The sequence below is a fragment of the Oncorhynchus mykiss genome, chromosome 8, assembly GCF_013265735.2.
Source record: "Oncorhynchus mykiss isolate Arlee chromosome 8, USDA_OmykA_1.1, whole genome shotgun sequence".
Taxonomy (NCBI): domain Eukaryota; kingdom Metazoa; phylum Chordata; class Actinopteri; order Salmoniformes; family Salmonidae; genus Oncorhynchus; species Oncorhynchus mykiss.
The window spans coordinates 26799195-26916266 of NC_048572.1; the positions used below are offsets into that span (position 1 = coordinate 26799195).

The following is a 117072-nucleotide window of genomic DNA, read 5'->3' on the forward strand; positions in this document are numbered from 1 at the left end:
AGACAGGGTAGTCATCTGCTCTGACACCTGTACAGCACTGATGAGCTTAAATTAATGTGCGTCTCAGAGCAGACAGGATGTATTGTATGAGGTTTTGCAGTGTTTGTATAGGGTGAAACAGACGGGGGTGTTTGTGATATTCCTCTGGGTACCAGCTCACGTGGGAGTAGAGGGGAATGAGGAAGTGGATATTATTGCCAAGCAGGCTCTTAAACATCCTGTTGAGATGGAATTGTCAATCAGTAAAGCAGAAGCCAAGGGATTCATAAGAACAGTGGTTAAACATAAGTGTCAAGAGATGAGGAACAGGAAGAGTATGGGAAGGCACCTGTATAAGATCCAGGAAAAGGTGGTGGCAGGGAGGTCCTCGGGCCGATTGAGAAGGGAGGAAAGTGTAGTCACAAGGCTAAATAGTACATTGAAAGTGGTGGGGAAACGTTCGAATGGGAGGTGTGATAATTGTCCCGAGGAGATGGAGACAGTGGAACATGTTCTATTTCAATTACAGAAATATATGAGAGAAAGGGAGCGATTGTTATTAGATATGAGGAGTAATGGGGTTGAAGAGCCAGGATTAAGTGAACTCTTGGGGAAATCTTCGGGAGATGTAGTGTTTAATAATGTATTTGGTTTCCTTCGGGAGACGAGATTATTGGGTAGGATTTAGACCGTCAGTGTCTCTGGTCCACACTCTAGTCAGGTTGGTGGCAGTAATGCACCTTAAAGTTGGTTGCCAACTGCCATATAAACTCCACAGAAGAAGAAGAGGAACGTATTAGGCTGATGCACAGCCCATACAGAAGCTGTCGGCATGCACCCATGACATTTGTTTGCAGACCACAGTAATATCGAATAAGAAGATTAGGCACGGACGGCAAGCAGTTGTGTTGAAAAGGTCGCATGTTGAGCTCAGAGAGGCAAGTCAACTTCACTGAAAAGGGTAGCCAATCACCATACTTCTGAAATGCCGAATGGTAAGTAGGATTGCAGTACCACACTAGTGAGTTGAACTAGATCTGTATTTGGTGTATTTCAGTTTAAATATATCATTAATCAGGTAAAGCGAAGGATCGTTTTCTGAAGCCACTTGTAGCAGACTACGAGGAACTGCTGGGTCGTTTCCAACAGACGGAATCTGTGCGGTTTGAGGAATTTACTGCTATTTGGAGAAACATGGGCTTCTCAAGTGTATTTTAGTAAGTACCTTTCCTCTTCATCAGTCGTCTCTTTAAGATTACCTGCCGGCCTACCTAGTGTCGACAATTTGTTGCCAAATATGCATTTGCCATAATGCACTTTTTTTTTTAAACATGCTAATTATTATTAGACCACTGCCAACCTGTGCCCGGTTTTCCGATAACGATGGAATTTAGGCTTACTGGTGTTTTAACGATGAGTCTTTCCTACAACTGCTGAATATTTAACACGAGTTTCCCAAAACGCCACGCAGAGAACAACGCTAAGTGCGTCGTCGTCGGAGTGTTTGTCGATACTGATCGGATGGAAATAAGGGCAGCACTGCTCTAGGGACAGCTTTCTCAGTTTAAAATCTGAATTATTTCACAATACTGACGACGGATGAGCTCCTAGTGAGAGTTTACAATCTACGGCTGCAAGTATTGAAGTGGCTTAATGTATTGCAATACCCAATAAAAATGCACTAAATCAGCGATTTTGCACGTCATTCCGCAACATTTTAGGCTACGCATCATGAAATGTATTAGACAAATTAGGCAGTAGCCTACAAGTAACAAAATATATAAAATGTATTGAACATGAAATAGGCGTATGTGCTACTCTATTTCTATTTCAATGCAGTCATCTTGGTTTTAATTTATAGTTTATTTTACATCCCGCTTGTATTAATTGCAAAGACATTAGCAACTTTTGTTGTAGTACACTTTGTTCAGCAGTTGCAGAGAGACGGATAAACCATGTGATTCTAGGTTTAGCAAAGATCTTCTGTGTATAAAGTAACGCGGGAGGGGAAAAAAGCAAATACTGAAGCATGTAGTTTTTCTACGAGTGGTCAGAGGCAGACGTTAGGGGTGCTTGTTAGATTACGAGCGTTTTCAAGTGCTACTTTAACGATGGTTTTGAGAAACAGCTCGAGGTTAAACGATGCTCCTACGAAGGTTCTAAAGATGAATTTCTCCTTAAAATGCTTTTTGGAAACTGGGCCATGGTCACGTTCCAGAGTTTGACAAAAACACATTTACTTGAACAGTGCAGATGCAAAGTTTGGTAATGGCTCAAATCGTAGTTCTTTAACCAAGAAAATGTGTTTTTGTAGATATTGTTAGAAGTACTCCCTGTGCCAGGCAGGTAACATCACTGGGGAAGCAACCTATGTGATAAATGTGTTTGCTCAATAAATCCTGTTAATTCATAATTTTTTTAAGTGTGTGTGTGTGTGTGTGTGTATATATATATTTTTTTACTATTACTAACACAACAAATACAAAAAAAACTGAAATATACAACAAGTACATGAACCTAACATGCATATCAAGATTCATTTTCAATTTGTTAAATACTCTTATGGTGCGTATTGCTTATTTGTTTTTACATTTACTGATCATTTCAAAAATAATATTTCAATTATTTCAATCTTAAATAATGTGAAGAGGGGTTTGTTCTCTGCACACTTCATTTTATGGACAGAATCTTCCATGAAAGATAAACAAATTAACAATGAAAGTTAAATCAGGGTCCATATCAATTGGATGAAAATAAAACATAATATCAGTCTTTCAAATTAACATTAATAGTAATCTAACTCACACACATCTTCTGACATAAGAACAGTTCCAAAATAAATAGTCAAGAGTCTCTGGGTCACAACCACAAAATACATATTTTCTATCAATAGCTATTTTAAATCTGTGTATAATAAAGGTCTTTACAGGGTAGATTCTATGAATGAGTTTGTATGATACTACTTTCACCTTATTAGATATACAATATTTACCAGATAACAACAAAACTTTGTTCCAGTTCACTTGTCCTAGGGCTGCATTCCAGTACATTTTAGCAGAGGGAATAGTAACATATTGACATAGTTTCCTCATGTACATGTTGTTACATTTATAGTTTAAAATGTAAATTCCTTCTAATTGTATTGAGGCTACAAAATCCTCAACACTTGCACTTGGAGTATTGTTATATTCTCCCAAAAGAAGAATGGCATCTTTTGGGATAGCTCTAACAACCATGTGATACTCTAACAACCATGTGATACACAATGTAACATTGTGTTCTAATAAATTCTGGATGATCACATCATTAACAATAATTGTTTAACCCAAATAATGTTGTCAAACCAGTTCTGGAAAAACAGACATGTTTTTGTATTTTATGTCTCTATTATTCCAGATTGTATACCTAATGTGTGGAAAAAATTGTTTTGTACATAAGGTTCCAAGTTAGAAGTACTTGTTTATGAAAGTTTGCAAGTTTAATAGGGATTTTACCCAAATCAAAGTTGCATTTGATTTTCAGAATTCTAGACCACCAATCTGTTGTAATATTAAATTAGGGATGATATTCCAAATGCAATCCTTATTTCTTAAATAGTTTTGTATCCATGTTAATCTTAAATATTATGAGGTTTTAATATCCAGAGCACTCAACCCTCCCTCACATTGGATGCTACATATTACCGCTTTTCTTAAATAATGAGCTTTATTCCTCCGTATAATAAACCTCAGTATGAAGTTAACTAATTTAGAATCAACCATTTTAGTTACTGACAGAGGAACATCCAAGGCAAGGGAGGTATAAACTAATCTGGACAGACCTTCAGATTGTGATACAAGTACTCGTCCAGATAAAGAAAGATCTCTTAATAACCAGGAGTTAAATCTCTTTCCAATTTTCTCTACAATAGGAGAGACATTTAAGTTGGCCCTTTTTCTTTCTGATCTTTGCTAACTGTAATACCAAGATATGTGCTCATATCTTTTACGGGGATATTACATACTGAGTTTAAGTCGCATCGTTTCAACGCAAATAATTCACATTTCCTAGTATTCAGAGATAAACCTGATACATGTGAGAAGGCATTAATACACTCAATAGCTTTCTTGACTTCATTATGATCTTTCGAAAAAAATGGTGGTGTCAGCCAATTGTGAACGTTTTATGACCTTCCCTTTAAATGCACCTCTCAAAACTGCTACACCTGCAGAGTGGTTGTTGCCATATGGTAACCAGATATCGTTACCCCATTGATTTTTTTCCAAAAATATAGATCGGAAGAACGAGCATGAGTCTCTTCTAAAAAGTAAGTCTGCATTAAACCGTTTTCAATACAGGAAAATCGCCTTACCCTTGAGTAAATTACAAATACCCCTGACATTAATTGACCAAAGAGATAAAGACAAACTTCAACCAATAACCTTGTTATGCTAATATAAGCTTTTCTTAAGGATATGTAACTCAAAAGGATTTCCATCCCATTGTTAATCTCTCCAACAAAAACAAAAACAAATGTTGGTCATAAAGTTACCAAAGTGTTCTTACTCCCACAAGGGGGAGACATTGTGTAGACTTTACAATAAGCAGTTATTCACCTATAGTTAGTGTTTAGTTTACCAGTTCTCAGGTCAGCCTTTTCTCATTCAAGTGTTTCACATTTTTTATAATAAAAGGCTGCTTTTCACCTGGCAATCAGTTTTTTGAGTTGCAGCCATCATCGGCCACAGTTTCTCTCGTCACTTTGTCTGCTGAGGTCAGATCCTCCGTGAACCTCCATTTTTGCTTGATGAGGAATTCACAATTCTTCGCTTGCCTCCAAAGATCCCGTGTAGATCTGTTGGTGAACCGGATGATGGTTGTCCTCAGTCTCTTGTCTTGATCCTTGAGTCTTCCCAAACGATGGACGATGTCTACATTTTCCTGAAGTTTGGCTTTTGATTCGGGAATGACAGCTCCACAGATGTCAACAACTCTGCATTTGATGTCCTCACCTGCCTGCTCTGGAATTCCATGGAGCCTCAGGTTCCACCTGCGCTGGTATCTCTCCGACTCATTCACCTTTTGCTCGAGTTCAGCCACCTTCTTTTCATTTTCCTGGCAGATAACTTCCACTTTCTTCATGTCACTTTTGAGGGTTTTCACTTCTCCAAAGATAAAGTCAACAGATTAATGCCCCCAATTTTCATTGTTTTTTGACCTTTCATATATACACAACCAAGCCGCACTGCTTCTTAACACAGCGCAGGGTGCATCCAACCTGGAAGCCAGCCGCACCAATGTGTTGGAGGAAACACCGTGCACCTGGCAACCTTGGTTAGCGCGCCTGCCACGTCTTTTTCTCCTGGGGCTTGATTGGAGTGGCGGGGTCGTAAGGTGGGGACTGGAGAGGCGGATGTTGTGAGCATTGTTGTCGGTGCTCACCACATTTTCTAAACTAAAAGATACCAAAAAAGAATTGTCCAATCAACGTAAGCTGAGTATGTTGCTCTTCATGGTTAAGATTTGTGTTTGTTCGTGCAAGTAAAAAAACATGACTGTACTTGTAGAGAAATGTCAATGCCGCCATCCTATTTCCTGTTGACGAAGCGGTCTATCACTCTGTCATACAGTACACGCTTGTATTTTTTTGGTTGTCCTAGGCTACCTGGCTAAAATGCTTGCTCAATAGCGTAACTTCCATTCATGGGCAACGTTAGCTAGTTTACGTTAGCCTTTTACATCTACCTACGTATTGAGCTTCCATCCTCTTAAGGCTAAGGGCACAACAATGTATGAATTAATGGTTGCATCAGAATTGCCATTATAATCATTGGCCAGTCGTGTGCCTTTTAGCGTCATACCCAAGAAGCCTCGGCTGTAATCGCTGCCAAAGGCGCTTCAAAAAAGTACTAAGTGAAGGGTTTGAATACTTACAATACCAGTCAAGTGTTTTCTACAGTGTCTCCACTATTATTCAAACTATGAAATAACACAAGGAATCATGTAGTAACAAAGACGGTGTTGAAGAATGTCAATTATAAAATATATTTTATACTTGAGATTCTTGAAAGTAGCTACCCTTTGCCTTTGATGACAGCTTTGCACACTCTTGGAATTCTCTCAATGCGCTTCATGAGGTAGTCACCTAGAATGCATTAACAGTTGTGCCTTGTTAATTTGTGGAATTACTTTCCTTAATTAGTCAGTCGTGTTGTGACAAGGTAGGGGTGTTATACAGAAGAGAGCCCTATTTGGTAAAAGACCCAAGTCCATATTTATGGCTCAAATAAACAAAGAGCTAAGACCACAAGCAAAGAGCTATGACCAAATTTAAATTCATTTGACATTTCAAGTGCAGTTGCAAAAACCATCAATGAAACTGGCTCTCATGAGGACTGCCACAAGAAAGGGAGACGCAGAGTTACCTCTGCTGAAGAGGATAAGTTATTTGGAGGTAACTGCACCTTAGATTGCAGCCCAAACAAATGCTTCAGAAACATCTCAACATTAACTGTTCAGAGGAGGCTGCTTGAATCAGGCATTCATGGTCGCATTTCTGTAAAGAAACCATGACTAAAGGACACCAATAATAAGTCTTGCTTGGGCCAAGAAACACGAGTAATGGTCATTAGACCGGTGAAAATGTGTCGTTTGCTCTTAGTCCAAATTAGACATTTTTGGTTCCAACCACCTTGTCTTTGTGAGACGCAGAGTAGGTGAACAGATCTCCACATGTGTAGTTCCCACCGTGAAGCATGGAGGAAGTGTGGTGACACTGTTGGTGATTCATTTAGAATTCAAGGCACACTTAACCAGCATGGCTACCACCGCATTCTGCAGCGATAAACCATCCTATCTGGTTTGTGCTTAGTCCCACTATCATTTGTTTTTCCACAGGACAAACACCCAAAACACACCTCCAGGCTGTGTAAGGGCTATTTGACCAAGAAGGAGAGTGATGGAGTGCTGCATCAGATGACCTGGTCTCCACAGTCACCTGACCTCAACCCAATTGAGACGGTTTGGGATGAGTTGGTCCGCACAGGGAAAGAAAAGCAGCCATCATAGAGCTTGATGGGTTTTTTTTGACTGCACTTCAAGAAACTTTCAAAGTTCTTAGTGTTCCGCATTGACTGACCTTCATGTCTTAAAGTAATGATGGACTGTTTCTCTGCTTATTTTAGCTGTTCTTGCCATAACATGGACTTGGTCTTTTAACAAATAGGGCCATCTTCCATTCTGATTTCATACTGTCCAATTAAATTTCAATCCAAAATAATATTCTGCTTTTCCTGCATTCATTTGAGAATTTCCACTCTGCCACATAGGGCTGCACAATGTGGGTAAAACATCTAGGCCTTATTTTTAACCAAATGCTGAAAATGCGATTTGACTTGCAATTTTTAGATCAACTCTTCGGTGAACTGTTGGAATCATTTCCCCATGATTCTAACCCTATCTGGTGTGGCCACCAGATGCATTAAGTACTGCAGTGCATCTCCTCACGGACCGCACCAGATTTGCCAGTTCTTGCTGTGAGATGTTGCCCCACTCTTCCACCAAGGCACCTGCGAGTTCCCATACTTTTCTGGAGGGAATGGCCCTAGCCCTCACCCTCTGATCTAACAGGTCCCAGACGTGCTCAATGGGATTGAGATCCGTGCTCTTCACTGGCCATGGCAGAACACTAACATTGCTGTCTTGCAGGAAATCACGCGCAGAACAAGCAGTATGGCTGGTGGCATTGTCATGTCAGGATGAGCCTGCAGGAAGGGTACAATATGAGGGAGGAGGATGTCTTCCCTGTAACGCACAGCTTTGCGTTTGCCTGCAATGACGACAAGCTCAGTCCGATGATGCTGTGACACTGCCCCAGACCCTCCACCTCCAAATCGATCCCGCTCCAGAGTACATTCCTCGGTGTAACGCTTATTCCTTCGACGATAAACGCGAATCCGACCATCACCCCTGGTGATACAAAACCGCGACTCAGCAGGGAAGAGCACTTTTTTGTCAGTCCTGTCTGGTCCAGCGACGGTGGGTTTGTGTCCATAGGTGATGTCTGGTGAGGACCTGCCTTACAACAGGTCTACAAGCTCCATCCAGTCTCTCTCAGCCTATTGCAGACAGTCTGAGCACTGATGGAGGGATTGTGTGTCCCTGGTGTACCTCAGGCAGTTGTTGTTGCCATCCTGTACTTGTCCCGCAGGTGTGATGTTTGGATGTACCGATCCTGTGCAGGTGTTACACGTGGTCTGCCACTGCGAGGACTTAGGCGTCTCACAGTACGGACATTGCAATTTATTGCCCTGGCCACATCTGCAGTCCTCATGCCTCCTTGCAGCATGCCTAAGGCACGTTCACGCAGATGAGCAGGGACCTTTTTTTTGTCTTCCCCAGAGTCAGTAGAAAGGCCTCTCTTTAGTGTCCTAAGTTTTCATAACTGTGATCATAATTGCCTACCGTCTTTAAGCTGTTGTCTTAACGGCCGTTCCAAAGGTGCATGTTAATTGTTTATGGTTCATTGCACAATCATGGGAAACTGTGTAAATCCTTTACAACGATCCAAAGATCTGTGAAGTTTTTTGGATTTTTACGAATTATCTTTGGAAGACAGGGTCCTGAGAAAGGGATGTTTCTTTTGTTGAGTTTAGTTAACAAAAATAATGTATGCCATTTTATAAAATATTTTCACCCCACTCAATGTTGTAATCAGAACTTACCAAAAAGCATGTGGACCTTGGCTCAGACAGTGTAGTAGTGTGGGCTCAATATCATCTCATTAGTGTGAAAGAAATTGAGAATCAGCTGTACATGTGCTGGAAGAGTGCACTGTACATGTGATGGAAGAATGCACTGTGCATACAGAGGGTTCCATTGAATTTTGACATATTTTGGTTGAACTATCCCTAAGACCTAGAATTGCCCTGTGTATCCCACAAAAAAAGGTTCACCGTGATAAGCTAACTTTTTTTGCTGAATTTAAGCAGAATTTCCCAAATTCCCGGGTTTAACTTCCCATGTAAAACTTCTGGAAAATTCCAGAAATTTACCAGAAAGTGTCTTAACCTTTGCAACTGGTGAGTATGCAGGCAATCGAAGAACTCTAAATCGAAGGCACTAAAATTGCAAAAAAGGTGTCAAAGAAATTAACTTTGTCTTGAATACAAAGTGTTATGTTTGCGGCAAACACAACACATCACTGAGTACCACTCTTCATATTTTCAAACATGGTGGTGGCTTCAGTGTTTTCTAATGATAAAAAGGAACAGAATAGAGCTAAACACAGGCAAAATCCTAGAGGAAAACCTGTTTCAGTCCTCTTTCCAACAGACACAATGTCACCTTTAAGCAGGACAGTAACCTAAAGCACAAGGGTAAAAATACGAGTTGCTTACCAAGATGACATTGAATGTTCCTGAGTGGCCTAGTTACGATTTTAAATCGACATAAGTCTATGGCAAGACATAAATGGCTGTCTAGCACTGATAAACAACCAACTTGGTTGACACACCTTTTTAATTTTAAGGAATGTGCATGTATTGGACAGGTGGGCAAAGCTCTTTGAGACATGCGTTGATAAACTCGTAGTATTCACTGCCAAAGGTGATTCTAACATGTTATTTACTCAAGGGTGTTAATACTGTTAAATTTTCAATAAACTTTTTTTCACTTTGTCACTATGGGGTTTTGTTTGAAGATGGGGTTGGGGTTTTGCTTGTAGTTGGGGTTTTGCTTGTAGCTGGGGTTGGGGTTTTGCTTGTAGCTGGGGTTGGGGTTTTGCTTGTAGTTGGGGTTTTGCTTGTAGTTGGGGTTTTGCTTGTAGTTGGGGTTTTGCTTGTAGTTGGGGTTTTGCTTGTAGTTGGGGTTTTGCTTGTAGTTGGGGTTTTGCTTGTAGTTGGGGTTTTGCTTGTAGTTGGGGTTTTGCTTGTAGTTGGGGTTTTGCTTGTAGCTGGGGTTGGGGTTTTGCTTGTAGCTGGGGTTGGGGTTTTGCTTGTAGCTGGGGTTGGGGTTTTGCTTGTAGTTGGGGTTTTGTTTGAAGATGGGGTTGGGGTTTTGCTTGTAACTGGGGTTGGGGTTTTGTTTGAAGATGGGGTTGGGGTTTTGCTTGTAGCTGGGGTTGGGGTTTTGCTTGTAGCTGGGTGAGGGAAAAGTATCTTGAATCCATTTTGAATTCAGGCTGTAACACAATATTAAGGGATATTAATACTTTCTGAAGGTGCTGTAAGCCTATATAGTTCAATCATGTTGTAATCCATTACTGGTTCATTTTATTTCTAATTTGCTAATTGTAGGCTAGTGTCTAATTTTAGCATTCATGGTGTGTAACGTGTCCAATGATGTGCCATATCTGTGGTTTAGTCTGTTATAGTGTAGGCTAGGGCCTAAGCTGATCTGTCAGTGTGGAACAATTATATGGTATGTGGCTGTTTTGGTAGGATTTGGATAGAGAAAGTGCTGCTCTCGGATCAGCAGTCTTTTTTTCTTTTGATCCTATCAGTGCCGACACATACCCCAACTACGCACTTAGTGAAAGTTAGCCCTATGTAGTGTGTGAATTCTTCGGTCGTTGTAGGAACAATGCATTGTTAATACACTCAAACCTAATCGCTATCGGGAAAAGGGGCTTTGGATGTTGCCCCACATGCTTGACTAGAAGTTCAGTTCTTCTTTCTAGTCAACTGCCATATGCCAACATGTTTTTTCTTTTTATTGATTTGCTCAATGGAATCATTAGTATTACAGTGACACATTCCATCCCTGGAATGAGCTATGTTTTGAAAACATTTCACTTTCACTGCAATGTAAACATATATTGGTATGTGGCAGTTTTGACTAACGGGAAGTACTGAACCTCTAGTCTGGTAACTGTACACATACTGTGTATAGAGTTACCATCTGTGGATACCATAGTATTTGTGTTAAGTCCTACTGAAGTGACTGTACCTGTTTAGCAGCATGTCACACATTGGAAGGTATATCTGTAATAATTGGTAGAAAGTTCTGATTTAAAAAAGGCATTTCCCGAGCGCCCAAGAGAGCATTAAATCAAGTTGTTCCAATAATCTAAAATCCATTCCATGTTGTGTTCTTGCTTATTGCATACACACTGGTCTCACACCTGTTTTGTCCTAGCTAATCATTACCAGTGCTACTATTGTAACTCTTCTTAATTTTCCCTCTGCTCTCCATTTCATTTTAGCGGTTCACTTGCTGGTAATGAGATGAGGGAATTCTGCCACCTAACCCTGACCATGGCCTTCAACTACTTCTTACCCCCATATAGCTTCCAGATCAGAGTGGGGGGTCTGTACCTTCTCTATGGCCTATACCACACACAGCTTGCTTCACCTAAAGAGAAGGTACTGAAAGACACTTACTTTAACTCTCATTATTCAATCCCATTTATTCCAATAGTGTTTTCTATTTTTTTTCTTTAACAATTGACTTGATATACTTTTCCACTTCCTAAACTAATATGCTGTACTGAACAATGTCTGTGGAGAATCTCAATTGTATACTCCTCGCCGCCTCCTGAGTAGAAGGTCACAGGGGATGCACCTTTTGGCTTTCTCATTCAATGGGTTTTGAGGAGGATGTGAGTAGTATGCAATTGAGATTCTCAAATAGTGTGCAACAACTTGCAGACAGCCCTAGTCTCGGAATGTCTGAGTTTCCCATACAATGACTAAATCTTCCAGATCCAAGTGGTCCTTGTCAATCCATTTGAAACGTCACATTTGTGTAACTCATCAGAAAATTATATCTGATACATATGGGTGAAATTTGTTTCTCACTAGCGCAGGAGAAAATATATGCATGTTCCTGACAGTAAAATAACCCCCGACGATAGCTCATGAAGTATATCCGTATGAATTTGCTGTTATCATTATTGTGTTTGGGTTATGTCCCCAAAATGACTCAAGTATCCCACTTGGGCGATCTGTTCTTGATTCTTGTGGTTGGATGATAAGTTGAATGATATGTATCCAACGTGTTGGGTGCTTTGTTAGATGTATTAGGGGGATGAAGTCATGCACAATATGTCAAGTTGAGTAAGTGTGTGTGTGTTTCTCCCCCCCCCCCCCCTCCCAGATCAGAATTGCCCTAAAGGACTGGGAGCAAATTCAGAAGTTTTACCAGGATTCGGTGAATTCGCAGCACTATGATGCAGTTTACATTATCAGGAAGCTAATAGCTGAGAATGCTGTCCTTTACACCGCCATGCCTCAGATGGTAAGGCACTCCCAAATTACATATTGTAATTTTAAAGTATCCCCTAAGGTATTTTGTAATGTTACATACTTGTCAAAAGGGGAAACCTAGAAATCCATTTAAAGTCTACATATCTTCCAAAGCTTATTAAACAATGTAGGAGTACAAAATGGCAGTGCAGTTGCTTAAACAGTGCCCCCTGTCAGTCATCTGATGTTTATTTACATCATTGGTCAAAACGAGATGTTAACAAAATACAACTAGTTGAAACAAGCATGATTCACCTCACAGCAGCAGTCTGGTCAATGTTTTTTATTTTTTTATTTGACCTTTTATTTAAGAACAAACAGTTAAGAACAACCCTGCCGCCCCATGTTGCCAGTCCCACCTGACAGACCCGAATAACAGCCTTGCACCTCAGAGCCGGTGTCCTTTTTTTGTTGTGATGTCAGCCCATCTATCTTCATAGGAGAAGAGTAATTAGTGTCAAGTTTTTGGCCAACTGATAACATTGCAAGCTTTAAAATGTTTGTTTTTCATTCAAATGTCATGTGGGTCAGTGTTTCTGCACAATCTTGTACAGATATTTAAATCATTTCAACAAATATATTTATTTCCATTATAGCAGGGCTTTCTGAACAGTGACCTGATCAGCTTGAGTGAATTGAATTCAAATTGATTTTGTTGAATTCTTGTTGGGGGGGAATTTACCTGACACTAAAATTAATTGACCTGAAATGAGAATTTCCTTGATGTAATTTACAGTGAGAGGGAATTTAATTAAAGTAAAGTTGTTGAATTGACCCTGACCCCAACTTGAATCAGTCTGATTAGTATTACTCTAATTCAAATCCCTTTTTGATGATTCAAGTATTTACAAAATAATGTTTAAGCATGGAGCATCACTCAACATTCCAGAGTGCCAAAGAAGCCCAGAACATGTCTGCTGCAGAGAGACAAGACAAAGCCATGACAACCAGTTTTGATGAGTCAGTGTTGACATTTTGTTGATTCACCATTAACTAAGTTTATTAGATGGAAAACAAGCTATTAGGGTGAGAAATTCTGACGTTTTGTCACAGGTGCAGCCGATTCACGCAAGCGAACGTTTGAGATCATGGCTAGACGGCAGATTTTTTTTTTTTTTACATTCAGCCTAGTTGTATTTTTCAGCTCATCTCCACATTTTGGTAGGCTACTTCCTATGTGTTAGTCAATAATTGGATACGTGCAACTTCTCTTTGTCATTACTTGATGCCCTAAAAGAATAAATAAAGCCTTGCCCACCAGAATGTCATAAATCGATCGATTGAATGAATGCATCTGGTGGAAAAAGTTCCCAATAGTCATACTTGTGAAGTAAAGAAACCTTCAATAGAAAATGACTCAAGTAAAAGTCTAAAATATTTGATTTCAAATATACTTAAGTATCAAAAGTAAAAGCATCAATCATTTAGAATTCCTTATTTAGCTAACCAGATGGTGCCATTTTTCTTTTCCCTTCAAATTTTACAGATAGCCAGAGGCACACCAACGTTCCTACATAATTTACAAACGAAGCATGTGATTAGTGAGTCCACCAGATCAGAGGCAGTAGGGATGTTCTGTTGAGAAGTGCGTGAATTGGACCACTTACCTGTCCTGCTAAGCATTCAAAATGAAATGAGTATTTTTGGTTGTCAAGGAAAATGTATGGCGTAAAATGTAAAAAAAAAAAAAAATCTTTAGGAATGTAGTGAAGTAAAAGTAGTCAAATATATAAAGTACAGATACCCGCAAAACTTCTTAAGTAGTATTTTAAATGTAAGTCCTTTACGCCACTGGAATGCTTTCATTTCTGCTTCTCTCACAGAGGGAGAACGTTTTAAGGAAGCAAGGTGAGAATGCAGTAACTCAAACAGCTGAAAGATTTCTCATGCAAAATGACATCAGTTTGACCGGTTTTAAGAAAATGAAATTCTGTGAAAAAGATCCAACGATTTCAGTTTGTCTTGACTGCATTTCCAATTTGTGGTTGAAATACTGGTAGCTTTTATATTGCTGAAAAACAGTTTATACACTGTCTCTAAAAGCCAATTTATGCTTATGTACCCATGCGGATGGCACCTTATAGCTCCACATTGACAGGATTGGTTGATGTTAAGTGGGGGCGGGAGGTCCTGTATAAACACACTCACGTCCTTCACAACAGCTCTGCTCCGTGTAGCGCAAAAAGTAGGAGTGCCCTGACTTCTGTGGAGGCCATATCACTGTAAATTCGGCACTTCCAATGCAGATGTCGGATTGACCATGCAGCGCCTTTAACCACACATTCTCATTCTCTCTCATATTTCTCCACGCCTGTTCCCAAAACGATGTTATTTGGTGTATCATTTTACTATAAGAAATCATTAATTCTGCAGACGTTTATATTGTATTAGGCTACATGTGAAAGGTTCTAGGCCCACAGTCAGTGTCCAGATTTCAGCGTATTCCATTTAACCCATCTAAACTTCAAGGATGCGTAGACCAGGGGGTGCGGCCGCACATGTCACAACCTACTTCCGCTGTCTCTGCGTGCGCACACCGAACTTGGCTGCATTTAAGCCAATCAGTGCAGTACACGTTTATAGACCCTCCCCCTTAATCTTGTAGGGCCAATATTTTTTTTTTTACCAGAAATGTTACTTATTGAACTTGATGGAATTGACCCTATTCCTCGGTTCACTGTGTCCACCTGTAGTTGACCTTCCGTGTGAAGAAGAAGCCCCAGCATCACAAGGTGTGCGAGGAGTTCCGTGACCGACCAGAAAGGGTCAAGGACCTCATCTCTACAGATATGCTGCAAGTATGGCTTTTCCTCTATTAAAAACTTTGCTACAGTAAAAACGGTTCCATGTCACACTGGGGAATCGGCACATTTCCCATGCTGAATCTGTAGATCTCCCACTCAATGTGTGAATAGGCTTTTTGAATATCAGTAGGCTATAATGCAGGCATGGGGGTGTGCGTCTAAAGGCTGTCTCATACCATCCAGTCAAAATGTGGTCGGGCTGTTTTTTTGCATATAGATTGAACAAAACACATATAAACATGCAACATTGTTTTGTTTACCGAGTTAGTTCATATAAGGAAATCAGTCAATTTTAAATAAATAAATTAGATTCCTTAAAAAATGGGGTGAGGATCAGAAAACAACTCCGTATCTGGTGTCTACCAATTTCCTGCTTCCTGTGGAATGTTGTCCCACTCCTCTACAATGGCTGTGTGAAGTTGCTGGATATTGGGGGAACTGGAACAAGCTGTCCTGCTAGAAAAGGTTGGAGACCAAATCTACTGTACTTGGAGAAAACATGGGGGATGTAATGCTGCTTTAAAAGTTGATAAAGTGTAATCTCATTTAGAAGAAAAAGGCATTCAAACATTTTGCTGCGATTTTCACACTGCTCTACATTAAAGTATTATTTTCCCAACAATTTAAACAAATTACCTAAATGGATTCTCTGAACATTCTCACCAAGTTCCCTCATTAGGCAAACCATTAACAGTATTAGATTAGTTATTCTATAATAAAAATGTCACATTGAACAGCTACAGTGCTGCTCTTTGTTTGTGCCCATTTAGAATCTTTCACAGCCTCTTAAGCCTTAGCTCGGCCATCTCTTACAGAATTCACATAGGAACATGTGACTGTGGTCAAGAGTTCAACATTTAAAATACTTTATCAACATCAAGTGCTAAAGGTAGCCTACAATTAGGAAACAATTCAAACACATGAAGACTTGGGTAGAATAAACTACTTACAGTACATTTGGAAAGTACAGACCCCCTAGACTTTGCACATTGTTACGTTACAACCTTAATCTAAAATTGATTTAAAAAATGTATTGAATCCATCTACACACAAACCCATTTACACACAAACTTCCTTGAACAAGGCCCTACTCCCCCGATTGCTCAGTTTTCCCAGGCGGCCAGCTTTAGGAAGTGTCTTGGTGGCTCCAAACTTCTTCCATTTAAGAGTGATGGCCACTGTGTTCTTGGTGACCTTAAATACTGCAGATATTTTTTGGTACCCTACCCCAGATCTGTGCCTTGACACAATCCTGTCTTGGAGCGCTATAGACAATTCATTCCACCTCATGGCTTGGTTTTTGCTCTCACATGCACTGTCAACTGTGGGACCTTATATAGACCGCTGTGTGCCTTTCCAAATAATGTCCAATCAATTTAATTTACCACAGGTGGACTCCAAGTATTAGAAACATCTCAAGGATGATCAATGGAAACAGGATGCACCCGAGCTCAATTTCGAGTATCATAGCAATGGGTCTAAATACCTATGTTAAGGTATTTTTAAAATACATTTTCAAACATACAGTTGGGCAAAAAAGTATTTAGTCAGCCACCAATTGTGCAAGTTCTCCCACTTAAAAAGATGAGAGGCCTGTAATTTTCATCATAGCTACACTTCAACGATGACAGACAAAATGAGAAGAAAAAAATCCCGATTTTTAATGAATGTATTTGCAAATTATGGTGGAAAAAAACTTTTGTTATTGACCAAATACTTAATCTCAATACTTTGTTATATACCCTTTGTTGGCAATGAGAGGTCAAACACTTTTTGTAAGTCTTCACAATGTTTTCACACACTGTTGCTGGTATTTTGGCCCATTCCTCCATGCAGATCTCCTCTAGAGCAGTGATGTTTTGGGGCTGTTGCTGGGCAACACGGACTTTCAACTCCCTCCAAAGATTTTCTATGGGGTTGAGATCTGGAGACTGGCTAGGCCACTCCAGGACCTTGAAATACTTCTTACGAAGCCACTCCTTCGTTGTCCGGGCGGTGTGTTTGGGATCATTGTCATGCTGAAAGACCCAGCCATGTTTCATCTTCAATGCCCTTGCTGATGGAAGGAGGTTTTCACTCAAATTCTTTCCTTTACACGGATCAGTCGTCCTGGTCCCTTTGCAGAAAAACAGCCCCAAAGCATGATGTTTCCACCCCCATGCTTCACAGTAGGTATGGTGTTCTTTGGCTGCAACTTAGCATTCTTTGTCCTCCAAACACGACGAGTTGAGTTTTTACCAAAACGTTCTATTTTGGTTTCATCTGACCATATGACATTCTCCCAATCTTCTTCTGGATCATCCAAATGCTCTCTAGCAAACTTCAGACGGGCCTGGACATGTACTGGCTTAAGCAGGGGGACACGTCTGGCACTGCAGGATTTGAGTCCCTGGCGGCGTGGTGTTTTACTGATGGTAGGCTTTGTTACTTTGGTCCCAGCTCTCTGCAGGTCATTCACTAGGTGAGATCTTGCGTGGTGCCCCAGATCGAGGGAGATTATCAGTGGTCTTGTATGTCTTCCATTTCCTAATAATTGCTCCCACAGTTGATTTCTTCAAACCAAGCTGCTTACCTATTGCAGATTCAGTCTTCCCAGCCTGGTGCAGGTCTACAATGTTGTTTCTGGTGTCCTTTGACAGCTCTTTGGTTTTGGCCATAGTGGGGTTTGGAGTGTGACTGATTGAGGTTGTGGACAGGTTTCTTTTATACTGATAACAAGTTCAAACAGGTGCCATTAATACAGGTAACGAGTGGAGGACAGAGGAGCCTCTTAAAGAATAAGTTACAGGTCTGTGAGAGCCAGAAATCTTGCTTGTTTGTAGGTGACCAAATACTTATTTTCCACCATAATTTGCAAATAAATTCATTAAAAATCAAATCCTACAATGTGATTTTCTGGATTTTCTCATTTTGTCTGTCATAGTCGAAGTGTACCTATGATGAAAATTACAGGCCTCATCTTTTTAAGTGGGAGAACTTGCACAATTGGTGGCTGACTAAATACTTTTTTGCCCCACTGTATGAACCTGTTTTTGCTTCATTGTGGTATTGTGATTTTTTTTAAAAATGTAACCTTTTAACTAGGCAAGTCAGTTCAGAACAAATTCTTATTTACGATGACGGTGTACATAGATTGAGGGAAAACATTTGATTTAATCTTTTTAGAAGAAGGCTGTAATGTAACAATGCGGGAAAAGGCAAGGTCTGAATACTTTCCCAATGCACTGTACGTTACTGCAAAACTTGTTGCAATGGTTTTACGTAGGTATTTAGTTTTATGTAACAGTTTGTCACACTGAATGACCCTCTGGATTAATTTAGCATATCGGACTGTTCGGTTGTCTGGCAAGTCTGTTTTGTTTGCATTGCACATAGGAGGTGGCTAACATTCAGGGTCACCATGAGCGGCTGAAGGCGTCCGTCTTGGAGAGGTCATCCATTGCGGTGACCCAACAGGACCTGCCTGCCCGCTTGCACAGCTGTGTGCTTGAGTTCCTCCACTGGCAGGACAGGCATGAGGTGAGCCTCTATTCTTATAGCGCAGCGAGAAAGCATATTTCAATGCAGCAGTGTTTAATTGTCACTGTTTTGCACTATAAACATTTTTGTTGACAATTCATAAAATGTAAATTTCTACTCTGAAGAAATATTTGAGCCCAGAAACTGGATGATTTTTAAAACTTGGCTTTTTGTTATGTTTAGAACCATGGAGATGCAGACCACTTGGTTTATGCTGAGGAAAAAGCCCAGCAGGTCGAGGTAAGCTTTAGCGTAGTTAGCCTTTTTGTTGTTGTACTGTAATGAAATAACGCTATGACTATTTGGGAACTTGGCATAGACCGTTAAATGCTAGAAAGCCTTCTGCACTGCTTGTTTTGCTACTGTCTAACATTACTAGAATATAGTACATTGACTAACAAACTACAAAACCCTTCGGGAGTGTACAACGGTTTTAGGTCAACACTGGTGAGTACCACCGTTGGCCAGATAATGACATTGCAAGCATTGAAGGTCTTATCCTTTCCTGAATATGCTCTCTTTTTGTCCAGTCTTCCAATAGGGCACAGCTTCTGGCATCCATCAAGACAAAATCATACGGGTGTCTTGCAGAGGTCTGCTGAACAAGAAGTGATTTTTCACACTTCATTTCAAGTGCCACTTAAGTGTCCAATGCATATCTGTCAGGGCAGAGTGTCTATGGCCTTTTTCTCCTCCCTTGTACTTTATTAATCCTTAAAGGTAATTGATTAGTTAAGAACTCTGCTCACCTGGTTGTCTGGGTCTTAATTGGACATTAACTGAAAGAAATTAACAAACCAGCAGATATACATCCCTCCAGGAATTGAGTTTGACACTGCTTGTCCAATACATAGTTTATTTCATACACCACTTTATAATGGCTATGCATGTGTTTTATTTATAGAAAATGATGGGCAACATTTTCCTCTTGCTAAAAGGCGCACAATGCACAAAAAAATCTGAGCAATGACTTTTTGGGTATTTTCCACTGACCTGTAGGTGTCTTCACAGATCTTGGCCATGTTGGACATCAAATACTGAACACCTTGAAAAACATCGGAAGCAGGCATTTCTATTGTTTATCCCCATAATGCACCACACATTGAATGTCGTTGATCACTGCTGGAGAACCAACTTGAATATATCTGATCAAATGTGCCCCATGCCAACTTTCCCACAACAGAGGTGAAGCAATGGGAAAGGTGTATTGGGCGGTTGGCTAATTAGCCTTTGTTCATGAATTTAGTGATTGGCATGGCAATACTTACAAAACTGTATCTTTTGCTAATGGAGTTAAGGACAAGGAAAATGTTGCCCTACATGTGGTATATTGTTTTGCTTGTCTGCATCATATGCATCTGGTTAATCAATTCTTAATTCATTGCATTACTGGCTAGTGGATATACTCAGTGTCCTATTCAATGGAATACTTTTGAACTGATTGATCATTTTTATGTTTATCCACAGGCCTCGAAGTCACGGCGGCATCGCCAGGTGGAGATGGACACATCCATTTCTGGAACAGGCTACATTAAAGAGGCTCCCAAATATCACAAAAGTAGGGCGCCATCACTCAAGGCCCGAACCAACAAGAACCTCTGTGGGGAAGGTCAGTCAGTATACCTCTTGTTTGATGAGAACTTTTTGGGGTGAGATGTTTTGGAGGAGTTTCTCCAAAGTCAACAGTGATGTGGATACACTTTTTTATAGCTAGCCACAAAGCAAGAGAACACCTTCAGGCCTGTCAGACTGAGGTTCTGTTCCGGCTGCACCACTAACAGGCAGCTAGACAAGTGGTCACACCAGGATGGATTCCGCTTAGTCTATTTTGATTCCACTTGCATGAATTACTCTTAAGGGCATGTTCAGACTCCTAGGCATCTGAACCATGGGGTTAACTTGGCATCTGCCACACCACTTATTTAACTAGGCAAGTCAGTTAAGAACAAATTCTTATTTACAATGACGGACGACGCTGGGCCTACTGAGCGCCGACCTATGGGATTCCCAATCACGGCCCGTTGTGATACAGCTTGGAATCAAACCAGGGTCTGTAGTGACGCCTCTAGCACTGATATGCAGTGCCTTAGACTGCGGCGCCACTCGGGAGCCTCAAATCATTGCACCGTGATTAATTATTTTGTCTCTTGGGTGGCTTGGGTCTAAAATGATTTGAGCCTTGTGGAGGTCCCTGACCATAAAGATCTCACACATTCCTTTCTGTTTGACTCCAAGTACCTTGCTTGCTGTGGTGATAATCCTTCTCAGCATATATCTGGCATTGCCAAACCAACAAATAATACAAAAAGTTAAGATACACTCAATGAAAGATTTCTAAAACCGAGTTTGTGTAGTACAGTGACTGTCTTTGTAGATCAGGTCTGTACATTTACTCCACTGAAGCTTATTGTCCAAGAGGACACCCAGATATTTGTTTTCTTCTACGATCTCTGTTCTGACCACTGATGTTGCAGAGGTAGGTGTTGTACACTCCCTGAAGTCTATGCACATCACTTTGGTATTGAGGACCAAGTGTGATTTGTCACACCACTCTACAAAGGTAATTTAGGACCGGGCCATGGTGTTCCTCGTCGTCATGCAACAGACTTATCAAGGCAGTGTCATCAGCGAACTTAACGAGGTGTCGGTCAGGATGGGAACTAGTACAACTATTAGTGTACAGGAGTGTGGACAAAACACGTCCCTGAGGAGAGCCTATGTTGGTGGTGTGTTTGTCTGAAATGTGGGGACCTACTTTGACCCGCTGTGGCTCATGAAGTCCAACAGCCACAAAACCAGACCCCCATCAAAGGAGAAGTCCCTTAGGAGTCTCTGTGCCAGAATGTAAGGCTGACTTGTGTGTAAGGCTGAAGAAAAGTCAACCGAACCCTGACATGGGATTTGGCACCTTCTAGATGTCTATAGACCATGTTGAGAGTAAGAATTGATCATCAACTCCTCTGCTGGGCAAAATCTTGAGGAGAAAACATTAGCAATGTACTAGCCCTCATGTCTCCCAAAGTCAGCATTGTTTTTTTCCCTTGCCTATGTGGGTCACACTAGCCATGGATTTAATCTGTTGAGTTTCCTGAGGAGTGGGTCCTCTCCACCCTTTGTTTATATGCCTCCTTGTCCACCAGTATCTGTCATTTGAGCTCACATTGTACATTTCTTCAAGCCTATCAATTACCCTCAGTATAAACTGCCTTCCTATTAAGTAGTGATTTTTAATGTTTTTGATACCAAAGGCTTATTGCGGGGACTCGAACTAGTCACCTTTCGGTGAAATTCTGCGTTTTTAAGGCCAAAAAATGTGACCTACGTGATTAGTGTAGATCCGATGAGAAGTTTTTGGCGGGCTATGGATGACTGCTGGCTGAATGCAAACGGGTGATTCGCGTTTGGAGCAATACTGGCGGTATCCAAGGCTCAGCCAATCGTTCACATAACAGAATGCAGCACGTGACTGAAGAGAAGAGACAGCCAATGTGCTAGTTACAGCATCAGCGCGCGCTCTGCAAAGAGCAGGAGAGTGGAAAGGCAGTTTGCCAGTTAATTTACAGCAGCGTGTCCCCTGAACAATAATGAAGGGGTAGGTGAGAAGCCTGACCACGGAGACGGGGGTGAGAAGGTGATGAAGTATACTTCATGAGCTGTAACCGAAAAACAACTGGCATTTGGAAAGTTTGAGCTGAGGGAGAAAGTGTGATGGAACAATTATTGTTAGCATTAAATATCTTGCAAGCATTCTCCCTTGGCTAGCCAGAAAAATGTTGAGCAAAATCAGCCAACTAAACTGATCAAATAATTGAGTTTATGGTGTGGAAAATGAGCTGGCTAATAAAATCAGACAGCCAATGTTAGCTAGCTAATGTTACAACATCAGATAAGCAAACGTTAATAACCTAACCAATTCACTATGGTATTAACTGGGCGGCAGGGTAGCCTAGTGGTTAGAAGGTTGCAAGTTCAAATCCCCGAGCTGACAAGGTACAAATCTGTCGTTCTGCCCCTGAACAGGCAGTTAACCCACTGTTCCTAGGCCGTCATTGAAAATAAGAATTTGTTCTTAACTGACTTGCCTAGTTAAATAAAGGTAAAATAAAATAAATAAAAACGTTGCTGTTCCTCAAGTTATAACTCGTTAGTTTGGACACTGGCAATCTGTGTGAAATGTTAATAACAAGCTAGTGAACTAACAGTACTATTTTCCCTCTACCTTATGTGGTTAATTTTCAGAAGTAATTACAATATACCAATTAGACACTGGAATGGTAGATGTGCAGAAGATTAATGTGCAAGTAGAGATACTGGGGTGCAAAGGAGCAAGATTTATAAATAAATACAGTATGGGGATGAGGTAGTTGGATGGGCTGTTTACAGATGGGCTATGTGCAGTGATATGTGAGCAGCTCTGACAGCTGGTGCTTAAAGCTAGTGGGGGGATATGGGTCTCCAGCTTCAGTGATCTTTGCAGTTCGTTCCAGTCATTGGCAGCGTAGAACTGGAAGGAAAGTCGGACAAAGGAGGAATTGGCTTTGGGGGTGAGCAGTGAGATAAACCTGCTGGAGTGCGTGCTACGGGTGGGTGCTGCTATGGTGACCAGTGAGCTGAGATAAGGCGGGGCTTTACATAACAGACTTGTAGATGACCTGGAGCCAGTGGGTTTGGCGACGAGTATGAAGCGATGGCCAGCCAACGAGAGCGTACAGGTCGTAGTGGTGGGTAATATGGGGCGTTGTTGAGAAAACGGATGGCACTGTGATAGACTGCATCCAATTTGTTGAGTAGAGTGTTGGAGGCGTTGCTTGTTAAACAAGTGGAGCTGGGCCTGGCTTAAACTGGATGCCACTATAGAGGTTAAAGGAACAACACACGCTTTCCCACTTTTTCAATTCAGTGGATTAAAAGGGTGGTGTACGCTCTGCCTGAAAGGTCAATTATGCCAACAAAGTTTATCATGCTCTGCTGGCACATTGTGGAACAGATGTCCACACTCAGAAAGTATACAATGTAATAATATGCAGTGTAGCCCAAAGATATTGCTTTTGTTGAAATTGACAGTAAGACGTGTGAGGGGGGATTATTGCATTTTACTTGGTGAACGTAATTTTTGCACAAATTTAGCCTTGTGCACTTGATCGATAGATCACTATAATAGAGCAAAAATAAAATGCCTGTTTCATATTTCTACTAAAGATATTTTTTTCCCCAAGTGCAATATTTAGGTGTGTGTGTGTGGTCAAAAGTGTTCTATTATAAAGGGTGTCATGGCTACAGTGCCTTGCGAAAGTATTCGGCCCCCTTGAACTTTGCGACCTTTTGCCATATTTCAGGCTTCAAACATAAAGATATAAAACTGTATTTTTTTGTGAAGAATCAACAACAAGTGGGACACAATCATGAAGTGAAACGACATTTATTGGATATTTCAAACTTTTTTAACAAATAAAAAAACTGAAAAATTGGGCGTGCAAAATTATCCAGCCCCTTTACTTTTAGTGCAGCAAACTCTCTCCAGAAGTTCAGTGAGGATCTCTGAATGATCCAATGTTGACCTAAATGACTAATGATGATAAATACAATCCACCTGTGTGTAATCAAGTCTCCGTATGAATGCACCTGCACTGTGATAGTCTCAGAGGTCCGTCAAAAGCGCAGAGAGCATCATGAAGAACAAGGAACACACCAGGCAGGTCCGAGATACTGTTGTGAAGAAGTTTAAAGCCGGATTTGGATACAAAACGATTTCCCAAGCTTTAAACATCCCAAGGAGCACTGTGCAAGCGATAATATTGAAATGGAAGGAGTATCAGACCACTGCAAATCTACCAAGACCTGGCCGTCCCTCTAAACTTTCAGCTCATACAAGGAGAAGACTGATCAGAGATGCAGCCAAGAGGCCCATGATCACTCTGGATGAACTGCAGAGATCTACAGCTGAGGTGGGAGACTCTGTCCATAGGACAACAATCAGTCGTATATTGCACAAATCTGGCCTTTATGGAAGAGTGGCAAGAAGAAAGACATTTCTTAAAGATATCCATAAAAAAGTGTCGTTTAAAGTTTGCCACAAGCCACCTGGGAGACACACCAAACATGTGGAAGAAGGTGCTCTGGTCAGATGAAACCAAAATTGAACTTTTTGGCAACAATGCAAAACGTTATGTTTGGCGTAAAAGCAACACAGCTCATCACCCTGAACACACCATCCCCACTGTCAAACATGGTGGTGGCAGCATCATGGTTTGGGCCTGCTTTTCTTCAGCAGGGACAGGGAAGATGGTTAAAATTGATGGGAAGATGGATGGAGCCAAATACAGGACCATTCTGGAAGAAAACCTGATGGAGTCTGCAAAAGACCTGAGACTGGGACAGAGATTTGTCTTCCAACAAGACAATGATCCAAAACATAAAGCAAAATCTACAATGGAATGGTTCAAAAATAAACATATCCAGGTGTTAGAATGGCCAAGTCAAAGTCCAGACCTGAATCCATTCGAGAATCTGTGGAAAGAACTGAAAACTGCTGTTCACAAATGCTCTCCATCCAACCTCACTGAGCTCGAGCTGTTTTGCAAGGAGGAATGGGAAAAAATGTCAGTCTCTCGATGTGCAAAACTGATAGAGACATACCCCAAGCAACTTACAGCTGTAATCGCAGCAAAAGGTGGCGCTACAAAGTATTAACTTAAGGGGGCTGAATAATTTTGCACGCCCAATTTTTCAGTTTTTGATTTGTTAAAAAAGTTTGAAATGTCCAATAAATGTCGTTCCACTTCATGATTGTGTCCCACTTGTTGTTGATTCTTCACAAAAAAATACAGTTTTATATCTTTATGTTTGAAGCCTGAAATGTGGCAAAAGGTCGCAAAGTTCAAGGGGGCCGAATACTTTCGCAAGGCACTGTAAATGCAATATTAGGTTTTTTTTTTTTCTCAAGACTTGAGTGTCATTTGCAGTAAAGTCTAGGCAACAAATAACATTGGATTGCTTTCTTTACATTTCTTAGCTGTGAGTTAGGTTCACATTAACCACTTTCTTTTACAGAGACTGATCATGTTGATGATTTTCTTTGTTTAATTAGTTAACCTGCATTTCCTCCTAGCAGGGATTTTTTTTGCATGTTTCAGTGAAGAAAAAAGGTGTCACCTTTTTTGGGCCCTCAACAGTTTGCATCCCTGTTATTGTTAGGGAAGATTTTACAGGTTTTAGTAGGCACAACTGACTCAACACAGAATTTTACATCTGACTTCATTAAGATCAGAGCTGCTGTTCTCGTACCTCCCACAGAGTACAGTCAAAACATCCTTGGAGACGAGTGATACTATTGTTCCATACCTGGACAGTTTCTCCAGTAGGTTGGCAAGAGGTAGACAACATTGTGGTCCAATGTCCCCAGGGGAGGTCTGGTAGTGGCAGAGAAAGCACTTGGTATTGTCCGATAGCACAAATCAAGAGTTATTTTTCCTAGTGTGACATTTCACATATTGGTGGTACATGCAAAGTACAGTTTTTAAAATCCCCTAAAATAAATGTTGGCGCGTTGGGTGAGATGGATTCCAGTTTCTGTGACTGGTTATTGATCAGCAAGGTGGCGGGTAAGGGAAGATTGTTTAAATCTTTCTGATTCCCCCACGTTTGCATTTGGGTTTGTAATCCACTCGCAGACAATCAGGGATTAGATGGGCCATTGGAATATCCATCGTGTTTGAATTGCATTGTAGTAGGAACTCTCTGCTGTATTGGATCCGCTGCCAGCGGCACTTTCATAATTTAGTCCGTTATTGTACATACCTGCTACAATAAACAAGATCAGTCCAGCACACCATCACTGTAAAGCTGTTGTTGAGAGATTGTTTACAAAGTGTATGAATTAAAAACCTAAAACGCCACACCCACTGTGGGATGGAACAGAGCCGTGCCCCCCTGTCACTCTACAAGGTGGTTGAAAGTGTTACACAGGTGCTGGCCCATGTTGACTCCAATGCTTTCAACTGTTGGCTGGATGTCCTTTGGGTGGTGGACCATTCTTGATACACACAGGAAACTGTTGAGTGTGAAAAACCCAGGAGCATTGCAGTTGTTGACACACTCAAACAGGTGTGCCTGGCACCTACTACCATACCCCTGTTCAAATGCACTTTTATTTTGCCCAATCACCCTCTGAATTTGCACACAAACACAATCCATGTCTCAATTGTCTCGTTTCATACGCTTAATCTACACTGATTTTGAAGTGGATATAACAAGTGACAGCTTGCACCTGTTCAGTCTGTCATGAAAACAGCAGGTGTTCCTAATGTTTTGTAGACTATGCATATGGCCGATATAAGGGCTGTTATTGCATGACGCAGAGTGCTTGGATACAGCCATTAGCCGTGGTGTATTATCCATAAACCCTAGTGGTGCCTTTTTGCTATTAACTGCTTACCACCATAAATAGAACAATTAGAACAAGTCACACCCCTTTCTGATATACCGTGACCCAAACTACCCGGTTTGATATTATGAATATACAGTACCTGTCAAAAGTTTGGACACCTGTTTTCTTAATCAAATTTTATTGCTCACATGGTTAGCAGATGTTATTGCGAGTGTAGCTAAATGCTTGTTCTTCTAGTTCTGACAGTGCAGCGATATCTAACAATTCCACAAATACCTAATATGCACAAATCTAAAGGGATGGAATATAAATATATGGAGGAGCAATGTCAGAGTGGCTTAGGCTAAGCTGCAATAGTATAGAATACAGCATATACATATAAAATGAGTAATGCAAGATATGTAAACATTATTAAAGTGGCCAATGATTAAGTCTATGTAGGCAGCAGCCTCTGCTAGTGATGTCTAACAGTTTGATGGCCTTGAGATAGAAGCTGTTCTTCAGTCTCTTTGTCCCAGCTTTGATGCACCTGTACTGACCTCGCCTTCTGAATGGTAGTGGGGTGAACAGGCAGTGGCTCTGGTGGTTGTCCTTGATGATGTTTTTGGCCTTCCTGTGACATCGGGTGCTGTAGGTGTAGGTAGTTTGCCCCCTGCACTCCTCAAAGTGAGCAAAGAACGTGTTTGCCTTGTCTGGCAGCAAGACTGTGGTGTCTGGGACGTGGCTGGCTGTCCTTTTGTAGTCCGTGATTGTCTGTAGACCCTGCCACATGAGTGTCATGTCTGAGCCGTTGAATTGCTACTCCTTTGTCTCGATATTGACGTTTTGCCTATTTGATTGCCTTGCGGAGGGAATGACTACACTGTTTGAATTCAGCCATATTTCCCATCACCTTGCCATGGTTAAATGCAGTGGTTCGTGCTTTCATTTTTGCGCGAATGCTGCCATCTATCCATGTTTTCTGGTTAGGGTAGGTTATAATAGTCACTGTGGGTACCACATCTCATATACACTTGATAAACTCAGTGACCGTCTCGGTGTACACGTCCATATTATTCTCAGACGCTACCCAGAACATATCCCAGTCCGCATGATCAAAACAATCTTGAAGGGTGGATTCTGATTTGTCAGACCAGCGTTGAATAATATTTTTCACGGGTACTTCCTGTTTTGAGTTTCTGCCTATAGGAAGGGAGGGGCAAATTTACCAGAAGGAGGGTGGAGTAGGGTCTTATATGCATCCCGGAAGTTAGAGTAACTATGGTCCAGTTTTTTCCCAGCGTGAGTGTTGGTAGAATTTAGGGTGCCTTTTCCTAAAATCTTCTTAAAATCTCCAGCTACAATAAATGCTGTATCTATGTATATAGTTTGCATAACGTCCAGTGAAATTCCTTGAGGGCCGTCGTTGTATCGGCTTAAGGGGAAATAGTCACAGCCGTGTATAACTGAAGATAATTCTCTTGGGAGGTAATACAGGAATTCTAGGTCAAGTGAACAAAGACTTGAGTTTCCTGTATGTTATTACAATTACACCATGAAACATACACCCCCGCCCTTCTTCACAGAGATGTTTATTCCTGTCAGGGCGATGCACTGAGAATCCAGATGGCTGGACCGACTCCCACAGTATATTGTAGTGGAAATTTCCTGTATTACCAAATCACAAGAGCGCAAACCACACATAAGACAGTTATCATAAAGTCCATCTAATTATATGAGCTCCATCACAACCCTGTGACTCTCAGATCAATTCAGTGTCTATAAATGAATTCTGAGTGCTTACACATTGCAACTGAGATCCTTTATAGCAAAAACACATATAGCCAGACAGCATTGGCTATAAATTATCGTTCAGTTTTGGTCTCCTAAACTATGTTCTTATCTCGCTCTTGGTACCATTCCAGACCAACACCATTACCTCATCCAATGGCATATATCAAATACACCCCCTCCTGGAGAAGATCACAGAGAGCCAGTGACTGGCACACAGACGTTGTGGAGCCAAGAGATAATTTGTTCCCGCTCAATCATCCCTTCACATGGTTCAAAAGATACGTTTACACATGACACATTCACAGATAAGACTAACCAGACCTCTCCCCTCTCTGGGCCCAAGTAACTTTCCCACATAAGCATGCTATAAAATGAGTAAAACATCTTATTTATAAATGTTACCTAAAGAATTCTGATTCTGCCACGACAATATCCCAAGAGCCATGTTTCTGTGAAACAGAGTGTACAATCCTTGTCTCTCTGGAAAGCAACCCTTGTTCTGATCTCATAAACTTTATCTAGGGACTGGACGTTAGCGAGTAATATACTCTGAAGCGGCTGGTGACGTGTGCCTCCTAAGTCTGACTAGGAGACCGCCTCCGGCTTCCTCTTCTCCGGCGGTGTTGTTTTGGGTCGGCCTCGAATCAGTTCAAAGCCCTGGGTGGCGCAAACGAAGGATCCGCTTCAGGGAAGTCATATTATTGGTCGTAGTGCTGGTAAGTTGACGCTGCTCTGATATCCAATAGTTCTTCATGGCTGTATGTAACACAAGATTTTCTGGGCTAACAATGTAAGAAATAATACATTAAAAAATGGTGCAAGGTTTCCCAAGGACGAGAAGCGAAGCAGTTGGTGCCATTTTCCTTGTAGTGTTGTAGAATAATAGTGAATACAACAAAACTATGATTTTTAAAAAATTATTTAACCTTTTTATTTAAGTGGGCAAGTCAGTTAATTAAGAACAAATTCTTATTTACAGTGACAGCCTAGTGGGTTAACTACCTTGTCAGCTTGGGGATTTGATCTAGCAACCTTTTGGGTTACTGGCCCAACGCTCTAACCACTAGGCACCTGCTGCCCGAAATAACACGTATGGAATCATGTAGTAACCAATTATTTTTTTTAAACAAATCAAAATATATTTGACATTCTTCAAAGTAGCCACCCTTTGCCTTGACAGCTTTGCACACTCTTGGCATTCTCTAAACCAGCTTCATGAGTAATGCTTTAACAACAATATTGAAGGAGCTCCCACACACATTTTCATTGACTCTGTTTGGGATGAGATGGGCCGCAATCTCAATTGGGTTGAGGTCGGGTGATTGTGGAGGCCAGGTCATCTGATGCAGCATTCCATCACTCTCCTTTATGGTCAAATGCCCTTACACAGCTTGGAGATGTGTTTTGGGTCATTGTCCTGTGGAAAAACAAATGATTGTCCCACTAAGTATAAACCAGATGGAATGGCGTATCCCTGCAGAATGCCGTGTTAGCCATGCTGGTTAAGTGTGCCTTGAATTCTAAATAAATCACTGTTAGAAGGAATTAAATTCCTATATGTTTATTACCCAATTCAATTAATACACTCAGCCCATTTCTAAGGATTGTAAGATACTTATTTGCATAAAATGGGCAAGACCAGTCTCAAAATCAAGCAATAGCGTTTATTCTCGAGAGTACTGAACATGATACAATTTACAACAGGTTATAAACTGAAAATGGCGTCATAGGTTTTAAACTGTCCCGTCCCTCCTCCACTCCGATACAATGGCAGTATAGTTCACAAGCCTTCCTACATTGTCCCCCACCGGTTTAAGTAATTTACGACCAAGCCATGGTCTCCCTGTGTAGATAAGCATTCTAGTCAGTCTGACGATAAGTTCATTCGTTTCTACCAAGGAACAGACGGTCTTTGTTCTAATTCTTGATTATAATTACACACATTATATTCAGTACTAGGATTAAAATAAAATTCATACATCTATACAGTATTCTGATTTAGTCAGTCCTGATTGAAATGCATACATAATTTAGTAATTATTTATAAAAATCCCTTAACAATCACCAACCGTGTCACCAGAAAAGCACCCCCACACCATCGCACTTCCTCCTCCATGCTTCACCATGGGAACTACACATGTGGAGATCATCCGTTCACCTACTCTGCGTCTCAAAGATACAGCGGTTGGAATCACAAATCTCCAATTTGGACTCATCAGACCAAAGGACAGATTTCCACCGGTCTAATGTCCATAGCGCGTGTTTCTTGGGTCAAGCAAGTCTCTTTGTCGTTTTCTTTCCAGCAATTCATCAATGAAGGCCTGGTTTATGCAGTCTCCTGAACAGTTGATGTCTTACTTGAACTCAGTGAAGCATTTATTTGGGCTGCAATCTGAGGTACACTAAACTCTAATGTACTTATCCTCTGCAGCAGAGAACTCTGGGTCTTCCTTTACTGTGGCTGTCCTCGTGAGAGCCAATTTCATCACAGCGCTTGATGGTTTTTGTGACTGCACATAAAGAAATATTCAGAGTTCTTAATGTTTTGCATTGACTGTCCATGTCTTATAGTTATGATGGACTGTCATTTCTCTTTGCTTATTTGAGCTGTTCTTGTCATAATATGGACTTGGTCTTTTACTAAATAGGGCTTTCTTCTGTATACCACCCCTACCTTGTCAAAACACAACTGATTGGCTCAAACGGATTAAGAAGGAAAGAAATTCCACAAATTAACTTTCAACAAGGCACACCTGTTAATTGAAATGCATTCCAGGTGACTACCTCATGAAGCTGGTTGAGAGAATGCCAAGATTGTGCAAAGCTGTCAAGGCAAAGGGTGGCTACTTTGAAGAATCTAAAATGTGTCATGACACCTGCAATGACAACAAGCTCAGTACGATGATGCTGTGACACACCGCCCCAGACCATGCCGGACCCTCCACCTCCAAATCAATCCTGCTCCAGAGTACAGGCCTCGGTGTAATGCTCATTCCTTCAACGATAAACGTGAATCCGACCATCACCAGTCCTGTCTGGTCCAGCGACGGTGGGTTTATGCCCATAGGCGACGGGGATGTCTGGTGAGGACCTACCTTACAACAGGCCTACAAGCCCTCAGTCCCGCCTCTCACAGCCTATTGCGGACAGTCTGAGCACTGATGGATGGATTGTGCGTTCCTGGTGTAACTCGGTTCAGTTATTGTTGCCATCCTGTACCTGTCCCGCAGGTGTGATGTTTGGATGTACCGATCCTATGCAGGTGTCGTTACACGTGGTCTGCCACTTCGAGGATAATCAGCTGAACGTCCTGTCTCCCTGTAGCGCTGTATTAGGCGTCTCACAGTACGGACATTGCAATTTATTGCCCTGGCCACATCTGCAGTCTCCTTGCATCATGCCTCCTTGCAGCATGCCTAAGGCACGTTCACGCAGATGAGCAGGGACCCTGGGCATCTTTCTTTTGGTGTTTTTCAGAGTCAGTTGAAAGGCCTCTTTAGTGTCCTAAGTTTTCATAACTGTAACCTTAATTGCCTACTGTCTGTAAGCTGTTGGTGTCTTAACGACCTTTCCACAGGTGCATGTTCATTAATTGTTTATGGTTCATTGAACAAGCATGGGAAACAGTGTTTCAACCCTTTACAATGAAGATCTGTGAAGTTATTTGGATTTTTTACGAATTATCTTTGAAAGACAGGGTCCTGAAAAAGGGACGTTTCTTTTTTTTTGCTGAGTTTAGTATGAAATTGATTCGGGAGAATGTTTTGTACCTGTTTGAATAGAAAGTGTTCTTTTTTTTTTAGGGTTATGAGCTCGCCATGCGTCAATGAGGTTGTGATCAGATAGTATATGTTGGAGAGCCTTGGTTGCCTGTGGATTGTTGGTCTTATTAGATTAGTCCAGATTGGCATTCATGTCTGTCCCAATAACCAGTTGGTGTTCAGTTAATTCCAACAAATATGCTGTTGAGAGGATCATATCAATTGGAGAATACACATTTAATAAAGGCATTTTTTTTAAATTTCCATTATGGATCCATTTTAGGAAAGTGATTATGCTTTCTTGGTCTTTGCCTTTACCAAGGATAGGGAATTTGAGTATGTATTATTGCGATTCCACGATTAGTTTTGTTTGTACAAGTGGTTCTCTATTCGGTCTCTTTGGCGCAGGTGTGTTTCTTGGAGCATTGCTATATCAATATGGTTTCTTGCGAGGAATGTCAAGACTGCTTGAACATTGATAGGAATATTAAGTCCTTTGAAATTCCAGATGGGAATAGCTAGTGTTGCCATTGTTTTTCTGAAATGTAAGTAGTAGCAGCAGTAGCTTCTTTTTGTGGGCCATGCTTTTTATTTTACATCAACACTAAAGATGCTAAACAAAATAAGTAAACAATTCAGACCTTTACAAATAAGTTGGCAGACTTGATGAGTAAGGGTGGGTAATGACAAATAAAATGTAAAACATAGATATGACACATGCAAGCCTAATACTTAGCATTCAAAAAAGGTATAGCAGTAGGATCCATGTATTAATTAATTGACATGGTGTCATCACTGTTTAAATGTTCTGGAACATAGGCAATATGTTACATATTATGCAATAATTACAAGTTCAATGCTCAGCAATTTTGTTCCTTGTACCCAAACATGAGGGGTGTACTCATTTGTCTTATGCTGAGGACAGCATCATAGCAATAGGCTATGCTGCATGACTGACTACATGGATAGCACACCTGAATGAGCCAGTCATGGGGTTTCATCTGTCGGCTTGTCCAGTTGTGTATTGGGTTTTATGTGCTTCTCAAGGAAGTCTTGACCATCTTTTGGCTGTGCAAATAGTGTTTTGTGTTCTGGAAGATTTAATGAGTTTAGCTGGGTGGATGAAGCCGCATTTCAGGCTTAGCTTTCGTAGCTGTAATCTCACTTTGTAGGTCTCCCTTGGTTTTAGCAGTTTGTCACTTAGGTCTGGGTAGATGCTGATCCTCTTGCCTGCGTAGGTCAGAGCCCTGGATTCCGCTGCATGGTGAACCATTCGCTGCTTGACTTCGAAGCTGTGGATCCCTACAATCATACAGTGAGAGCTGTTGTGGAGTTGATCCGTGTGGTGCACAATGTTAATGAGTGGCATGGGACCCAGCTTCTCCTGCCCGAACAGAAGGAAGGAAGTTGTGTTGCCCGCTTCCACTCTAGTTTCAAGTCCTGTGACCCCGCACATTGAATTTACAAGAATGATTTTCAAGTGATTTCATTTTCTCTTTTAGGAGTTTGATTATCCCTTCCAACTTAGCTGGCGCTGTTTCTAGGTCATGGAGTCTTCTCCAGATTTTCCACTTTGGTTGAATAGGTAACTATTTTAGCAGTGAACACTGCCATTGATTTCAGTTACCGTTTTTTATTGTAAGTCGAGGGCAGAGCCAATCTCCTCACCAACAATCTCTCGTATACTAGTGGCCTGCTATTTCTGTTGCCTGGTATTGAGAGCCGCCATGTTCCCACAGTTGAATTGTAGATGGACAAATTCTAGCTGCTGGGGCGTAATAGACTTGGTAGTTATTTCTTGTCACAAAATGCATGTCCCCACACCTTAATATGATAGTAGTAAGTCAGTCAATTAATGGTAATTTGCCACAAAGGTCATGTGTTTGTGTATGCCAGCTGACTTTTGAGGGATAGATGAATGTGTACTGTGTTGATGCATTTGACCTGTCTGTCCAGGCTTTTAAGTCACTTGATTGATATAGATGAGGCTGGTGGGAAGAGCTATAGGAGTATGGGCTCATAGTATTGGATATAATGGAATACATGGAGTCAAGTGGTTTCCCATATGTTTGATATGATTCCATTCCAGCCATTACGATGAGCCCGTCCTCCTATAGCGCCTCCAACCAGCCTCCTCTGATAACGTTTATTCATATTTATCTCAAGCCAAATGCTCTTTATTTCACTGATTTAACTCTGGTCATCACCAACCTTAAAATAGCTTTTTGTTCTGCTGTGTCCCTTTCCATTAGGAGATGAACAGAAGATCCAATATTGGCTCCTTAGTGCTGCAGAGGAGGACAAGACTGCATGTAAGAACAGGCCAATGCCACTTACCAGTGAATAGGGGATTATTTCAATGTAGACGTCCAATTAATTAATAGCACTGGTGATCTCCCAAAAAAGGAAAAAAACACTGACAGAATTTTCTGGCTTAGGTGTAAAAACTGCTACGAGGGACGTGGCGTCTTTTGGAATATTTATTTCTCGCACAGAATAAAATAGGTTGACTTTTGTACTATGGGGGATAGTAGACTGACTTTTGTTGTTCGTTAGGCCTACTCATCTTGTTGGCTGACAAAGTAAATGTGGACTGTTCCAATATCTTCAATATGCACCTTGGAATTGAATAAGGATGTCTGTCATCACTAGTAGCCTGTGAGAAAGACCCGATCACTTTGATGGAGAGCCGTGAGAGGTGATTCGGAGCGCACAGCACTCAGGGAGAAGGGCACAACGGCCGCTGGCCGCAAACGGCATGGATTTTATTTTAGGCATTATCAAGTGCTTGTCAAATTGTGAATGAGTAACTGATGTAGTGTGTTCAGCATGCACAAAAAAACAAAGCAGAGTTCACTTTTTTCCAATCATTCGTGTCATATCATGCAGCCTTACAATATATTAAAAATTAAAACATAAAGCCCAGTGTTTTGTAGAACTAAAGTTAGATTAATACCTCTAAATTAAGAAAAAATGAATTCCTATTTCTTTGCTAACCACTCAACACAGAATAGTCCATGTGCACACTCCCTCAAATCATTTGGAGAAAATATCCTTTCCATTTTATTCAGCTTTGTTCAATTGTACTATTCATTCTACAAAATAATGCCACGGAATTCTAAGCAAATCCTGTCTGCTAAATTAACTAGTGTATCCCACAGCCGTATGGCATAGCCAGATCAGGGCCGAACACATTTAAACGTAGATGTTCCAAAGGTCTGCATCAGTCAGTGGCTTGTAGGCTATGCGTGGAAGCCAGGAGATGGTAAATGTATGTTTAATTAACAGTCAATTACTGTGAGACCGACAGTTATTTGCTTGACGATCACCGGCTGACAAATACGTGAGCGCCACAGCCCTATCCCCAGCCGAGTCGTACCAAAGAAATGTTTTATATTGTTATGGTATATTCTCTCATTATTTGTGCATTTTAATGGACCCCAATGTAATGAAGGCACTCAAACCTGCTGTTTCCATTCTCCTAAATTGCTTTGACTCTCTCTTACATTTTGTTTCAGTGAAAAGACAGAAGCGAAAACACAGTTTCCGGTGGTGAAGAGAATGCGGAGGATTTGGGCTATAACTGCTGCACTTTTGGAGAGGCTAATACATTAGGAGAACACTAAATATCCACATAATGAATATATGCATCAAGTTGTCTGAGGGCTTGAGCCAGTTAATTACTGTGCATATAACAGGAAATGTAATTAATAGAGCACTTTTGTTTTTGTGTACAAATAAATGTGGCACCAAATTTGCATCATTCTATGAATTTCCAAGCATGGATCTGTAATCCTTTGTCCTTCTGACAATAGTACTGCACTGGGTATGGCCCATCCTGTGAGGTTCCCTCGTCCCCTTGTTTTTAGTCGGTCACCCTCCTGAAAAATACTTTTGAGCTTGGGTGGTGTTTTTACCCCAAGTTCCCCTACAATTGACCCATGTTACATTTAGCTCCACTTTCCCCTATCACTTACAGTGAATTGCGGCGCATTGAAGCCCTTAAGTCTATTAATGCATCTGTTACTCTAAGTAACACAATATATAAAAAAAATCCATCTGTTAGTTTAAGCTGGAGAACTGTTTTTTTTTTGCATTGGCAGCGACCCAATCCACCGCATACGCCTGTCGGCCTTCCGCATCTGCGTTGAAAGGGGGCTGAGCTACAGCAGTGTTTGTCAGACCAGGAGACATCCCGAAAATTGGTCTTCTCAAGAACTTCTCTGTAGCGTCCAAATGGTTTGGCCTACAACCCCCACAAGTGTCACGGGACTCGTCTTAAGGTAACCCGTACAAATGAATAGAAGTATGGAGGCAGTTTTGTGCCAACAAAGGGGTTAAATATGTCCAACAAATGTTTTTTTTTTAGCATTATTACATCTCCAAGATATAGGACACACTTCAAAACTTGAACCCATATGATTTAATTTAGTATTTTTTCTTGTGCCATTTATCAATGCGTTTCTATGTGCTTTAGTAGTAAAGGCCAAATTAAATATTTTTGATACCTAAAGGGGTCCTAAAATTCAAAATCAAATGGCTAAATGATCCATGGTATGACCATCCACCAAAACAATTTCATATTGCTTTGTAGAACTAGCGTTAGTGCAATGACTTGAACTCTATTGGTATCTACTACCATGCTAGCAGATACCATGGACTTCCAGTCATTGAACTAATGCTATTTAACATTGACTCGCAAAACTACCTCAAAATTCAACAAATAAGATCACTCCTCCATTCTGCTCCTCCCTTGCTATAGGCAGATACTTAAACGGGAAGTACCCGTGGTAAGGACTGTTCAAACTTGGTCTGACCAATTAGAATCTATGCTTGATTTTCTTGATTGTGCGTACTAGAATGTGTTCCAGGTTGCCTCAGAATAACATATACACTGGCTCTGACTGAGTTTATCGGGAAGTGCATCGAGGATGTTCCCACTGACGATTAGAACTTATCCAAACTAAAAAACGTGGATAGATGGCATAATTTGCGCAAAACTGAAAGCGTGATACACCGCTTTTTTTATTTTTTAATTTTACCCCTTTTTCTCCCCAATTTTGTAGTATCCAATTGTTGTAGTAGCTACTATCTTGTCTCATCGCTACAACTCCCGTACGGGCTCGGGAGAGACGAAGGTTGAAAGTCATGCGTCCTCCGATACACAACCAACCAAGCCGCTGCTTCTTTAACACAGCGCACATCCAACCCGGAAGCCAGCCGCACCAATGCGCCGGAGGAAACACCGTGCACCTGGCCACCTTGGTTAGCATACACTGCGCCCAGCCCGCCACAGGAGTCGCTGGTGCGCGATGAGACAAGGACACCCCTACCGACCAAGCCCTCCCTAACCCGGGCGACGCTAGGCCAATTGTGCGTCGCCCCACGGACCTCCCGGTCGCGGCCGGTTACGACAGAGCCTGGGAGCGAACCCAGGGACTCTGATGGCACAGCTGGCGCTGCAGTACAGCGCCCTTAACCACTGCGCCACCCAGGAGGCGATACACCGCATTTAACCATGGCAAGGTGACTGTGAACATGGACAAGTACAGTCAGTCAGCTGTGCCCTCCGTAAGGCAAACAGGCAAAATATCAGTACAGAGACAAAATGGAGTCACAATTAAACAGCTCGAACATGAGACGTACAGTTGAAGTCGGAAGTTTACATACACCTTAGCCAAATACATTTAAACTCAGTTTTTCACAATTCCTGATATTTAATCATAGTAAAAATTCCCTGTCTTAGCTCAGTTAGGATCACCACTTTATTTTAAGAATGTGAAATGTAAGAATAATAGTAGAATGATATATTTCAGCATTTGTTTCTTTCATCACGTTCCCAGTGGGTCAGAAGTTTACATGCACTCAATTAGTATTTGGTAGCATTGCCTTTAAATTGTTTCACTTGGGTCAAATGTTTCGTGTAGCCTTCCACAAGCCTCCCACAATAAGTTGGGTGAATTTTGGCCCATTCCTCCTGACAGAGCTGGTGTAACTGAGTTAGGTTTGTAGGCCTCCTTGCTCGCACTCGCTTTTTCAGTTCTGCCCACAAATTTTCTATGGGATTGAGGTTAGGGCTTTGTGATGGCCACTCCAATATCGACTTTGTTGTCCTTAAGCCAATTTGCCACAACTTTGGAAGTATGCTTGGGGTCGATGTTCATTTGGAAGACCTATTTGCGACCAAGCTTTAACTTCCTGATTGACGTCTTAAGATGTTGCTTCAATATAGCCACATCATTTTCCCTCATTTTCCCCCCTGTGAAGTGCACCAGACCCTCCTGCAGCAAAACACGCCCGCAACATGATGCTGCCAACCCTGTGCTTCACGTTTAGGATGGTGTTCTTCGGCTTGCAAGTCCCCCCCCACACCCCAAACATAAAGATGGCCATTATGGCCAAACAGTTCTATTTTTGTTTCATCAGACCAGAGGACATTTCTCCAAAAAGTATGATCTTTGTCCCCATGTGCCGTTGCAAACCGTAGTCTGGCTTTTTTATGGCGTTTTTTGAGCAGTGGCTTCATCCTTGCTGAACGGCCTTTCAGGTTGTCGATATAGGACTAGTTTTACTGTGGATATAGATACTTTTGGCATCTTCACTAGGTCGTTTGCTGCAGTTCTGGGATTGATTTGCACTTTTCGCACCAAATTACGTTCATCTCTAGGAGACAGAACGCATCTCCTTCCTGGGTAGTATGACGGCTGCGTGGTCCCATGGTGTTTATACTTACATACTATTGTTTGTACAGATGAACATGGTACCTTCAGGTGTTTGGAAATTGCTCCAAAGGATGATCCAGACCTGTGGAGGTCTACAAAAAAACATCTTTCTTGGCTGATTTTTGGGGGGGAATTTTCCCATGATGTCAAGCAGAGGCACTGAGTTTGAAGGTAGGACTTGAAATGCATCCACAGGTACACCTCCAATTGACTCAAATTATGTCAATTAGCCTATCAGAGGCTTCTAAAGCCATGACATAATTTTCTGGAATTCTCCAAGCTGTTTCAAGGCACAGTCAATTTAGTGTATAAACTTCTGACCCACTGGAATTGTTAGTGAAATAATCTGCCTAAACAATAGTTGGAAAAATTACTTGTCATGCACAAAGTAGATGTCCTATCCGACTTGCCAAAACTATAGTTTGTTAACAAGAAATTTGTGGAGTGGTTGAAACACGAGTTTTAATGACTCCAACCTAAGTGTATGTAAGCTTCCGACTTCAACTGTATGTGGCAGGGATTCCAGACAATCACGGATTATAAAAGGAAAATCGACTACGTCCTCAACATGGGTGCATGCTCAGCCCCCTCCTGTACTCCCTGTTCACCCATGACTGCGTGGCCACACACGTCTCCAACTTGATCATCTTATTTGCATACGATGCAACAGTGGTAGGCCTGATTTTACCAATAATGGCGAGACATCCTACAGGGAGGATACCGAAGGCCCTGGTGGAGTGGAGCCAGGAAAAATGACCCCTCCGTCAACAAAACAAAGGAACAGATTGTGGACATCGATGGGGCTGCAGTGGAGAGGGTGAAAAGCTTGAAGTTCCTTGCCGTCCACATCACTAATAACCTTGAAATGGTTCAGCCACACAGTGTTGTGAAGAGCATTCACTAAAAGGAGGCTAACGAAATCTGGCTTGGCGCCTATGATCCTCACAAACTTCTACAGATGCACCATTGAGAGAATCCTGTTGGGCTTTATCACCGTCTGGAACAGCAACTGCTTCGTCCGCAACCGCAGGGCTCTGCAGAGGGTGGTGTGGTCAACTCAATGCATTACTGGGGGCATACTGCCTGCCCTACAGGACACCTATACCACCCGATGTCACAGGAAGGCAATAAAGATCATCAAGGACAACAACCACCCGAGCCACTGCCTGTTCACCCCGCTATCATCCAGAAGGCGAGGTCAGTACAGGTGCATCAAAGCAGGGACTGAGACTGAAAAACAGCTTCTATCTCAAGGCCATCGGACTGTTAAACAGCCACCACTAACATTGAGTGGCTGCTGCCAACATACTGACTCAACTCCAGCCACTTTAATAATGGAAAAAATGAATGTAAAAAATGTATCACTATCCACTTTAAACATTGCCACTTTTATATGTTTACATTACTCATCTCACATCTATATACTGTACTCTATACCATCTACTGCATCTTGCCTATGCCGTTCTGTACCATCACGCATTAATATATTTTTATGTACATATTCGTATTAATTCCTTTACACTTGTGTGTATAAGGTAGTTGTTGTGAAATTGTTAGGTTAGATTACTCGTTGGTTATTACTGCATTGTCGGAACTAGAAGCACAAGCATTTCGCTACACTCGCATTAACATCTGCTAACCATGTGTATGTGACAAATAAAATTTGATTTGATTTTCACAGAATTTCTGGTAATGTCACACCGACTCGCGCTGCCTCTCTTCAGCCCTCGACGTCGCCGGTCTACTAACCACCGGTCATGGCACCATCAGTACGCACATCTGCTCCTCATTACGCTCACTTGGACCTCATCACCTTGATTACTCTCCCTTTATTTAGCCCTCAGTAGCCTCCGTCATTAGGAAGTATTGGTTTTGTTCACGTTCAGTACGCTTCTCCTGTTTTTATCTGCCTTCTCTTTTCATTAAACTTACCTTCTGCACCTGCTTCCTGACTCCAACCGTTTACGTTAATTAAGCCATTAAATAAATATATTCCGTCTGTCTAATGACATACACAGTCCTTCGGGTCCGTAGATCTATGATCTCCTTCCTAACTTAACCCAACATTCTGAAACCTATTTTAAGTGCTTATTTATTAGAACTGACCCTTAAGTCAATCTAAACCAAATTCTTAAGGGTTTTACCCCTAAGAAATGCAATAAACAGGAAATATCTTAGGATATTGATTTCCAAATAAATTACAATTTACCAAATTATGTTATTGTACTTAGGAAATACCTTAAGTATGGAATATCACAATTTCCTTCCAAAATCTTGGTCTTGCAACTTTGATTGGTAAATGTACATTATTTAGTAAACACTAAAATATCACATTTAAATGAGCCTGCAAATTTTACCCAATTTGTAAATGAATAGGGCACCGAGCTGGTAGTATGACTAGGTAACAGACAACTCCTTTTTGTAAGGATTTTTAATAAGGTCCCTCGATTAGTAGTTTGGCCAAGTATTGTCTGGGTCAAAGCTGAGAGATGGGTCGACTTCTTCTCGAACCGCTTTCATCCGGGTCACAGCACTAGATTGAGGAATCAGGCAGAACTCATTAATCAGCAAGAGTTTATTCACGCAATTGCAGGTAAGTTTACACTCCGGATAAAACTGGAGAGAAACTTAATGTACAGAATCGCAGAGTAATTGTATACACCTACACAAATAACTGTTTTTCCCTCCCTTAAAGCATTACACCAAAAATAACAGGTTCTAACCAGTTCTCACAGCCTACAGTGCAGTCAAAGTATTCAGACCCCTTGACTTTTTCCACATTTTGTTAGGTTACAGCCTTATTCTAAAATTGGTTAAATTAGATTTTTTTTCCGGCATCAATCTACACACAATACCCCATAATGACAAAGCAGAAACATATTTTTATAAATTTGAGCAAATGTATTAATTTTAATTTTTAATTACATTTGCATAAGTATTCAGACCCTTTATTAAACCTTTGCTGAAGCACCTTTGGCAGCGATTACAGCTTCTAGTCTTCTTGGGTATGACACTACAAGCCTGGCACACCTGTATTTTAGGAGTTTCTCCCATTCTTCTCTGCAGAGCCTCTCAAGCTCTGTCAGGTTGGTCGGGGAGCGTTGCTGCGCAGCTATTTTCAGGTCTCCAGAGATGTTCGATCGAGTTCTAGTCTGGGCTCTGGCTGGGCCACTGAAGGACATTCAGAGACTTGTCCTGAAACCACTCCTGCGTTGTCCTGTTGGAAGGTGAACCTTCACCCCAGTCGGAGGTCATGAGCGCTCTGGAGCAGTTTTTCATCAAGGATCTCTCTGTACTTTGTTCCGTTCATCTTTCCCTCGATCCTGACTAGTCTCCCAGACCCTGCTGCTGAAAAACATCCCCACAGCATGATGCTGCCACCACCATGCTTCACTGTAGGGATGGTGCCAGGTTTCCTCCAGACATGACTCTTGGCATTCAGGCCAAAGAGTTCAATCTTGGTTTCATCAGACCAGAGCATCTTGTTTCTCATGGTCTGAGAGGCTTTAGGCAAACTAAGTTGGCTGTCATGTGCCTTTTACTGAGGAGTGGCTTCCACCTGGCCACTCTACCATAAAGGCCTGATTGGTGGACTACTGCAGAGATGGTTGTCCTGGAAGGTTCTCCCATCTCCACAGAGGAACTCTAGAGCTCTGTCAAAGTGACCATCGGGTTCTTGGTCACCTCCCTGACCAATGCCCTTCTCCACCGATTTAATCAGTTTGGCCGGGCGGCCAGCTCTAGGAAGAGTCTTGGTGGTTTCAAACTTCATCCATTTAAGAATGAAGGCCCCTGTGTTTTTGGGGACCTTCAATGCTGCAGACATCTTTTGGTACCCTTCCCCAGATCTGTGCCTCGGGCACAATCCTGTCTCTGAGCTCTACAACCTCATGGCTTGGGCTTTGCTCTGACATGCACTGTCAACTGTGGGACCTTTTATATAGACCAGTATGTGCAAATCATGTCCAATCAATTGAATTTACCACAGGTGGACTCCAATTTAAGTTGTAGAAGCATCTCAAGGATGTTCAATGGAAACCGGATGCACCTGAGCTCAATTTCGGGTCTTATAGCAAAGGGTCTGAATACTTATGAAAAAAAAAAAAAAACATTTTTGCTTTGTTATTTTGGGGTATTGTGTGTATGAGGAAGAAAAATAATTTAATCCATTTTATAATTAGGCTGTAACGTAAGAATGTGGAAAAAGTCAAGGGGTCTGAATACTTTCCAAAATAACTATGTATTGCTATAGGCATGTTTGTATTGTTATCAAGGAATTGACTGAATGTCTCTTCTGTCTGTTTCTCACTCTTTTCAAATGATTAAAAACGGGTTTATTCGTTACTGTTTTTCAATCTCATGAATAGCCTTGCTTCTAAAACTTGATGCTGTGCCCCAGCCTCCAGCCTCTCGGATCACCGTCCAACCACCAGCTCCAAAGGCAAGTGCTTAATTAGCCATTTTTGACGACCCTCCCACTCTGTCTGCTGAATTCTTTCACTTTGCTATTTTCCTGAATAGGATGTTGGTGGGAGGAGCCGGGAGGTCGTCAGCCGTTCATTGATGACTCTCTCCATGCAGACACTTGTGTTTTGGTTGTGGCATTTTGTGGCTTGTTTATTGTGGCACCTCAACACCCCTCATTATCATCATCTATGTACGCAACCACTCACTCACACACCATTGTTAATTGTATATGTTTTACTTTAGTTAAGGAATAACACTATCTACATTTAAAAAAAGTGTATTTGTCATCGTTTAACGTTGGAGAGTGCTAAGATATTAGTGTATCATCAACATTTATACAGCCAGGACCATCGGCAGAGGGGATTACCCCTTTGGGAATAAGTAATCCCGCGCTGCAGGCCTGCAGTGGAGATCGCACCTCCAGCATAGACATGGTTGAAGACCTGCCTGTGTTTGGGAGGGAAGTGATTGCTACCCATGGATTATCTGGAAATGCCAATAGAGGGACTTTAGCAAAGCTGACCCTTGAGAGAAAAGTCTAACTGATAATTGGTAAGGGAAACATTTAGATCCTAATGCAGCAATAAGGTATTTCCAGTGGCAAAACCCATTTAACTCAAATGTTTTACTTTGACCCGATTTTGGATTTGTGGAAATTGTGCAAAAAAACAAGTTTCCAGATAAATCACCCCCCACTCCCCGAGCAGCACTGAGGGAGAAGATGAATGATACAGGTTTATATACCTTCTTGTCAATGTTTTAATATACACTTCTTCTCTGTTTGATAAAAGAACGCTTATTGGGCAACATTTCCTTTAACCCCAAATGACCCCTTATTCAGTTCTAAACTCAGCAAAAAAAGAAACATCCTCTCACTGTCAACTGTTTATTTTCAGCAAATTTAACATGTAAATATTTGTATGAACATAAGATTCAACAACTGAGACATAAACTGAACAAGTTCCACAGACATGTGACTAACAGAAATGGAATGTGTCCATGAACAAAGGGGGGGTCAAAATCAAAAGTAACAGTCAGTATCTGGTGTGGCCACCAGCTGCATTAAGTACTGCTCCTCCTCATGGACTGCACCAGATTTACCAGTTCTTGCTGTGAGATGTTACCCCACTCTTCCACCAAGGCACCTACAAGTTCCCGGACATTTCTGGGGGGAATGGCCCTTAACACTCAACCTCCGATCTAACAAATCCCAGACGTGCCCAATGGGATTGAGATCCGGGCTCTTCGCTGGCCATAGCAGAACACTGACATTCCTGTCTTGCAGGAAATCACGCACAGAATGAGCAGTATGGCTGGTGACATTGTCATGCTGGAGAGTCATGTCAGGATGAGCCTGCAGGAAGGGTACCACATGAGGGAGGAGGATGTATTCCCTGTAACGCACAGTTGAGATTGCCTGCAATCACAACAAGCTCAGTCCGATGATGCTGTGACACACCGCCCCAGACCATGACGGATCCTCCACCTCCAAATCGATCCTTGTCCTCCAGCTGGTCCACATGAACGGTTGATTCAACTCCCTGATTCTCTCAGCTCCCTTCTTAGCAGCCGACTTGATGTCGGACCACTTCTTTTTTATAGCGTCACTGCCCCTTGCCATACCCCCGACGGCAGAGACCGACTCGGCCACTCTCGCCCATCCTCTCTTTTTCGTCTCGCAGTGACCCCGCAGTTATCGAGTTTCCCCAACAGCAACCGTTTCCTGGCTGCTATTTCCTCCATCACTTCAAGCTCTTGTTTACTTAAGTTTTTTTTTTTATTGTGCTTTCCTTGGTTATCCATTTTTGGTTTTGATATAGCTAACGTAAGTCTGGTGGCTATAATGTGTGAAAAATAGTTTTTTTTTTGTGTATAGAGTTTGCAGCCAACTAAAAAGGTATTCTCGAGACAAAGCAAAAAAATGATTGTAATAAAATGGAAATATCAACACTTTAATATAGAGGGCCAAATCCTGTCACATAGGCTTATTTATTGGTTTCAAGCACGTTACTAATGTCAATGCCACATAAGAAGATATTTACAAAGTTCCGACATTTTGCACTTGAGAAATAGCAACTTTGCTTAACTTTCTATATAATTCCACGATAACTAAACCCTTGTTTTATACGCTAATGAAAGCGATTAAATGTTTAAATCAAACTTCATCTGAAAGTTTCAGAGTTTACTATTTGAAACTCAACATGTTTTAGAACTAATTTCAATACGAAATATGCTAACATGATTGCTATTGCTAACTAAATCGTTGCATAGCGACTAATTTTAAGACGCCATTTAAGCAGTTTGTAAGAAGATATTTGAGAAGTTCGTAAACTAAGATTGATTTTCTTATGTGAAATTACTCAACACCTTTAAGATTTCATGATTTTCTTATGAACTTCTCAAATATGGTTGTAGTTAAGCAAAGTAGCTATTCCTCACGTGCAATTCCTCAACATCTTATGAACTTGTTTTTTTAATTTAATGTTTTGAGTAAGAAGTGTTTTGTGAATCTCTAGACCCAGCTCTCCAAACGTTGTCAATACGTTCAGTACTCACCAAAATATGGAGTTTCGTAGAGCATCTATCATCATTACTGCACTTATGTACTTCCAAAAAAAGGTCTAAGTAAACATGTAATCGATGATCTTTCGGGATACTGTACTGCTGCTGGATCAGCCGACCTGCGTGGTAGTAATTCGTTATTTTATTCGAGGTGCAGAAGGTGGATTTGGTGAACTGAATGTATTTAAATTATGTAACAACATTCCAATCTTGTTTAGCATTGTCTAGTCGTCCATGCTTCCACTATTTGTATACCTTTGCGTCACTTTCAATTAGGGACTTTTATTTTGAAGTCAACCCGCAAATTCCACCATTGTTGCTAATCGTTATGGTGGTGAGCTTCTCAAACGCGCCGGCCACAGGCATAACTGGTCCGGATTATTTTGCGACAAGTAGCTACCTACATCAGACTCCCCTCCTCCGATCTAACTACAAATTTTGTATTCCAACGACTTTTCAACTAAACTGGAGTTTATCGTATTTCCTCTATTTTGTCTGTGAAAGCTACCTACAGTAGCGAACGAGACTCCATTTTGCATTTGATTTGGAGGGCGGCTAGCTATCTAAACTAGTTTGTGTCAGACGTACTATGGCGAAAGATCTAAAAACGATGTTCGTACGGTGTTGTGGGTATTTGCAAGATCCGCACCATGTAGCATCATTTCAAAAGCTCTGTGGTGTCCAAGGCTCATTCCCAGTCAAACTGAGCAGGAAAGAATGGGAAAATGATTTTTTTGTTAACGGTGCCTGCGTGAAACGCCACCAGGACCAAAGTGGAAACGGCGAGGGACATGTTGGCGGACAGCAAATCGAAGGTCCTCTGCAAAGAAAAAGCGTAACTGCCGGAGAACAACATAAAGACTGTTCAAACAAGCTGCAACATGGAACAGCTCTGGTGTCTGGGTTAGGGGAGACACCCGAACAACAGACGGTTTCTCATGAGGGAAACAGTCAAAGTAGCGGCTGTAGATTGACTGGGAAGTCGTCCAAAGCTGTTGAGAGTGACCGCGAGAATGGGGACTCTAGTGGAAGGGTCAAACCACTTCGCAGGAACTCACTGACTGGGGATGTAGGCCAGGAGTTTATTATTCAGAATAAGTTCCTATTCTACCTTTTCACATTCGGGTCCGAGCTTGGTAACGAGATGTTCTTCATTGTTTTCTTCCCCTTCCTAATTTGGAATGTAGATGCTTTTGTCAGCCGGCGAATCCTTGTGGTCTGGATTTGGAATCTTTTCCTCGGCCAATCTACCAAAGACATTGTCCGCTGGACGCGACCAGCATCTCCGCCTGTGGTTAAAGTGGAGGTGTTTTACAACTCAGAGTACAGTATGCCATCAACGCATGCCATGTCCGGGACCGCCATCCCTTTCTCTCTCTTCCTACTCACGTATGGACGCTGGCAGGTAGGCTATGCATCAAACCTAGCCTATGATCACAATTTTGAAACTAAGATTTGTTTACAAACAATTTAGTATTTTGGGATTCCGATGTGGTATTGACAGTTGAACTAAACTCATGAAACATTTATCCACCACATTCTAAAGGCACTGTAAATATATTCAAAATTGTATCCCAACGCCCACACATTCGGACTGAGCATTTAAGTGGCTCAGGGAAATAAATTATGACCAAATATATTTGAGTTGTATAGAAAAATACACAGTGATTTTTAAAAATAGATAAAGTGATGATTTAAAAAAATGACTGCATGAGGGCTTTAGAATTTCATAAAGTTTTGTAATGGAGTGGCAACGGGATACAGCGTTTATGTATCCCAATTTGCCCAGGCAAAAAAAAAAAAAGGATATTTCTGCGCATGTGCATGATTTAAATAAATTGTTACGGGGTGCTCGGCGGCGACGACGCCCCCTTCCTTCATCGCCTTTGTCTGGACGTTTGGGTCTTTGCGTGTCAAACAAAGGCACGTCAAATAACGCAGTTCTATTATACAATGGTGTGTGTAATAAATTTGCACGTGCAATCCAAGCGCCACCACTACTGTCAGTAGCACTGTCAAAGCAGTACAAAAAAGTCTGCAAACACCGGTCACCAACGATGTGTTTACTGTACCGCGTTGGTAATAAAGCATGATTTATTCGACAGCACCAATATAACCAGCCTGAAAACAATGACCAGTAGAAACTGCAGTCATTTTCATTATTCTTAACAAGGATTCCGGCTAAATCATTGCTAGTGGAATTTGCGGTTTGTCTTCAAAATAAAAGTACATCGTTGAAAGCGATGCAGAAAGTTACAATTGGTGGAATTGTGTCATATTTAGACTAGGTAATGTTGAACAAGGTTTGAATGTGAAGCAATGAAATGGGGTATCAGTCTACTCTGTGACAGCCAACAGAACACAACTGTGAAAAGTTTACGCAAATATCAGTGTTGTAGCTCTTATGTGAAATCACCTTCCCAGTCAGCCTATTGTGTGTATTGACATTCATATTGCACTGTAAAGCTTTACCCCATTTCATTGATCTCCAATCCTTAGGTATCAGTCTACTCAATACCCAATATATCTTTTCCCAACGTCCTCCTCAGTTATCAGACTCCAAAACATCCACACAGTATTGTTTTTCCTCGGGAATAGTGTTCAATACACATAGGTTGACAAGAACTGTGGCTCAATTCAGTTTCAGAGTCCCGCAATAAGAGCTACGATGCTAATGTTCTCTGGGTGTTGCTGACTAGACTGATCCCCCATGCCATTGATCCACAATCCATAGGTAAGGCTGTACAATGAAATAAATATGCCCACAATGCAATTCTAAAGTATAATACATCCAGTGTGATTTAAACAGATTTGTCAAATTTACAAATTATTGTCTTGTTGTTTTTCTATAACATTCCAACCTCGTTTAGCATGAGTTATTCAGTTATGGCATAATTATACTATTTGTATTCATTTGCATCGCTGTCAAAGACATACTTTTATTTTGAAGGCCAACCTCAAAGTCCACTATTGCGGCTAATCCTTATTGTGGCTAGCTTCACATAGATGTGTCCGACCACCATTAATCAAATAAGAACTGTCTTATAAATTAGGGTTATTTTAGACGATGACACCTTGCTATATAAGCTAGTTAACTATAGCAACTGAAACAGATGAAGTCGTTTTGGGGGAAGAACTTTCCATGCGCTAGCTAGCTCTTTTTTTTATTTTATGACCAGCACTGTAGGTGCACGAGACAACTTTACCAGCATCATAGCATACGTATCGATGAGTCGTTACTTATGAAATACGAGTGATGGTGTAATCACTGTGAAATAACTACACAAAAAAATAATGAACGCTTTAAATTATTATTTGACATGTATATTTTTTGACATGCAAAGACCCAAACAGCTTTCCATAGTTCGCTGGTGTAGCCTTCAACATTTATGGAATGCCGTAGTTTCAGATTCTTGCAATAAGAGCTACGATGCTAAACTTCTCTGGCTGTCCTTGAGTAGACTGATACCCCCATGTCGTCATCCACAATCCATAGGTAAGGCTGTACAGTGAAATAAGTGTGCCCCCAATGCAATTCTAAAGTCTAATACATCAAGTGTGATTTCACATTTTTGTCAAATTGTCTTTTGTTGAATTTATATAACTTTCCAACCTCGTTTAGCATGATTTATTAAATGATGGCATAATTCCACTATTTGTAGTCCTTTGCTTCACTGTCAGCAAGACATTTTTCACTAGTGTGGTTAATCCTTATTGTGGCTAGCTTTACATAGGTGGGTCCGACCACCGTTAATCAAATAAGAACTGTCTTATAAATTAGTTTTTTTTTTAGATAGTTAGCAAGCAAACTATAGGTACTGAAACAGATTATGCTGTTTAGCTATGTTTTTGGGAAAGAATATTGTTTGCTTCCATGTTTGCTAGCTTTTTTTAAACGTCTGACTTCAACTGTATATTTTTGGGAATGTTCGCTCAAATCGCTGCTGAATTAATTTTATTTCAGCTGTTCAGAAACATGTTCAGCTACATTAGAAAAATGAATATGTGCCTAAAATAACACATGCCCATAATGTGATCTGTATGCTTAGATTTAAGAAAGAGGTTTCCAGAGGGGCGAAACTCCATAGCCATTGCCTATTCATTTTTTAAAAACTGAATGTCTAGAATGAGCTTTATGATACATTTACATAACACTATCAAATTCTATGGCAGCCATGTTAGCTCCTCATTAACATTACATGGGGAATATTTAAACAATGCTTTAACTGAATGTTTAGAATTGGAACAATATTCTAAAAGTTGGCTTAACTCTCTAAATATATGGCTCTGGGTACACTTACCCGTAGGATATTAAAAATCAGCTTTTCTGTGTCGGAATGGTTTGGGGGTATACCGGTCATTAAAGGGGAACTGCACCTGCTTATTTGGCCTCGTTTTTTAGCTTGCTCCTCAAATGCTGGATGCCATGACAGAAGCCAACTCGGAGTTGGCCTGGGGGTGTGATTTGATATGTGTGTTTCTTGGGTGAGTCCACCAAGACACCCATCTGTCTGATCCTTGCTCACAAGAGTGTAAACCAGCTGTGTAACGTGAGCCCCAGTTAGAGGTGGGGGAGGAGAGGGACACAACAGCCAGAATGACAGAGGGATTCATGTGATGTGGTTTTATAACAATTCACAGCACATTTAACATTTGCGGGACATGTTTTTTCGGCAATCCCAAAGTTGTCTGTCTGACCGCCCGCAGCATGAACCATTCCAACCGCGCCTCAGACTTCTCTGTCGGGTCCTGCGGTGATGCGGGGCTCGATTGCGAACACAAGGTTAGGTAGAGGGTACCTAGCTAGCAAACATTAGCTAGCCCAAGTGTGGCTTACAGCTAGCTAGCTAGACAAGAAGATCCATGGTCTCTCCCGGTGAAATTGATTTTGAAAATTATTGTCTCAATACTCTCACCACTTGAGTGTTGTACATAAATAAAGATCACTGTAAACAGTAGTGTCGTTGCAAGGGATTTATTATAGTTAGCTAACTATATGGAAAACAGTGTTCGTCTTCTCATTCTGCAGCAAAAATCTGTCTGACTGCCGACAGTTGTCACTGCAGCGCAAGTGAAAACTACTTAAAAATCCAGGCACCATTTTTTTTTTTTCCCGGACTGCATGATAGTTCAGATTGTGGTCTCAACATTACAATATCATGCATGGAGCTCAGAGATGTGTGAAATTGTGCAATTTAATCACAACTTTGAACCTTTTTCAAATGTTTTTATTTAACTGGGCGAGTCAGTTAACCTCTAGCGACGAGCAATCCCGTATCCGGGATCTTAAGTATAGCCTCAAGCTCATTAGCATAACGCAACGTTAACTATTCATGAAAATCGCAAATGAAATAAATATATTGGCTCTCAAGCTTAGCCTTTTGTTAACAACACTGTCATCTCAGATTTTCAAAATATGCTTTTCAACCATAGCAAAACAAGCATTTGTGTAAGAGTATTGATATCTAGCATAGCATTAAGCCTAGCATTCAGCAGGCAACATATCACAAAAATAAGAAAAGCATTCAAATAAAATCATTTACCTTTGAAGAACTTCGGATGTTTTCAATGAGGAGACTCTCAGTTAGATGGCAAATGTTCAGTTTTTCCAAAAATATTATTTGTGTAGGAGAAATCGCTCTGTTTTGTTCATCACGTTGGGCTGAGAAAACCCCCCGAAAATTCAGTCATTAAAACGCGAACTTTTTTCCAAATTAACTCCGTAATATCGACAGAAACATGGCAAACGTTGTTTAGAATCAATCCTCAAGGTGTTTTTCACATATCTATTTGATGATAAGTCACTCGTGGCAGTTTAGTTTCTCCTCTCTTCAAAATGGAAACATGCACGCACCTGGAGATTACGCAATAGTTTTGACGGAGGACACCAGGCTGGTAAATGTAGTCTCTTATGGTCAATTTTCCAATGATAGGCCTACAAATACGTCACAATGCTTGCAAACACCTTGGGGAAACGACAAAGTGTAGGTTCATTCCTTGCGCATTCACAGCCATATAAGGAGACATTGGAACACAGCCCCTCCAAAATATCTTGTTTAAAACGGGAACGTTTTTCATCCAAAAATGAAATACTGCCCCTAGAGTTTCAAGAGGTTAAGAACAAATTCTTATTTGCAATTTATGGAATTTTCCAAGAATTCCAAACGAGCATGTTGACAGTTGATCATGCCCCTCTTAGTGTTATATCAATGATCCAAAATCTATTCTGACCAAAGTATTATTGCAGATCATTTCATGATGTACTTAGATGTTGTATAAAGGTAAACAAAATAGGGAAACCTGTCACCTTTTTAAACATTGCTTAGGCCCAACTCAACATCCTTGCCTCCTTTCATTCAGGTTGGTTGCTCAAATTAGCTAATTTTCCAGTGAAAACAGAGTGAAACATTTGTGGCTGCTTACTATTGCACAATAGTCTGCTTTTTAATGCTGTATGCTCACTGCTTGTACATTAGCCCCGACAGCCCCCATATCCTAGCAAGCAATCTTACTGGTTCAGTCATATCAGGAGAGATGTGTTGTGATGCCCTCTTAATGGGAAAAGTAAGAGTGGCTAATCTCAGAACCAATACGACTGAACATGTGTGATAAGAGAGAGAACAGGCTGTTTCATTATCCCTTGTGTAACTGAGCCACAGACTCAGTTCAGCAGGTTTAAAGAGTGTGTTGATCCAGCGAAGAGAAGTTAGCATCTCCCTGCAGTTTTGGGTGAACTGTAGCCTAGTAGCCTAGTCCATGTGATTGGATGTCCAGGCTTCTGTCACAGCCTATCCCCACCATGACATTTCACTCATGACATTGTCATTGGCAATCATCAGAATAAGGCCTTCTACTCCTCTCCATTTTTATGGTTCGATATTATCTGTTTAGTTGACCAATGAGCACAGAAATGAATGCAATTTGCTAAGCCTATTTGGTCGAAATATAGCAAGACATTTGCTTCGAATTCCGATTTACAGTAGGACTGTTTCAGTATCATCTAGGCCCGGAATGGCCAACTCCAGTCCTTGGGGGCTTGATTGGTGTCACTTTCCCCCAGCCCCAGCTTACACTGCAATAATCAACTAATCATAATCTTCAGTTTAGAATGGAATTAGTTTAATCAGCTATGTTTGCTAGGGATTGGGAAAAGGTGTGACACCACTCCGGCCAGTAAAAAGCATATTATAGCCCGCTTGGAGTTTGCTAAAAGGCTCTGACCATGAGAAACAAGATTCTCTGGTCTGATGAAACCAAGATTAAAGTCTTTGGCCTGAATGCCAAGCGCCACGTCTGGAGGAAATCTGGCACCATCACTATGGTGGTGGCAGCATCATGCTGTGGGGATGATTTTCAGCAGCAGAGACTGGGAGATTAGTCAGGATCGAGACAAAGATGAACGGCGCAAAGTACAGAGATCTTTGACCAAAACCTGCTCCAGAGCACTCAGACTGGGGCTAAGGTTCACCTTCCGACAGGACAACAACCCTAAGCACACAGCCAAGACAACGTAGGAGTAGCTTCGGGACAAGTCTCGAACAGTTCTGGAGAGACCTGAAAATAGCTGTGCAGTGACGCTCCCCATCCAACCTGACAGAGCTTGAGAGGATCTGCAATGAAGAATGGGAGAAACTACCCAAATACAGGTGTGCCAAGCTTGTAGCGTCATAACCAAGAATTGAGGCAGTAAATTACTGAGTAAAAAGAAAAGGGTCTGAATCCTTTATTTTTTTTGCAAACATTTCTAAAAACGATTTCATCAATTTAAGAATAAGGCATTAACGTAACAAAATGTGGAAAAAGTCAAGGGATCTGAATACTTTCTGAATGCACTGTATTGAAGGAGGGTAATTCGTTCCTCCCCAAAGCCCCCAAAAGGTGTGACAACCATCCCCTATTATGGATCGCCCCCATGCCAGTACATTTAGATCTGTCCCTAACCAGACTCAATAAATATCTTAACGTTACAAACATCTTAACATCCTTCTGCCAAATAATCTTTCTATAGATTACAGTGGGGCTCTGCCTATAAATCTATACCAAATCACTCAAATATTAATGACTCATTTCAGAATCAGTTTTTCTTGAAGGGGAACGGAGACAAAAGCAAAGACCTCTTGGGAAAATCTGCCTTGTCTATGGCATTAAAATTCACGGTTCATTGTTAATCTGTCCATCAAACATCTGGGTAGGCCTATTCTGATACTTGAAGAGTCTCATTACTGTACCTTTTTGACAATGGGGCTATTCAATCCTGACCCTCGAAGGCATTGTACAACTTGTTTTCTTTTCTTCCTTGTGGTTAGTCTCAGGTTAATAAATGACTTTCTGTGATTGGCCTGATAGTTCTCCCACCTGGTTTCACCATAGACATTAAAACCAGTAGATAGTCATAGGAATACGTGGATGACATCAGCACTATGTAAAACTCCCAGTGGAGCATGAAGCCGGGAATTATTTGAATTTGAAGCTCACCATACTGCTGAATGGCACCAAAAAATCGCTAAGGATCATGGTGAAAATGGCCATAACTAGCAAAGGATCATGGACGATATAGTCGTTTTCATCCTGCCTGAAAGCCTCGTAGCTTGCCAGCCCGTGATTGGTCTATGTCAGCACGTGTGACGACAGGTCGCAGGTCTGAATCAGTCTGATTTAATGAATAGCCTAGCCAAATTAACAACCAATAGGCCTATTGCTGTGGCCCTCCAGGACTGTAATTGAATAGCTTTTTACACACTTGAGATAGAACACACTGTACCTGTGACTGATTGGTATTCAGCTTGTTAAGCACAGCTAATAATATGTATAGGCTGAAGTTTTTAAATCATTAATGTGAACAATAGTAACCCCCTCCCCTTTTTTTCCTCGTTTGTTGCTCTTGCTCACAGTACCCTTTCCTGTTTGGCTTGAGTCTGGCCATCTGCTGGAGTTTCCTCGTCTGTGTAAGCAGAGTCTACATGGGCATGCACTCTGTCCTGGTAAGTCAATAGTATTTTAGACCAAACAAGAACCTTTTCTTGAAATATGAGGGGGTAAAACATGCATTCTAAGAAATGTTTATACATTTGTTGTTGAAGACATTCAAGGTTTAACCTGCAATCCAAACCGAATCCATGCTCCGTTTCACGATAGTTCCACCTCGTGGTTTCCGTCTTGCCATGCCTTCATTGAAACACCTTATTCTAAAATAGGATCTCCATGATAAAATCAATCTACTTTCACCCCTGCTTGTTCAATACAGATGTTCTGTACACACCAGGGTGATTTGAAAATGGTGTGATGTTTTTCATATTGTGTTGTACTGCTTTGGGTGCATGAATCACTTAATAAAATAACTATTTATTATAACCACCACACATAATCAGACAGAAATGTAGACTATCCTCTGTCCATTTGCTCCAGTGCATATTCAAGCCAGGCTCAAAACATACACTGCCGCTTCAGAAAAAAAAGCCCTGTACCTGACTTTTCCAATAGTTGGACATTTACAGGAGTTAACATCGTCTTTTGAATGTCGTGATTATTATTTTTATATTTTTTATAGCCTATGCCTTTTTTAAATTCATGCCCCCTTTTGACTTTTCCTAAATTACTCTATTTAACACACTGACGTTGTTAGAATGTCTATCACTAACATAATTTGTGTTAGGAGAACATGTCACTGGCCCATCTACACTATATCAAAGTTAATTTCACACATATAACAATAGATGTAGCCTTAAAACCAGATTAAATTGTGTCTGATGGTTGACAATATTATCAATTGTCAAATTGTGACTGATGAACAGCGCAGCGTGTGGAATTGAAACGGGAAAAACTAAAAGCAAGTCCTTCTACAGTCGCATCATTTTGTTGTACGATTTTTAGTCTTTTATAAAACATACACAAACAACGTCCTACAAACATCAACTACATCCTACAAACATCAACTACATCACACCTGCACAGACCCCCTATCACACACCCCCATCGCCAGAACACACATCACTTTCTGCCACATGGCCTGAAACGGCACCATTTTGTTTCTTTCCATAGCCCACGCACATTCAATATATTAAATAATAAATCATTTGATTTTTCCATTGTTAATGATAGCCGATTTTGATTGGTTTTCCAAGTTTTTAGTATCTGTTTTTTCAAGATGAGTGATGTAGAGAATTGTCCTACCCATCGGGTTTCTCACTACACCCTCATATACCATGTCTTGAAATAGGCAGACTTTCCAGACCTTAAAGCATTCCCAGAAGGCATGGATTTTTCACTCATTATTACTTAAAGGAAAAATATACCCAAAATCACTCATTACATTAGTGTTAAATAACACTGTTAGAACAATATTTTTTGTGAACAAATGTTTAATTTTGTCATTATAATAAGGTTGGTAGCAACGTGAAAATCGTTGTGGAAATCTGTTGCAACTCGAGTCGACTACAAAAGCCACAATGCAATGCTCTCTCTATGGGGTAGCTGTAACTACACACAATAATACTAAAGTCAATATCAGCATGTGGAGTTTAAGGTGATTTTTACAGCTATCAATTTACGAGTCTACAATCTCACAATGTTCAACCTGCAGATTGATGTGCCTCAGAGTGGAGCCCCCCCCCCCCAATTTTTTTTATTTAATTTTAAATAACATTATAGGATTTTAGTTTTTGGTCCAAAAATCACCAGGAATTGAGCTATAAATTACTTTCATTTAGGAAATCTGTTCAAATATTCTCAAAAATAAAAAAAGAGACGTGATCATCTGCCAATGTAATCAAGGTATGATTTGTATTTGAAAATGACAATCTCTTGTGGTCATCTTGCAGAGTACAAATTATTATAATTATGTTCCGGCCTCCCGACCATCCGGACTGACAAGAATCAGCCTGTGGCGGGATCTAGTTGCCTACCCCTGCTCTACAGCTTGATAATATGCTCAATCAAAGTTTAAGTTGAATTTCCTAGGCTTGTCTTAATCTTATGGCTTAGATCCCGCTAACAGGATTGATATGACAGCCAGTGAAAGTGCAGGGCGCCAAATTACACCATTTTAAAGACAAACTTGTTGTTAATCCCACCACTGTATCCGATTTCAAAAAAGCTTTACGACGAAAGCACACGATTTAGGTCTGCACCTAGTCACAGAAAACACAGCCATTTTTCCAGCCAAAGAGAGGAGTCACAAAAAGCAGAAATAAAGAAAATGAATCACTAACCTTTGATTTTCATCAGATGACACTCATAGGACTTCATTACACAATACATGTATGTTTTGTTCGATAAAGTTCATATTTATATCCAAAAAAGATCAGTTTACATTGGCGCATTGGTTCAGTAATGTTTTGCTTCTAAAAATCAGCCGATTTTGCAGAGCCACATGAATTTACAGAAATACTCATCATAAATGTTGATGAAAATACAAGTGTTATGCATGGAACTTTAGATACACTTCTCCTTAATGCAACCCCTGTCAGATTTCGAAAAAGCACAACATGCAATAATCTGAGTACGGCGCTAAGACACAAAAACAAGCCATACAGATATCCACCATGTTGTGCAGTCAACAGAAGTCAGAAATACCATTTAAAAATATTCACATACCTTTGATTTTCATCAGAATGCACTCCCAGGAATCCCAGTTCCACAAATGTTTGATTTTGTTCAATAAAGTCCATCATTTATGTCCAAATACCTCCTTTTTGTTTGCGCGTTTAGTACACAATCCAAACTCACAAGACGCGGGCAAGTCCAGGCGAAAGTTCAGATGAAAAGTCATGTTCGTAGAAACATGTCAGACAAAGTATAGAATCAGCCTTTAGGATGTTTTTATCATAAATCTTCAATGTTTCAACCGGAGAATTCCTTTGTCTGTAGAAATGCAATAGAACGCAGCTAACTCTCACGCGAACGCCCCATGATCAGCTCATGGCACTCTGCCAGACCCCAGACTCAATCAGCTCTCATTTCCCCCTCCTTCACAGTAGAAGCCTCAAACAAGGTTCTAAAGACTGTTGACATCTAGTGGAAGCCTTAGGAAGTGCAATATGACCCCATAGACACTGTATAGGCGATGACATGGAAAACTACAAACCTCAGATTTCCCACTTCCTGGTTGGATTTTTTTCTCAGGTTTTTGCCTGCCAAAATGAGTTCTGTTATACTCAGACATCATTCAAACAGTTTTAGAATCTTCAGCGTGTTTTCTATCCAAATCTACTAATACTATGCATATATTAGCAACTGGGCCTGAGTAGCAGGCAGTTTACTCTGGGCACCTTATTCATCCATTCATCCTTATTCATCCAAGCTACTCAATACTGCCCCCAGCCAAGTTAAATTATGTAGATTCATCTTGGCCTCTGTTTCACCAGCCCTTTCCCCAACATTTAGTTTCTCACTACAACAAATGTTGTATAATGGAAATGCACAAATCATTTTGTTGCAGTCTTTCTCATGTCATTCAAACAAGTCTGGTGCTTCATGCTCTAAACGACTCAATTTTCTAGTTCTGCTGTCTGTAAAGAAATGGGCGGGCTGTCGGTTGAGCCTAATGTTTCGATTGGACAGAGCTCAGCTTCATCTCAGTTCACTCGCTTTTTATTGCACGACAAGTTCCACTCGCATGTTTTGCTCAGATCATTTAGATTGGTGCTGCCAACTGGGTATATGATTAATCAGTTGGCGAGGATGTTTGCCAGCAAGCTAATGATGTGTATAATATCTAACAAGCGGCATGAGCGTAGGAAAACAGGATAAAACGTTGATGCTGTTTTCTGACTGAGTTGACAGCAAACTCACATGCCTGCTGCTAGTTTTGAGAACTCACACACACCTCTTCTGCTCCTGCAGCTTGTCGTGGTTTATAAAGCTGCAGAGAGATTTTAAGTAGGCCTAGGTTATTGACTACAACCATTTTAAAACATGTTATAACACTTCCATTTTTCATCATTAGGGGTCCTAGCACCCAAGGTTAAAATAAGCGATGGGCATTTTGAGTCTTTTCAGTGAGGTGGATCATTCGGCACTTTGTCAGTAGGATATCCGATTTTTCCAAGTCAGCCCATCTTGTGACATTTTGACTTCTGAGGTAAAAATGAAAGTCCTTGTGCACACCTATCACTGAAATTGTTCAGTGGAGTTCACGCTTAACCCATTCAAGTGTGTGTGTGTGTGTGTGTGTGCACGTCTTTCCAAAGGTAATAAGGTCAAAGTTCAGTTGAGGGCCAACCTCACCATGTTGGATGTCTTATCCGGGACATTTTTTTATTTTCCTTTTTTCCACCCTGACACTGTTTCATATTCAACATCATGACATGGCTCTTGCACAATGTTTACTCTTATCTGTAAAGAACCTTGAACTTTTTCTGAACATCTCTATACCTTGATAAGATGCTCAATAAAAAGTTTAAGTTGAATTACTGAGGCTAGGCCTAACCTAAATCATGTAGTAGTGCCTCTTTCACAATCCTTTGCCCCAACATTTAGTTTTCAATCACAAATATTTTGTATAATGGAAATGCACCAATTATTTTGTTGCATGAAGTTAATTATTGTAAAGTGATTATGTGTTTGCCGCGTACTCGGAAAAAACAATTATCATAACGGATATGGAGAATTTTCCGGATGCAATTATAATACACGTGTATTTTTATTATTATTATTCGTGATCGAAAATGGATGTTCAGCTGCCAGCACACATCTTTCTCTTGTTGTCAAACAAGTCTGAGGTGGTGCCTGCTCTAAATGCTCAATTGGCTAGTTCTTCTGTCTATAAAGAAATGGGCGGGCTGTAGGTGGATTCTACTGCTACAATTGGATAGAGCGCAGCTGTATCTCTGTTAACTCGCACTTCATTGCATGAACATTTCTCATGTTCTGCTCAGATCATTTAGATTGGTGCTGCCAACTGGTTATATGGTCAATCGGTTGACGAGGACATTTTCCAACAAGCTAATAATGTGTATATTTAATTGATAATGCCAGAGAAGCTGTAGTTTGGAGGATATATTGGCATGGGTGTTCATCTTGGGATGGCAAACCTTGCCAATATATCCTCCAAACCATGGCTTCTGGGGCGTTATCACTTTCATACACCGGGGTACCAACCTATTGAAATAATGATTGACTTATTTCCATTTAACATTATTTTGATTTAATTTATTCATACTATTTCATCCTTCCATGAGGATATAGTCCCCAGGTTGCTACCCAAGCCATCTGGTCGTTCATTTCATTTTATTGTTTCCAGTTAAGGTTCACTGGTCGTTAGTTCTATTGGGCAGGTTGCTATGGCAAACAAAAATTGTTGCTATAGATCCCCCCCCAGCTAGCCAACTACACAGCTAACACTATCACTCCAGACTGTAGCAGGAAAGATGCTGAACTAGCTGCATTTAGTTTTTCTATTGACAGGTCTTTGTATACAGTGCCTTCAAAGTATTCACAACCCTTTACTTGTTTCACATTTTGTTGTTATAGCCTGAATAAAACATTCATTAAATGTAGATTTTGTATCACTGATCTATTCTTCATGCCTTGGCTGTGCGAGTAAATAAAATATTAGTCCCATCTGTGTGAGCTGCACAATTTACATGGTCACCTCACTCAAAACACCCTATTTTTTTAGGAGGCTAAACCCATGATTTGGGCAAACCGTAAAATACACTATCCTCATGATTCCTTTAACGAAAGTGTCTGCGTGCCCCTGTAGGCTACCTGTTATGCTGGGGTCTGCTACTGTGTTGAGCCACTCTCCTTTCCCGGGGGAAATAAACGCTCTGGGAAAATAGTGTTTTGATTGTGTAACATAGCTATCCCGTTGTTATAGTTGAATAAAGAAGGTTATCAGCTTTCTGTAGGTATAATTTGTATTTCTCAGCTCTCAATTTTGAGCTCAATAGCAACCATTTTACAACCAAGATATTTGATATGGCTTTGAGATACGGAGCATGCGACATGCACTTTGGCCATTGCGATTGCATAGGCCTCATTGGGCGCTAAGCTACAACTACAATGTTTTCTGGGACATAAATGTACTGTTGGATTAGCATGGCTACTGGCAGTGAGTATTATATTTAGAGTTAGCAATCTAGCTAATGTGTTTTGAATTTCCACTTACTCAGTTGGTGAACTAGCCACAAATATAGTAAATTAGCCTGAAATTATTTGGTGCACATACACATGCAGGCAAGCACATCAGAAAATTCTGGAACCCTATTTTAACAGTAAAATATAACAACAATAGCCTAATTGTCAACCCAAAATGCATGACAATCACTGGATTAGGGTGCACATTAAAATATTTTGAATCACAACATAAGGATGATGAATCAACTTATTTCTTGAATCACATCTCAGTAGTCTACTTAAGCAATAAGGCCAGGGGGGGTGTGGTGTATGCCCCATATACCACGGCTAAGGGCTTTTCTCCTCCATGACACAACGCGGAGTGCCTGGATACAGCCCTTACCCGTGGTATATTGGCCATATACCATGATGGGTTCTGACTTCTAAACTTGTCAAAGGAAATATCCTTGTTCATGATATGGAGGGAGAGAGGGGAATGCAGAACATGGTATTGTTAGACATCAGGTGTCCTGTGGAAAGGATAAGTGCCACCGTCTGGTTTCTACACCAGAAGGTAATGGTTATCTGTAGGATGAATGTATATGGTGGGGTCAATTAAGGTTGGATATCAGCCAAGGGCTTGGAGTGTTATTGAGTAAGGGGAAAGCAATCACATGGTTGTGGTCACTGATAAGGGTGGAGAGCTGTGGATTAGTAAGGAATGGGGGCTGAGGTCAGGTCACATTAAGGGAGAGGGAACAGTTGTTATTACCCACATTACTTATTTTCCTGCCTAGCAATAAGGATGTAATGTTTAGAGAAAAGGAGGAGACTTCACCTAAAGTGGGGTATAAATACTTGTGCTGGTGGGAACATGTTTTTGTCTGTTCAACTGTCTGACACATTTGGTGAATAAACATGGTTTGAGCTTTTCATAGTTGTCTGTTAGGTTCTAAATAACAGAGTAAAAACTAACCACAAACCCCCAGGTGCCTTATTGCTATTATAAACTGTTTACCAACGTAGTTAGAGCAGTACATATACAAGTTTTTGTCATATCAAGGCTGTCAGCCAATCAGCATTCAGGGCTCGGATAATTTTTTATAAAGCACTGTGAATGGATTTATAAGATACTAAAAATATATATATATATATATATATTGCGTGACTATAAGAAAAATCATGTGCAGTTCCACCAGGGGAAAATGTTTGCCTGGAGCCCTGACTTAATAGCTTTTTCCTTGAGTCATAAAAGTGCATTGAAATGAGTAAGGTTTGTGGCTACTTGGAGACACCAGTTAGACCTCTCACTCAAACCCATGTCATTGTTTTGTGCCCCAAATGTTCCATGTATACCGTAAAACTTAAATTAATAGCCTGGGCATTTATTTGTTTAAATCATTGAACACAACAGGTGCTTTTTAGAGACAGGCTACTATTTGAGGCAGGTATCTATTTCCTTAATGCACAAAGCTTTTACTAATTTGCATAGTTAATTGTTTAATTCCAGCATTCACTTCCAGTATTTTCATACATTTCTTTATTTTGTCTAAGTTGCCAAAAAAAATAATACTTTTCCTTGACAGAATAATTATTTTGTGAATTCGTACTGTTTTTGTACTTGCCAGTTAGCTAGCAGTTGTTGTTGCTGTTAGCAGCCAATGCCTAGACGTTTCTTACTGGGGATTGAAAATGGATGAATGCCATAATTTTTTTTAGTCATTTACTGAATGTAACAAATCAAACATTAACCTCATAAACAATTAATGGTAACTCATGGTAATCTGGTAAACAATAAATTTTGACCCAGCGTTTATTTGCTGAAATGTGTGTCATTGCCGAGCTATTAAAAGGGACAGGTGGCTATTTGAGACTCAGCATTTAGTTGAATTTTTAAGGTATATTTATTATGTTACAGAATGTATCGAGAGTATTTTCAGATTTTGTTATCAACAAATTCTGGGGGAAAAGTCAATGTAGAATGCACAGAAAGTCAAGTGTAATGTTTGGATTCAGTCTTGTCAGATGGACTGTTGTGTTGATTATGCGTATGCTTTTCATATTTCTTCTGTAAGAAACATGCCAATTTTGCCCTATCCATATAGGCCAATTCCCAGAAGTATATAGGGTTAATTGTTACATAGTTCAAATATGTTGTAGACAAAATAATGAAAAGGGATGTATGCTAGCCACAATAAACATAAAATATTTGTAGGCTACTTCAACACGTACATTGAATGTTTGCTTTTTGCTTGACTTGACAAACTCGTGACTCGATCTTACAAAGCAAGACATGGACCTGACTCGAGTCTCGACCCGTTCTACATGGGACTCGACTTGACACTCGGGCCTTATGATTTTGAGACTTGCTTCTGACTCGAATAACAGTGACTTGGTCCCACCTCTGCCTGGCGGTATGAAAAACAAATGCATAGAAATAATTTTATAAAACCTTTAAATTTGCCTTTATTGCCATTTATGTCACGCCATTATGTCCACGTTACACTGAATCTGAGGAATGGGAGAACACCAGCCATGACCACCTAATCTCCTCTCCATTCTTCATTTTCACCCAATAACTCTCTTTTGTAAAACAGCGAGGGGGATGATCGTTCTGTGGGAAGTTGATGTATCTGAACAGGCCATCTCCTCACTATATATCACAGCGCTGGTCATCACCGATACTCTGTATTGGCCAGGGGGATTGTCTATTATATTTACTAAATATTCAAGTGACCGCTCTAACAATGGAAATATATCAAAAGGACCATTCTAACCAATGAGACCTCAGATACACGTGTGAACAATAGGCCATAGAGATAGAGGACACCTCTTTGTATCTTTGCCATTATAGCATCTGTGACAGCATGGGCAGTGCCATTGAGCCTCTCCAAGTAGTCAATTTTTTTTCTTCATTGGCTGATTGCGCCCAAAATCACCATCCAGTTGACTACTTTCAAATGGTGGCAGTGTCCATGCTAAAACGGGTTATATCCATGATGGGTCTATATCTCCGATATAAAGTTGTTTTTGGGTAAGTTTCTGAAATGCCACATTTTTCAGAGTGTGTGTCAGTCAATCACTCCAAAGTTGACTGAAGAGGAGGATGTGGATTACTTAAGAGAGCTGAGTTCAGGTTTTGGGATCATTGCAAGTTTGCAAACTTGATTTTCTGGTTAAAATCCCTTCATTGTATTTCAGATGACTTAATGTCTTTATTGAGGGAAAGATGAGGGACAATTGAATGGCTAATGAAGTTATTTAAATATATTGCCTCTGTCTTTTGTCTTGTAATCTCTCACCAAATAGAAAGTAGAGTAAAATGGTGTTTGAACTATTTTGTTGTCATGTCATTTGAACATTAATTATTTTTTTTAAATCACAGATTAATAGTAGTAGTTGAAATAATTATAGATCCTGTGTGTTAAGAGTATAAGGGTGCTTCCAAGGTTGTTGGGTTTCTATCCGTCAAAAATCACAATCTATCCATCAACCATGGGCCCCCTCCTTGTTTTTTTTAATTACCAATTTATCCCTTTTACCAAAGAGCACCTTCTAATTACATAGACCTACTATTGTGTACTCTAGCAGCACTTCCCTTCTTTTTATCCACAAGTTATCCATCAACCAATTGAAGATGTAGTTCCGTTTTTCCAAATAGTTTCTCCCCACCACATTGCTGCGTTGACATGTGTTTAATGTATTTTGGTTTCAAAGCACCCTAATATCCTTTGCAATCTCTTTTACAGGAGGTCATCACTGGCTTTCTATACAGCCTGCTGATCCTGGCCGTCTTCCAATCAACGTTGGACCAGATTGACAGTTTCTACCTGACGAGCCACCATGCACCACTAGTCATTGTCATCCTGCACGTAGGCTTAGGCTTCCTGGCGTTCACCCTGGACTCATGGAGCACCTCACGGGGTGACACAGCGCAGGCTCTGGGCACTGGGGCCGGGGCTGCCCTGGCCTCCCACCTCAACCACCAGCTGGGCCTGCTGGCCGACCCACCACTTTCCTCCCTGCCCCTGGCACTGCCCCCCCTGAGTGCTGCCCTATTGGCCCGCTCCCTGCTGCGCCTACTGCTTGGGGTGGTCGTCCTGCTTGCCACCCGGGCTGCAATGAAAGCAGCCACCATTCCGCTGGCCTGCCGGGTGTTTGGGCTGCCTGCTGGTGATGTACGGCAGGCACGGCAGCACATGGAAGTTGAGCTATCTTACCGCTACATCGTTTATGGCACTGTGAGCTTCAGCTGCGTCTGTCTGGTTCCCCTCCTCTTCAGCTACCTGAACCTCTCCTGAACAGACTCGATAATCTGCTAATCAGCCTCCACCCCTTGTGCTTAAACAGTACATATGTACAGCAGAGACATGGCCACATGCCTATTATATTATGGTGACCGGGAGACTAAAAAATATATGTTAACTCTAAACATCTCCAGCAACTTTTTTGGGGGGGGGTTGTCTTTTTCATCTGTCACCAGTTGTCATGTTGTCAGTCTGTGCCGTTAAAAGTAAGCCCAGCTAGCACATAACGTTCTGAGAACCATATGTTTCTTAGAGCTTGGTGAGAGTGTGGTTGTCTCATGGTTATTTTGCATACAACCTTCCCACAAGTTTCTGGGAATGGCGCATGATAGTTGCTTGGATTTGAAACATTCTCAGCACATTTAAGGAACTTGATGTGCTGAGATATTTCATTACTATAACAAAGTTTCCCAAAAGTTCAAACATGGTTACATTTTAAACGTTCTCCAACTGGTTTGACATTGGGTAAGTTCTCAAATAGTTCAGAGAACGTTAACGTTCTTCTGTAGGAATTTCAGTACTTCAGCATTACGTTTCCTCATGGTTCTGTTTAAAGCAATGTTCTCAAACTGTTCTAGAATGTTATTTTAAAAAATACATTCCGTTCTCAGTGTCAACAGCATATTTTTTAAGTGTGTTCAGGTGTTGGCCACACCTGATCTTAATGAGTGCTTGTTTCCTTTGAAATGGGTTCTGTTTGAATAGGTTAAAATGCGTTGTAAGAGTAAAAAAAACACATTGCACTCCATCCTGGTGGCGTAGTGGACTAATTCATTGGATAGAAAACACAGATCATAGGTTTGAATCTCATTGACGCCATGTCGCAAAAAATAAATGTGTTTGCATGATTTAATGCCTACGCAAATTAATGTCCATGTGTTCTTCCTGTGCTCAGAGTTCAAAACAGTTAAACTAAGCTAGCAGTGTTATTAAAAGTCTTATTGAAACATGTTCTTAGAATGTTATTTAATTAAGTTCAAATCAGAATGTTAATAAAACCTCCTGGAAAACTTTCAGGGAACCGTAGTAAAATGTTCTCAGAACCTCCCTTCTACCTAAAAATGTATGTTCTCGGAACAGGCAAAAATGTTCACTTCTGTTCTCAGAATGTTTAAGAAATGTTGTGTTTTACCGGTCAGGAAATGTATGCTTCATTCCCAGAACCAATAGGAAACCAAAAATGTGTGTTCCCACAACTTCCAAAGAACCAAACGTGCTAGCTGGGAGGTGTTTGTTTTATATTAGCCAAAATCCATCTCCTCTTGATTACGCTCTGCTCCCAACAGAAGACCCTTTAATAGAAACACAGATACTGGCCCCAGTTTTTTTCAAAACATTTAAGCCAGATCATAACGATCCTGTGTTCAATTCTGCTCCCCGTTCAGATGTCGTCCCTCATTTTTGTATGTAGTTTTATGAAGAAACTGAAGCAAATCTAACATATCACATGTGCTACAATTAAGATCATGTTATATGAGCCCATGAGATTTGGGTCAACCTTTTTTTTAATTTGTGTATCTTTCTAAAATTAAGGGGAACAAAGTTGATTGTGGAAACAGGATTGAGACTAAATCTCCCCTCTGTACCGTACAGGCCCTTATCTTGCTCACTACATCAATATTATTTACCCTTGAAACAAATAAACAGGAGGTACCTCTTGAAACAATAAACTGGACTTAATTCCAACCCCTACAAGTACAGTTTGATGTCATTTCAGTTATCATTTTCCCTTGAATTTATAGTTTTGTTCATAGGAACATACCACAAAAATGGCACCTTACCTTTTGAGAGAGACCATGCCCCTCCTGGATGTTTTTTTTCCCTCAGAAATATGTGAGATTTGCAACTTGCAAGTGGAAGGATATTATACTCACTGTGATCTCAAGGCATGATTATTGGGGCATTAATCTGATGTAATTACAATGGCTGTGTTTACACACAAGGCCTAATCAGATGTTTTTATTTCATATTCAATCCTTTTTGTCTGACTGTCCACATTCAGTTTTACACATTTACATTGCACATACACATTGACCCTGCCTTTTGAAATAGCACACAGACATTGGTTATTTAGTGTCACTGTTCCTTTCTATCGTTTTGTTGATTTTTTTTTTTCTATGTTATGTCTTTAGCTAAACCTCTTTGGTCTTATTTATAATGTAGACTACTGTAACAGTTTTGCGATATCTCTGACGGGCTGACATGCTTGCAACCAAGATCAGTGTTTGTTTCTATCTTGACACTGAGAATGACAACAAAAAAATCAGTTGAGAGCAAAACAATCCGGTGACATGCAGAGCGTTGGAAATGTATAGGATTTTAGTACCACTGCAGAGCATTGAACATGTATAGGATTTTAGTACCACATACAAATGTGGTACTAAATTGAAACTCAAAACATCAGGGACCTCGTTTATAAAACATTCTTATGCACGTATTTGATTGTACATTTAGCTTACAATGAAATCCTCAACAGATTATTTAAAAACCTTAATGTGCGTACCTCTAAGTTAGCAGCAGACCATGCTTGCAACTGTATTCCAAGCAAGACGTCATTTTGCTCCTTTGGACAAATGGAGGCACATGCCATAGGTTAACTGTAAGGACGTTGATCTAAGGATTTGTGGTCTACGAATAAATATTATGGTTATATTAAGAAAATTATTAGGAAAATCAAATAAATTGTTGTCCACTTCATGAAACAATTTGGTGAGTTGGTGAAAGCACTGTATGGCAAAATGTTGTTTATTTTTATCGTAATAGTATTGCAAGATAATTCTCGTCTGTTATTACGTGACGAGCTTAAATCTGTAGGGCCAAATGCAACCAATATTGGCCACCATATTACTACAAGGTGATCTCTCGTTAAACCATCAATTCACACTAAGATCACCTGCACAGGGATCTCAAATGCTTTCAACATTTCCTGATCCCTTAAAGTCGAGCTACGCGCTCGGTCGGTGTGATGTTAGTCTGCTTTCGCCCCAAAATGGTTTCATTTTTTTCTCGACAGGGTATTATTTGTGGTATACACCTGGTCATTGAGCAGACCAAGTGCAGATTTACCTATTTGACAATCATTCCGTACAACTGAAATAAACTATTTCCTCGTTTTCCATGCAAAATCTACTGTTGCAAGTTACCCTACACATTTTATGAATGGAAAACTCATGTGTACGTACTTTAACATCTCCAATTCATGTAATTCTTTAACAACAACTTGTCTTAACACTGTATAGGCATTTCTTATCAAGAGGATTAATTAAAATATCCCAGAACTGTCCACCTCTAAAATGTGTAATTAAATCAAGACAATCACAATTGAGTTAATATAATCTGTTTTCATTAAATTGTTGTCGAATAAAGTTGTCAGATGACTTTTTAAATTCTAATTATGTTAATGTTTAAAATGAAATATTCTTACAATGAATACCAGCTTTGCAATTTTCAATGTTCCTAATGGGTACATTTTTCATTGGGGTTGGGAGTAGAGAACCTAGACGACACTGTCTGGTATCAAACTGACTTGACACGATAACAACGGGAGATAAACTAATATACAGTTGAAGTCGGAAGTTTACATACATTTAGGTTGGTGTCATTAACTCGTTTTTCAACCACTCCACAAATGTCTTAACAAACTACAGTTTTGGCAAGTCGGTTAGGACATCTACTTTGTGCATGGCACAAGTAATTTTTCAGCAATTGTTTACAGACAAATTATTTCATTTAAAAATCACTATCACAATCTCAGTGGGTCAGAAGTTTACATACACTAAGTTGACTGTTCCTTTAAACAGCTTGGAAATGTCCAGAAAATGATTTCATGGCTTTAGAAGCTTCTGATGGGCTAATTGACATTATTTGAGTTAATTGGAGGTGTACCTGTGGATGTATTTCAAGGCCTACTGTCAAACTCAGTACCTCTTTGCTTGGCATCATGGGAAAATCAAAAGAAATCAGCCAAGACCTCAGAAAAACAATTGTAGGCCTCCACAAGTCTGGTTCATCCTTGGGAGCAATTTTCAAATGCCTGAAGGTACCACATTCATCTGTACAAACAATAGTACGACGCAGCCGTCATACCGCTCAGGAAGGAGACGCGTTCTGTCTGCTAGAGATTAACGTACTTTGCTGCGAAAAGTGCAAATCAATCCCAGAACAACAGCAAAGGACCTTGTGAAGATGCTTAAGGAAACAGGTGCAAAAATGTCTATATCCACAGAAACCGGATCCTATATCGACATAACTTGAAAGGCCGCTCAGCAAGGAAGAAGCCACTCCTCCAAAACCGCCATATAAAAGCCAGACTACGGTTTGCAACAGCACATGGAGACAAAGAAGTACTTTTTGGACAAATGTCCTCTGGTCTGATGAAACAAAAATGGAACTGTTGGCCATAATGACCATCGTTATGTTTGGAGGAAAAAGTGGGATGCTTGCAAGCCAAAGAACACCATCCCAACCGTGAAGCACGGGGGTGGCAGCATCATGTTGTGGGGGTGCTTTGCTGCAAGAGGGACTGGTGCACTTCACAAAATAGATGGCATCATGAAAAAGGAAAATTAATTGGATATATTGAAGCAACATCTCAAGCTTGGTCGCAAATGGGTCTTCCAAATGGACAGTGACCCCAAGCATACTTCCAAAGTTGTGGCAAAATGGCTTAAGGACAACAAAGTCAAGGTATTGGAGTGGCCATCACAAGCCCTGACCTCAATCCTATAGAAAATTTGTGGGCAGAACTGAAAAGGCGTGTGCGAGCAAGGATGCCTACAAACCTGACTCCGTTACACCATCTCTGTCAGGAGGAATGGGCCAAAATTCACCCTACTTTTTGTGGGAAGCTTGTGGAAGGCTACCTGAAACGTTTGACCCAAGTTAAACAATTTAAAGGCAATGCTACCAAATACTAATTAAGTGTATGTAAATTTCTGACCCACTGGGAATGTGATGAAATAAATACAAGCTGAAATAAATCATTCTCTACTATTATTCTGACATTCACATTCTTAAAATAAAGTGGTGATCCTAACTGACCTAAGACAGGGAATTTTTACTAGGATTAAATGTCAGGAATTGTGAAACGCCTTAGCCAAATACATTTAAACTCAGTTTATGTAAACTTCCGACTTCAACTGTATATGTATGTGTGTGTAAAAATGTGTATACACACACACACACACACACACACACAGTGCATTTGGAAAGTATTCAGGCCCCTTCCCTTTTTCCACATTTTGTTATGTTATTGCCTTATTCTAAAATGAGCTTTTCCCCCTAATCAATCTACACACAATACCCCGTAATGACAAAGTGAAAACAGGTTTTTAGACATTTTAGTACATTTATTAAAAATAAACATATCCCTTAGATAAGTATTCAGACCCTTAGCTATGAAACTCAGGTGCATCCTGTTTCAACAAAGTACTGATTTAAAGGGTCTGAATATTTATATGTAAATGTGATGTTTCAGTTTTACGTTTTTAATAAATGTGCAAATGTTTCAAAAACCTGTTTTTGCTTTGTCATAAGGCAACAAAATGTGGAAAAAGTCAAGGGGTCTGAATTCTTTCCGAATGCACTGTGTGTTTATGTATATTTGATGGCAGTGTTTTGAAAAGTCTTATTGAAACATGTTCTCAGAACGTTATTTAATTACCTTCAAATAACCTAGAATTTCTGTTCTCAGAATGTTAATAAAACCTCCCAGGAAAACATTCAGGGATCCACAGTAAAATGTTCTCAGAACCTCCCTGGAACCTAAAAATGTATGTTCTCCGCACATGAAAAATGTTCACTTCCATTCCCAGAACGTTAAAAAATCTATAATATTTAGATCATAATGAAATAAATTACATCTTCAATCAATTGAGTTACATTTTTCTGATCGTAGGCTGCTGTCTGTAGCCTATTTTTTGCATATAGCCTATACTGTATTTGAAATATTGGGGTAGGGTTGTAGAGAATCAAAGGACCATGAATGTAATACGAATCCTTGGGTGCTGGCTTAAGGTGGAGAGCAACAGAATGTCCGGTCGGAACAAAGATGAGGCGGATGTCCAGGTTAAGGGAAGTTTAATGGAAGAAGATGTCCACATCACACACACATCTGACCACTCATGGTTCAGATAACTGAGAATCATGTCCAGTGCGAACTGACATTGACTATGGTTGTTTAGATGCACTCACAATTAAACATCAGACATACAGGGATTCAGTCCACAGGAGGGAACGTTCAGCAGGAGGGTGAACTGTGAAGTGCTCATCAGGATGGGGAAAGCATGTTTTCTGACCACACAGCGTGCTGGGGTCATAGACTAACTGAAACTGAAGTCCTGGGAATCAAGGCCACTCATAGGCTGAAGGAGATGTGGTGATTATTATTTGGCGTGACCTTGACCAATAAGACACTAACAAAAGTGGGGGTCCTCTAAATGGGAGACTAAGCGCCCGACTAAAACTAACCATAAAGGATGGCTAGAATCAGCTGACTGAAGCTGGCCGTTTGTAAGGCCAATGTAAGAATTACAAATACATTTGCAACTTTGAAGTCAACTTTGTTCTGAAATGATCTGCGTTCTCAAAGACAGATAAACATCTTGGTTCTGTTTAGCACTGATCTTCTGTGTATAAAGTGACGCGAAAAAACTAACAAAGAAGTTGAAAAATAATGAGCATTTTGAAGTGCAACTTTAGTAACAATGATTTTGGAAAACATTTCAGAGATTTAACAATGCTCTTCTGAAGGTTCTAACGATTAACTGAGCCTTAAAATGCATTTGGGAAACCGTGCCCTGCTGTTTTTTTCTTGTGTGTTTTTTGCTTGCAATCAAGGTTATTGTTGCACATACACTACCGGTCAAAAGTTTTAGAACACCTACTCATTCAAGGGTTTTTCTTTATTTTGACTATTTTCTACATTGTAGAATAATAGTAAAGACATAAACTATGAAATAACACATATGGAATCATGTAGTAACTAAAAAAGTAACTATTTGAGATTCTTCAAAGTAGCCACCCTTTGCCTTGATGACAGCTTTGCACACTTGGCATTCTCTCATCCAATGTCATGAGGAAGTCACCTGGAATGCATTTCAATTAACAGGTGTGCCTTGTTAAAAGTTAATTCCTTCTTAATGTGTTTGAGCCAATCAGTTGTGTTTTGACAAGGTAGGGGGAGTATACAGAAGATATCCCTATTTGGTAAAAGACCAAGTCCATATTATGTCAAGAACAGCTAAAATAAGCAAAGAGAAACGACAGTCCATCATTACTTTAAGACATGAAGGTCAGTCAATACGGAACATTTCAATAACTTTGGGCTTTTCTTCAAGTGCAGTCGCAAAAACCATCAAGTGCTATGATGAAACTGGCTTTCATGAGGACCGCCACAGGAATGGAAGGCCAAGAGTTACCACTTTTAGAGGATAAGTTCATTAGAGTTACCAGCCTCAGAAATTGCAGCCCAAATAAATAGTTCACAGAGTTCAAGTAACAGACACCCCTCAACAGCAACTGTTCAGAGGAGACTGTGAATCAGGCCTTCATGGTTGAATTGCTGCAAAGAAACCACTACTAAAGGACACCAATAAGAAGAAAAGACTTGCTTGACCCAAGAAACACGAGCAATGGACATTAGACCGGTGGAAATTTGTCCTTTGGTCTTTAGTCTAAATTGGAGATTTTTGGTTGCAACCGCCGTGTTTTTGTGGGACGCGGTGTGGGTGAACGGATGATCTTTCCCACCGTAAAGCACGGAGGTGGTGGTGTGTGGGTGCTTTGCTGGTGACACTGTGATTTATTTAGAATTCAAGGCTCACTTAACCAGCATGACTATCACAGCATTCTGCAGCGATACACCATCCCATCTGGTTTGGGCTTAGTGGGACGATCATTCATTTTTCTACAGGACAATGACCCAACACACATCCAGGCTGATGACCTGGCCTCCACAATCCCCCGACCTCAACCAAATTGAGATGGTTTGGGATGAATCGGATCGCAGAGTGAAGGAAAAGCAGCCAACAAGTGCTCAGCATATGTTGGAAGACTGTTGGAAAAGCATTCCAGGTGAAGCTGGTTGAGAGATTGCCAAGAGTGTGCAAAGCTGTCAAGGCAAAGGGTGGTTATTTGAAGAATCTGAAATAACACTTTTTGGTTACTACATGACTCCATATGTGTTATTTCATAGTTGATGTCGTCACTATTATTCTACAATGTAGCAAATAGTCAAAATCAAGAATAACCCTTGAATGAGCAGGTGTTCTCAAATTTTGTAATCTCCCCTTAGTATCGTTTTAAGAAATCCAGAGGTTTTGTAACGGATTTCCTCCTCTTCGTCTGAGGAGGAGTAAGGATCGGACCAAAGCGCAGCGTGGTAAGTGTTCATGATGATATTTAATTAAAACTCAGAACACTAAACAATAAATGACAACGTGAATTTACAAAACCGAAACAGTACCGTGTGGCCCAAACACTCACACGGAAACAAACACCCACAAACCAAAAGTGAAACCCAGGCTACCTAAGTATGATTCTCAATCAGAGACAACTAACGACACCTGCCTCTGATTGAGAACCATACTAGGCCGAACACAAAAACCAACATAGAAAAACAAACAGACTGCCCACACAACTCACCTCCTGACCATACTAAAACAAATAATAAAATAACAGAACTATGGTCAGAACGTGACAGATTTATTCATTGCGTCTTGCAACACAAACCATTTAACGTTTAAGAAGCAAACGGAAAGAAATGGGGCGGGACCGACCTGAATTTGTCCAATAGTAACACGTTTTCGTTGCAAAATGGTTTCTGTTTGGAGTAAACGGTTCCTGTTGTGCAATGTTTTGCTCTGAAATTGTCATAATGAATACACCCCTGCACTAACATGCATTAAGTTCTGCCTCGCAGTGTTTATATAACAAAACTGAAATCACCATGCCATGAATCCATCTTACATTTAATACATGACGGCCGTCAATTTGAATATTTATGATCATTGTGAAACATTTAATATAATTTCAACTGTATTAAATTCTATCAAATCTTTTTTGAGAAATCCATCTTTCAAATGATGCTACTAGATGAAGGTGACGTGGAGAAAATGTAGAAAAATGACCTTGTTTTGTCAATTCTTGTCCTTATCCATAGCCTTATATAGCAAATAAATGTGTAACTTGTTACCATATATGGTGAGTGAGGGGTGTTTACCAAGCGGAACTGCAATGCTCATGTATATGCACTCAATTTTACAAAAATGTCTGATTTATAAATGAAAGATTATGGTTGATTTACGACACTTAATACATTCGTACAAACATTTTATAAATGATGCATACTCACATTTTGAGAACTGATCTCATGCACATATTTAGTATGAAATCAAAGCATTTATGAGGCCCCTGATTCCACGTGGTCTTTTGTTGCTGACCTTTTGGGGAAAGGATCAGGTCTGTATCGGATAAGCCAAATTATTGGAATTGGGTTGGCTAGGTAAACATGCCTATGTTCTATACATATCTAAAATTAAAAGAGTTGTATTTGGTACAAATAATTTCCTATGTTCTAGATCTCTGCTGAATCTGGTAATGAAGGATGGGATTGTTTAGTAAATTGAGACTTAACTTCTTGGTGTCACCTTAGACTAAATTGTCAAGGCATGTTGATTAAATTGTTGTAAAGATGGGGAGAGGTCTGTCTGTGATGAAGAGATGCGCAGCATTTTTAACATCACAGTCGACCAAACAAGTACCGGTTATACTGATCAAGTGCCGCAAAGAAGGACCTAGAAAAGCTGCAGCTGGCCCAGAGGAGAGCAGCATGTCTTGCCCTTCAATGTACCCAGAGTGTCAACAGTCTAATGTCAATAGTGTGCATGTCCGTCTCTCTTGGCTCAAAGTAGAGACATTGACTGCATCAAGTCTTGTTTTTGTGAGAAATGTTGTTGAAAATTCCAAATTGGCTGTGTAATCAATATACATATCATTCTGGCAGACATAAGCCTCCAGGGGTCTCTTCACAGTTCCTAAATCCAGAACGAATTCAAGGCAACAAACAGTATATAGCGTTCTATCTCAGATTATTCAAGCAAACAGCAAAATTAGCTTTAAAACACAAAACAACACCTCACCGTACAATGCCTCTCTGACCTGGATAGCTCTTGGACATACAGTGCCTTCAGAAAGTATTTACACCCCTTGACTTTTTCCACATTTTGTTGCGTTACAGCCTGAATTCAAAATTTATTAAATTGTGATTTTGTGTCACTGGCCTACCCACTATACCTCATAATGTCAAACTGGAAATATATATTTTTTAATTTTTTCAAATTAATAAAAAATGTCAAGCTGAAATGTCTTGAGTCAAGTATTCAACCCCTTTATTATGAAAAGACTAAATAACTTCAGGAGTACAAATGTGCTTAACAAGTCATTCAAAAATCATGTTAAACACTATTATTGCACACAGAGTGAGTCCATGCAACTTATTGTTGCATGGACTTAAGTTGCATGGACTCACTCTGTGTGCAATAAGTGTTTAACATGATTTTTGAATGACTACTTCATCCCCACACACAAAATTATCTGTAAGGTCCGTCAGTCGAGCAGTGAATTTCAAACACAGATTCAACCAATATGGACTCCAATGCTTCCCTCAGTTGTGTCAGTTTGGCTGGATGTCCTTTGGGAGGTGGACCATTCTTGATACATACGGGAAACTGTTGAGCGTGGAAAAACCCAGCAGCGTTGCAGTTCTTGACACACTCAAACTGAAGTGCCTGTCACCTACCCCGTTCAAAGGCACTTAAATATTGTGTTTTCCAATTTATCCTCTGAATGGCACACATACACAATCCATGTCTCAGTTGTCTCAAGGCTTAAAAATCTTTCTTTGACCCGTCTCCAAACCTTCATCGACACTGATTGAAGAGGATTTAACAGGTTACATCATTAATAAGTTATCATAGCTTTCACCTGGTCAGTGTATGTCATGGAAAGAGCAGGTGCTCCTAATATTTTTGTTGCTCACCAAGATTATATTGAATGTTCCTGAGTGGCCTGGTTACAGTTTTGACTTAAATCAGGTTGAAAATCTATGGCAAGACTTGTAAATGGCTGTATAGCAATGATCAAAAACCAACTTGACAGAGCTTGAATCATTTTTTAAAAGATTAACGCAAATATATAATCCAGGTGATTTACCCAGAAAAACTTCCAGTAGTTGTAATCGCTGCCCAAGGCGATTCTAACATGTTATGACTCAGGGGTGTAAGTATTTATATACATTTGATATTTCTGTATTTCATTTTCAATACATTTGCAAAAATGTCTAAAAACATGTTTACACTTTGTCATTTTGGGGTATTGTGTGGTGATCGGTGAGAGAAAGCAATTTAATTTGAATTCAGACTGTAACAAAATGTGGAATAATTCAAGGGGTATGAATACCTTCTGAAGGCATTGTATGTACTGTATGTGTGCTGATGTGTGGATAACTCAGCAATCTGTGTAGCTGTCAGTGGGACCTTTTCTTGGTTCTATTGTTGTTATTTTAAATGTGTGTAGGTAAGTCCTTGAGCTGTTCTTGTCTATTGATGTTCTGTATTATGTCATGTTTTGTTGTTGACCACAGGAAGGGTAGCTGCTGCTTCAGCAAAGGCTAATGGGGATCCTAATAAAATACTAATTACTTTACCATCTGTCAGAGAGAGTTAAACAATCACCTCAAAGCTTCCCTATCATAAATGTTATATCAATTGAAAACCATGTTAGAGGCTCCATATGTAGAAATCACTCTGCTGTGTTGGCCTAATTTCAGTTTGTATCAAAACGAGCAATGTTGTGTAGAGCAGTGGTTTTCTAACCCCCAGACGTTTCTCAATTTTGTTGTAGCCCTGAATTAGCTCACCTGATTCACCTATTCAAGGGCTTGATGATTAGTTGACAAGTTGAATCAGGTGTGCTTGCTGTGGAATAGTTCAAATACATAGAACAGCTGGGGGGCTCAGAGGAGAGGTTTGAATCTCTCCGGTGTAGCTAATCATTGTACAATCTAAACCATTGTGAAATATATTTTCAGTAACCAATCTTTTTATTTTCAGCTGCTAGAGTACAAAAACCGAAAGTAAAAAGACACAAAGGCTAAACTTAAGGATGGGAAGCATAGAAATAGCTATGGGCGAGACGATACCAGTATTGCAATACTCGTTACTATCGTGGCAAGGGAACAAAACACAAAGCAGATTTAACTTATTTAGGAAAACACACCTAATGTTGAGAATAAACATCATGTTGTCATCCAGTCACATTTATTTTGCAAGCTATAGCATGCAATATTTTACATACAGCAGGTTTTTAAAAGACCAAATAGTTTTGAAAAAATATTGCGATACTGGAATTCTCACAGCCCTAGAAATAGTGCACAAAGCATGGATCTACCATTTGTCAGACTTTCTTTCACTGAGGATGACAGATCTATATCTCAAAATTCTACATGAATTTGGTCAGGCCACATACAGTGCCGAGTGAAAGTTTACACCCCCCTTGCAAAGTTTACATTATGATGCCTTAAAATGAAATCTAAAAATGTATTCAATTGAATTGTTATCCTATTGATCTACACAACCTGATCAATGAAGTAAAATAAAAAAAAATGAAAAGAATCTACATTTTCTTGATTTCTTCACACCCCAGAGTTAACCCTGAATTGAACTGTGAGAATTCTCATGCTGTGTTGATTTTTACAACCATAGCGTAAAAATCCTCACACAATTGAATTGTGGGGATTTTTAGGCTGTGAGGAAGTGTTTTTGAGGAAGTTTTGCTAACATCGGTTCGGCTGTTTCCATTTATGAAATCTGTAGCCAGAAGTAAATAATTGATTATTGTGGCTTCTGTCACAATGGGCATTCAGCCACAATTTAAGGTAAGAGGAATTTGACCCAAATATAGATTTTGCATGAACTAAGTCCAACAAATCAAATCAAAGTTTTTGTTACGTGCGCCGAATACAACAGGTACAACCTTACAGTGAAATGCTTACTTACAGGCTCTAACCAGTAGTGCAAAAAAGGTGTTAGGTGAACAACAGGTAAGTAAAGAAATAAAACAACAGTAAAAAGACAGGCTATATACAGTAGCGAGGCTATAAAAGTAGCGAGGCTACATACAGACACCGGTTAGTCAGGCTGATTGAGGTAGTATGTACATGTAGATATGGTTAAAGTGACTATGCATATATGATGAACAGAGAGTAGCAGTAGCGTAAAAGAGGGGGTGGTGGGTGGCGGGTGGCGGGTGGCGGGACAAAATGCAGAAAGCCCGGTTAGCCAATGTGCGGGAGCACTGGTTGGTCAGCCCAATTGAGGTAGTATCAACATGAATGTATAGTTAAAATGACTGCATATTTGATAAACAGAGAGTAGCAGCAGAGTGAAAGAGGGGTTGGGGGGGCACACAATGCAAATAGTCCGGGTAGCCATTTGATTAGGAGTCTTATGGCTTGGGGGTGAAAACTGTTGAGAAGCCTTTTTGTCCTAGACTTGGCACTCCGGTACCGCTTGCCATGCGGTAGTAGAGAGAACAGTCTATGACTGGGGTGGCTGGAATCTTTGACAATTTTTAGTGCCTTCCTCTGACATCGCCTAATGTAGAGGTCCTGGATGGCAGGCAGCTTAGCCCCAGTGATGTACTGGGCCGTACGTCATGCCCTCTTCACGACTGTCTTGGTGTGTTTGGACCATTCTAGTTTGTTGTTGATGTGGACACCAAGGAACTTGAAGCTCTCAACCTGCTCCATTAAAGCCCAGTTGATGAGAATGGGGACGTGCTCGGTCCTCCTTTTCCTGTAGTCCACAATCATCTCCTTCGTCTTGGTTACGTTGAGGGATAGGTTGTTATTCTGGCACCACCCGGCCAGGTCTCTGACCTCCTCCCTATAGGCTGTCTCGTCATTGTCGGTGATCAGGGGTACCACTGTTGTGTCGTCTGCAAACTTAATGATGGTGTTGGAGTCGTGCCTGGCCATGCAGTCGTGGATTAACAGGGAGTACAGGAGGGGACTGAGCACACACTCCTGGGAGCTCCACTGTTGAGAATCAGCGTGGCAGGTGTATTGCTACCTACCCTCATCACCTGTTGGCGGCCCGTCAGGAAGTCCAGGATCCAGTTGCAGAGGGAGGTGTTTAGTCCCAGGATCCTTAGCTTAGTGATGAACTTTGAGGGTACTATGGTGTTGAATGCTGAGCTGTAGTCAATGAATAGCATTCTCACATAAGTGTTCCTATTGTCTAGGTGGGAAAGGGCAGTGTGGAGTGCAATAGAGATTGCATCATCTGTGGATCTGTTTAGGCGGAATGCAAATTGGAGTGGGTCTAGGGTTTCTGGGATAATGGTGTTGATGTGAGCCATTACCAACCTTTCAAAACACTTCATGGCTACCGACGTGAGTGCTACAGGTCTGTAGTCATTTAGGCAGGTTGCTTTTGTGTTCTTGGGCACAGGGACTATGGTGGTCTGCTTGAAACATGTTGGTATTACAGATAACAGATGTTGTTATTACAGGTAACACATACCCAGCACCATCACACTGGGGAACAACAGGGACTCTGTCCACTTTTACGGCATGCCCAAGCTGTGCAGGAACTCTGGCCAACTGAGCCATCTGGCCGCAGCCTGTACAGCCATAATCTGTAAAATCAGCAAAGGCTTCAGAATGCAAATCAACATGACGCTGCAACCTGTGATGGAGGTAGGGGCACTACTACCGAAACTGCCCCTTTTCTATGCTGAACGGGCCAATGCCACAAACCCCCCACCCCCTCTGCCAGACAACAACAACATGAAGACCCAGACCACCCGACCACCTGCCCCCCTCCACACACTCCTTAACGCCCCTGACCCCTCTCCCATACCCCACAGCCCCTGATTACCCTCCCCCGCTCCTTAATGCCCCTGATCCATCCCCCTACCCCAAATTTGAACCAATAATACACATCTATGTTTGGGGAAAATCAAGGCCTGACAAGACCAAAAAAAGACGTCAATGGACATCGGCGTAGGTCCGTGCTCAGTGGATACCCTCAATGAAATGACCTTGCTGAGAAATCTCTGCAGATTGCTAATTCAAAAGCAGACGAGAGGCCCCTTCCTCAGTCTCCTTGAGTACCACAACCTTCTAAATCAAATCAAATGGTATTGGTCACATACACATGGTTAGCAGATGTTAATGTGAGTGTAGCGAAATGCTTGTGCTGCTAGTTCCAACAGTGCAGTAATATCTAACAAGTAATCTAACAATTCCCCAACTACCTAATACACACAAATATAAAAGGGGTGAATGAGAATATGTTCTGTTTGAACTTGTTATCAGTATAAAAGACACCTGTCCACAACCTCAAACAGTCACACTCCAAACTCCACTATGGCCAAGACCAAAGAGCTGTCAAAGGACACCAGAAACAAAATTGTAGACCTGCACCAGGCTGGAAGACTGAATCTGCAATAGGTAAGCAGCTTGGTTTGAAGAAATCAACTGTGGGAGCAATTATTAGGAATGGAAGACATACGAGACCACTGATAATCTCCCTCGATCTGGGGCTCCACGCAAGATCTCAACCCGTGTGGACAAAATTATCACAAGAACGGTGAGCAAAGAATGCTGAGTTGCATCCAAAGAACACCATACTTACTGTGAAGCATGGGGGTGGAAACATCATGCTTTGGGGCTGTTTTTCTGCAAAGGGACCAGGACGACTGATCCGTGTAAAGGAAAGAATGAATGGGGCCATGTATCGTGAGATTTTGAGTGAAAACCTCCTTCCATCAGCAAGGGCATTGAAGATGAAACGTGGCTGGGCCTTTCAGCATGACAATGATCCCAAACACACCGCCCGGACAACGAAGAAGTGGCTTCGTAAGAAGCATTTCAAGGTCCTGGAGTGGCCTAGCCAGTCTCCAGATCTCAACCCCATAGAAAATCTTTGGAGGGAGTTGAAAGTCTGTGTTGCCCAGCAACAGCCCCAAAACATCACTGCTCTAGAGGAGATCTGCATGGAGGAATGGGCCAAAATACCAGCAACAGTGTGTGAAAACCTTGTGAAGACTTACAGAAAACGTTTGACCTCTGTCATTGCCAAACGGGTATATGACAAAGTATTGAGATAAACGTTTATTATTGACCAAATACTTATTTTCCACCATAATTCGCAAATATATTCATTAAAAATCCTACAATGTGATTTTCTGGATTTTTTTTCTCATTTTGTCTGTCATAGTTGAAGTGTACCTATGATGAAAATTACAGGCCTCTCTCATCTTTTTAAGTGGGAGAACTTGCACAATTGGTGGCTGACTAAATACTTTTTTGCCCCACTGTAAATATATGGATGAGTGATGGCCGAGCGGCATAAGCAAGGTAAAATAGATGTTATAGAATACAGTATATTCATATGGGATGAGTCATGTAAGATACAGTGCCTTGCGAAAGTATTCGGCCCCCTTGAACTTTGCGACCTTTTGCCACATTTCAGGCTTCAAACATAAAGATATAAAACTGTATTTTTTTGTGAAGAATCAACAACAAGTGGGACACAATCATGAAGTGGAACGACATTTATTGGATATTTCAAACTTTTTTAACAAATCAAAAACTGAAAAATTGGGCGTGCAAAATTATTCAGCCCCTTTACTTTCAGTGCAGCAAACTCTCTCCAGAAGTTCAGTGAGGATCTCTGAATGATCCAATGTTGACCTAAATGACTAACGATGATAAATACAATCCACCTGTGTGTAATCAAGTCTCCGTATAAATGCACCTGCACTGTGATAGTCTCAGAGGTCCGTTAAAAGCGCAGAGAGCATCATGAAGAACAAGGAACACACCAGGCAGGTCCGAGATACTGTTGTGAAGAAGTTTAAAGCCGGATTTGGATACAAAAAGATTTCCCAAGCTTTAAACATCCCAAGGAGCACTGTGCAAGCGATAATATTGAAATGGAAGGAGTATCAGACCACTGCAAATCTACCAAGACCTGGCCGTCCCTCTAAACTTTCAGCTCATACAAGGAGAAGACTGATCAGAGATGCAGCCAAGAGGCCCATGATCACTCTGGATGAACTGCAGAGATCTACAGCTGAGGTGGGAGACTCTGTCCATAGGACAACAATCAGTCGTATATTGCACAAATCTGGCCTTTATGGAAGAGTGGCAAGAAGAAAGCCATTTCTTAAAGATATCCATAAAAAGTGTTGTTTAAAGTTTGCCACAAGCCACCTGGGAGACACACCAAACATGTGGAAGAAGGTGCTCTGGTCAGATGAAACCAAAATTGAACTTTTTGGCAACAATGCAAAACGTTATGTTTGGCGTAAAAGAAACACAGCTCATCACCCTGAACACACCATACCCACTGTCAAACATGGTGGTGGCAGCAGGCGCTGTTGCGCCTTCTTCACCACAATGTCTGTGTGGATGGACCATTTTAGTTTGTTTGTGTTTGGCCCCAATGTTAAGGGTCAATGAAGTGGAGATTTCGTTTCCTACCTTCACCATATCAGGGTGGCTCATTGAGTGCAGTTTTAGTCCCAGCCTCGGGCTGGGGTGGTATGAATGAATACTCTCTAGGTAGATAGTGTGGTCTACAGCTTATCATGAGATACTCTTCCTCAGGCAAGCAAAACCCTGTGACTTCCTTAGATATTGTGCACCAGGTATTGTTTACAAATATGCATAGGCCCCCGCCCTGTTTCTTACCAGAAGCTGCTGTTCTATCCTGCCGATAGAATGTATAACCCGCCAGCGGTATGTTCTTAATGTTGTCGTTCAGCCACGACTCGGTTCAACATAAGATTTTACAGTTTTTAATGTCTTGTTGGGAGGATATACATGCTTTCAGTTCGTTCCATATATTTTCCAGCAATTGAATGCTAGCTAGCAGAACGGAAGGCAAGGGCAGATTAGCCACTCGTCGCCTGAACCTCACCAAGCATCCTGATCTCTTTCCGCGAAACCTATGTTTCCTTTTCCAGCGAATCACAGGGATCTGGGCCTGGTCAGGTGTCCATGGTATATCCCTCGCGTCCGACTCATTGAAGAAGAACCCTTCATCAAATTTGAGGTGAGTAATCCCAGTTCTGATGTCCAGAAGCTCTTTTCGGTCAGAAGAGACGGTAGCAGCAACATTATGTACAAAACAAGTTACGAACAACGCGAAAAAACGAAAAAAAATGGAATGGTTGGATAAGAGCCAATAAGACGGCGCCATCTTTTTATCATAGCTAGTACAACCTAGCTCTTACTAAGCTGGTTGTAGGAATAAATAAACATTGAATATCAGTGTCAAAGCAACAAAAAAAAAAAATGGCACACAATTTACTGTCAATGACTATAAATTTAAGGAGGGATGGTTGAGTGCATGGCCAAGCACTGCTGTAGAGGCCATTCATCAGGTTATTGACATGTTTCAGGAACTGTAAAGACAGGGACAAATCATGATTAACCAATTAATTACCTAAGGTTTTCAATAAGTTAGATGTAGCCTAGCAAGTACATTGACTATGCTGTCCCTCATCAATGTGGCAGACAGATGTTGAGAGAAAGACATCAAAATGTAGGCTATATACATTTATTAGTCAGCAGGTTGAATAACTAATTTACTTGTTCCATTTGTTCCCTCCTCCATCCTTCCATCCAAGCTAGAAGATTCCCGCTAAAAGGATAATAAAACATTGAAAAAGGCAGTTAACCTGTAAGAATCTAAGCCGGGGGAGTGGGGGTTCTACTAAACTATATTGAATTGTTTTAAGGTCTTACCAAGGATAATCTTTCTGTTTGATTTAGAATTTTAAGACCCCTTGAAGTATCAAAAAATATATGTACAAATTATTTGATGAAAAATTGTGTTCAGCCTTACTCCTATAGCTATATGGAATTGTTTTAAGAAAGTCATACCAAGGGTAATTTTTCTATTTGAATTTTGAAATTTTGAATTTTAAAATATAGAAATGCATTCTGAAAGTATTCAGACCCCCTTGACTTTTTCCACATTTTGTTACGTTACAGCCTTATTCTAAAATGTATTAAATAAATAAAAATCTCATTAATCTACGCACAATACCCTATAATTCCAAAGCAAAAATGGGTTTGGAGAAATGTTTGCAAATGTATAAAAACTAAAAACAGTACTTTGTTGAAGCACCTTTGGCAGCGATTACAGCCTTGAGTCTTATTGGGTATGATGCTACAAGCTTGGGACACCTGTATTTGGGGAGTTTCTCACATTCTTCTCTGCAGATCCTCTCAAGCTCTGTCAGGTTGGATTGGGAGCATTGCTGTGCAGCTATTTTCAGGTCTCTCCAGAGATGTTCAATCAGGTTTAAGTCCGGGCTCTGACTGGGCCACTCAAGGACATTCAGAGACTTGTCCCGGAGCCACTCCTGCGTTGTCTTGGCTGTGTGCTTAGCCCAGTCTGAGTTCCTGAGAGCCCTAGAGCATGTTTTCATCAAGGATCTCTCTGTACCTTGCTCTGTTCACCTTTGCCTCGATCCTGACTAGTCTCCCAGTCCCTGCCGCTGAAAAATAAACATCCCGACAACATGATTCTGCCACCATCATGCTTCACCGAAGGGATGGTGCCAGGTTTCCTCCAGACATGACGCTTGGCATTCAGGCCAAAGAGTTCAATATTGGTTTCATCAGACCAGACAATCTTGTTTCTCATGGTCTGAGTCCTTAAGGTGCCTTTTGGCAAAATCACAGCAGGCTGTCATGTGCCTTTTACTGAGGAGTGGCTTCTTTCTGGCCACTCTACCATAAAGGCCTGATTGGTGGAGTGCTGCAGAGATGGTTGTCCTTCTGGAAGTTTCTCCCATCTCCACAGAGGAACTCTGGAGCTCTGTCAGAGTGACCATCGGGTTCTTGGTCAACTCCCTGACCAAGGCACTTCTTCCCCGATTGCTCAGTGTGACCGGACGGCCAGCTCTAGGAAGAGTCTAGGTGGTTCCAAACTTTTTCCATTTAAGAATCATGGAGGCCACAGTGTTCTTTGGGACCATCCATGCTGCAGAAATGTTTTGGTACCCTTCCCCAGATCTGTGCCTTGACACAATCCTGTCTCGGAGCTCTACGGACAATTCCTTCGACCTCATGGCTTGGTTTTTGCTCTGACATGCACTGCCGATTGTGGGACCTTATATAGACAGGTGTGCCTTTCCAAATCATGTCTAATCAATTGAATGTACCACATGTGGACTCCAATCAAGTTGTAGAAACATCTCAATGATGATCAATGGAAACAGTATGCACCTGTGCTCAATTTCGAGTCTCATATCAAAGGGTCTAAATACTTATGTAAAAAAGGGTATTTCTGTTTTTTTTTTTATATATACATTTGCTAACATTTCTAAACTTGTTTTCGCTTTGTCATTATGGGGTATTGTGTGTAGATTGCTGAGGATTTTTTTCTCTCGTTTAATTCATTTTGTAATAAGGCTGTAACGTAACAAAATGTGGAAAAAGCCAAGGGGTCTGATTAATTTCTGAAGGCACTGTATGTACCTTTTTGGGCGACCCAACCAAATTCACATAGTAATTAGTTATAGATCTGTCATTCTTATTGAAAGCAAGTCTAAGAAGTGGTTGATCTGTCCTGTGTGCACAATTTCTATGCTTCCAATTCTTACGTTTATTTTTTGCATCTTTTACTTTCGGTTTGGTACACAAGCTTCAAATAGCTGAAAATACAATATTTTTGGTTATGGAAAAGATTCTTCACATCGGTTTTGATGGTACATGGATTATCTACACTATACTTGCTTGTTTTGTCACATAAACTGCATTTAGCCAAACTATTAGAATTTTAGCAACCAGGAATTGGTGGAGCTATTTCTACATAGCTGTCTCTGATAGCTATAGGACCACAGAGACACAAATTGTATTCTGTATTATTGTGCATGTTTATCTTACATGCTGGTAGCCTGGAACAAATGTTATGGATAATGAATGTGCACTTTTCAATTGCAAACTACGGAAAACACTGCCGTAGCTAGTAATAGCAATAGCAACGGAGATTCTCTAAATTATGGACCATCTCTGATAGCTATAGTACCGCAGAGACACATTGTATCTAGAAAATTTGATGACTCTGAGGTGAAATATAGCACATTTCTTAGCTTTTTTAATTGGTATTTCATCACCTGCCAAATACAAATTTAAAATGTCCCTACTCCTGAAAAAGTTAATTGGGCTGGATAAACTTAAGTGGACTTGACCTGAGTATCATTAGCCGGAGCCCAAAGTAATATGATTCTGCCAGACTCGGGAAGAGCTCGGTCTGCTTGAAGCCCCCAGAGTCTCAACCGGAATAGGCCAAGACTGATGACTGGGTACAGTATGCCACGAAACCCTAATCCATTTTGGTCCGCATTGCCAGCTATTGTTTGCCAACTGTGCTAAGCTGAATCATGCAAACCCTGATGAAAAATAACATTACTCCAATTTTAATAATTGTAATTGTTCTAGTGTCTTATATCTAATGGGTGCATGGCCCACAAACACTATGCACATGATTATAGAGATTTAAACCATAAACCAGATATCAACCAAAATGAGACGTATTTTACATTACTTATTTTTCACGTCTTAATATGGTTGTGATCTGGTTATAAGACGTCCCGACCAGATTTCAACCAGAAAAAGACGTCTTTATCACATCACATGCCCACTGGGTTGCTATTTGCTCAGGAAGCCAGCAACCTTCCCTTAGGAATAATGGCAAAAAAAGTGTGTTGGCATAGGCTACCAGGTATTTTCAGACACACCCTCTTATTGCTGAAAAAACTCTGCAAAAAAAGAAACATCCCTTTTTCAGGACGCCGTCTTTCAAAGATAATTTGTAAAAATCCAAATAACTTCACAAATCTTCATTGTAAAGGGTTTAAACACTGTTTCCCTGCTTGTTCAATGAACCATGAACATGCACCTGTGGAACAGTTGTTAAGACACTAACAGCTTACAGACAGTAGGCAATTAATTAAGGTCACAGTTATGAAAACTTATGACACTAAAGAAGCCTTTCTACTGACTCTGATAAACGCCAAAAGAAAGATGCCCAGGGTCCCTGCTCGTTTGAGTGAACATGCCTTAGGCATGCTGCAAGGAGGCATGAGGACTGCAGATGTGGCCAGGGCAATAAATTGCAATGTCCGTACTGTGAGGCAGAGCTACAGGGAGACAGGACGGACAGCTGATCATTCTCGTAGTGGCAGACCACGTGTAACAACACCTGCACAGGATCGGTACATCCGAACATCACACCTGCGGGACAGGTACAGGATGGCAACAACAACTGTCCGAGTTACACCAGGAACGCACAATACCTCCATCAGTGCTCAGACTGTCCGCAATAGGCTGAGAGAGGCTGGACTGAGGGCTTGTAGACCTGTTGTAAGGCAGGTTCTCACCAGACATCACCAGCAACAACGTCGCCTATGGGCACAAACCCACTGTCGCTGGACCAGACAGGACTGGCAAAAAGTGCTCTTCACTGACGAGTCGCGGTTTTGTCTCACCAGGGATGATGGTCGGATTCACCTTTATCATCGAAGGAATGAGCGTGACACCGAGGGCTTTACTCGAGCGGGATCGATTTGGAGGTGGAGGGTCATCATCGGACTGAGCTTGTTGTCATTGCAGGCAATCTCAACCCTGTGGAAGTTATCCTCATTCTTCATGTGGTACCCTTCCTGCAGGCTCATTCTGACATGACCCTCCAGCATGACAATGCCACCAGCCATACTGCTCGTTCTGTCCATGATTTCCTGCAAGACAGGAATGTCAGTGTTCTGCCATGGCCAGCGAAGAGCCCGGATCTCCCATTGAGCACATCTGGAACCTGTTGGATCGGAGGGTGAGGGCTAGGGCCATTCCCCCCAGAAATGTCCGGGAACTTGCAGGTGCCTTGGTGGGAGAGTGGGTTAACATCTCACAGCAAGAACTGGCTAATCTGATGCAGTCCATGAGGAGGAGATGCACTGCAATACTTAATGCAGCTGGTGGCCACACCAGATACTGACTGTTACTTTGGATTTTGACCCCCCCCCCCCCGCCCCTCTTGTTTCAGAGACACATTATTCCATATTCTATTCTGTTAGTCACATGTCTGTGGAACTTGTTCAGTTTATGTCTCAGTTGTTGAATCTTGTTCTGTTCATACAAATATTTACACGTTAAGTTTGCTGAAAACAAATGCAGTGAGAGGACGTTTCTTTTTTTGGTAAATTTACGTTCCCGTGCCAGCCGGGTGGTGACCATCCAAAATATATTCAATTTCTTTCAAACCATTAGTATTGGTGATTCAAATAAATTCCTAAACCAGCCATGACTGAATGAAAATTAATTGGTAGCCAGCTGCATTATCCACAGGTCTCCTGGAGATGCATTATTAGGGGCTTTTTGACTTGGTTAGCAGTGTAGTTAGGTTAGGTTTAAAATCACATTTTAAAAATATCATTTGTAGACATAGGCGGGGTTTATGACGACCAGGTAACTGCTAGTGACTATCAGGCACAACTACAGTATAAAGTGTTTTTTCTCAACGTTGCCGGGATGTCACGTGTCCTACTTTAATCAGTACACTCGTAACAACCTAATTATTACGAAACATATTGGATCAAATAAACCACACGTCGCAAATAATCCATAAAAAAATGGTTAACCAAATTCGACACATTGACCTCCATTCAAAACCTCATCGCTTGGTGAGCAAAGAAAATACTAAAATAACGCCACCTGCTAGAGAAGACAGATTTTGGGCCCAGTTATCCCTCTCGCTTCGCCTCTTATTCTCGGGAATAAAGCATTTAGTCCACTAAGTAACAGGAGACAGGTTTCCATTTACCGAAGTTTATTTGACAAAATCAATGTCACAACAACAACAACAAAAACATTGCCACATGTGTAATGGAAGTGACAGATATAGGATACATTTTCTAAAGATCAACAACATTGTTATCCGTTCGACAGGGGTGGATCGTTCTGTTGTCTTACTTTCTTTATTCCATCACTATGATGGAAACTGTTTTTCGAATAAATGATTGACAAATAATTTTGAAGGTATGTCATCACATAGGCCTAACTATAAAGTTCCACCCCACATCCACCCCCTCTATGGCCTATTTATTGCCTACCTCCCTACTCTTCTACATTTGCACACACAGTACATAGATTTTTCTATTTTTCTTCTCTATTGTGTTATTGACTGTACGTTTGTTTGTGTTGTTGTTGTTTTTGTCGCACTGCTTTGCTTTATCTTGTCCAGGTAGCAGTAGTAAATGAGAACTTATCCTCAACTGGCCTACCTGGTGAAATAAAGGTTAAATAAAACATTAATAAACATTTAATTTCAAATACCTACTGCTTGCTAAATAAATGACAACTATAAAAAATAATGTTTCTTTGCAGGATAAGGATTGGCCTGACTTACAAGAATGCCGGAATTGCTTTGCCTTGCTTTTCTGGTTGGCAGAATGCAAGTTTCACCATCCAATTATTTCAGATTTACAGGAGTGCAAATTTCACCATGGCACGGACTGTGGTAATACGTTATTAGAATATGGAAAATAATTGTCCAGTTAATTTTGCATTATAACCATGCTGTCTTCTGCGGGCTACCTGAGACATGAAACAGATAGGTGGGAAGGCATACAGGCTGTCTCAATTTATTAATACGCAATTAGCCTCTATGCATAATGGGAACACTTCAACCACCTAATTTTTATTCAACACTGTGGGTTTTTACAAATCAATCCTTTTTTAGGTCTTGTGAAACAATTACCTCTAGTTGTCTTTATCGAGACAATATAGTTATATGGAAAGGCAACTGTCACGTCTATTTCCTATGCAAACTTTCTAAATGTCGACAAAAAAATCACTGGACAAGTTAATGAAACAGCAGATTTTCTATGTTATATCGGTGGGTCGAGTGCTTTTGCTGGGTGATAAATCGTTGCTACCACGGGGTGGCGATGTGGCTAAATCTGTATGTGCATTCTACTATTTCTCTGTTTGCTGCAAAAGAAGAAAACTGATATCCCAGCACGCTCTGCGACACACCATACATTGTTTTCGTTGGAAAGTGACCTTCTTCGCACTGGGCATCACATACTGAAGGTAAGGCCCTAAAAATATATGTTATTATGTCTGCAAACCAATACCTAGTGCAAAAATATCAATTAAATATGTCAAATTACCTTGTTTAAAATATATATATATATCAGGTTTACCTACGCGTGCCAGCCATGACGACAACCTCTGCATGAGGCCCAACGTTAGCGAGCAAACCGGCTAACATTTAGTTGCAGGAATTTAGCAAGCTAACCTTGCGTGATTGTGTAAATGTAGCTAGCTAGTTTTTGCTGTTACTTTTGACATAGACATACATACTAACTAGTGTGCCTTGATAACGTAAGTTGACACTTATAACAGCCATGTATCAGGACAACTGGGTAACGTTAGCTAAGGAGGCGGATATGGTTGAAAGTCATGCGACGTCCTCTGCTTCAACGGTAGTTCTGTTCGGTGGGCATATACCATGTTGCTTGCTCGGCTATACAGCTAACGCTAGCTAACAATCTTTCACCTAGGCGTCTCACCTCCCACGTACTACAAGCTAGCCAGCTGTAGTGGTACTGCTAAGGTACACTTGTTCCAAGTTCATTTCCTTCCATTGCTGGACCGACCCTGTTTTTTGCCTGGAAAATAAATATATTTGACAGAGTTCTGTTATTTTTCACACAGATGGCAGGGCGTGTATTTTCAAGCTGGTGGGCCAAGATGAGCCCTTACTACACTGGGGCGTACCAGGAGATGTGGGTCGGCCTGGGTGTCATGACATACCTGTACTACAAAGTCTCTTATGGGGGTGAGTTGTCTACTGCTAAATTGAATAAAAGTTTGACACCAAAACTTCTGAAATCGTAGTACTGTACTACATGTCTTCATTCATTTGAATAGTTGGTGGCTGTGGGCAATAATGCGTGAAGCATTATCTTTCATTCTTGGTAAGGCACACCAGACTTGAAGAGGATCAACTTTATTAACTGAACACGATCTTTACATCAGTGATTGGAGAAACTGTGCAGCAGCAGTAGAACACTACTGCAATTTCAGAATTGGCTTTTTAATGGCGCGTATTAACGTTGTACAGGGCTAGTACACCTGTATTTGGATAATGTATGTGTTTGCTTTTTAACATCTTGTGTCCTTCTCCCTTTTCTAACTTTAGGAAAGAAAGCAGTTAAAGGAAGTAAGTGCAACATGTTTTCTATTTGGCATTTCATGTTATTCAAGTTTACTGGGATACCTACATGGCAGATTTGCATGTTAAAACAGCAATACATGAGCATGTTCATGGAATCAATAAAAACAAAACGTTTATACTTTATGATGTATTAACCAACATTTCATGAGATGACATTGCGGCTATCTTACACTACCTACTGCAACAACATAGGCAGTAACACCTGACATTTAATAAGCTAACTTGAACAACATACATTTGAACTGTTTTGCAATAGTCTGTATGCATTGACACTTGTTTTTTTATTTCAGAGCCTGCACATTGATTTCATCACTATGCTGAGCGGTCACCCCCTTTCCCCATGTGAAATAGCACCCCATGTGAAGCAGCTCAATTTACACCATAATGTCTGTCCATATTGTCTGTTTCTTTGGAACAATAAAATGGTCTACTGAGATCACTAGAAGGATGATACATTTTTGCCATTGTATTCAGTGATCATGTTAATCTCATCAACGGGTTCAAAAAGGTGGGTATATGTTTAGTTAGTCAACACATTTTTCTATTAAACCATTGACTTTATTTTAAGGTATACATATTAGCAATATTTGTGGGTCTTAGGTTTATTAGGATTTAAGTGATTTGTTATGCAAACACAAGTAATGTAGTTCTGGCCAATCCTTAATACCCTCTTTATTATCTATAACGAAGGCATACTTATAGTTTAAAGAGCAAGTTAAACAGAAAACACTCCTATGCTGTGTTTACACACAGGCAGACAAATAAATACAAATCCTTCTAATTGATTTTCAGATCTGCTCTGATTGGTCGAAGGACTAATTAGTGGAAACTCATTCTGTGTATGCTGTCTCAATGGGCATAGTAACTCTTCCCTATTCTGAAGTGTGACCATATTTTTTTTTATTGGAAACATGGGGCAGACCTGTTTTCCAACTGTGGCTGACATTGTAGTTGATTCTAGACCAGTCACGTGTGACTACCTCTTAATCACCCACTTCTACGGGTGGAAAATGGGAGACCCTGGATAAAAATACGTTTTAAACGCTTATTTGTTAGCGAAGGACATATTCAAACCAATGTATCGAATGGTATATATTTTGTTGATCAAGGAAGCTTCTGCAGCATGCCATCTGTCTAACCAGGGATCATCAACTATATTCAGCCAGGGGCAGATTTTTTTCTTGAGCGGATGGTCGGGCCAGAACGTGAGCTGTTTTGTTGGTGTCTTCAAAGTCATGCCGTAACAATTTTTTTTAACGATTCACTGCGGGACTAAACAAGCAGATAAAATGCGGGTAGGTAACCTTCGCAATGAAATTATTATGGATAAATATGAGATTATTTGACAAATGGCAGCCGAACATGTCACCAGAATAAGAACCTCTATTGGAAAGGAGCATCAAGCTCATAACGTGCACTTACACCACCCTATGAATTTCATAATTTATCTGTAGCCTATTAAACTGCATCCTTTCCCAAGCCTTAGTGGGAGGACCACAGAATGTTTACTTCATTATGGTGGTTTCCACCATTTCTCGCATAATTATTTTACTGAGATAAATATCCCACCTTGTCTAGTGTATTTTAACTTGTCGACATCTGGAAAGTTTAGCTACAAAATTGATGTGTCCATGGGGCCTGTCATGCTGTGGCTATTTTAGCATGTACATCTTGTAGTTGATGAATGCCAGCAAAGCCACTAAACAATACATTAATTGCGCTGTTATGGTGACAAACGGTGCTCACGGACTGTTAGGGCCTACACAAAATATGTGGATGTCGATAATGGCAGCCCCCCGCACCTCTGATTCAGAGAAGTTAAATGCAGAAGACACGTTTCAGTTGAATGCATTCAGTTGTTCAACTGACTTGGTATCCCTTTCCCTTTAAAGCTGTCCCAACAGCAGAGCTTACTTTTCAGAACCGTGGAGTGAATCCTTACCACCGCTATCAGCGGAGCGTTGTCTGGCAGCTGAACAGTTCATTCAGTCTCATTTATTGCCTTTTTTTAAAAACATCTTATATGGCTGACTTGCTTAAACAAATGTGGTTTCTACTGATAATTGAGATGTACAAACTATGGCATACGGGAACGTCGAGCAGATAAGAGGCAATCCGTTATTACGATTAAGACATGATGCTAGGACGCGTAGTCAATATAATTATTTGTTCAGCACTTTTGAAATGTACAGCAACATAATTAAGAACATGGGCTGTTCTTACAGTATTCAGCTGGCACACCAAGTAGGAACTGTAGGATAAATAAAGAGGGCATATAAGCAGACAATGAAAGCGCTTACATTTTCATTTAACTAGGCAAGTCAGTTAAGAACAAATTCTTATTTACAATGACGGCCTAACCCGGACGACGCTGCCCTATGGGACTCCTAATCACGGCCGGAGGACGGCACACAATTGGCACAGCGTCGTTAGGGTTTGGCCAGGGCAGGCCTTCATTGTAAATAAGAATTTGTTCTTGTTCATGAGGTGACTAACTCATGAAGCTGGTTGAGAGAATGCCAAGAGTGTGCAAAGCTGTCATCAAGGCAAAGGGTGGCTACTTTGAAGAAACTCAAATATAAAATATATTTTGATTTGTTGAACACTTTTTTGGTTACTATGTGTTATTTAATAGTTTTGATGTCTTCATTATTATTCTACAAGTAAAACTAGTACTAGTTTTAGTACTAAAACTATGAGTAGATGTCCAAACTTTTGACTGGTACTGTACATATGAACTACAAAATAATGGCTATGTGTAGGTCTACCTTAAAATAAAGTGTTACTTATATTACAATAATGTTTTTAAATATATGAAATTAAATCACATTTATCTTGAATTGAAAGTGAATTGATGGTTACTGATTCAATTGTATTAATGACTGTTATTTATAGTTATGACAAAGAATTATGTAGATTTAGGGGTGTACGGCTATGGTGTAAGGTTATGGCTGAAGTGCATAAAGTGTAGGGAGACACTCAAACCACATGTCTATCTGTGGAGACTTGAATTTATACATTGTCTAGAAGAATATATCACTGACAAACCCAAACCAAGCTAGTTTTTCCAATCAAGAATATCTTGAGTATATTCTACAAGTTGGACATTACATTCTAGAGGTAATTTAAAAAAAAATGATGTATAACTTTTTATTTGATATATTTCAACATATTAACTAAATTGATAGCAGTCTGCCCATAGTAGGCATGGATCAGCAAGTCGCAGCAACATAAAAATTATGCTTAAATGAGGACATGCTACCTAAAGAAGGCAATCCCGGTACATTATTTTGCAAGAAGTAGAATAGGCTAGCTAGACTACCGTTTGGCAGTAAAGGCTGCTCTTCCTTATTGATGATGGCGTAGCAGTCAGACGTGTGTTTGTCTTGTAAATAATAATTTTCCTCATTTTTTTTGTATATATTTCGTATAGATTTGAATCTCACTTTCCATCCACGGACTGAGTATACTCTCCTGCAACCCGCAACACCCAATGTGGTACGGATCTGCTATTTTTATACTTAAGAACCGGAACCCCCATCAGAAGCTAGCCAGCTAACTAGCTACTAGCTAGTGGTCAGCCACTGCTAGCGGTCTTCAAGCTGCAAGCTCTGGACCATTACACCTGATCACCGCAGCTATCTAGCTGCAATCTAAGTGGCTACTCCTGGCTAACGCCTCTGCCCCGAAGCAAGCACCAGTTAGCCTTGAGCTAGCCTCGAGCTAGGTACCTCTTTTGCCAATTGGCCTGGACCCTTTATTGCCGACGTGGAGCCCGCTGATCCATCTGCTGGCCCCACCCCGCTAGCTTTCTGAATCGCCATGTCTCCAGCTCGCCTAGCATAGTAGCGACTACCTATTGCTGCTCATTGGATCCTATGATCACTTGGCTACACATGCCTCTCCCTAATGTCAATATGCCTTGGCTACTGCTGTTTAGGTTAGTTATTGTTTTATTTCACTGTAGAGCCCCCAGCCCTGCCCTAAATGCCTTAGATAGCTGTTTTGTCCCACACTGCACACATGCAGAGACCTCATCTGGCTTAACTTGTGCCTCCAGAGACGCAACCGCTCTCATCATCACTCAATGCCTAGGTTTACCTCCACTGTACTCACATCCTACCATATCCTTGTCTTTACATTATGCCCTGAATCTATTCTACTACGCCCATAAATCTGCTCCTTTTATTCTCTGTTCCCAACGCACTAGACGACCAGTTCTTATAGCTTTTAGCCGAACCCTTATCCTACTCTTCCCCTGTTCCTCTGGTGATGTAGAGGTTAACCCAGGCCCTGTAGCCCAGGCGCTCTCATTTGTTGACTTCTGTAACCGTAAAAGCCTTGTTTTCATGCATGCTAACATCAGAAGCCTCCTCCCTAAGTTTGTTTTATTCACTGCTTCGGCACACTCCGCCAACCCTGATATCCTAGCTGTGTCTGTATCCTGACTTAGGAAGGCCACCAAAAATTCAGAAATTTCCATCCCCAACTGCAACATTTTCCGACAAGATAGAACTGCCAAAGGGGGCGGAGTTGCAATCTACTGCAGAGATAGCCTGCAGAGTTCAGTCATACTATCCAGGTCTGTGCCCAAACAATCCGAGCTTCTACTTTTAAAAATCCACCATTCCAGAAATGTCTCTCGCCATTGCCGCTTGTTATAGACCCCCCTCAGCCATCAGCTGTGCCCTGAACACCATATGTGAATTGTCCCCCATCCATCTTCAGAGTTCGTACTGTTAGGTGACCTAAACTGGGGATGTGCTTAACAATTATCAAGGAACCTCCCAGGTACAACCCTAAATCTGTAACCATGGGCACCCTCATAGATATCATCCTGACCAACTTGCCCTCTAAATACACCTCTGCTGTCTTCAACCAGGATCTCAGCGATCACTGCCTCATTGCCTGCATCCGTAATGGGTCCGCGGTCAAACGACCACCCCTCATCACTGTCAAACGCTACCTTAAACACTTCAGAGAGCAGGCCTTTTTAATCAACCTGGCCCGGGTATCTTGGAAGGATATTGACCTCATCCCTTCTTTAGAGGATGACTGGTTGCTCTATAAAAGTGCTTTCCTCACCATCTTAAATAAGCATGCCCCATTCAAAAAATGTTGAACTAAGAACAGATATAGCCCTTGGTTCACCCCAGACTTGACTGCCCTTGACCAGCACAAAAACATCCTGTGGCTAAGACTTGCCTTTTCAAACAGAAATTTGCATCCTGTAGCACTAATTCCAAAAAGTCTTGGGACACTGTAAAGTCCATGGAGAATAAGTGCCCACTGCACTGAGGCTAGGAAACACTGTCACCGCCGATAAATCAAAAAAAAAAAAAAAAATCAAAAATATTTTTCTACAGCTGGCCATGCTTTCCACCTGGCTACCCCTACCCCGGCCAACAGCTCTGCACCCTGTCAATCATCACATTCTTATCATCAGACTCAATAGCCTTGGTTTCTCAAATGACTGCCTCGTCTGGTTCACCAACTACTTCTCAGATAGAGGTCAGTGTGTCAAATCGGAGGGCCTGTTCTCCGGACGTCTGGCAGTCTCTATGGGGGTGCCATAGAGTTCAATTCTCGGGCCGACTCTTTCTCTGTATACATCAATGATGTCACTCTTGCTGCTGGTGATTCTCTGATCCACCTCTACGCAGACGACACCATTTTGTATACTTCTGGCCCTTCTTTGGACACTGTGTTAACACATCTCCAAACGAGCTTCAATGCCATACAACTCTCCTTCCATGGCCTCCAACTGCTGTTAAATGCTAGTAAAACTAAATGCATGCTCTTCAACCGATTGCTGCCCGCCCGCCCGACAAGCATCGCTACGGTTCTGACTTAGAACATGTGGACAACTACCAATACCTAGGTGTCTGGTTAGACTGTAAACTCTCCTTCCAGACTCACATTAAGCATCTCCAATCCAAAATTAAATCTAGAATTGGCTTCCTATTTCGCAACAAAGCCTCCTTCACTCATGAAGCCAAACATAACCTTGTAAAACTGACTATCCTACCGATCCTTGACTTCGGCGATGTAATTTACAAAAAAGACTCCAACACTCTACTCAGCAAATTGGATGCAGGCTATCACAGTGCCATCCGTTTTGTCACCAAAGCCCCATATACTACTGTTAAGAGAATTATGTTCTCATGTTCATTAACCAATTCAATTAAAATACTCTGTCTGTTATTAAGAATTTGTAAGGTTCTTATTAAAATGAAACAGACAGAGACCAGTCTACTTAGTCAGCAGGTTTATTTACGAGAGCTCTGCTTATCATTTCCTGTACTTTGGTCTATATTGTAACGCTTGTCGTCTGGGGAAGGAGAGGAGGACCAAGGTGCAGCATGGTAAGTGTTCATATTTTAAATATTTTAATGAACACTGAAAACAAAACAATAAACAACCAACGAACAGTCTTGTAAGGTGCAACACAAGACTAAACAGAAAATAACCACCCACAAAACATATTGGAAAACAGGCTACCTAAATATGGTTCTCAATCAGGGACAACGATTGACAGCTGCCTCTGATTGAGAACCATACCAGGCCAAACACAGAAATAGAAAAACCTAGACAACCCACCCAACTCACGCCCTGACCATGCTAAAACGAAAGACATAACAAAGGAACTAAGGTCAGAACGTGACATACAGTGGGGCAAAAAAGTATTTAGTCAGCCACCAATTTTGCAAGTTCTCCCACTTAAAAAGACGAGAGAGGCCTGTAATTTTCATCATAGGTACACTTCAACTATGACAGACAAAATGAGGAAAAAAATTACATTGTAGGATTTTTAATGCATTTATTTGCAAATTATGGTGGAAAATAAGTATTTGGTCACCTACAAACAAGCTAGATTTCTGGCCCTCACAGACCTGTAACTTGTTTTTTAAGAGGCTCCTCTGTCCTCCACTCGTTACCTGTATTAATGGCAATGGTATTAATATTATACACACAATCAAACATCTATTTTTATTTGAAATATCAATTATACCCCAAAAATCAACCACACAAAAACCAATATATGTATTTACAATGACTGTTCTAGGCCTACATCAGAACTCTTCTTATCAGGATTTTTGTTACAATCTTCATCAAAAAACAGTCTGAACATCAACACAAGAAGAAACCTAAACTTTAAAAATGGTCTCATGTAACATAGCCTCCTCGTAAGGGTCCATCTACTAGATCTGGAGTCATGTATTCATCATTCCACTGGTCAGAACTCGGAATCGGTCCGTATCTCACCATCTGTTGCGTCATCAATTTCTCCTGGAAAGGAGATCTCTCACGCAACATCCGCACAAAACTAACACAGTCACACAGGTGAAGGTTGCCCACAACACAGTGATCATGACATTTGCCAAACATACTGTCAAACCAACTCGTCAGAGAAGTATCCACCCCAAAGTTTTCTGCTAATTCGTGAGCTAAGGTGGTTAAACCAGCCAGGTCCTTGGTCACTGATCTGTCTGGAGCTGTGTTATTTGGGATGAAAGTACAACGTTCTGCTCCGAACCTCATTCACTCCCCACCCTTTTCAGCCAGTAACATAGCCAAGGCTATTCTACTCTGACATCCCATCAACCTGGGTTGCAGCTGTTATCACCAGAAGATGCTTGATTCCAATCCAGAACTAATCAGGTAATGCTATCAATGCTCCAATGCTATCAATGTAAACTCTGGGGTCAAAAGATCCTGACGGAGCACTCCTTTTTACTCTTCTACCTGGCGCTAGGTCTTTGTGTCGGATAAGGATGAAGGCTATGAATGCCTAACTGCACTAGTGCACAAATACCGGTCCAATTGGTAGGCAGGTCAGGCCACAGTCTCACACCTCCACAAACCACCAGACATCCACTCTAGGCCTTTTCATCTGCCAGTCAAGTCCCTCAATGTCTTGTCAGTTGTAACATTCTCTGTCCTATTGCATGTTCTTACTTCCCCTACGTCCCATCCGTGTGTGATGTAGCGAGCCATACAATAATAATGTCCTCCTGTAACTGTGAAAGGGGGAAGTCTGGATGTAATGGGCATATGGGGATACTGTGGCCTGCTGTGGCGCAGGCCTAACATTCTTCTTTCGCTACTGATCTGGCTGTATACTGAATCCATTCTAACCATAGGTTAGAATCCCCATAACCAATACTTATTTTCCACCATATTTTGCAAATAAATTCATTAAAAATCCTACAATGTGATTTTCTGGAGAAAAAAAATCTTATTTTGTCTGTCATAGTTGAAGTGTACCTATGATGAAAATTACAGGCCTCTCTCATCTTTTTAAGTGGGAGAACTTGCACAATTGGTGGCTGACTAAATACTTTTTTGCCCCACTGTATGTCCATTTTGAGTACTGATGATGACAACTCTCCAGATATCCAGCAACAAGATTCTGCCACAGCCATGTGTCAACAAATGAAAGAGGCTGTAAAAAAAAAACTATCAACGAAACCCACAGAGTTCGTGTCCAAGCTCATTCCCAAGCTGCTGGACGAGGACAACTTCCCAAAGCCCCTCATCATTGACCATGCACACCGCTCTCTACAGGCAAAGCCCTCACCAGGTGCCAAGCCATAATCGCAAGGGTGCATCACTTTTAGAAAAAGGAGCTCATTCTATGACTTGGATGAGCTATGCAATAAAAAGACCAAAAGGTTCTCATCTTCCCCGACTACACCATGGAGGTGATGGAGCAACAGCACGCATTCCGAGAAGTGATGCAGACCATGAGATGGGCGGAGGTGAAATACAACCTGCATTTTCCATCCAAGCTACATGTCCATCACAACGGCATGACAAGAGTCTTCACCAAGCCCAAAGAAGCTGCAAGCTACATATCAAAATTACAGCAACCCCCCTGAAAGGGTGAAATCACTCGCCACTAATGTCTTTGTTTATTCATAAATGGTAAGGTATTCATTTGTTTTCCAACAACCGTGAAAAGGGCCTCATTTATGTGAGATGGGGAGAACAGTGCTTCATTTGGGGAAGCAGTGGGGAGGGTGGGTTTCTCTGGGGTCTGTGACATTTTTTTGTTTCTGTTTTCTGCTACCAGACACGTTTTATTTGAATTAGTACATGTTTAAGACATTTTATTTGAAATGCCTTTGGATATAAATGCCAAGGAAACTATCATGGGAATCAGTCAGATGTTAAAGGTCTTGTGGAATGTGCACGGTCTCGGGCACGCGAGCAGAAGGGGTATGTTATTGAAACACTTGAAATCACTTGGTGCTGACATAATGATTTCTGAAGTTTATCAATCCCCCTTCTCTTCTAAGGCTAGAGGTGTTGCTATTCTCTTTCATAAAAACATCCCTTTTCAACTCTCATCCAGGTCTACAGACCCACACGGTAGGTACATCATAGTATCAGGGAACATTCACTTTTTCCCTGTCACCCTATTGAACGTCTATGGCCCAAACAGTGTTGACCCACATTTATTTCTGAATGTTTTTGATTTCCTCCCAGATCTTGGTACCACTAATCTAATACTCTGAGGTGATTTTAATTGTTACCTTGACCCGTATCTTGACAGACTAACTACACGTACAGGTTCTAAATAATCTAATCAAACCCAGGAAATGTAGTAGAGACCAACATCCCACAGACAATAACTACTCATTCTACTCTCATGTTCACAAGTCTTATTCTAGAATCCATTACTTCCTAGTTGATTCCAAATTGATACCCAATGTGCTCAATTCGAAATACTTTAGCATCTACATAAGTGATCACAGTCCAATTATGTTGTCCCTCAATCTCTCTTTACCTAAACAGAATTACAGTTGGGGTTTAAATCCCTCCTTGCTCACAGACCAAGCATTTATTGAGTGCATGACAGCCAAGTTGAATGAGTTCCTCAAGACTAATGACACAGGAGTGGTATCTGATTCTAAAGTATGGGAAACTTTTAAAGTGGTTATGAGAGGTCATATTATTTCATATGTCTGCCATTAAAAAAAAAAGGGAATCGAATGCGACTGGATGAGATAGAAAAAAACTCCACGCTTTGAAGTGGACATACAGAACTTCACTCTCTCAGGTTGACTTCAACAATATTTTGAAATTAAAATATATTATCATCTTGGTTCCCAGGTCAGCAACCTCCTATTAAAGATGAGACAAAAACTATTTGAACTAGGGGACAAACCGGAAAGGTTGCTGACTAGACAACTAAAGAGAGCACAGGCTAAAAGAGCAATCAATAAACCCGGTCTGAGGCAGGCACCTTGCTGACAGATCCTAAACTCGAGAGTTATATTCTTCCAGATTCGATGCTTCTAGTTCTGATGTGCCAGCCTTCTTTGACTCCATCAGCCTGCCAAAACTTGATGATAGCGTCAATAAAAGCTTTCCCACCTGGAAAGGCTGCAGGCCCCTAGTGTTTTGGCTGTGAATTTTATAAAACATTCAGTGTAGCCAGTTGTGGTCGTTGCCATTTAAGATGAGGGAGGACGATATTCACTTTTCGTGAGCATAGCTTATTTCTATTACAGCATATTGGATGACTGTCATTCATATTCCATTCACCCAGTTCAATGTAACAGCGATAGGTTTGGGCTATTAATTGATTCTCAAATTCTCCCTATACCCATCATGAGGTTGCTACAACCTAGCCTATGAATGAAAGTTTACAACGTAGGTGCACACAGGTCGAGAATTTATTTTGATGTGACAGACAGTGACACATTCAATACCGACTTGCACACTCTTGCCTGTATCTAGCTGATCTAGATGGGTTAGGGAGGTAGCCTAGTGGTTAGAGCCAGTAACTGAAAGGTTGCTGGATCGAATCCCAGAGCTGACAAGATAGAAATCTGTCCTTGTGCCCCTGAACAAGGCAGTTAAGCCAATGTAGTCCATCATTGTAAATAAGAATTTGTTCTTGACTGATTTGCCTAGTCAAATAAAGGTTAAATAAAAAAATAAAACAATCTAGGGTGTAATCATTAGGCCAACAGTTGATAACAAGAGTTGATAACAAGGTATGTTTATCCCCATTTTGTTCCGTTTGCTTCCGTATAAGAAATGTTTTTCCATAGAATAGGTGGAATGAATACACCTCTGATCACGCATAAACATGGTTCACTTTCATAGCAGCCACGTTGTATTCCTTCTCTGATATATGTGCTCCCGTCCTCTCACCTTTTCCCTTCACCTGTGGACTTCAGTGCACAACACGTCAGCTGTATGTGACCAGGCGAAAAAACCTTTCCAAGCCAAACCATATCATTACCACTACACACAGCCTACATCGTTGTCTGTCAACATAGCTAATACTAAAACTAACACGTTAGTTAACCCGCCACAATCAGTGTACAATCAGTAAGCAGTTTAGCACTTACATCGGCGGGCCCTGGTGGCAATAAATTAGTAAAACCAAAAGCTTTCCTTGACTTGGAAGAGTTCTAGTGTTGTGTTGGATATTTATCGCCAGCTAGCTAACAAAGCATCCCTCTGTTTGAACAGGGTTTTTGAGTAGGCTAAACTAGCTAGCTGCATTTTCTCGCTAAGTAAGTGAAACTCTCTTGCTTCTCCTTCATTTTGGAAGAAATGTATTTGTTCAAAACTGTTCAACTATTGTCTTTCTCTCTCTTTGAGTTGACTACTCACCACATTTTATGCACTGCAGTGCTAGTTAGCTGTAGCTTATGCTTTCAGTGCTCAATTAATTATCTGATCCTTTGATTGGGTGGACATGTGGCAGGTTTGAAAAATATTACGGACTACAAAGGGAAACCCATACGCGAGCTGTCTAGTGATGCGAGCCTACCAGACGAGCTAAATTCCTTTTGTGCTCGCTTCGAGGCAAGCAACATTGAAACATGCACGAGAGCACCAGCTGTTCTGGATGACTGTGCGATAACGCTCTTGGTAGCCGATGTGAACAAAACCTTTAAACAGGTCAACATTCACAAAGCCGCTTGGCCAGATGGATTACCAGGACGTGCACTCAAAGCATGCGCGGACCAACTGTCAAGTGTCTTCACTGACATTTTCAACCTCTCCCTGACTGAGTCTGTAATACCTACATGTTTAAAGCAGACCACCATAGTCCCTGTGCCCAAGGAAGCGAAGGTAACCTGCCAAAATTATTACCACCCCGTGGCACTCACGTCGGTAGCAACAACAGCATCCTCCCGGACACCCTAGACCTACTCCAATTTGCTTACTGCCCCAACAGATCCACAGATGACTCAATCGCACTCCACACTGCCCTTTCTCACCTGGACAAAAATGACACCTATGTGAGAATGATGTTCATTGACTACAGCTCAGCGTTCAACACCATAGTGCCGACGAAGCTCATCACTAAGCTAAGGACTCTGGGTCTAAATACCTCCCTCTGCAACTGGATCCTGGACTTCCTGATGGGCCGCCCTCAGGTGGCAAAAGTAGGCAACAACACGTCTGGCACGCTGATCCTTAACACTGGGGCCCCTTAGGGGTGTGTACTTAGTCCCCTCCTGTATTCCCTGTTCACCGACGACTGCGTAACCAAACACGACTCCAACACCATCATTATGTTTACTGACGACTCATCAGTGGTAGGCCTGATCACCGATAACGATGAGACAGCCTATAGGGAGGAGGTCAGAGACCTGGCAGTGTGGTGCCAGGACAACAATCTCTCCCTCAATGTGAGCAAGATTAAGGAGCTGGTTGTGGACTACAGGAAAAGGCGGACCGAACAGGCATTGACGGGGCTGTAGTGTAGCTGGTTGAGAGTTTCAAGTTCCTTGGTGTCCACATCAACAATGAACTATCATGGTCCAAACACACCAAGACAGTCGTGAAGAGGGCATAACAAAACCTTTTCCCCCTCAGGAGACTGAAAAGATTTGGCATGGGTCCCCAGATCCTCAAAGTTCTACAGCTGCACCATCGAGAGCATCCTGACCGGCTGCATCCCCGCCTGGTATGATAACTGTTCAACATCTGACCGTAAGACTCAACAGAAGGTAGTGTGTACGGCCAAGCTTCCTGCCATGTGCCGGTGTCAGAAGAAAACCCCCAAAATTGTCAAAGACTCCAGTCACCCAAGTCAAAGACTGTTTTCTCTGCTACCGCACGGCAAGCAGTACCAGAGCGCCAAGTCTAGGACCAAAAGGCTCCTTAACAGCTTCTACCCCCAAGTCATAAGACTGCTGAACAATTAATCAAATGGCCACCTGGACACCCCCCAATTTTGTTTTTACACTGCTGCTACTAGCTATTTATTATCTATGCACACACTTTACCCCTACCTACATGTATATAGCCTCGTGATGGTTATTTTAGTTTATTTGTTAAATATTTTCTTAACTCTTCTTGAACATTGTTGGTTAAGGGCTTGTAAGTAAGCATTTCACGGTATGGTCTACTACACCTGTTGTATTCAGCGCATGTCAAAGTTTGATTTGATTTTGATTCAATGCAATTCCCCCCCTCCTGAAAATTTTAAATATATTTCTCTGTTAAACTGTTTGTTCTATCGATAGACATTCCACTTCTATCTCGTTACAATAAGGTTCCATTTGTAAATCATTTGTAATTAAGTCCTTAATGGTTATTCAATAATTAGTAAATGCATTATAAACCATTGGTACATGGTTATAACAAATTGATGAAAATAGTGCGACAGACACTATTTACCTCCAGGTATTAACCATTTATAAATTAACTTACAAATGGGTATAATAATGAATCGTTCAAGTATGTATCATCATGCAACATTATTTTCAATGGTTTCACAGTTAAACAGTAGTTATTTTCTCACATTTTGGGTGGGATGCATTGTTGCTATGTCCCAGAATCAGAAATAGTTTGTTTTCAGACCGATGGTCAACTTTCATGATGTGTGTTGCCACATGTTTGAAACCCTACGGAAGTCCAGAGAGGACATATGAATAAATAAAAATGTCCCCTCATTATGTCAAGATCACAACTTATTTACCTCACGATCACAACATAACAAAAGTTTTGTCGATCACAAGATTTTTCTGGTGATCCCGACAGAACAAAAGTTGTTTTGTACCACGCATCATCCATTCATTTGTTCAGATGCACGATAACCACTTCATCAAGGAGCCCTGTAGCTGAATTAATCGCAATGCGAGGCATTTAAGCCCTGAACGATGCCTGAAGGTGGCACCTTCTCCCAGGCGCTGTGCCACCCCCAAGATAACAGCCAATTACATGCAAGGAACAATGCAGAAAACTTTGCTAGTCTTATGAGCTAGCTAGTTAGTTATGTAGTCTTGTTAGCTAGCTATCAAGCTAGTTTATATATGGTGGATGTTAGCCTGATTAACTGATATGTGTATATTTATAAAGGACACTTCATGTTTTGTGGATAATATTTACATTAACATTGGGTGAGCTCCATTCCTGATCAGATCAGATTCAAGTCAGGATGCTGCCTTGGAGGCGTTTCATAGGTAAGGCTCCTTGCAGGCAGATTAGCTGTCTAAGTGCTTTATAGGCAGATGCATATCTGATCCAGGGGGTGAGCTCTATTCCTGGCATGCTGAGCAGATTCAATAGCAGCCTCAGAAGTTGATGTCAGGTTGCTGCTTTGTTGGCTGTTTCATAGGTAAAACTCTTTGCAGTCCGATTAGCTGTCAATGCGTTATATGCTGACCCATATAATCCAAATTGGGTGAGCTCTTCCTGGCAGGTTGATCCGATTCAATAGCCGATTCTGAGGCTAATAAATCAGGATGCTGCCCTGTAGGCTGTTTTATATGTACGATCCTTGCAGACAGCCTATTAGGCAGCATTCTGATTTATTGGCCTCTGAGGCGGCTATTGAATCTGATCAGCTCACCCACTCTGTAAATGTAAATATTATCCATAAAACATGAAGTGTCCCTTACAATTAGAAACATGTCTGTTATGCAAGCTAACAACCAGCATATATAACAAGACTAACCAAGTTATTGTGCCTTCAGAAAGTATTCACACTTTTCCACATTTTGTTGTCTTATAGCCTGAATTTAAAATAGAAACCATTTAGATTTTTTTTGTCACTAGCCTACATACAATACCCCATAATGTCAAAATGTAATTATATTTTTTCAATTGTTACAAATTAATAAAAACATGTAAAGCTGAGTCAATAAGTATTCGACACCTTTATTATGGCAAGCCTAAATAAGTTCAGGAGTAAAAATGTGCTCAACAAGTCACATAATAAGTTGTATGGACAGTGTGCAATAACAATTTTTAACATGATTTTTGAATGACTACCTCATCTTTGTACCCCAGTCTAAGGTCCCTCAGTCTAAGTGAATTTCGAACACAGATTCAACTGCAAAGACCAGGGAGGTTTTCCAATGCCTCGCAACTGAAGGGTACCTATTGGTAGTTTCAAAATAAATTAAAGAAAGAAAACGAACATTGAGCATAGTGAAGTTATTGATTACACTTTGGACTTTTAATGGCTGTGATAGGAGAACTGAGGATGGATCAACAACATTGTAGTTACTCCACAATACTAACCTAATTAGCACAATACTAACCTAACTTCCGCCGAAGTCGGCTCCTCTCCTTGTTCAGGCTCCATTTTTCATGCCCAATTGTTTTGTCTTGTCCCATACACACCTGCTTTTCATTCCCTAATCAATCTACATGTATTTAGCCCTCTGTTTCCCATCATGTCTTTGTGTGTCATTGTTTGTTTGTGTTGTGGATTATTGTCGGGCGCTTTGCTTTTGCCATGTTCCGTGTTTTTGGCACGTTATTGTTTTTATGTGCTGTATTTTGTAGAACGGAATTAGTGCGCCTGTTCACTACACTCTGCTGTCCTGCACCTGACTTCGCCTCCCGTACACACCATTGACAAAGGAACCCTGTTCCAAACATCCATCATGTTTGCAACAAGGCACTAAAAACTGCAAAATGTACTTTTTGTCCTGAATACAGTGTTTATATTTGTGGCAAATCCAATACAACACATTACTATGTACCACTGTCCATATTTTCAAGCATAGTGGTGGCTGCATCATGTTATGGGTATGCTTATAATCACTAAGGACTGGGGATTTTTGGTGGGATAAAAAAGAAAACGGAATGGAGCTAAGCACAGGCAAAATCCTATAGGAAAACCAGTTTTAGTATGCCTTCCACCAGACACTGGGAGATAAATTCACCTTTCAGGAGAATATCCCCCCCCCCCCCCCCCCCCCCCCCCAAAAAAAAGGCCAAATCTACACCTGAGTTGCTTACCAAGAAAATGCCTACCAAGAAGACAGTGAATGTTCCTGAGTGGACAAGTTACAGTTTTGACTTAAATCTACTTCAAAATCTATGGCAAGACCTTAACATTGTTGCCTAGCAATGATCAACAAACATTTGATAGAGCTTGAAGAATTTTGAAAAGAAAAATGGGCAAATGTTGGTCAATACAGATGTGGAAAGCTCTTCGGGTCTTACCCAGTAAGACTCACAGCTGTAATCACTGCCACTGATGCTTCTACAAAGTATTGACTCAGGGGTGTGAATAATTATGTAAATTAAATATTTCTGTATTTAATTTTCAATACATTTGCACATTTTTCTAAAAACATGTTTTCACTGTCATTATGTGGTATTGTGTGTAGATGGGTGACACAATCCAGGCCGTAACACAATAAAATATGGAATATGTCAAGCCGTATGAATACTTTCTGAAGGCACAGTAGCTGCGTTGTTGCTGGCATGCGATTGGCTTTAGTCTTGGGGGTGGCATACAGCCTGGGAGACAAACTGTCTGTCAGGCATTGGTCAGGGCTTAAATGCCCCACAAGGGCTTAGATGCCCCAAGAGCTCTTAGCAAGCTAAATGTCCCTTATCTTGAGCTAACATTCTAAATTATAAACTGATGAGCTCCAAACACAACTGAAAGCATGATGCTTGCATGAAATGTACCATTAGTGTAGCAATCAATAAAAACATATGTGCTCATCCACTGTGGGCTCTCAGCTACAGTGCCTTGCGAAATTATTCGGCCCCCTTGAACTTTGCGACCTTTTGCCACATTTCAGGCTTCAAACATAAAGATATAAAACTGTATTTTTTTGTGAAGAATCAACAACAAGTGGGACACAATCATGAAGTGGAACGACATTTATTGGATATTTCCAACTTTTTTAACAAATCAAAAACTGAAAAATTGGGCGTGCAAAATTATTCAGCCCCTTTACTTTCAGTGCAGCAAACTCTCTCCAGAAGTTCAGTGAGGATCTCTGAATGATCCAATGTTGACCTAAATGACTAATGATGATAAATACAATCCACCTGTGTGTAATCAAGTCTCCGTATAAATTCACCTGCACTGTGATAGTCTCAGAGGTCCGTTAAAAGCGCAGAGAGCATCATGAAGAACAAGGAACACACCAGGCAGGTCCGAGATACTGTTGTGAAGAAGTTTAAAGCCGGATTTGGATACAAAAAGATTTCCCAAGCTTTAAACATCCCAAGGAGCACTGTGCAAGCGATAATATTGAAATGGAAGGAGTATCAGACCACTGCAAATCTACCAAGACCTGGCCGTCCCTCTAAACTTTCAGCTCATACAAGGAGAAGACTGATCAGAGATGCAGCCAAGAGGCCCATGATCACTCTGGATGAACTGCAGAGATCTACAGCTGAGGTGGGAGACTCTGTCCATAGGACAACAATCAGTCGTATATTGCACAAATCTGGCCTTTATGGAAGAGTGGCAAGAAGAAAGCCATTTCTTAAAGATATCCATAAAAAGTGTAATTTAAAGTTTGCCACAAGCCACCTGGGAGACACACCAAACATGTGGAAGAAGGTGCTCTGGTCAGATGAAACCAAAATGGAACTTTTTGGCAACAATGCAAAACGTTATGTTTGGCGTAAAAGCAACACAGCTGAACACACCATCCCCACTGTCAAACATGGTGGTGGCAGCATCATGGTTTGGGCCTGCTTTTCTTCAGCAGGGACAGGGAAGATGGTTAAAATCTATGGGAAGATGGATGGAGCCAAATACAGGACCATTCTGGAAGAAAACCTGATGGAGTCTGCAAAAGACCTGAGACTGGGACAGAGATTTGTCTTCCAACAAGACAATGATCCAAAACATAAAGCAAAATCTACAATGGAATGGTTAAAAAATAAACATATCCAGGTGTTAGAATGGCCAAGTCAAAGTCCAGACCTGAATCCAATCGAGAATCTGTGGAAAGAACTGAAAACTGCTGTTCACAAATGCTCTCCATCCAACCTCACTGAGCTCGAGCTGTTTTGCAAGGAGGAATGGGAAAAATTTCAGTCTCTCGATGTGCAAAACTGATAGAGACATACCCCAAGCGAATTACAGCTGTAATCGCAGCAAAAGGTGGCGCTACAAAGTATTAATTTAAGGGGGCTGAATAATTTTGCACGCCCAATTGTTCAGTTTTTGATTTGTTAAAAAAGTTTGAAATATCCAATAAATGTCGTTCCACTTTATGATTGTGTCCCACTTGTTGTTGATTCTTCACAAAAAAATACAGTTTTATATCTTTATGTTTGAAGCCTGAAATGTGGCAAAAGGTCGCAAAGTTCAAGGGGGCCGAATACTTTTGCAAGGCACTGTATACTGTCAATGTATCATCAATGCCTCCACTCCTATTTATACAGTTTATCTCGTGAAAAAAACGTTTGTTCTGTCTTGATCATGAGATAAATAAGTTGTGATCTCGACAAAATTAGGGATTTTTTTAAATAGTCATGTCTCCATTGTCACGCCCTGACCTTAGAGATCCTTTTTTCTCTATGTTTGTTAGGGTAGGGTGTGACTCGGGTGGGAAGTTTATGCTTTCTATTTCTTTGTTTTGGCCGGGTATGATTCTCAATCAGGGACAGCTGTCTATCGTTGTCTCTGATTGGGAATCATACTTAGGCCGTCCTTTTTCCCTCATTCAGTTGTGGGATCTTATTTTTGCATTGGTTGTTATTTTGCCCTGCAGAACGTCACGTTCGTATTTGTTTTGTTGTTGTTGGTGTTCATTAATAAATAAATAGAATGAACACATACCACACTGCGCTTTGGTCCTCTTCTTCCCATGACGACCGTGACAGCAGATCCCACCACAAAAGGACCAAGCAGTGTGGCCAGGAGGAGACGGGATCCTGGGCACGGGAAAGAAGAGAGTTTAGGACATCATGGACATGGGAGGAGATCATGGCAGGCGACAAAAGCCGGGGCGAGCGGCGTTGGTCACGGTTCCAGTGCCATGTTTTCCGGTTTTACGCACTGTGCCTTCAGTGCACAGTCACAGCCCGGTGCGTGCAGTACCGTACCTGCCGTGTAAGGTGGTGCTGGCTCTAGCTCAGCGTTCCTGGTCTCCAGTGCGGTTCCTAGGACCAGGATATCCTGCGCCGGATCTGTGCAAGGGGTCTCCAGTGTGCCTGCACAGCCCAGTGCATCCTGTGTCAGCGCCTCGAATGTGCCGGGCTAAAGTGGTGATTCAGCCAGGAGGGGTTGTGCTAGCTCTAAGCTCCAGACCTCTTACTGTCACGCCCTGACCTTAGAGGTCCTTTTTTCTCTATGTTTGTTAGGTCAGGGCGTGACTCGGGTGGGAAGTCTATGCTTTTTACTTCTTTGTTTTGGCCGGATATGATTCTCAATCAGGGACAGCTGTCTATCGTTGTCTCTGATTGGGAATCATACTTAGGCAGTAATTTTTCCCTCTTTCAGTTGTGGGATCTTATTTTTGCATTAGTTGTTATTTTGCCCTGCAGAACGTCACATTCTTATTTGTTTTGTTGTTGTTGGTGTTCATTAATAAATAAATAGAATGAACACGTACCACAATGCGCTTTGGTCCTCTTCTTCCCATTACGATCATGACATCCATACAGTTTTCTGTTTCCAAAACTAGAATCTGTAACAAAAAGAGCAGACTGCCTTTTGTACACTTTACCTTTTGCCAACTTTTTAAAAAATGGCATTGTTTAGGAGTGCAAGGGCAAATTATTATTGCACACGCTCACTTCACAGAGTAGGCGTTCCGAAAGGAAATATAAAAAAAATGCTAGAATGTGCCAATAGGATTTCACTAGCTCATTCTTGTCTCTGCCCACCTCCTACTTGTTTTGCACACAATCATTAATTTGCTCCTATTGGAAACAACAGGCTGTGGTCTATCTTGGGTTAGGTATAAACATCTTTGAACTAACTTACTATCTAGTTAGCTACCTAGTTAGTGTAATAGCAAAAAGTATGATAACTAGCTAGCCCCTTTAATCTGTGCTAGCTGGCTATTAGTGTTAGCAAGTAATGTTAAACACTAGTTAGCTAACTATTATTATTAGCTAGCAGTTTCTAACATAACTAGCTAAGCCTAAATTATATAAATCATTATAATGATAGTAGATTTATGTGTAGCTAGTGTCTATGCTAAATTATCATGAAATCCTTTTCTCCCCCACAGATTCCCATAAGGTCTCAGAGTCCATGTGTCACGCTCTGACCTTAGAGAGATGTTTTATTTCTCTATTTGGTTAGGTCAGGGTGTGATGTGGGGTGGGCATTCTATGTTTTTCATTTCTATGTTTTGGCCGGGTATGGTTCTCAGTTAGGGACAGCTGTCTATCGTTGTCTCTGATTGGGAATCATACTTAGGCAGCCTGTTTTGCCACCTTAGGTTGTGGGATGTTGTTTCTTGTTAGCTCTGTAAAGCCTACAGAACGTGACATTCGTTATTATTTTGTTGTTTTGTTTAGTGTTCAGAGAAAATAAAGAATCATGAACACACAGAGAAGTATTAAGTGTGTTGATATAATCTAGTAAGGGGTAATATGTTGGGAATGATCATTGAATACATTTGGTCAGGACATCAGGGCTTCAAAGGTGGGTTAAGAAACATCATGAAAACCAACCTCTTATTTTCCTGGGACAGAGCACCAATGCCTCACACCCAAAAGTGAGAAAATAACTATTGTTTAACTGTGCAACTATTGAAAATAAGGTTGCATGATGAATCATAAGGGTTGATCTATAAGCATTTGTATGTGCATTTATAAATGGTTAATAACTGGAGGTAAATATTGGTTTGCTATTTGGCAAACACTGACCATTTATTGCTCTATTTTGACCAATGCGATATAACTGTTTATTAATGGTTTGTAATGCACATACAAATGATTAAATAATAATTAATGTAATTACAACCTCTTTATAAACCCTTTACAAATGGAACCTTATTGTAAAGTGTTACCCTACTGCCTATTGATAATAGTATCTTCAGACCAACGCCCCGACGCTTGTTCTTAACATTAACACACATCGCTTGCAGTCAGTGGCGACCCGTCATTCAGGGCACCAACTGTTTAGCTAAAAAAAACAATGTTTTGCCTGTTATTTTGGCATTAATTTGTGTCACATATCAGTTTGCAAACAATTAAAAAAATATATTGAGTTCATAAAGCCGCAAACCAACATGGTCTCTTTTTTGCTTTCTTGAGCAAGGCAGCTCTAAAATGCATATCTTTCAGCCTAGCGCAGTGCTTTCTGCGGTGGTGGGGCAGCCAGGGGAAAATACCTAGAGTAGGGGATTGGTAATGTTCTCTAGTTGCGCCGTGATTGGCTCAGTTTTCTGTCACTCATGGGGTCACTACACCGCAATATCTATGGGGAGAGCTCGACAATTCAAGCTCCTTGGGTGCTGTAATAGAGTTACATTAGAAGTGCCCATCCAAGAAGACTGTAGGTCATTGGCCAAAGATAAAATGAGTCAAATCACATTATATCAACCATAGATTTGACTGGACTGATCATCATACTTTCAAAATGTTAGCTAGAAAGCTAGCAGTCATTGTGAATCTACTGGCAAATCTTTTTCAATCCATTACATATCAAGATAAATTATGAAGAGAAATTATAGATAGAACCTATCGGTGCTCATCGGCCATTACACATCAAATTGGAAAATGCAAATTCAATAATGAATGGTTTGGAAGGAATCAGGGGCTAACTGCAAGCATTGCAAAGCAGTCACTGCCTGCTATTCAGTTGAGACGGTGTGTGATCCAAGTCTTTGTTTAAGGGTCTCTTTTCCAAGCTTAAAAGGATAAACATTGAACATTGGCCATACTGTCAATCCAGCATGACTTCTGCCGTGTTCAAAACAAGTGGAAATTCAGAACTGGGAAATATCAGACTTCAGTGAGTTCAAGACATCTGGGAACTCTGGAGAAAAAGGAGCTCTGACTGGGGAAAATATGTTTTGAACGGTCACTGGAATTCCCAATGGGGAACTTGGAACTCTTTCTAGAGCTCCGACCAGAAGAACACTGACATCATGATTTGACCATGTTTTTCAGAGTTCCCAGTTGTCTTGAAAGCACCATAAATCCAAAGAATGCCAGACTTATGACAAAATGTGATGCCAAAATTTGATATATTATAGTGCTTGTATTCCGAGAAAAACGAAACCTTCGTGGTTTCCGTTAGGATGGAATGGAAAATATGGTGATGTACAACGTGACATTGGAGGATTTACCTTCATTAGGCAACTTTGTTTCAATATTTCTGTAAATCAGTGATATTTATTCCCATAGTAATTCGTTATGGCTCTATAACTAAATCAGCATCTGCATTTTGAAAGAGTATTTTTATCATTATTTTATTAACGAAAGCATAAAGATGCTGGTAAAGAAATACAGTACATCCAGAGGGAGTGGGCGCTTCGTACCAAGAGGTAGCCTAAGAGAATCCCTGTAAGTAGGCAATAGAGAGTGATATGAATAACATGTACTTCAGTAAGGTTGAATTCTTAGCATTGATAGCCTTGGTTATCAACTGTACTGCAGAAATGGAACGTAAATCACAGAAAATACCTGTGGTGGTGGCAGCTGCAGAGAAGTATGTGGGTGTACAAGATTTACTGCAGAAGAGTTACAAACTGTGTTAAGAGATAGTGTCCCATCCATTTTTTTAATGGGTGTAGAGTCAGTTGGTAGGGCAATTTTTCTACCAAGTGTAATGAACTCACACGGCAGAACAGTAGGTGGAAACAGAGCTAGATAAGAGGAATAGATGAATAGGGAGCCTGTGAGGTCAACCGATCCTATTTCTCAATCCTTAAGGCTGAATTCCAGCTAAACTTGGGACCGGTGAGATGGCGATGGGATAGCTCACTGAGTCAGGTGCGCAATAGACTGCATGCACAGTAGCATGTTGGTAGTGAACAGAGCTGTTGGGGGTAAGGGAAAAAAATGAGAAAAGTGGAACATGCTTTTTTATATGTAAATATTGAGTGGGGGATTGCACAAGCCTTCTGGAAGATCTGATGAAGGAGAATATAGCGGACAGGAAAAAAAGGAAAAGTGGAACATGTTTTGAGTAAATACTGAAAGATGGATTACAAATACCCTTTGGAAGAGCTACAGAAGGAAATTGAACGCGATGAGAGTCAGGATGAATTAACTGCAGTGGCAGATGTGGTGAAGAGTTTGATGATGAAAAAGATGATTGTGGTCCAGTGGGAGTGAGATTTTTGGAGAGAATGGAACCTTGCCTTCTGGCTGATCCATGTAGTGTCAGATTTGGTTGAGAAGAGGTTGGGGAATGTTGGGTTGGTGAAAGTGACTTGGAGTGGAATCGTGCAGATTTTTTGAGTTACTGCCGTTTAGAGGGAGCTGCACGCACCACGCAAATGGGGTCAAGAACTGTGACTTGCTTTCCTCTTCGGAGCAAGGTGCTGTTGAAAAGAGTGATAACTGGAGTGGTGTTAAGGAGTGGTCAACTGGAGTGGTCAACTGAAGTTGAAGATTCCCGGTGTCTGTGACGCCTGCCTTTTTGGTGCGACACATTGACCCATTGGAGAGCGTGGTGAAACAGAGAAGTTTTGATGCAGTCTTTACCAGATAAAGTCAAGTTAGGATCAGTTATCCTGTGAGAGCTTTTGTCCCAAATCCATTACGGTGTTTTAGGTGTCAAGCTTATTGCCATGTGTCAGCAGTGTAGGAGGGACATGTCCAGATGTGAAAAGTCTGCAGGAGGACATGAGACAAAGGAATGTGTAGTATTGCTGGAAAAAGTTTTGCGTGTTAACTGTAGAGGTACCCATGGTGCTGGAGATCAAAGGTGTCCGGTGAGAGAAAGGCAGTCGTGGTCTAAGGCACTGCATCTCAGTGCAAGAGGTGTCACTACAGTCCCTGTTTCGAATCCAGGCTGTATCACATCCGGCCATGATTGGCTCAGCGGTGTTTGGGTTTGGCCGGGGTAGGCCGTCATTGTAAATAAGAATTTGTTCTTAACTGACTTGCCTAGGTAAAAGAGGAAGATAGATAAAAGAAACAGTAAAAGAGGAAGATAGGTCCAGGGTGAAGGATACTAGATGGATCCCTGTGAGTAGGCCGAGGACAATAGAGAGTGGTAGGAATAACATGGGCTTCAGTAAGGTTGTTTTTTTGGAGTTCATGGTTGTCAACTGTACCGCAGGAATGGAACGTAAATCACAGAGGATAAATGTTGTAGTGGTGGCAGCTACAGAGAAGTACTTGGGTGTATGAGATTTTATTGCAGGTCTTTTGAACAATATTGTCCCTTCCACCCTGCTGCTGGTCTGGTGTGGGATCAAATATGGTGGTGAGAGGAAGCCGAGTGGCCGGCAGTGAGAGATGGATTTTGGCAGACACTCAGCAAATGTTCTCATCAATGGAAGTTTCTAAAAATGGCGTTGTTTAGAAGGAGTGCAAGGGCAAATTGAGTTATTGCACACACGCAAATACACACACCAGTGGAGGCTGGTGGGGGGAGCTATTGGCGGACGTGCTCTGTAACTGCTGGAAATGAATAAATGGAACTGTGGTTTCCATATGTTTGAAGTGTTTGGCAGGCCAGATACCGTATTTATTCCAGAGCCCATCCTCCTTTAGCTCCTCCCACCAGCCTCCACACACACACACATACCACAGAGTTCCCTAATGGAAATATGCAAATACATGCTAAAACGCACCGATAGCCTCTTGACCTTCTTGCTGTATCTGGCTGCCGGGCACTTCAATCAAATATATTTTTTTTACCCCCAATTTCATGGTATCCAATTGCTGCAACTCCCGTACAGACTCAGGAGAGGTGAAGGTCGAGAGCTGTGTGTCCTCCGAAACACAACCGAGCCAAGCCGCACCGCCCGCTTAACCTGGAAGCCAGCCACACCAATATGTCAGAGGAAACACCATAC

General features: G+C 40.9%; 3 protein-coding genes across 7 annotated transcripts; all 3 read left to right on the forward strand.

Annotated features, from left to right (window-relative positions):
• Positions 1-395: 395 nt before the first annotated feature.
• On the forward strand, positions 396-36211 carry LOC110529717 (snRNA-activating protein complex subunit 1). 3 transcript variants are annotated; one of them, XM_036985196.1, is made up of 11 exons: positions 396-974; positions 1058-1196; positions 11246-11321; positions 12055-12195; positions 14897-15001; positions 18383-18526; positions 18710-18766; positions 19057-19119; positions 19994-20135; positions 34699-34758; positions 35965-36211. In XM_036985196.1, the coding sequence occupies exons 1-11, from the start codon at positions 965-967 to the stop codon at positions 36000-36002; spliced, it is 975 nt and encodes a 324-aa protein (XP_036841091.1). In that variant the 5' UTR covers positions 396-964; the 3' UTR covers positions 36003-36211. The 3 variants fall into 3 exon arrangements, with proteins under 3 accessions (XP_036841091.1, XP_036841092.1, XP_036841090.1); XM_036985195.1 differs by having other exon boundaries at positions 403-974; positions 11162-11321; XM_036985197.1 differs by lacking the exon at positions 1058-1196 and having other exon boundaries at positions 402-974; positions 11162-11321.
• A 10274-nt stretch (positions 36212-46485) lies between these two features.
• si:ch211-212g7.6 (sphingosine-1-phosphate phosphatase 1) lies at positions 46486-68922 on the forward strand. 2 transcript variants are annotated; one of them, XM_021612180.2, is made up of 3 exons: positions 46487-47602; positions 55089-55178; positions 65004-68922. In XM_021612180.2, the coding sequence occupies exons 1-3, from the start codon at positions 46787-46789 to the stop codon at positions 65553-65555; spliced, it is 1458 nt and encodes a 485-aa protein (XP_021467855.1). In that variant the 5' UTR covers positions 46487-46786; the 3' UTR covers positions 65556-68922. The 2 variants fall into 2 exon arrangements, with proteins under 2 accessions (XP_036841093.1, XP_021467855.1); XM_036985198.1 differs by lacking the exon at positions 55089-55178 and having other exon boundaries at positions 46486-47602.
• A 21678-nt stretch (positions 68923-90600) lies between these two features.
• Positions 90601-92338, forward strand: atp5mpl (ATP synthase membrane subunit 6.8PL). Of its 2 annotated transcripts, XM_021612182.2 has the most exons (5): positions 90643-90735; positions 91209-91261; positions 91363-91486; positions 91850-91870; positions 92176-92338. In XM_021612182.2, exons 3-5 carry the CDS (start codon positions 91363-91365, stop codon positions 92187-92189), a joined length of 159 nt encoding a protein of 52 aa, XP_021467857.1. In that variant the 5' UTR covers positions 90643-90735; positions 91209-91261; the 3' UTR covers positions 92190-92338. The 2 variants fall into 2 exon arrangements, with proteins under 2 accessions (XP_021467856.2, XP_021467857.1); XM_021612181.2 differs by lacking the exon at positions 91209-91261 and having other exon boundaries at positions 90601-90735.
• The last annotated feature ends 24734 nt before the right edge of the window (positions 92339-117072 follow it).

What these genes read in the sequence shown, in the direction of transcription:
- LOC110529717 (XM_036985195.1), top strand. An exon ending in TTGCTTCACCTAAAGAGAAG is followed by an intron (nt 11,322 to 12,054) that starts GTACTGAAAGAC and finishes CCCCCCTCCCAG; the next exon opens with ATCAGAATTGCCCTAAAGGA. An exon ending in CAAGAACCTCTGTGGGGAAG is followed by an intron (nt 20,136 to 34,698) that starts GTCAGTCAGTAT and finishes CCTTTCCATTAG; the next exon opens with GAGATGAACAGAAGATCCAA.
- si:ch211-212g7.6 (XM_021612180.2), top strand. Translation starts at nt 46,787, where the DNA reads ATGGCGAAAGATCTAAAAACGATGTTCGTACGGTGTTGTGGGTATTTG. An exon ending in TCACGTATGGACGCTGGCAG is followed by an intron (nt 47,603 to 55,088) that starts GTAGGCTATGCA and finishes TCTTGCTCACAG; the next exon opens with TACCCTTTCCTGTTTGGCTT. An exon ending in TGGGCATGCACTCTGTCCTG is followed by an intron (nt 55,179 to 65,003) that starts GTAAGTCAATAG and finishes TCTCTTTTACAG; the next exon opens with GAGGTCATCACTGGCTTTCT.
- atp5mpl (XM_021612181.2), top strand. Translation starts at nt 90,607, where the DNA reads ATGTGCATTCTACTATTTCTCTGTTTGCTGCAAAAGAAGAAAACTGAT. An exon ending in CTGGGCATCACATACTGAAG is followed by an intron (nt 90,736 to 91,362) that starts GTAAGGCCCTAA and finishes TTTTTCACACAG; the next exon opens with ATGGCAGGGCGTGTATTTTC. An exon ending in CTACAAAGTCTCTTATGGGG is followed by an intron (nt 91,487 to 91,849) that starts GTGAGTTGTCTA and finishes TTCTAACTTTAG; the next exon opens with GAAAGAAAGCAGTTAAAGGA.